At 45.6% G+C, this 103,789-nt stretch overlaps 3 protein-coding genes and 3 pseudogenes across 4 annotated transcripts; all 6 read left to right on the top strand.

Annotated features, from left to right (window-relative positions):
- The first annotated feature begins 14,384 nt into the window (after positions 1 to 14,384).
- Positions 14,385 to 51,254, top strand: SCPEP1 (serine carboxypeptidase 1). Its single transcript, XM_053570391.1, has 13 exons — positions 14,385 to 14,518; positions 17,802 to 17,950; positions 23,992 to 24,081; positions 30,559 to 30,714; positions 31,645 to 31,719; positions 34,925 to 34,997; positions 40,809 to 40,846; positions 42,324 to 42,452; positions 43,516 to 43,609; positions 44,364 to 44,477; positions 46,849 to 46,986; positions 47,949 to 48,112; positions 50,771 to 51,254. Exons 1-13 carry the CDS (start codon positions 14,443 to 14,445, stop codon positions 50,831 to 50,833), a joined length of 1,359 nt encoding a protein of 452 aa, XP_053426366.1. The 5' UTR covers positions 14,385 to 14,442; the 3' UTR covers positions 50,834 to 51,254.
- Positions 27,819 to 30,161, top strand: LOC128570854 (saccharopine dehydrogenase-like oxidoreductase; annotated as a pseudogene).
- Positions 51,255 to 88,064: 36,810 nt separating the features above from the next.
- Positions 88,065 to 88,557, top strand: LOC128570857 (cytochrome c oxidase subunit 8A, mitochondrial-like). The gene has a single exon (XM_053570393.1). It carries the CDS (start codon positions 88,114 to 88,116, stop codon positions 88,321 to 88,323), a length of 210 nt encoding a protein of 69 aa, XP_053426368.1. The 5' UTR covers positions 88,065 to 88,113; the 3' UTR covers positions 88,324 to 88,557.
- A 3,437-nt stretch (positions 88,558 to 91,994) lies between these two features.
- On the top strand, positions 91,995 to 92,633 carry LOC128570856 (39S ribosomal protein L42, mitochondrial-like). Its single transcript, XM_053570392.1, has one exon. The coding sequence runs from the start codon at positions 92,083 to 92,085 to the stop codon at positions 92,509 to 92,511; it is 429 nt and encodes a 142-aa protein (XP_053426367.1). The 5' UTR covers positions 91,995 to 92,082; the 3' UTR covers positions 92,512 to 92,633.
- A 2,231-nt stretch (positions 92,634 to 94,864) lies between these two features.
- Positions 94,865 to 95,521, top strand: LOC128570855 (60S ribosomal protein L21-like; annotated as a pseudogene).
- A 6,092-nt stretch (positions 95,522 to 101,613) lies between these two features.
- On the top strand, positions 101,614 to 102,132 carry LOC128570860 (40S ribosomal protein S19-like; annotated as a pseudogene). The gene has a single exon (XR_008375648.1). The product of XR_008375648.1 is annotated as a 40S ribosomal protein S19-like (transcript).
- Positions 102,133 to 103,789: the final 1,657 nt, after the last annotated feature.

The following is a 103,789-nucleotide window of genomic DNA, read 5'->3' as shown; positions in this document are numbered from 1 at the left end:
CTTAGTAGAGAAAGGGTCTTGCTCTTGCTCAGGCTGGTCTCAAACTCATGAGCTCAAGTAATCCACCCTCCTTGGTCTCCCAGAGTGCTAGGATTACAGGTGTGAGCCACTGCACCCGAGGTCATTGTTTTGTTTTGTTTTGTTTTTTTAGAGACAGAGTCTCACTTTATGACCCTCGGTAGAGTGCCGTGGCCTCACACAGCTCACAGCAACCTCCAACTCCTGGGCTTAGGCGATTCTCCTGCCTCAGCCTTCCGAGTAGCTGGGACTACAGGTGCCTGCCACAACGCCTGGCTATTTTTTTGTTGCAGTTTGGCCGGGGCTAGGTTTGAACCCGTCACTCTCGGTTTATGGGGCTGGTGCCCTGCTCACTGAGCCACAGGCGCTGCCCGAGGTCATTGTTTTTTTGTTTTGTATTTGTTTGTTTGTTTGTTTGAGACAGAGTCTCACTCTGTTGCCTTGGGTAGAGTGCCATGGCATCATAGCTCACAGCAACCTCAAACTCTGGGCTTAAGGGATCCTCATGCCTCAGCCTCCCTCGTAGCTTGGACTACAGACCTGCCACAAATGCATAGCTAGTGTTTCCGTTTTTAGTAGAGATAGGGTCTCACTCTTGCTCAGGCTGGTCTCAAATTCCTGAGCTCAAGCAATTCCACCTACTTCAGCACCCAGAGTGCTAGGATTACAGGTGTGGGCCCTTGCCCACAGCCTGTTTGTTTTTTAAGAGATGGAATCTCACTATATTGCCCAGGCTAGTCTTGAACGCCTGGGTTCAAGGGATCCTCCTGCCTCAGTCTTCTAAGTAGCCAGGGCCACAGGCGCCTACTAATATGCCTGGCCCATTGAGTAGTTTTGAGAATACAAATCCAGTGAATTTGTTGTTAGATTTACACCTATGTATTCTTTTGGGTGGTGTTCTTTGAGACTTTCTATTTACCTACTCATGCCATCTGCAAATAGGCACCCTTCTAATCTGTAGACCTTTTCTTTCCTTCTCTCCCCTGCACTGGCTCTAAGTCCTGCTACTATGCCGAGTAGGAGCAGCAAGAGTTGACTTCCTTGCCTTGTTCCCAAGCTTAGAGGAAAAGCTTTCAGTCTTTCACTGTTAAGTATAATGTTAGCTGTGGATTTTGTAAATGCTTTTTATCAAGTTGTAGGTTCCTATTCTCTGAATTTTTTAAAATCTCAAATGGATGTTAAATTTTGTCAGATGCTTTTTCTGCATTGACATATATATAAATATATAATCATATGATTTTTCTTGTTTATGGTGGATCATATTGATAGATTTTCAAGTATTGAACCAGCCATGCATCCCTACAGTTAACCCCATATGGTTATGGTAAATTAAATATTTTGGTGGTGCCCGTGGCTCAAAGGAGTAGGGCACCAGCCCCATATGCTAGAGGTGGCGGGTTCAAACCCAGCCCCTGCCAAAAACTGCAAAAAAAAAAAAAGTAAATTAAATATTTTTATATAATATGGAACCCTATTTACTAATATTTTGTTAAGAATTTTCACATGGGGGGCGGCGCCTGTGGCTCAGTTGGTAGGGCGCCGGCCCCATATACCGAGGGTGGCGGTTTCAAACCCTGCCCCGGCCAAACTGCAACCAAAAAATAGCCGGGCGTTGTGGCGGGCGCCTGTAGTCCCAGCTACTCGGGAGGCTGAGGCAAGAGAATCGCTTAAGCCCAGGAGTTGGAGGTTGCTGTGAGCTGTGTGAGGCCACAGCACTCTACCGAGGGCCATAAAGTAAGACTCTGTCTCCACCAAAAAAAAATAAATAAATAAAATTAAAAAAAAAAGAATTTTCACATGGGGCAGCGCCTGTGGCTTGGTGAGTGGGGCACTGGCCCCATATACCGCGAGTGGTGGGTTCAAACCCAGCCCCGGCCAAACTGCAACCAAAAAATAGCCGGGCGTTGTGGTGGGCGCCTGTGGTCCCAGCTACTCAGGAGGCTGAGGCAGGAGAGTGGCCTGGACCCAGGAGTTGGAGGTTGCTGTGAGCTGTGATGCCATAGAACTCTACTGAGGATGATAAAGTGAGACTCTGTCTCAAAAAAAAAAAAAAAAGGAATTTTCATATCTATATTCATGAAAGATTTTGATCCATAGTTTTACTCTCTTGCTGCGTTTTTGTCTAGTTTTCGTATCAAGGTCATAATAGCCTTATTATGTGAATTGAAATGTATTCTCCCTTGTTCTGTTTTCCGGAAGAGACTGTATAGAATTACCATTAATTCTTCTTTAAACATTTGATAAAATTCTCCAGTGAAACCATCTGGGCCTGGAGATATTTTTTTGGAGGGAAAGTTTTTTTTTTTCTTTTTTCATTTTCCAAAGTGTTTATTCTTTTCTTAAGGAAAGCGGGTTTAAATAATAGGGCTCTCTGCCCTTTCTATATAACAGGCTTAGTTTGAAGAATAATTGAGACTATGCCAACTATGCAAACACTCTGTAAACTCTTACATAAGATAAGATGCTAATTCATAGAGAGTTATATACAATGTTTACAGAGTCATGTATGCACTAAATGGCACTTCTGTTTAGTGCTTACCACATTTTCACATTATAGAAAATGGTAACATTTTTCGGGTGGCGCCTGTGGCTCAGTGAGTAGGGCACCGGCCCCATATGCCGAGGGTGGCGGGTTCAAACCCAGCCCCAGCCAAACTGCAACCAAAAAATAGCCGGGCGTTGTGGCGGGCGCCTGTAGTCCCAGCTGCTCGGGAGGCTGAGGCAAGAGAATCGCGTAAGCCCAAGAGTTAGAGGTTGCTGTGAGCCGTGTGACGCCACGGCACTCTACCCGAGGGCGGTACAGTGAGACTCTGTCTCTACAAAAAAAAAAAAAAAGAAAGAAAATGATAACATTTTTCAACATACTAAGGATATACACCAGGCTGCTTGCAGCCAGATCGATTTGCCAGGTCTCTGACCACTCCCAGCTCCCTTCCACTTAAGATTGAGAGAGGTAATATCTCCATATGCCAGATGAAAAATATCTATTCTTTTTTTTTTTTTTTTTTTTGCTGTTTTTGGCCAGGGCTGGGTTTGAACCCACCACCTCCAGCATATGGGGCTGGCGCCCTACTCCTTGAGCCGCAGGCGCCGCCCTCTTTTTTTTTTTTTTTTTTGTGGAGACATCCTCACTTTACCACCCTTGGTAGAGTGCCCTGACGTCACACAGCTCACAGCAACCTCCAACTCCTGGGCTTAGGTGATTCTCTTGCCTCAGCCTTCGGAGCAGCTAGGACTACAGGCGCCCGCCACAACGCCTGGCTATTATTTTGTTCTTGTTGTTGCAGTTTGACGAGGGCCGGGTTTGAACCCGCTACCCTCGGTATATGGGGCCGGTGCCCTACTCACTGAGCCACAGGCGCCACCCCAAAATCTCTATTCTTTTGGCCTAGCACTTCCCTTTAAAAGAGGCCAAGAAATGTGGAGTCCAAAGATCCAACACTACGTGACCATGGGCATTTATTTCACTTCATCTCTCCTTTACAAATAGAAATATTATAAATGTATCTTTTAATCTCAGCCTTAAAGTAAGGATCAGGCAAGATGACAGTTCTAAAAGTGCTCTGTTTAGAAATAAAAAAGATAAGGACATATGGTAGAAGCTATTATTCTTTCCATATTTAAGCCCCAGGGGGAAGCTTTGACACTAGGGAGACTAGAGCCAGTGTGGTTTTTTTTTTTTTTTTGTGGTTTTTGGCCGGGGCTGGGTTTGAACCGGCCACCTCCGGCATATGGGACCGGCGCCCTACTCCTTGAGCCACAGGGGCCGCCCGAGCCAGCGTGTTTTCATAAGATATATATATGCTGCTCATTTGTCCTGCAAGTGTTTACTGAGTGCTCCCTGCTTGAAAATACTATGCTAGATACTAAGTGCTGAGAATTAAAAAATTTTATTCTCCTAGGAAAAAACTGATTTGGGGGCCATAGCAATAAGTAGTCCCCATAGCCAGTTTTAAACTAATTCTTTGTTCAGTGACACTTTGAACCAGTAATTTGCTTCTGTAAGCCAACTAATCAGTGATAACTTCCTGCCTCAAAAAGCCAACCAGTCAGCAGCAGACACACACCAGTAACTACATTTCCAAGGCTATAATGTAAAATCTCTAAACCCTTCTGCTTCTGAAAGTTCACCAATTTCTGAATTCCATGTTTTCTGAAACTTTGTATATAGTATGAAAAACTCTCTGCGGAGGGAAAGTTTTTTTAAAAAACTAAACTTCGGGGAGGCACCTGTGGCTCAAGGAGTAGGGCGCCGGTCCCATATGCCGGAGGTGGCGGTTCAAACCCAGCCCCAGCCAAAAACCACAAAAAAACCCCAGAAAACTAAACTTCAGGCTCAGCGCCTATAGCTCAGTGAGTAGGGTGCCACCAGCCATATACACCGAGGCTGCAGGCTTCAAACACGCCCAGGCCTGCTAAACAGCAATGAAAACTGCAAGCAAAAAATAGCTGGGCGTTGTGGCTAGCACCTGTGGTCCAGCTACTTGGGAGGCTGAGGCAAGAGAATTGCCTAAGCCCAGGAGTTGGAGGTTGCTGTGAGCTCTGACACCGTAGCACTCTACTGAGGGCGATATAATGAGACTACTGTCTCAAAAAAAAGAAAAAAAAAAAAAACAACCGAACTTCAATTTAGAGCAATTTTAGGTTTACAGAAGAATACAGCACAAATTAAAGAGAGCTTCTTTATATAGTCATTCTTTGGTATCCATGGAGGATTGTTTCCAGGACCCCCGAAGACATAAAAATCCACAGATGCTCAAGTCCTTTATATAAAATGACAAAGTATTTGCATAAAACCTACACACATCCTCCTGCACATTTAAATTATCTCTAGATTACTTATAATACTTAATACAATGTAAATACCATGTAAATAGCTGTTACCTAGTTGTCCATCCCTCTTCCTTGTCCCAAACCCTTGGCAGCCACCGATCGTTTTACTCTCTGTAGTTTTGTCTTTTCTAGGGTATAGTTGGACTCATCCGGTAATTCAGATTGGCTTCTTTTACTTAGCAATATACATTTAAAGTTTCTCCATGTGTTTTATGACTTGATAGCTTGGGGGTTTTTCATAACTGATACTCCATTGTATGAATGCAATGCACCATAGTTTATCCCTTCACCTATTAAAGGACATCTTGGTTGCTTCTAAGTTTTGGCAATTATGAATAAAGCTGACACAACACTTTTGTGTGCGGGGCACAGTGGCTCATGTCTGTAATCCTAGCACTCTGGGAGGCTGGTGGGGGGGATCAGTGGAGCTCAGGAGCTCAAGACCAGCCTGAGCAAGAGTGAGACCCATCTCTATTAAAAATAGAAAAACTAAATAGCCGGACGTTGTGGCAGGTGCCTGTAGTCCCAGCTACTTGGGAGGCTGAGGCAAGAGAATCGCTTAGGCCCAGGAGTTGGAGGTTGCTGTGAGCTGTGTGATGCCATGGCACTCTACCAAGGGCCATAAAGTGAGACTCTGTCTCCACAAAAAAAAAAAAAATAGAAAAACTAGGGCAGTGCCTGTGGCTCAGTGAGTAGGACGCTGGCCCCATATACCGAGGGTGGCGGGTTCAAACCTTGCCCCATCCAAACTGCAATAACAACAACAAAAAAAAATAGCCAGGCGTTGTGACGGGTGCCTGTAGTCCCAGCTACTGGGAGGCTGAGGCAAGAGAATCACCTAAGCCCAAGAGCTGGAGGTTGCTGTGAGCTGTGATGCAACAGCACTCTACGGAGGGCAACGGAGTGAAACTCTGTCTCTAAAAAAAAAAAAATAGAAAAACTAGCTGGGCATTGTGATGGGTGTCTGTGGTCTCAGCTAATGAGGCTGAGGCAAGAGGATTGCTCAAGCCCAAGAGTTTTGAGGTTGCTGTGAGCTATGACACCAAGGCACTCTACACAAGGTGACAGAGTGAAACTTTGTCTCCCCCCCCCAAAAAAAATTGTGTGCAAATGGGTAACTATCCCACACACTGGATTGTATGATAAAACTATGTTCAGCTTTGTAAGAAACTGCCAAATTGTCTTTCAATGTGGTTGTTACTATTTTGCATTCCCACCAGCAATGAGTGAAAGTTCCTCTTCATTTCCTCCATTTTGAAAGTTCCTCCATTTCCTCTTCAGTATTTGATGATGTGAGTGTTCTGTATTTTAGGAATTCTAACGTGGTAGTGTCTCACTTTTTGTTGGTTGTTTAAAGACATAGTCTGCTGTTGTTGTTTACAGACATAGTCTTGTTCTGTCATCCCAGCTGGAGTGAAACAAAAATATTGCCCTACAACCTCAAACTTTTGGGCTCAGGAGATCCTCTGGCCTCTGCCTTTCATGTAGCTAGGACTGTACAGATGTTTATTGTCCCACCCAACTAGTATTTCTCTTATTTTTTGTAGAGACAGAGTCTTAATATGGTGCCCAGGCTGTTCTGAGATTCTCCGCCTCTAATGACAAGGCCTCCCAAGGTGCTGGGATTATAAGCGTGAGCTGGCCTCACTGTTGTTTTCATTTGTAATTCCCTGATGACATACAATATAGGGCATCTTTTCATATGCTTCTTTGTGTTTTTGTTTGTTTGCTTGTTTATTTACTGATTTATTGAGACAGAGTCCCACTTTGTCACCCTTAGTAGAGTGCTGTGGCATCATAGCTTAAACTTTTGTCTCAAGAGATCCTCTTGCCTCAGCCTCCCAAGTAGCTGGGACTACAGGCACCTGCCACAACGCCTGGCTGTTTTTAGAGACAGGGTCTCACTTTTGCTCAGGCTGGTCTCAAACTCCTGACTTCAGTCAGTCCACCCGCTTGAGCCTCCCACAGTGTTGGGATTACAGGTGTCTGGGCTCATAGGTGTGAGCCCACCACCCACCCACTGCACAAGTGTTTGTGAGTTTCAGAGACAAATCCTTTATCGGTGTATTAGGGTTCTCCAGGGAGATAGATCTAATGGAGGAGGGAGGATTTATTAGTGCAATTGGCTCTGCAATTATGAGTTATGGAGGCTGAGAATCCATGATAGGCCATCTGCAAGCAAGAGCTCCTGGGGTGCTTATTGGTAGTGTGGCTAAGTCCAAGTCCAGAGGCCTCAGAAACAGGGAAACCAAACATACAGCTCTCAGTTTAAGGCTAAAGGCCTAAGAACCTGGGCAGGCAGTGGCTACTGATGTTAGGTCCAAAGACTGGGGAGCCTGAGTTGCTGTGCAAGAACAGGAGACAGGAGTGTATCTCAGATCCAGCAGGTGGATTGCTGTATTTGCCTTTTCTGTTTTTGTTGGCTCTGGGCTCCCAGCAGATTGGATGGTGCCCACCCACTTTGAGAATAGATCTGCCCCGCCCATTTCCTTTGGACTCACATGTATCTCCTCTGGAAATACCCTCACAGATACACCCAAATATAATGGTTTACCAGGTTTCTAGTTATTTCTGTTTTTTTTTTTGTAGAGACAGAGTCTCACTTTATGGCCCTCTGTAGAGTGCCGTGGCCTCACACAGCTCACAGCAACCTCCAACTCCTGGGCCCAAGCGATTCTCTTGCCTCAGCCTCCTGAGTAGCTGGGACCACAGGCACCCACCACAACGCCCGGCTATTTTTTGGTTGCAGTTTGGCCGGGGCCGGGTTTGAACCCGCCACCCTCGGTATATGGGGCCGGCGCCTTACCGACTGAGCCACAGGCGCCGCCCCTCTAGTTATTTCTTAATCCGGTCAAATTGACTCCTGAAATTAACCATCACAATCAGCCATGTGTTTTTGTAAATATATGTATTTTTTCTATTTGAGTGCTTCTTGGCAAATGTTTCTGTGAATATTTTCTCCTGGTTTGTGGCTAGTCTTTCCATTCTCTTAAGATAATTTTTTTTTTTTTTGAGACAGAGTCTCACTATGTCACCCTTGGTAGAGTGTTGTGATGTCACAACTCACAGCAACCTCCAACCCTTGGGCTCAAGGGGTTCTCTTGCCTCAGCCTCCCAAGTAGCTGGGACCACACGCACCCGCCACAACGCCTGGCTATTTTTTCTTTTTTTTTTTTGTAGTTGTCTTTGTTGTTTGGCAGGTCCAGGCTGGATTCAAACCTGCCAGCTCCTGTGTATGTGGCTAGTGCAAAAACCTGCCAGCTCCTTGGGCAGTGCCCATGGCTCAAGGAGTAGGGTGCCGACCCCATATACTGGGGGTGGCGGGTTCAAGCCCGGCCCCGGCTAAAACTGTAAAAAAAAAAATCAAATTTGTGGGGCCGCCTGTGGGTCAAAGGAGTAGGGCGTTGGCCCCATACGCTGGAGGTGGCGGGTTCAAACCCAACCCCAGCCAAAAAAAAAAAACTTGCCAGCTCCTGTGTATGTGGCTGGTGCCTTAAGATAATTTTTTAAATTATGAATTCAATTTCCTTGTTTTTTTGGTTTTTTTGCAGTTTTTGGCCGGAACTGGGTTTGAACCCGCCACCTCCAGCATATGGGGCTGGCGCCCTACTCCTTTGAGCCACAGGCGCCACCCTCAATTTCCTTAATAGTCATAGGGCTAGGCTTGGTACTGTAGCACAGTGGTTACAGTGCCAGCCATATACACCAAGGCCGGTGGGTTTGAACCCAGCCTGGGCCAGCTAAAACAACAACGACAACTGCAACAAAAAATAGCTGAGGGCCGTGGCAGGCACCTGTAGTCCCAGCTACTGGGAGGCTGAGGCAAGAGGATCACATAAGCCCAGGAGTTTGAGATTGCTGTGAGCTGTGACGCCACAGTACTCTACCAAGGGTGACACAGTGAGACTCTGTCTCAAAAAAAAAAAAAATAATAATAATAGCTTTAGGGCTATTCAAATTATATGTTTTATATTGGGTAAATTGTTATAGTTTGTGTTTTCAAGGAATTGGTCCATTTTGTCTAAGTTGTCAAATTTCTGTGCATAGAATTTTCATAGTATTTCCTTATTATTCTTTTAGTATCATCAGGATCTGGAGTGATATCCCCTAGTTCGTTCCTGATATTGATAATTGGGGTCTTCTCTCTTTTCTTTTCCTTTCTTTTCTTTCTTTCTTTCTTGACAAGAGTCTTACTATGTCACCCTCGGTAGAGTGATGCGGCGTCACAGCTCACAGCAACCTCAAACTCTTGGACTTAAGTGATTCTCTTGCCTCAGCCTCCCAAGTAGTGGGGACTACAGGCGCCCACCACAATGCCTGGCTATTTTTTTGTTGCAGTTGTTTAGCTGGCTGGGGGCTGGGTTCAAACCCACCAGCCTCAGTGTATTGTCTGGCACTGTAAACACCGTGTTAGGGGAGCTGAGCCCTTCTCCCTTTTTTTCCATGTCCTTCTTGCTGGAAAATTAACCTGTTCTTCGTTTCAATGATTTCAATTTCATTGCTTCCCTTCCTCTGATACTGTCTTCATTTCTGAAGGATATTTTACTGAATACAGGATTCTGGGCTGACATTTCTTTTTTTTTGTTTTCCTTATGGTTTCTGATGAGAAATCTTCTATCTTTTGAATGGTTTTTCCCCTCCAGGTATGGTGTCATTTTTCTCTACTTTCAAAATTTTCACTTTGTCTTTGGTTTTCAAAAATTTAATTAAAACGTGTTTTAGAATAGATTTCTTTTCTTTGGTTTATTCATTCAGTTTCTTGAGTCAGTAGTGGTTAGGGATAAAGGGGGACTATAGAAAGTAAGAGAAAAGTCTGGCCTAGATGAGGGGCCTGAAGCGTACTAAATGCAGAATACAAACGTCTACATACAATAACTAAGAAAATGCCATGAAGGCTACATTGAACAGTTCGATGAGACTATTTCAGATTGTATATGAAACCAGCACATTGTACCCCTTGATCGCACTAATGTACACAGCTATTAGATTTAACAATTAAAAAAAGGGGGGGCCTGAAGCAAATAACAAGTTTTGGTCATGACTCACAGTTGAGGGAGTATGTTCTCTTTTGCATAAAATGCAGTTTCTTGCTTGTGACACAAAGTGGGGGGAAATTCACAGTTACAGAATGATGCACACTGTAACTGCCACAAATATCACAAAACTAACAGTCACTACTGTACAATATCAGGAAAAGGGCAGGTGGCAATTCGTGTTAGAAAGAAAAGGAAGGCAGCGTCTGTGGCTCAAGGAGTAGGGTGCCGGCCCCATATATCAGGGATGGTGGGTTCAAGCCCAGCCCCAGCCAAAAACTGCAAAAAAAAAAAAAAAAAGAGAGAAGAAAAGAAAAGAAAGAAAGAAAAGGAAAGCAGACACATGTGAGAACTAAGGTAATCTGTGACTAATGAGTAAAGACCGAGGGGGATCTGCTGGTGTGGGGGCTCACTTCTGTAATCCTAGTATCTGGGTGGCCAAGGCGGGAGGATTGCTTGAGCTCTGGGTTTCAAGACCAACCTGAGCAAGAGCAAGACCTCAGCTCTACTAAAAACAGAAAAATTAGCCAGGTGTTATGGTGGGCACCTGTAGTCTCAGCTACTCTGGAGGCCGAGGCAGGAGGATCACTTGAACCCAGGAATCTGAGGTTGCTGTGAGCTAAGGTGACACCATGGCACTCTAGCCTCGGCAATAGAGTGAGACTCTGTCTCAGAAAAGCCAAACCAAAGGCAGGGCATGGTGGCTCACACTGTAATCCTTGCACTCTGGGAAGCCGAGGCGAGTGGATTGCTTGTGCTCGGGAGTTTGAGACCAGCCTGAACCAGAGCGAGACCCTGTCTCTAAAAATAGTGACAGGGTGTTGTGGTGGGCACCTGTAATCCCAGCTACTTGGGAACCTGAGGCAAAAGAATCGCTTAAGCCCAAGAATTTGAAGTTGCTGTGAGCTGTGATGTCACAGCACTCTACTGAGGGCCACATAGTGAGACTCTGTCTCAAAAGAAAGAAAAAAGAAAATAAAATTTCCTTATCGCTTCTTGGCCTTTAGCTAAGATCGAGTGAAAATAAAATTTCCATTTGTTTCTTCTTTATATCATCTACTTTTTTGCTGAGACTTTCTATTGCTTTGATTTCTATTTCTTCACTTTATCTTTCTATTTTTTCATTTGTTTTAAATATGTTGAGAGTTTTCACTGAAGCACCTTTATCATGGCTACTTTAAAATCTTTGTCAGCTCATTACAACATCTCCATTATCTCAGCTGTGGCCTTTATTTACTGTCTGCCTTCATTCAGTTTGAGGTCTTCCCGCCAGTTGCAACACAACTATTTTTGTTGTTGTTGTAGTTGTCATTGTTGTTTTATCTGGCCCCAGCCGGGTTCAAACCCGCCAGCCTTGGTATATGTGGCCTGCGCCCTACCCACTGAGCCACTGACGCTGCCTAAGAGTAATTTCTGATCTATTTCATCTGCCATGTTTTCCTGTCTTCACTCAGCTTTGTCAAGCACATTTACATCTTGCCTCCTCCTGGACCTGGGTTTTTTTTTGTTTTGTTTTTGGCCAGGGCTGAGTTTGAACTCGCCACCTCCGGCATATGGGGCCAGCGCCCTACCCCTTTGAGCCACAGGCACTGCCCCTGGGGGCTTTGTTAATATGATTCCTCATCACTGCTATTAACCTGTCTGAATTCTGATAGTTCCCGTGGCAAGCATCACCAAAGAAGAAGAAAGAAATCTTTTTCTTGCACTAATGTAAGAAAATCGATTGACATACTGCTCTGGTCACATGACTGCTTATCTAATCTCCCTGGATTCACATCGTCTTTGGCAAATGCTAACTGGAAGGCATGACAGGGAGTTGTGCTTAGGATCTTGCATTCCGTTTTTTTTTTTTTTTTTTTTGCAGTTTTTGGCCAGGGCTGGGTTTGAACCCACCACCTCCAGCATATGGGGCCGGTGCCCTACTCCTTTGAGTCACAGGCACCGCCCATTTTTTTTTTTTTTTAAAGCCTCATTCTGCTGCCCAGCCTTGAGTGCCATGGTGTTTGCCTAGTTCACAGCAGCTCAAACTCTTTGGCTCAAGCAATCCTCCTGCCTCAGCCTCTGGAGTAGCTGGGACAATAGCCGCCTGCCACAACACCCACAGGTGTGAGCCACCACATCCAGCCAGGGTCCTGCATTCTGGTCCAGATTTACCCAAGGCCCCTTTACTTTATTCACCAACAAATCCCCCATTATTTGTAGCTTTCCAGATAAGCCAGGCCTATTATATGTAGTTTTGAAATAGAGTATTTAGAAGCAAACTGACCTTCATACAGTTTCTGCTGCATCTTGTTCCCTAGCTTTGTAAGATGAGTTATTCAGTGCTATGTAAAATAAAAATGACCTTCAGACACAAGCATGCACGAGCCCGTGCGCACACACGAAAACATCTTGCCATCCGCTTTCTCTTCCTTTCCTTTCCCAAACCCCAGTCCTTCAATTCTTTAAAATGGCTGTTATGAAGATAATGTCACAACACATTATAATGCTGATCAGGAATTATCAAGAGAGAAAGAAAAAAGAACAGAATAAAAACATTTATTGTAGCTCAGCAGCAAGGGCACCAGCTACATACACCGAGGCCGGCAGGTTTGAATCCAGCCCAGGCCTGCCAAACAACAATGACAACTACAATCAAAAAATAGCTGGTCATTGTGGCGGGCACTTATAGTCCCAGCTACTTGGGAGGCTGAGGCAAGAAAATCCCTTAAGCCCAAGAGTTGGAGGTTGCTGTGAGCTGTGATGGCACAGCTCTCTGCAGAGGGTGACATAGTAAGATTCTGTCTCAAAAAAAAAAAGATTAAGTAAAAAACATTATGACACACCTTTTGGGGTGGGACACAATTATAAGAGGGACTTTAACAAATGCAATCAATGTAACCTCGTTCTTTGTACCCTGAATGAATCCCCAACAATAAAATGAAGAGAAAAGAAAATACTACACATTAAAAAAAAAAATACACTATGGAAAAAAATCCCAAATGCCAACAATGGTTATGTATGGCACAGAAAAAAAATTCATAATATACATAATTTTATTTTTATTTTATTTTATTTATTTTTTATTGTTAAATCATAGCTGTTTACATTAGTGCATTCGAGGGGTACAATGTGCTGGTTTCATATACAATCTGAAATATTCTCATCAAACTGTTCAACGTAGCCTTGTGGCATTTTCTTAGTTATTGTATGTAGACATTTGTATTCTGCCTGTAGTAAATTTTGCCTGTACCCATTCTAAGAAGCACCATAGGTGTGGCCCCACCCATTACCCTCCCTCCTTCCTAACCTCCCTCCTCCCTTCCCCTTCCTTGGCCCTTTCCCCGTAGTCTTCTGCTATAGTTGGGTTTATTTTTATTTTATTTTATTTTTTGAGACAGAGTCTCATTATGTCACCCTTGGTGGAGTGCTGGTACGTCAGAGCTCACAGCAACCTCAAACTCTTGGGCTTAAGCGATTCTTTTGCCTCAGCTGGGACTTCAGTCGCCCGCCACAGCGCCAGGCTATTCGAGTTGTAGTTGTCATTGTTTTTTTTTTATTCACTTTTTTTTTTTTTATTGTTGGGGATTCATTGAGGGTACAATAAGCCAGTTACACTGATTGCAATTGTTAGGCAAAGTCCCTCCTGCAATCATGTCTTGCCCCCATAAAGTGTAGTTGTCATTGTTTAGCTGGCCTGGGCCGGGTTGGAGCGCGACAGCCCCGGTGTATGTTGCCGGGCCACAGAGCTATGGGCGCAGAGCCAAAATACAAATTTTTAAAGAAAAATAATTTTTAAAACACACTTCTGATAATGAAATCACTGTTTCCAAAGACCAGCTGGTTCAGATTTAATCTGACTCGTGGCAGATGAAGTAGTTTGGGTTTGTTGTTGTTTGAGATAGTCTCACTGTGTCGCCCTCAGTAGACTGCCATGGCACCCTAGCTCAGAACAACATCAAACTCTTAGGCTCAAGCAATTCTCTTGACTCAGCCTCCGGGGTAGCTGGGACTACAGGTGTCAGCCCATCCAATTTTTCTTTTCTTTCTTTCTTTTTTTTTTAGTAGAGATGGGGTCTTTCTCTCGCTTAGGCTGGCCTCCTACCTCAAGCTATTCATCCGCCTCAGCCTCCCATAGTGCTAGGATCACAAGCACGAGACACAGCGCCCCAGACAGAAGTATTTTGAAATGTCAGGCCTTTTGTTAGAAGAGATGGGCGGAGCAGGAAGGACAGCGGTTATTACCCCGAAATCTCTCGATTTGTTGCACAACCTAAATCCAATAAATGCATCAAATGCCTTCCCTAAAACAGAGGAGAGCGACCTAATGACTAGCCCAGCAGAAATGCCTGAGGGAGATCGCCGGGGTCTGGGTTGACCTGTTCTGTGGAAGGTGTGGGGGGTGCTGCGAGGGGCCGGGCTGGCCCGGGCCCCGCCCCCGAATGCCCAGGCCCCGCCCCGTTGACCCGGTCCTGCCCCCGAATGCCCTGGTGGCGCCCCGGCCCCTCCCCGCCCGCTGCCGTCACGTGGTGGGGCACCAAGCCTAGCCTGTCCCTGATGCTGCCGCGCGGTATTCGTCATGGAGCCGGCGCCTCGGTCCCCTCCTGTACCACGGTGGCTGCTGCTGCTGCCGCTGCTGCTGGGCCTGAGCGCGGGTAGGTTGGACCAAAGTTCTCATCAGCAGCCCTCTCCACAGGGATGAGAGTTTGTTAGTGGGTTTGTGCTTTAAATCTCTTTCTCCCAGAACGTACCTTGCATAATTAAATTGCTTTTGAACCTTACTTTTTTTTTTATTCAAAGTGCTTCTTCCGTCCTTTTCTGACTCGGGGTAGTCCGGTGCCTCCTTTCTCTCGTACGCCTAGGAAGAAACAGGTGTGCAAAATGTATGATTTAGGGAAACTGCTGATCTAGGAGGTTTCCGCGATCCCTCCCTTTCCTGTCGTGACTGGCTGCTAAATGAGGTTATAAGGGCTTTTCATTTTGAGCTGAAATATGTAGCAAAAAAGCCTCTTAAAAAGCCTACCACGAATGGGACATATCATTGAGACAAGATCCTTCCCTTTCAGCTTTATTTGAGCAGACCAGGTAACACTTCCCTTCGCCACAAGCCTTTCAGACGAAAACAAATTATTATTATTATTATTTTTTTTTTTTGTAGAGACAGAGTTTCACTTTATGGCCCTGGGTAGAGTGCCATGGCCTCACACAGCTCACAGCAACCTCCAACTCCTGGGCTTAAGCGATTCTCTTGCCTCAGCCTCCCGAGTAGAAAACAAATTATTTAATAGGATGACTTGCAAACTGATTTTCTCTCTTGATTCAGCAAAATATCTTTTGGTCTGAAGACAGAACTGAGAATTTGAATTTGTCACAAACTTGCCTTGTGATATTAGGCAGGTTGTTTAACAGTTACTGTTTTCCTTTTTATAAAATGGGGACCATTTCTCTGGCCTTTGGGCTTATGTCTGGGAAATGCTGTAAAATACGTTGTGCTCCTCCCAGGCCCAAATTTTGACAGTGCCAGTGAAGGGAGAAGGGACAAGGGTTAGGCCAAAAGGGACCTGAAGCCTTATCTGTCATTGTCAAGGAGACTGTAATCTTGTGTTACTTGTGTATAAAACCTGATAGTCACATTAATAATACTTCAGTCATTCTTTTTGCTCCTCAGACACTTTCTGATTTTCTTTATCTCCAATCTAATCATATACAAGATGTCTCCTTCTCTGGTCCTCTCTCTCTTCACTATAGGGACCAGTGTTCTTTTATTTGCCAAAAGGAACTGAAATTTGAAAAAAGAGGAAGTAGAAGGCAAAAAACTCCAGTTCTCATCATCTTTTAGCATCAGTTCTTTCTTTTTTTTTTTCCTTAACACAGAGTAATTTTTGAGGGGAAACAAATATACTGTATCTTGAAAGTTGTTACCTTAGCAAGAGTGACAGACAAAATGTATTTAACCTGCTCTTTATCAACACATTTTGCAGATGGTAGAAAAGTTAACTAAGGAAAGTTAATGCATAAATGAGTTGGAGGATTATTGGAGATATATACAAGGTGTCTGTAAAGTTCATGTGTGGTTTATTATGTTAAACTATTTTAAATTGCACTATGTTCTCAAACTTAAAAAATTGATCAGCATGAGTAGGGAAAATTACCCTTTTACATATTTGTTGCAGATCTATCTTTGCTGTTTGTCATTTTTTGATGTACAGAAATTTGTTATACAGAAATTTAAGTTTCTGTCCTCACCTCTGTTGTTTGATATACATATATATAATATATATATTTGGTAATCTTTGGTATTTGCTTAAATCCTTTACCCATCCAGAGGTCAGAAAAATATTCAACTATATTTTTTGTATTTTTTAATATTTAAATTGTAAAATTTAAATACTTGATCCACCTGGAACTTATTTTGGTTTATAGTGTTGAGGACCTAAATTTCTATTTTTTTTTTTTAACCCAGAGAGGTAATAGTTGCTCTGATACCATGTATTGAATAGTCTCAGTGCTAGTAATTAGTGATGCCTCTTTCCTTTTTTCAATTTTTTTCTTTTCTTTTCTTTCTTTCTTTTTTTTTTTTTTTTTGAGACAGGGTCTTGTTCTGTCATCCAGGCTGGAGTGCAGTGGCTTGATCACAGCTCATTGCAACCTCTAACTCCTGGGCTCAAGAAATCCTCCTAGCTCAGCCTCTCAAGTATCTGGGACCACAAGTGCATGCCACCATGCCTGACTAATTTTTAAATTTTTTGTGGAGACAAGGTCTCACTATGTTGCCCAGGCTAGTCTCAAACTTTCCTGGCCTCAGGCAGTTCTCTAGTCTCTGCTTTCTAAAGCTCTGGAATTACTGAGCTTTACCAGCCTATGATGCCTTTTTATTCTTGTGTTAAATGCAGAATAAAAACCAGCATATTGCGTTTTGAGATTTTCTTTTTTTCTCAAAATGTAAAGCTCTCTCTTATTTTTACAGAATTATAAAAGAGTTTCATGGTAACTATTAAAAAATCCAAACATTTGCTGGGCGCAGTGTCTCACACTTGTAATCCTAGCACTCTGGGAGGCTGAGGTGGGTGGATTGCCTCACCTCAAGAGTTCAATACCAGCCTGAGCAAGAGTGAGACCCCCATCTCTAAAAAAAAAATAGCTGAGCCTTGTGGCAGGCACCTATAAACCCAGCTAATTGGAAAGCTGAAGCAAGGGAATTGCTTGAGCCCAAGAGTTTAAGGTTTGAAGTTGATGTGAGCTATGATGCCATGGCACTCAACTCCAGGATGACGGAGATTCTGTTTCTGAAAAAAAAAAAAAATAATAATAATAATAATAATCCAAACATTTCAGAAAGATATGGAGGAAAATGTGAAAGCCCTCAGCCTCTTATCCCTCTATTAAGTTTGGTTTCTTTTTTCATACCTGAGGTATTTTCCTTATTCCCATAATATTTTGGGGTGGATAAATTACCTGCAATATAAAACAAATCATCTCGGGCAGTGCCTATGGCTCAAAGGAGTAGGGTGCTGGCCCCATATGCCAGCCCCAGCCAAAAACTGCAAAAAAAAAAAAAAAAAAAATCATCTCTAGCCTAGCATGGCTTTCTCTACCAGGCTTGGTTTTAGCTGAACATTAGATTTATTTATTTTTTGAGACAGAGTCTCACTTTGTCACCCTTGGTAGAATGCCATGGCATCACAGCTCACTGCAACCTCAAACTCTTGGTCAACTCTCTTGCCTCAGCCTCCCAAGTAGCTGGGACCCAGGCACTTGCCTCAGCGCCCGGCTAGTTTGTTTGTTGTTGCAGTTGTCATTGTTGTTTAGCTGGCCAGGGCCGGGTTTGAACCCAACAGCCCTGATGTATGTAGCCAGCGCCCTAGCCCACTGAGTTACAGGCACTGAGACTGAACATTAGATATTTTTTAGGAAAATGAACTTGAGCTTCTGTTTCAGGAGCTGTCATCAACTGGCCCACAGAGGAGGGCAAAGAAGTATGGGACTACGTGACTGTTCGCAAGGATGCTTACATGTTCTGGTGGCTTTATTATGCTACCAACCCCTGCAAGAACTTCTCAGAAGTGCCCCTGGTCATGTGGCTTCAGGTAACATAGATTCCCCATCTGGCCTGAGGCCCTATCTCCTCTATTTTGCTCTTTGCTTGCTCCTGAGGGCTTGTAGCTCAGCAGGGAGGGACTGATTCCTTTGCAGCCAGGCCTGGGCGGTGGACATCCTTCCTTCTTAGGCTGTTGCAATAGCACAGTCAAGGAGGCTAAATTGGAGGGTCAGGGCTTCTGCCTTTTGCCAGCATCTGTTTATGTGGAGTCCAGACAGTGAGGAACCCTCACTGAAAACTCCACTTGATATATTATATTTGACTCTATACTGACAGAAAGTGTTTTGAGTGCTTCTGAAGCAAAGGCTGAGTTACCCTGCCCTCTCTTCCTCTCCCTGTCCTGGACCCTAACTTTTGGTTTTTTTTTTGAGTTTCATTATGTCGCCCTTGGTAGAGTTCTGTGGTGTCACAGCTCACAGCAACCTCAAACTCTCGGGCTTAAGCAATTCTTTTGCCTCAGCTTCTTGAGTAGCTGGGACCACAGGCGCCCGCCACAATGCCCAGCTATTTTTTCTTACAGTTTGGCCAGGGCTGGGTTTGAACCTACCACCTTCGGTATATGGGGCCAGTGCCCTACCCACTGAGCCACAGGTACTGCCCACCAGCTATTTTCTTGTTGTAGTTGTCATTATTGTTTGCCAGGCCTGGCCAGGTTGGAACCCACCAGCTCTGATGTACAGCCAGCACCCTAGCCGCTGAGCTACAGTCACCGGGCCAGTGGACCCTAACTTCTTTTTTTTTTTTTTTTGAGACAGACCCTCAAGCTGTCGCCCTGGGTAGAGTGCAGTGGCATCACAGCTCACAGCAACCTCCAACTCCTGGGCTCAAGCGATTCTCCTGCCTCTGCCTCCCCAGTAGCTGGACTACAGGCGCCCGCCACAACGCCTGGCTACTTTTTGGTTGCAGCCATCATTGTTGTTTGGCGGGCCCAGGCTGGATTTGAACCCGCCAGCTCAGGTATATGTGGCTGACGCCTTAGCCTCTTGAGCCACAGGTGCCGAGCCAAAAAAGACTTTTCTTTTTTCTTTTTGCAGTTTTTGGCCAGGGCTGGGTTTGAACCCACCACCTCTGGCATATGGGGCCAGCACCCTAGTTGTTGAGCCACAGGCACCGCCCCACCCTAACTTCTTACACTCAGAAAAGCTGATCTTTTAAAAGGACTGTGCCTGGCCTTTTGGATCTTAGTCTGAACATGAGGCCCTCTCCTTCCCCCTGAATGTGCTTGCACTTTAACCCTGAGCTCTGGTGGTCAGATTGAAGGCAGAGAGGTGGTTGAAAGGTATTTAGGGGCAGGCATTCCTGAAATAATCAGTTCAAGAGTGACCCACGGCCACCTTGAAGGTCAATCTCTAGGGAGGGTTAAGGAACGTGGTCTTGCTTTAGACCCTGGAAATACACACACAGCCCAACTGGGGGTCTGGGTTGCCCAACAGAAAGTAGTGACCCTGGCACTCACTGTCATAGAACACGAATCAGACTTTATACCAAAACGCCAGTCTTTCCTGGTTTATTTTGTTTTTTTGTTTGTTTTCTTTTTTGGCAGTTTCCCTCTGTTGCCCAGGCTAGAGTGCCATGGCATCAGCCTAGTTCACAGCAGCTTCAGACTCCTCAGTTCAAGCCATCCTCCTGCCTCAGCCTCCCTCCTGAGTACCTGGACCTCCAGGCATCCTCTAGAATATCTGGCTAGTTTTCTACTTTTAGTAGAGACAGGATCTCACTCTTGCTCAGGCTGGTCTTGAACTCCTGAGCTCAGATGGTTCTCATGCCTCGGCCTCCCAGAGTGCTAGGATTACAGGTGTGAGCCACCGCCCCCAGCCCCGAAATGCCAGTCTTTCTAGCAGCCCTCCACTGTCCAGGCTTTGCCTCCTGGATAGTCGATGCAGACTTTGCGGGGAGAAAGGTGGAGAGCAACAGTGTTCAGGGAGGGGACTTTCTCTTTTGGGATGGTCACATGTGCCACTTCCAAGGGCTGAAGGTGGAGCTGAGCCCCATGGTGCAGGTATCAGAGGAGGAACACATGTGCGAGTCACCCAAAGGAGCTCTGTTTACCTCGGGCTGCTGGAGATGAAGGTGCAGCACGGTTGGTAATGGGACCTAGGCAGGGGACAAGCCCAGGCCTGCTGGTCAGAAGCCCTGGCTTTTCAACATTTTCCTGCCACCTACATAGGGTCATGGCAAGATACTTCCTTTTCTGGGTCTTGGTTTTCTAATCTATATAGAGGTATTTTGGTAGTTTTCAAACTTTTTTTCTTTTTTTGAGATAGAGTCTTACTGTGTTGCCCTGGGTAGAGTGCTGCAGCATCATAGCTCACAGCAACTTCAAACTCTTGGGCTCAAGCAATCTCCTGTCTCAGCCTCCTGAGTTGCTGGCATTGCAAGCGCTCATCACAATGCCCGGCTAGTTTTTAGAGGCAGATTCTCACTCTTGCTCAGGCTGGTCTCGAACTCCTGAGCTGAAGCCATCCACTTGCCTCAGCATCTCAGAAAGCTAGGATTACAGGCTTGAGCCACCTCATCCGGGCAGTTTTCAAACTTTTTATTAATCATCAGAACTTTTTCATCCCCCAGTGAAAGTTTACATATGGGAAGCAAAGCAGATGAAAGCAGAGGTGTTGAGGCTGGAGGTGCGGCATGGGGCCAGCTTCCACATATTCATCCTCTCCTTTGTCCCAGGCTACCCCAGGGTCTCTTTTCTGGATTGTCAGGAAAACAATTCGAAAAACGCTGACTTTCAGAAGGTGCAAGCTGTCTTTTTGGTTGACTGCAGAGTGGAATTGTTGTTTTAATTGAATCAGTTACCAACATTTTAAAATCAGGACATTTTTCTTCCTCTTTTTAAAAATCAGGAGATGGGGCGGTGCCTGTGGCTCAGTGAGTAGGGCGCCGGCCCCATATGCAGAGGGTGGCGGGTTCAAACCCAGCCCTGGCCAAACTGCAACAAAAAAATAGCCGGGCGTTGTGGCGGACGCCTGTAGTCCCAGCTGCTTGGGAGGCTGAGGCAAGAGAATCGCGTAAGCCCAAGAGTTAGAGGTTGCTGTGAGCCATGTGATGCCACGGCTCTCTACCCGAGGGCGGTACAGGGAGACTCTGTCTCTACAAAAAAAAATAAAAAATAAATAAAAATCAGGAGACATAGCACTTTGGAGCCTGGACTTCTGTCCCCACAGCTTGGTGGTGGCGGCCGCTTTCAGAGAGGGTAGGGACTCCTGGATGGAGGAGAAGAGCCCTGACCTGGCCCTGGAGGCCCTCACCTTGGCAACCTTTGGTTAGCTTAACCCTCTGAGCTGAGATGCTGTAGAAGGTTATCAAGTGAAGATGCTAAATTGCTTTATTCCATTTCCTCAGAGGGCTAAGGGAGAAGAGGAAAGATTATGTTACCAAAAGAAATAATCATTTTAGACTAACAGGCGATCTATTTTAGCCCTCTATGGAGGACATGTGCACTGACTTCTCAGTGGGTAGGGGGGATCTTTGAGAATCAAGGGCATGTTGTATGTGTGGAGTAGCAAGGTATTTTAGGGATATTTTCAAGTCACTGAAGCATTTTTTTTTTTTTTTGTAGAGACAGAGTCTCACTTTATGGCCCTGGGTAGAGTGCTGTGGCATCACACAGCTCACAGCAACCTCCAACTCCTGGGCCTAAGCGATTCTCCTGCCTCAGTCTCCCGAGTAGCTGGGACTATAGGCGCCCGCCACAACGCCCATCTATTTTTTTTTTTTTTGGTTGCAATTCAGCCGGGGCCGGGTTTGAACCCGCCACCCTCAGTATATGAGGCCAGCGGCTTACCGACTGAGCCACAGGCGCCGCTGTCACTGAAGCATTTTATTAGGTCCACTGACACATTTCCTGTATTTCAAAGCCCTAGGTAGCCCCAGGCCATGGTAGCCACCTATTCCAAAGTTCTAGATACAAAAAGATTTTGGAGTAGGATGTATTCATACAGAATAGAAGTGTCCTCCAGCCAGCAGCTGGTTGCGCTGTGGGATAAGGGGTAGCAGGCAGTGGGCATGTCAGGATTTCTCCCATAAAGACCCCGCCCTCCCATTCTCAGCTTTCCCCTCTTTCCTTTGATCCTGCCTCATCCCAATAAGGCCACCAGGGAAAAGGGATCCAGCTTTCATTCCAGGGTACATCCTCGCCTTTACTTTATTGTGTGTTGCATTATAGGCATTTTTCAGGATTGCCACACAGTTGTTCAGTTTGTGATTCTGACCGGCAGGGTGACATTCATGCTGTGGCCATGTTATGGCTGACCCGTGTCCCTGCTAGGGGGCAGTGGAGCCATACCTTTCCCTCTGTTACTGTGAATAGGAACAGGACAAACAGAATATAAGGGTACATACAATTAGGTTACATTGTTTGCATTTCTTAGATAAAGTCCAAGTTGTAGTTGAGCCCTTCACCCAGGAGGTATGCCGTGTACCCCTACATTGAACCTGTTCCCTGACAGCTTACCAAATCCCTTCTTCCCTTCCCCATTTTTATTTATTTGAGACAATCTCACTATGTTGCCCTTGGTAGAGTGCCGTGGCAACATAGCTCACAGCAACCTCAAATTCTTGGGCTTAAGCGATTCTCTTGCCTCAGCCTCCCAAGTAGCTGGGACTACAGGCACCCGCCACAATGCCTGACTATTTTCTTATTGCAGTTGTCATTGTTGTTTAGCAGGCCCAGGCCAGGCTCAAATCTGCCAAACTCGGTGCATGTGGCTGGTGCTGTGACCACTGTGCTATGGGTGCCGAGCCAGCCCTCCCCCTTTTTGAAATTATTTTTTTAGAGATGGGGTCTTGCCTAGGCTAATATAAAACTCTTGGCCTCAAGTGATCCTCCCATAGTGCTGAGCCACTGCACCTGGGCCCTTTTATTTTTTGTAGCTCTTGCACAGAGAGGCCATATCCTTTCGTTCTAGGCCCCAGGCCTGTGCCCCGGTCTCAGCTGACGCTGTCCTCCTCACAGAATCCCCAGCTCAGCTGCTCCCCAGGATTTTTCTAGAAAAGCACTGACAGTTTCTCCCCAACCATCCCCCAGTGGCCCCCTCCCACTTCAAAGATCCCACCCAACCCTCCCTGCTTTGCCCCTTAGTTTCCTTCCTCTATTCTAATCTCTGAGCCCTTAGGAGCCCATAGAACTTGTGCCTCACAGTTTGGGGGCCCCAGGCACTGAACTTCAGTTCAGAATCCTGCCTCCCCCCCACCCTAGGACTTTAGAATTTGCTATGTTATATCCAAATAATCTGCATGACTGAACTGTCCCACAGTCTGCGTCCCTTATCAATCCATAGGGACTCTGCGGAGACTTTCTCCCTTCCTGGGAAGGGGGTGGTGATGGGGAATTACAAGACCAGGGTCTAGTCCTGGTAGACCCCCCAGTCGTTGAGTGGCCCAGAGCTAGCCACATCCCCTCTCTGGGTCTTTCTACTCACCTTTGAAATTAGAGCTATTCTTTGAAAGGTTTCCAGTGCGGATGATCAGTGAGCCCCAGGACAGGTCAAGGCTTCAACGCAGGGAATCGAGAGGTAGGAAAGTTCCCTCCTTGCCCAGCTCTGTAAAGAGAAGTGACTTTAGCTGTTACCTGGGGGAGCTGGGTCAGTTACTGCAGAGACCCCTGGTTCACAAGAAAAGTTGTGGCCTTTGTGGAGGTTGGCCCAGCCATCTCTAAATCACAGATTGTTCATAGTGAATGTAGTTATCCTTTGTAAAGATTAAGATTTGGATGGGCGGCGCCTGTGGCTCAGTGAGTAGGGCGCCGGCCCCATATGCCGAGGGTGGCGGGTTCAAACCCAGCCCCGGCCAAACTGCAACAGAAAAATAGCCGGGTGTTGTGGCAGGCGCCTGTAGTCCCAGCTGCTCGGGAGGCTGAGGCAAGAGAATCGCATAAGCCCAAGAGTTAGAGGTTGCTGTGAGCTGTGTGACGCCATGGCACTCTACCCGAGGGCGGTACAGTGAGACTCTGTCTCTAGAAAAAAAAAAAAAAAAAGATTTGGCTATAATTTTCTCTGGATTCACTTTTGTTTCTTTTGTCTTCCACAGGGCGGACCGGGTGGTTCCAGCACTGGATTTGGAAACTTCGAGGAAATTGGGCCCCTTGACAGTGATCTCAAACCTCGAAGAACCACCTGGGTACAGTGAGGACAGCCCCTAGCTGAACCTGCCCTGTGGCCTCCCAGAGGCAGAGCCCCACCCACCCTGCTCTGTTCTGGGTGGGGCCCCAGGTGCAGCAAGGCCCCAGCTAAACATTTCCTCTTCTGGGAGTGCTGAGGCCCTGCGTGGGCTCTTGTCCACGTGCCTGCTCTTTTCCAGATTCCCCTATTTCTCAGGACAGTTTTTATTTAATTTAGATACAGTCTTTGTTGTTCAGGTTAAGTGCCATGGTGGCATCAGCCTACCTCACAGCAACCTCAAACTCCTGGGTTCAAGCAACCCTGCTGCCTCAGTCTCCCTCGAGAGGCCCTAACATTGGGCAACCATGATGATGCCTGGCTAATTTTTCTATTTTTTTTTTTTTATTTTCTTTTTTTGAGACTGAATCTCAAATTGTCACCCTGGGTGGAGTACTGTGGCATCACAGCTCACAGCAACCTTAAACTCTTGGGCTTAATGATTCTCTTGCCTCATCCTCCCAAGTAGCTGGGACTACAGGTGCCTGCCACAATGCCCAGCTATTTTTTTGTTGTAGTTGTCATTGTTCAGCAGGCCCAGGCCGGATTTGAACTTACACCAACCCCAGTCTATGTGGCTGGCACCCTAACCACTGAACTACAGGTGCTTAGCCTTTTTCTTTTCTTTCTTTTTTTTTTTGCAGTTTTTGGTTGGGGCTGGGTTTGAACCTGCCACCTCCGTCATATGGGACCAGCTCCCTACCCCTGTGAGCCACAGGTGCCGCCAGCCATTTTCTATTTTTTTTGTTGTTGTTGTTGAGACAGAGTCTCACTTTACTGCCCTCGGTAGAGTGCCATGACATTACACGGCTCACAGCAACCTCTAGCTCCTGGGCTTAGGCGATTCTCTTGCCTCAGCCTCCTGAGCAGCTGGGACTATAGGCGCCCACCACAACACCCGGCTATTTTTTTGTTGCAGTTTGTCTGGGGCTGGGTTTGAACCTGCCACCCTCAGTATATGGGGCCGGCGCCCTACTCACTGAGCCACAGGTGCCACCCGCCTTTTTCTATTTTTTTTTTTTTTTTTTTTTTGTAGAGACAGAGTCTCACTGTACTGCCCTCGGGTAGAGTGCCGTGGCGTCACACGGCTCACAGCAACCTCCAGCTCTTGGGCTTACGTGATTCTCTTGCCTCAGCCTCCCGAGCAGCTGGAACTACAGGCGCCCGCCACAACGCCTGGCTATTTTTTTGTTGTAGTTTGGCTGGGGCTGGGTCTGAACCCGCCACCCTCGGCATATGGGGCCGGTGCCCTACTCACTGAGCCACAGGCGCCGCCCATCCTTTTTCTATTTTTAATAGAGACAAGGTCTGGCTCTTGCTCAAGCTGTCTTAAACTCCTGAGTTCAAGTGATTCTCACACCTTGGCCTCCCAGAATGCTGGGATTACAGGTGGGAGATACCACTTCCCGCCTCTCAGGACAGTTTATTAGTCACCAATCTCTCTTGCCTTTTCCAATTTAATGACCTTTGTCTCCATCATCGCACACCAGCAGACACCCAGGACCACGCATTACGCCCCTGTTGGCCATCTCTGCAGTATCAGGCTCTAGCGTCCCACCCCCGACCACGACTTCCAACCCTTTCCTGTCTCCCCTGGGCTCCTGTCTTGCATCTTGACTTCACCCAGACTTCATCCTTCAGCCCCTTCCATCTCACCCCCCCCCCCATTCTTAGCATCCTTTCCTTCTCTAACCCCTGTCTGGCAGACTCCCTTACCCCCAGCACCCTTACTCTGTTACTGTCACTTCTAGTAACAGTCACAGAGTGCCCCACTTGCTTGTCCTCAAGCCTCCCAGAACTAAAAGAGCAATATGATGGGACATATGTGCATCCTCTACCAAGCAAGGTGTGAGGAGACCGGGGCCCTTGTCCTGATGCTGCCATCACTTTGGACACGTCCTGGGCTCTTTCTGGGCTTTAATTTCCTGATCAGTAAGGATGGCTCTGGACCATGTCATCACTAAAAATTCCTTCATATGTAAACTTTTTTTTTATGTCAGTTATTAATATATATATATATTTTTTTATTGTTGGAGATTCATTGAGGGTACAGTAAGCCAGGTTACACTGATTGCATTTGTTAGGTAAAGTCCCTCTTGCAATCATGTCTTGCCCCCAGAAGGTGTGGCACACACCAAGGCCCCACCCCTCTCCTTCCTTCCCTCTCTCTGCTTTTCCTTTCCCCCACCCCCGACTTAATTGTCATTAACTGTCCTCATATCAAAATTGACTACATAGGATTCATGCTTCTCCATTCTTGTGATGCTTTGCTAAGAATAATGTCTTTCACTGCCATCCAACTTTTTTTTTTTTGAGACAGGGTCTTACTTTGTTGCCCTAGATACTGTGCCATGGCATCATAGCTCACAACCACCTCAGACTCTTGGGGTCAAATGATTCTCTTGCCTCAGCCTCCCAAGTAGTTTGAACTACAGGTGCCCATCACAATACTCAGTTATTTTTTTAGAGATGGGGGTCTCACTTTTGCTCAGGCTGATCTTGAACTCTTGAGCTCAAACAATTCACCCACATCGGCCTCCCAGAGTGCTAGGATTATAGGTGTGAGCCACCTTGCCCAGCCTAAATTTTGTAGTCTTTTTTTTTTTTATTATTTTTTGCTAATCAGGCCCAGGTAAGCGAAACTGTCTCAAAAAAAAAAAAAAAAAAAAAAAATCAGGCCCAGCTCAGCACCTGTGGCTCAAGCGGCTAAGGTGCCAGCCACATACACCTGAGCTGGCAGGTTCGAATCCAACCTGGGCCCGCCAAACAATAATGATGGCTGCAACAAAAAATAGCCAGGTGTTGTGGCAGGCACCTATAGTCCCAGCTACGTGGGAGGTAGAGGCAAATCGCTTGAGCCCAGGAGTTGGACACAGCCCAGTGAGCTGTGATGCCATGGCACTCTACCCAGGGCTACAGCTTGAGGCTCTGTCTCAAAAAAAAAAAAAATCAGGCCCAGGTGAGGTTTGAACCCGCCACCCCTGCTGTGTGTATAGAGCAGGGGCAGTGCACTAACTATTCAGCTATGGCACCTACTTTTATTTTTATTTATTTATTTATGTTTTTAATGAGACAGAGTCTCACTTTATTGCCCTCGGTAGAGTTCTGTGGCGTCACAGCTCATAGCAACCTCCAACTCCTGGGCTTAGGCGATTCTCTTGCCTCAGCCTCCCGAGTAGCTGGGCTACAGGTGCCTGCCACAACGCCCGGCTATTTTTTTTATTGTGGGTTTGGCCACGACTGGGTTCTAACTCACCACACTCGATATATGGGGCCAGTGCCCTACCCACTGAGCCATAGGCACCGCCCACACTTGTAAACTTTTATTAATGTAACTCAGCCTCTTTGGAAAAGGTATTGAATAAAATGCATTCTTGAAGTGTATGGGGAAGCCCGCACAATGTGGAAGGAAGTTGGATTCATCTTGAAGAAAACTGATGTGTGGTGTTCAGACCTTGAGTGTTGCGTTGCCTCATTAGTGCATGCACTGTGCCTGCATGATTCCACCTGCACTTGTGTGTTGCCTGGAGTGCATTTGTATTGTACGAAAGGTGACAGTTTAGATTCTTTGATCACCATATATGTATTAGTCTTTCTTGCCTCTTCTTTTTTTTTTTTTTTTTTGCTGTAGTCTATGTTCCTGTTATTTATTTTTTAAAAATCCCTTTTAACAACAAGGGTATCATCACTATGCTGATATGCTTGGCTAAACAGGTATAAAATGATCAAAAGATCACTGGTAGGGCAGGGAGCCATGGCTCATACCTACAATCCTAGCATTCTGGGAGGCCCAGGTGGGTAGATCGTTTGAGCTCAGGAGTTTGAGACCAGCCTGCGTAAGAGTAAGACCACATTTCTGTTAAAAAAAAAAAAATAGAAAAATTAGCTTGGGCCCGCCCCGCGCCATGGCTGCCCATAGGCTCATCATGGTAACCCAGCAGAGGCCTTTCCACTTGGTGGTGTTTGGCGCCTCTAGCTTCACCGGCCAGTTCATGGCCAGGAAGTGGCCCGGGAGCAGGCGGTCCCGGAGTGGAACTCCCGCCTGCCCTGGGCCATGGTGGGCCGCAGCCAGGAGAGGCTGCAGCGAGCGCTGGAGAGGGCAGCCCTGAAGCTGGGAAGACAAACACTATTGTCTGAAGTTGGAATAATCATTTGTGATATCGCTAATCCAGCCTCGCTTGATGAAATGGCCTAACAGGCAAGGCAACAGTTGTCCTCAACTGTGTAGGACCATATCGATTTTATGGAGAGCCTGTAGTAAAAGCATATATTGAAAATGGAACAAGTTGTATTGACATCTGTGAAGAGCCTCAGTTTCTGGAACTAATACAGTGGAAGTATCATGAGAAGGCTGCAGAAAAAGGGGTTTATATCATTGGAAGCAGTGGCTTTGACTCCATTCCAGCAGATCTGGGAGTAATGTATACCAGAAATAAAATGAATGGTACTTTGACTGCTGTGGAAAGTTTCCTGACTATACACTCAGGACCTGAGGGGATGTGCATTCATGATGGTACCTGGAAGTCAGCAGTTTATGGTTTTGGAAATCAGAGTAATTTGAGAAGACTACGAGATGGATCAAATCTGAAACCTGTTCCAATTGTTGGTCCAAGATTGAAAAGAAGGTAGCCAATTTCTTTCTGCAGAGAACTCAATGAATATTCTATTCCTTTCTTGGGATCTGATGTGTCTGTTGTGAAGCCGACTCAGCGTTACTTGCATGAAAATTTAGAGGAATCGCCAGTTCAATGTGCTGCTTATATAACTGAGGGAGGCATGGCCTCTGTTATTAAGCTGATGCTTGCAGGACTTTTCTTTTTAGTTTTTGTGAGGTTTGGCATTGGAAGGCAACTTCTCAGAAAAATTCCCATGGCTCTTCTCCTTTGGCTATTTTTCAAAACAAGGTCCAATGCAAAAACAGATTGATACCTCATCATTTACAGTGACATTCTTTGGTCAAGGATTTAGCCGAGGCCTTAGTCCTGGGAAGAACAAACCAAATGTCAGAATTTGTACTCAGGTGAAAGGACCAGAGGCTGGCTATGTGTCTACACCCGTAGCGATGGTTCAGGCAGCTGTGACTCTTCCCAGTGATGTCTCTGATCTTCCTAAGGCGGGTGGGGTCTTCACACCTGGAGCAGCTTTCTCCAAAGTTGATTGACAGACTCAACAAACGTGGCATTGAGTTTAGTGTCATCAGCAGCTCTGAAGTCTAAACAATTGAAGAATTAATTGAAGTCCTAAAAGTGCATGAATTAACAACTTCTGTATTTGATATTTGAAATTCTTCTATAAACCTGACTATATATGGAAAAGATTGTCAAATCTAAACTATCTAAACATTAAAAGCAAGAAATTGTACTTACCCTAAATTTCAAATCTCAGCTGGTTTTGTGATCTTTGCTTACCTAATATTTGACTTACTTTTTCACTGAAATGTTCCTGGAAAATTGTTATGGAGGAGCTGGCAGGTCTCATGGTGGAGGAGGTGTCCATATCTTTCTTGTTAACTGCACCCCACGCCTGGCATTCATCAGGGCAATAGCCGGCTTCCCTTGGCCCGGGGTACAAGTGAAATCTCACCTTCCAGTGAGTTTGTCTATGTATTATGAGAGCCTTTGCTGAACCAAGTAGCACTTTTTGCTGTTTTAGCCTAGTTTTTCACCCATCTATACTGACTGGCTTTGGCCTATTACCAAAGTTGTATAGTGGTGTGGCAGAGGGTTGTCAGTGGGTGGTTTTGTGTTTGGACCTGCTTGTGTTTTGGGGTAGTAGTAGCAATGTGGTCTGACCTGTTTACTACAAATAATTGGGCTTGTCATTCTTTCTTTCCCTGTTCTGTACCTGTGATTCGTTTTAAGGATAGAGTTCGTAAGTTTCTATTGGTTTTTTTCACTGCCTAAGCAGAATTTTTCTCTAATTTACTTTCTGTCTTTTAACTAGGTTTTCCACTGAAGCCCTAAAATAAAGCAAAGGACTCATCCTTTTGTAATGAGCATATAATAAACATTACCTAAGTGTTAAACAAAAAAAAAAAAAGAAAAATTGGCTGGGTGTCGTGGCTTATGCCTATAGTCCCAGCTGCTTGGAAGGCTGAGGCAAGAGGATCGCTTGAGCCCAGAAGTTTGAGGTTGCTGTGAGCTAGGACAGTACAGCACTGTAGCCTAGGGCAACAGTGAGACTGACTCAAAAAAAAAAAAAAAAAAGATCACTGGTAGCTGGGCAAGGGGATGTGCACCTGTAGTCCTAACTACTCGGGAGGCTGAGGCAGGAGGATCACTTGAGTCCAGGAGTCAGAGGCTGCAGTGAGCAATGATTACTCCACCTTGCTGTGACCTGGGTAACAGAGAGACCTCTTCTCCCAGAAAAAATAAATAAATAAAAAGATAATTTGTGACAACTGGGGCTGCAACATTTGGTTTTCCTCTCTGGCATGTAGCTACAAGCTGCCAGTCTCCTGTTTGTGGATAATCCTGTGGGCACCGGGTTCAGTTATGTGAACAGCAGTGACGCATATGCCAAGGATCTCGCTACAGTGGCTTCAGACATGATGGTTCTGCTGAAGACCTTCTTTGATTGCCACAAAGAATTCCAGGTAAGCAAAGACTCAGGGACAGCTAAGTAAAGGGCTGGGTATAGCAACTCTACATCCATCAGAATAAATGTAAGCTTAACCAAGAGTTTAATACACAGATGATTTCAGAAAAAAAACTTTTTACTCCCAAGATTGGGTTGTGGGCTTTTGTTTTTATCATTGCTACAGATGGTTTTGTTGTTGTTGTTTGTTTGAGACAGAGTCTCACTTTGTCACTCTCGGTGGAGTGCTGTGGCATCATGGCTCACAGCAACCTCAAACTCTTGGGCTTACGTGATTCTCTTGCCTCAGCCTCCCAAGTAGCTGGGACTATAGGCATCCACCACAATGCTGGCTATTTTTTTTTTTTTTTTTTTTTGTAGAGACAGAGTCTCACTGTACCGCCCTTGGGTAGAGTGCCGTGGCGTCACAAGGCTCACAGCAACCTCTAACTCTTGGGCTTACGCGATTCTCTTGCCTCAGCCTCCGGAGCAGCTGGGACTACAGGCGCCCGCCACAACGCCCGGCTATTTTTTTGTTGCAGTTTGGCCGGGGCTGGGTTTGAACCCGCCACCCTCGGCATATGGGGCCGGCGCCCTACTCACTGAGCCACAGGCGCCGCCCAATGCTGGCTATTTTTAGAGACGTGGGGGTCTTGCTCTTGCTCTGGCTGGTCTCGAACCTGTGAGCTCAGGCAGTCTACCCGCCTCGGCCTCCCAGAGTGTTAGGATTACAGGCATGAGTCACTATGCCCAGCCTAAAGATGGTTTTTAGCTTGAAAGAATGACCCTAGAGTCAATATTCTAACCAGACTTGGTAATCAGTTAAGGGGGAAGAGACAAAAGATTTGTTTTTTCTGGCTTTTACTCCCGGTAGATATTTGAAGTTAATTTGTGTGAATTAAAAGGCAATCAGGATGTTTATTGTTCTGTAAATTTTTTTTCTTGCTAGACAGTTCCATTCTACATTTTCTCAGAATCCTATGGAGGAAAAATGGCAGCTGGCATTGGTCTCGAACTTTATAAGGTAAAAAAGAAATGACTTTGTTGTTAAGATTTTGGACAGAAAACTGATTATGTTACTTTTTGTATTCATCTGATACTGAATGTACTTTGGATTGCGCCAGGTACATGTGAGTAAGATTAAGTCAGTAGTAATAACCATGAAAAATTTCTCCAACTTTTGGGTGGCACCTGTGGCTCAGTGAGTAGGGCGCCGGCCCCATATGCCGAGGGTGGCAGGTTCGGAACCAGCCCCGGCCAAACTGTAACAGAAAAATAGCCGGGTGTTGTGGCGGGCGCCTGTAGTCCCAGCTACTCAGGAGGCTGAGGCAAGAGAATCGCTTAAGCCCAGGAGTTGGAGGTTGCTGTGAGCTGTGTGAAGCCACAGCACTCTACCGAGGGCCATAAAGTGAAACTCTGTCTCTACAAAAAAAAAAAAAAGAAAGTGTTTATTACAAATTACAGATGGGTTTAAAGATTCTTTAGTTTACAATTGACTGAAAGAGGTAGGCTCTAATAGACCAGGAGTCAGCAAAAAGGAATACTCAGTTAAGGTAAAGGTTTGTTAATCAGAGACAAACTACAGGACATGTGCCCCAATGTAAGTGGTTTGTTGTGTTTGTTGAGGACCTGCAGATATGTCTTGTGTAGCCTTAGGCCTGTTAATGAGTCATAAAGGGCATCTCTAAGAAGACGGGGGGACTTGATGGGGTATGTCTGATCTCCTTTCTCTTGGCTAGCAGCTCAGTTTTAGGGGCTCCCCATGGTCAAGAGGATGTTCAGTCAGTCAGCCTCTGGGGGGAGGGGGTGGTGGTTTAAGATTTTATTTTCGTTCACACCAGTAAAGCCATCCTCACCTACAATGAGGAGCTAGTGAGTCGGGGGAGAATCTCTGTGGAAAGAGGCAGGCAGAGACAACAGGTTATTTTAGATGGAAACTAAACCCTAAGCACAGACCTTTGTATTTTGCTAATGCTGCATGCATCTGCTGTTGAACTGTAAGTGACCGATAAAGACTCTGGAAGTAAGGAAAAAAAGAGTATTTTATGACACATGAAGTTCAAATTTCAACATCCATAAACAAGGCTCTATGAGAAGGCTCATGTTTACATACTTCCTGCGACCGCATTACATCTACGCTGGCAGAGTTGAGTACTGACAACGTAGACTGCCTTTGGTCCTAAAATAGTGAACAGCTGGCCTTCTATGGAACACATTGCTGACCTTTGTCATAGGTCATGTGCACTTAGTTTGTATCAAATTATGAGACACATGATGTCTAGATCTAGCCCAATCCCTCTATTAAACTGTTATGGTCTCTTCCTGGGCAGAAAATTATGGGAATGGTGTTATTTTTCCACTCTGTGGATGTTCAGCTCCTCATCCACCTTTCACCCAATACTTTCAACGTCAGTTTGTAATTCTTACCTCAGTCAATTATTTCATTAGGAGTTTCATACCTGTGCTTTTCTCTTCCCATAGCTGTGTCCCCAGATGTTAGCTGCCATTTTTCTGTGAGGCAGAGCTTCCCTCATCACCTGGGACTATTTCAGTTCCTTCTGGAAAAGCCAGATAAATGCATGATTCTTTCTTTTTAATTACTAATGCTCAAAGTCCAGATATTCATTGTTGTTTTAGCTCTCTATAGCTTGTGCAATTTACTCAATTCAAAATTCAAAAAATGTAACAAGCAAGGCCAGGTGTGGTAGCTCACACCTATAATCCTAGCACTCTAGGAGGCCAAGGCAGGTGGATTGTCTGAGCTCAGGAGTTGGAGACCAGCCTGAGCCAGAGTAAGACCTTATCTCTAAAAATAGCCAGGCATTGTGGCCAGTGCCTGTAGTCCCAGCTACTTGGGAAGTTGAGGCAAGAGAATCACTTGAGTCCAAGAGTTTGAGGTCACTGTGGAACTCTGACAAGTAATCCTTCTGCCTTGGCCTCCCAGAGTATTAAGATTATAGGCATGAGGTACTGCGCCTGGCTATAACTTTCTTTTTTTGTAGAGACAGAGTCTCACTTTATGGCCCTCAGTAGAGTGCCGTGGCATCACACAGCTCACAGCAACCTCCAACTCCCAGGCTTAAGCGATTCTCTTGCCTCAGCCTCCCGAGTAGCTGGGACTACAGGCGCCCACCACAACGCCCAGCTATTTTTTTTGGTTGCAGTTCAGCCGGGGCCGGGTTTGAACCTGCCACCCTCGGTATATGGGGCCAGCGCCTTACCGACTGAGCCACAGGCGCTGCCCATAACTTTCTTTTTCTAAAAGTTAACATAAATATACCTTGGAGATTGCTCAGCACCCCTAGCACAGCAATTATAGTGCCAGCCACATACACCAAGGGTTGTGGGTTCAAACCTGGCCCAGGCCAGCTAAACAACTGCACCACCAACAACAAAAATAGACGGGCATTGTAGCAGACGTCTGTAGTCCCAGCTACTTGGGACGCTGAGGGAAAAGAATTGCTTAAGGCCAAGAGTTTGAGGTTGCTCTGAGCTGTGACACCATGGCACTCTACCAAGGGGGCCATAGTGAGACTTTGTCTCAAAAAAAAAATATATATGTATATATATTTATTTGTATTTATATATACACCTTGGAGATCTTTTCATGTCAGTCTGTAAAGGGCCTTCTTATTCTTTTTTGAAGTTCCTCGTGTACCATGGAAATAACCATACTTACTCTGTCTTATTGAGAAATGTTTAGATTGTTTCCGGTTTTCTGCTACTGGACAGATACATTACTTTAAAAATGAATAAAAGGAACAGAGAAGCATGAGCCGCTCACTAGTTCCCAGCCTCCATTCTCCCCTCCAGGACATCCTGAGGGAATTTCACAATCTTCCAGACCCTGCTACTTGGCAGGGCTGACTGTACCCACAGAACTCCCCAGGGCACCTTGGGAGAAATCACAGACAAGGTGGGGGGAGGCGTCCCACCTTAAGATGACTCAGGGCTGCCCCCCCACTCCACACACAGGCTGCTAACACCCTGTGAATAAGGTAGAAACTCAAACATTTCCTACTCGTTTTGCAAATGGCAGCAGGAGAAAGTTAGACTGGCTCTCTTGTGGGTATCTCTAGACTTTCATCGCCGGGAAGTTTGGAAAGGGTGGGCAGAAGTTCTCTGTGCTCAGGAGAGGCAGTGTGTTGAGGCTTGGTTCCCTTCCTCTGTGGAGGGGGAGGAGGGCTGTGGATCACCATAGTGAGATTGTTTCTTGGTTTCTCTCTTAGGCCGTTCAGCAAGGGACCATCAAGTGCAACTTTTCTGGGGTTGCTTTGGGTGATTCCTGGATCTCCCCTGTTGGTAAGTATGGAATTTTCAGGCATTTCTTACCTTCCTCTTTGCCCATCTTTTCCTGGGACTTTGTTGTCCAGATCCAAGAACAAGGCAAGAAAATACTGTGGGTCCTTGAAGAAGTCATTACAGAAATTGTTTGCCACAGGAGCATCCAAAAATTTTGCAGACAGAGCACCTGCCATAGGCCTCTAAGGGCTGAACTGAGTTTTCTTAGTTTGAGTCTCAAAAGAATCAAATTTTCCAGTTGAGACATTCTGAACACTCAGGCAATGAAACATGCCTCTGACACATGGGATGAGGGGCCTCTTAGGTGGTCAAACACAGGTCTGTGTGGCTCAGCATGAAGGTAAATCTGTTTTGTCATCCTGCCCCATCTTTCACCCTGACTCTGGCCTGAGGTTTGGGGTGAAATTTCCATCTGTTGCTCATGTTGGCGAGACAGGGTTATCATTGGGTCTTGCAAGTCAGAGGTTTGTGGTTTCATAACTGAGCATCATTGTTGGGAGTGCACATAAGAGTTGTTTATGTTGCAGACACCCCGGGTGTGGCTGCAGTCTTCTGAAATAATCATCCTGGTGGGCCTCACTCTAACCAGGTTTCTCAACCTGGGTGCTGTTGATGTTTTGGGAGGCTGTCCGGTCCCTTGTGTGATGTTTATCAGCAGCAGCATCCTTGGCCTCCATTCATGAGGTGTCAGTAGCACCACTCCAGTGTGACAATCAAAAATGTCTCCAGATACTGTCAGATGTCCCTTGGGAGACAAAACTCTCCCTGGGGCAGAACTATTATTCTTTTATTTATTATCGCTTGTTTGTTTGTTTTGAGACATTCACTTTGTCACCCTTGGTGGAGTGCAATTGTGGTCATAGCTCATAGCAAACTCAAACCCTTGGGCTCAAGTGATCCTCTAACCTCAGCCTCTTGAGTAACTGGGACTACAGGTGTCTGCCACAATGCCTGGCTATTTTTTTTTTTTTTTTTTTAAGAAAGTCTCCCTCTTACTCAGGCTGGTTTCAGAGTCTGAGCTCAAGCAATCCACCTGCCTCCTCCTCCCAGAGTGCTAGGATTACAGGCATGAGCCACCAGGCCCAGGCAGAACTATTAGTCTAACCTAATAAAAGGTGACTTCTTTTATTTATTTATTTATTTATTTACTGAGACCAAATCTTAAGCTGTTACTGTGGGTAGAGTGCGATGGCATCATCATAGCTCACAGCAACCACCAACTCTTGAGCTTAAGCAATCCTCTTGTGTCAGTTTTTCTATTTTTATTAGAGAGAGGGTCTTGATCTTGCTTAGGCTGATCTTGAACTCATGAGCTCAAGCAGTCCACCAGTCTTGCCCCCCAGAGTGCTAGGATTACACGGGTGAGCTACTGCACCTGGCCTTTCTTTTTAAAACAAACAAAAAAAAAAAGTTTTGGGCGGTGCCTGTGGCTCAAGGAGTAAGGTGTTGGCCCCATATGCCAGAGGTGGTGGGTTCAAACCCAGCCCTGGCCAAAAACTGCAAAAACCCCACAAAACTACATGAAAAAAAACAAGTCTCACTCTCTTGCCCTGGGTAGAGGGCCATTGCGCACAGCAACCTCAAACTCCTGGGCTTGAGCAATCCCCTAGCCTTAGCCTCCCAGGTAGCTGGGACTAGAGGCATGTGCCACAACACCCAGTTGGTTTTTCTGTTTTTAATAGAGATGGGGTCTTACTTTTGCTCAGGTTGATCTCTAACTCCTGAGCTCAGGCGATCCTCCCACCTCGGCTTCCCAGAGTGTTAGGATTACAGGTGACAGCCACAGTACCCGGCCTAAAAGGTGACTTTTCACAGGCAAAACTAAGTATAGAAAGCCAGGTGCAGTGGCTCACGCCTGTAATCCTAAGGGGGACAACAAAGTGAGACTCTGTCTCAAAAAAAAAAAAACTATATAGAGTTAGAAATCAAAAGAGAAGTCGACCCTGATGGAGGTAGGGGAATAAGCTGGAAAGGGAAATGAGGGAACTTTCTAGACTGTGTCTTGATTGGACTGATGGTTACTTGGACATGTGTACCTATCAAAACTCTTTGAAAGGCACATTTGCAATTGTTGATTATGGCTCAATTTTTTTTTTTTTTTTAATGCTACCTTTAGAAAAGGTAATATTTTCCCCGTAAAAGGTAGAGATCTAGCTTGTTACAGAGCCTTGTTCTGAATGGATTCAGGATATTTTTTTGATGCTATTTGAATGGTTATTTCTCATCCTCATGCTTGGCAGCTCCAGGGCAAGACTGAGATGGTATGAAACTGAGTCAGCACGGAGCAGGGTGGGGGGAGGGGGGCTGCTCCCTTTTTCTCCTCCCTGCAGGGCCTCATGGGACATCAGAGGCATGAGATTCTAGCAGATTTCTTGTCAAAGGTTGCCCTGTTTCTTACACTGATGGTGAGACAGTTGCCATCAGGTTAGCATCAATCAGGTCTTGCAACTCAGAGGTTGGCATTGTCATAACTGAGCATCCTTGTTGAGAACACAAAAAATATGCCTTAAAATTGCAACACTATCCCTCACACTTCCTCATGGGTCTCCTTACAATTTCACAATAGCACTTAAGTATCCTACTTTGCATGTGCTGACTTCTTTTAGTCCCTACAACTCCACGGGGGATGGATGCTGTTATTATCCTAATTTTGTAGATGATGAAACTGAGACTCAGAGAGGTTAAGCAACTTTCTTAGAGTCATCTAGCTAAAGTGATAGACCTGGCATTCAAACCTAGGCAGCAGGTGCTGGAATCCATGCACTTAACCACTGTGCTGTATTATCCCTGCAACATTAGGAAGTTGAGCCTCCTGGCTTTGCAGGCTTTGCAAGTGCTAAGAATCATCCTGCCTGGAATCTACCTTTTTCTCTTTGCCATTTATTATCCAGTTCACCTTATGAATCTCCTGGTCCAGATCTTAATCCACCTTTCTAGAGTCACATAAATATCTCCCCTCTCACCCAGAAGTGTTCCTCATTGAGGGGAAAATACTGTTATTTATTTGTTCATTTTGAGACTGAGTCTCACTGTGTCATCCTCAGTGGAGTGCTGTGGCATCATAGCTTACAGCAACCTCAAATTCTTGGGCCTAAGTGATTTTCTTGTCTCAGCCTCCCAAGTAGCCGGGACTACAGGCAACTAGAATAACACCTGGCTATTTTTAGAGATGAGGTCTCACTGTGGCTCAGGCTGGTCTCAAACACATGAGCTCAGGTAATCCACTACCTCAGCCTCCCAGAGTGCTAGGATTATAGGCGTGAGCCATCTCACCTGGCCTTGTTTATTTATTTATTTTTAAAAACAGGATCTTGCTATGTTGCCCAGGTTAGGGTGCATTGGCACAATCATAGCTCACTGCAGCCTCGAACTTCTGGTCTCCGGCAATCCTCCTGCCTTAGCCTGACCAAGCACATAGCACCATGCCCAGCTTACAAATTTAAATTAATTAAAATTAAATACAGTTAAAATTTTAGTTTCTTAGTGGTGCTATCTACATATCAGGCACTCAATAAACACATGTGGCTATTGGCTGTCATTTTTGACCACATAGATGTAGGATACTTGCGTCATTGTAGAAAGTTCGAATGGACATAGCAGGCCTGCAAATGTCGGCCAACTAGGACCCATGGGTCAAGTCCATCCTGCTATCTGCTTTGGTAAATATGTTTTTTATTGGAACACAGCCACACCTGTTTATTTACATACTGTTTATGGCTGTTTGGAGGCTGTTAAGAACAAAATTGGGTAGTTAGAACAGCTGGCTCATGGAGCCAAAAGTATAACATTTACCATCTATCCCTTTGCAGAAAAAGTTTGTCAATCTGTGGTCTAGACCAAGCAGGGAATGGGATGCATTGAGCAACTGCAAGAGATTTTGTATTTCAGAAATACAAAATGGACTTGAAGGTTAAGCTGCAAAGGTGAATGACAGCCAGCTTATCGAGGACCTGGTATTTCTATATTTCTCAGGGTGTGCTCTGAAATATACCAGTCCTTTGATGTACTATTTATTTAGAGGGCTCCATTTTCTTTCTTTTTTTTTTTTTTAAGAGACAGAGTCTCACTCTATGGCCCTCAGTAGAGTGCCGTGGCCTCACACAGCTCACAGCAACCTCCAACTCCTGGGCTTAAGCGATTCTCCTGCCTCAGCCTCCCGAGTAGCTGGGACTACAGGCGCCCGCCACAACGCCCGGCTATTTCTTGGCCGCAGTTTGGCCGGGGCCGGGCCTGAACCCGCCACCCTCGGTATATGGGGCCGGCGCCCCACCGACTGAGCCACAGGCGCCGCCCAGAGGGCTCCATTTTCACATAAGCTTTGGAAGTGCCAAATCCTCGCTCAACCATCTCTAGGTTGATAGATACATTAAAGGCTCTGAGAAGTCCTATGGTAAAGAAATGTGTTTATTTTGCCCAGCCTAAAATGTATTTAATTAAAAAGTCATGTTTTTTGCAACCTGAGCAAGAGTGAGATCTTGTCTCTACTAAAAATAGAAAAAATTAGCCAGGCGTAGTTGCTGTTACCTGTGGTCCCAGCTACTTGGGAGGCTGAGGTGAGAGGATCACTTGAGCCCCGGAGTTTGAGATTCCTATGAGCTGTGACTCTACAGCACTCTAGACTGAGGTGACAGAGTGAGACTCTATCTCAAAAACAACAACAACAAAAAAAAGTCATGTTTTTCCTTCTAGATTAAAATCCTGCAGAACTGAGGTTATTTGAAACATATTTTGAGATCCTTGGCCTTGGAGCCTCTGGATGCTTTTAAGCAATGAAGCCATACTGAAATGTGCTTTGTAAATTGAGGCCCTTAGCTTTTGTTTGTTTGTTTGTTTGAGACAGAGTCTTATTATGTCACCCTCGGTAGAGTGGTGTGGCATCACAGCTCACAGCAACTTTCATCTCTTGGGCTTACGCGATTCTCTTGCCTCAGCCTCCCAAGTAGCTGGAACTACAGGCGCCCTCCACAACACCCGGCTATTTTTTTTTTTTTTTTGCTGTTGTTGTATTTGTCATTGTTGTTTAGCAGGCCCAGGCCAGGCTTGAACCCTCCAGCCCCAGTGCATGTGGCTGGTGCCTTAACCACTGAGCTACAGGCACCGAACCAAGACCCTTGATTATTGGCAGGTCTCTCAGTGGCACTTGTCTTACCTAGTGATAGGACTGTCGTGAGGTTGTCCACAGCAAGGCGACTGTTCTCTTCGAGGACAGGCATCGTGTTGCTCATACGTATGTCTCTCAAGCTCTTTGCTGCCCTCAGGCCCCAAGGACATTCTCAGTATGTTTGTGGGACAGGACTGAGCTGATTGGTAGTATAGCCACAGACGCTTGAGTTACAAACTTATTAGTCTTCATCCTTATTTAGCTCCTTGGCAGAAGCTAGTGTCTACAAGCCGGAGGAGCAAACAAGATGCAGAGCAGAAATGTGAGGGCGGGGAAATATTTTAAGCTGTCAAAAAGCCTGGAAGTCTGCAGATAAGAACCTCTACCCCCACACTCCTAGCCTGCTTCAGGGGATGCTGTCACTGGCTGTGACTCACTTGCTGGGCCAGTACCAGGCCAAGTTAATGTGTCAACAGTCCTTAGAGTCAACCGAAGGGCCCCCACACCCTCATGCCACCTTCCAGCCACGGAGATGTCAGCTGGCCTGCTGCGTGGGTACAGGTGCAGAGAGGGGCCTTCAAATCTAAAACCACTGGGTTTCTTGCTCTCATCTCCTTTTGCTTTGGATGGAACCCAGTTGTCTTTCCAAAGACAGGCCCACAATACACTTAAATTGTATGCTTAATTTGTACATGCGTTGTTTCCTTTAGATGCGGTGCTCTCCTGGGGACCCTACCTGTATAGCATGGTAAGTAGATGAGTCCCCAACTCTTCACTGTCCATAGTAGACACCCCAAATGACCTCTTCTGGCTATGTCCCTAGTAAGGGGGAAGCTAGATGAGTTTGCCTCTGTGGTTCACACTACTCTTTTTTTTTTTTTTTTTGTAGAGACAGAGTCTCACTTTATGGCCCTCGGTAGAGTGCCGTGGCCTCACACAGATCACAGCAACCTCCAACTCCTGGGCTTAAGTGATTCTCTTGCCTCAGCCTCCTGAGTAGCTGGGACTACAGGCACCCGCCACAACGCCCGGCTATTTTTTGGTTTGCAGTTCAGCCGGGGCCGGGTTTTGAACCCGCCACCCTCGGTATATGGGGCCAGCGCCTTACCAACTGAGCTACAGGCGCCGCCTGGTTCACACTATTTAGAGACTATTAATCCATATCAAATTAGGAACACAAAGCAATAGCCAGCCTCAGGCACAAATCGAAAGACAATCAGTACAGTTATTACACTTTTCCTGGCATAAGGCACACAAGTTTTCCATTCCCTAACTATTATAAGAATTTTCAGCTATTCAAAAAAGTTGAAAGATCGCTGCAAACACCTAAGTACCCCCCCCATCTAGATTCGGTTAACATTTTGCTGTGTTTCTTCCAGTACATCTGTGACTTATAACAATGTACTTTCTTTTTTTTTTTTGGAGACAGAGTCTCACTATGTTGCTCTGGGCAGAGTGCAGGGCACAGCTCACAGCAACCTCAACTCTTGGGCTGAAGCGATTCTCTTACCTCAGCCTCCCAAGTAGCTGGGACTACAGGTGCCCACCACAACGACCAGCTATGTTTTTTTTTTTTTTTTTTTATTTGGCCGGGGCTGGGTTTGAACCCGCCACCTCCGGCATATGGGACTGGTGCCCTACCCGCTGAGCCACAGGCGCCGCCCCCAGCTATGTTTTTTTTTGGTAGTTGTTATTGTCGTTTGGCAGGCCTGGGCTGGGTTCAAACCACCAGTCTCAGTGTATATGGCCAGCTCCCTAACCACTGATCTACAGGCACCGAGCTATAACAATGTACTTTCATCTGTGAGCGCCTATTCCCTTCCTCCCATGCTTTCTGCTGCCCTTCCCTCACTGAGGCAGTGTCAGAGTGATGTTCCCAAGTAAAGTGGCCCTTTTGGTTTTTCTGTTTTGTTTTGTTTTTTTTGAGACAGAGTCTCACTTTGTTGCCCTCGGTAGAGTGCCGTGGCGTCATAGCTCACAGCAACCTCAAACTCTTGGGCTCAAGCGGCTCTCTTACCTCAGCCTTCCAAGTAGCTGGGACTACAGGTACAGGCCACAACGCCAGGCTATTTTTAGAGATGAGGTCTCACTCTGGCCGAGTCTGGTCTCGAACCTGAGATCTTAGCAAGTCCACCCATCTCAGCTTCCCAGAATGCTAGGATTACAAGCGTGAGCCACCTCACCCAGCCTAAAATGGCCCTTTTGGTTCTTGGTTTGCATTCTAGTCTCTTCTTGAAGATGAAGGTCTGGCAGAGGTGTCTCAGGTTGCAGAGCAGGTCCTGGATGCCATAGAAAACGAGAAATACAAAGAGGCCACTCAGCTGTGGGGGAAAGCAGAAATGGTCATTGAACAGGTAGGAGCTGCAGGGGCCAGTCTGCTTGCCTTTTTATGGTGGATACAAGGGTTGATGTTGCCGGGATTGGGCTCTATCCTGAGCCTTCTTGCAAATCTGGAAATAATTGCATGCTAGTGATAAAGCTGTTGTATCTGAGCAATGATGTAGTGGCCCCTTACAGTGTCAGAAAGCCGCCTAGTCCTGCAAGACTTGCTTGTCCTTGACTGAAATGTCTGGATTCTATAAGAAAGACTGTATCTTGCAGAGGTGAGAGTGTAGTTGGGAGACAGCAGATTCCCTTATTCGAACCTTTGCCAAGTAACATTCTGACTCCAGTAAGCAGAAGGGAGAATGTATTCGCCAAGGATTTGGGTGGACTCTTTGGATGTATAGCTCTGTTCTCCTTATAAATCAACACACAGGCCCTTGGTTTTCTCCTGCAGGGTCTGAACTCTGCTCACCAGTCCTTGGAGAGCTGCCTGATACAGCTGGTTTCTGAGCCTTCATCACTGTATTTTTCTTAGTATTTCTTTTTTTTTTTTTTTTTGAGACAGAGTCTTGCTTTGTCGCCCTCGATAGAGTGCTTTGGCATCATAGCTCACAGCAACTTCAATCTCTTGGGCTCAAACGATTCTCTTGCCTCAGCCTCCTGAGTAGCTGGGACTACAGGTGACCACTACAATGCCCGGCTATTTCTTTAGAGACAGGATCTTGCTCTTCCTCAGGCTGGTTTCAAACCCTTGAGCTCAGGCAATCCACCCACCTCGGCCTCCCAGAGTGCTAGGATTACAGGTGTGAGCCACCTAGCCCAGCCTGTATTTCTGTTTTGTTTTTTTTTTCTTTTGCAGTTTTTGGCCAGGGCTGGGTTTGAACCCGCCACCTCTGGCATATGGGACCAGGGCCCTACTCCTTTTGAGCCACAGGCGCCACCCCCTGGCCTGTATTTCTTTCTGATCTGAGCAAATTTACAAAGTTAAAGCTGTCCTTGAATAAGATGGAGAACCATGTTTCTTTCTGTTTTGCAATTTTGATGATAGAAAAATAAAGAAGACAAACAACCACATATACTTTTCTATTTCAGAATACAGATGGAGTGAACTTCTATAACATTTTAACTAAAAGCACTCCCATGCCTGCAATGGAGTGGAGTCTAGAATTCACCCAGAGCCACCTACGTGAGTGAACCTTGAAGTTGTTAAACCCTGTCTCAGCCTCCATGCAAGAAGAACCCAGTTCTTTAAAAGCTTCATTTATTAATGCATACTTTACATACCATGAAATCCACTCATCGTAAGTGTTTTTTTAGCATATTCGCAAAATTGTGCGGTCATCGCAACAATCCAGTTTTAGCACGTTCCCGTCACCCCAAACAGATCCCACACGTCTGTTTGCAGTCCATTCTCATTCCCGCTCCCAGCCACCAGCAACTACTAATCTGCTTTCTGTCTCTCTAGATTCCATTTATATAAAATGTTTTGTGTCTGGCTTCTGTCACTTAGAATAACGTTTGAAGTTTGGAGACCAATGTCTATACACCAAATTACAATGTCACTTCTCTTAAAGGCTGCATTTAGTAAGGCTTCTTTCAGCACTGCTCCACTTTGGATGCAGAATGCCGGGTTCTCCTTCCATAAGAAGTATACAAAGGCTGCAGGAAACCCCTGCATTCCATATCCTAGATGATTTTCTTTGGCTGTTCTGGATAATCCCAGTAGCCCCAAAGTGCATGGAACGCACATTGGATGCTAATACAGTCTCTCCACTTTCTTCCTCCATCTGGATGAACCAAGGTGACACTTGCTTTCCCACATGAAACTGCACGTCCCTCCTTCCCCACTTAACTACACCATACATCCAGCAGGTTGGTAAAGATGTCCTCTTGGGCTTATTTCCAGTCCTTTGACTCACCCTGTACCAGTTTGGTTTTAGTTCGTCTTTGCCAGCGCCACGTGAGACACCTACAAAGAGATGCCTTGAGTGAGCTCATGAACGGCCCCATCAGAAAGAAGCTGAAGATTATTCCGGAGGATCAATCCTGGGGAGGTACTTATGTGACCTAATGAAGTGCCGTTTGTAGAGTCGGAGGGAGACAGAGGAGAGGTGCAAATTCAGAGACCATAATTTGTAGGATGAGTTTTGTTGGTGGTGATGCTATGTTGCCAATAAAACAATATCGCTATTGGTTCACAGTAGAGAAGAGGGCTGGGAGGAAAAACAACACACGATTGGTTCTGGGTCAACAGATGTTGAAGTCTACCTAGTAAGGGTATGTGAGGATCATTGTACTCTTCTCTGTACTTTTGTATCACTTTAAAATTTACCAGAATAAAAAATTAAAGTGAAAAAGCCATGCCCAAGGCCACAGTTGGTTGCAGGTGGGATTTCCAACTGAAGATCTTTTGCAGGGTGTCAGATAACAACCATGTGCTTGGACGGGTTTTCGTCAGCTCTCTCTTATCACCTCCCTGGCATTTCCTGCTCTTGGTCTGAAGGCCACAGTGAGAAAATACCAGAACCCTTAGACCAGGCCCAGGTAGAAATCTTGGCTAAGTTCTTACCTAGTGCTCTAGGGAGGCCTTGAGCAGGCAGGTTCCCTAGGTTTTAGAGAGAAGATGCCCAGCCCTTCTAGGCTGGTCCCTTGGTTGCTGCCATGAGGCTAAGACTTGACTCTGGACCTGGCCTTCTCAGGGACCATGGGCCATCCTGCCCCTACCTATAGTCACCAGAGAGCTCATCTTATACCTGGTATCTTCATTTTTTGAATTGTTTAGAAATGAAGACAAATCAATTAGATCAAACAAAAAGGATATGGTGTCAGAAACTACAAGGGACAGGTACAGCTGGGGGGGCCTAGTATGGCACCGAGAGATGTGAGGAGTGACAGATCAGGCCCTTGGGGGCACATCTTTTCAGCTCACCTCTTCCATTTTATCTTTATGAAGGCATTTTCCAGCCCCAGCTTCTGTGGTTATAGGGACCCTCCTTGCCTAGGGTGGCTGGCTGGGCAAGGAGATTATGTTGCTGATAGAGAAAACTCTGTTTGTCTCTGGATCTGTCTGTAAATGGTCTAGAAAGGACAGAATATTGTTGGCCAGTATCCCCCAGGTCTTGAGTTCCAGTTTATAACCAAGCCTACATATTTGGAGTCAGCCTGAGTTCAAATCGTGGCTTGTCACTGACTAGCTATATCACCCTGGTCTCTTTTCCTCTCTGGCCCTTATTTTCCTAGATTGTCAGCATTTTTCAACCTTTTCATCTCACAGCACACTCGAACCTAGAGTTAAACTTCCCTAGTACACTTATGTTCACCAAAAAAAAGAGTAAAAAAATATTATACTTACTATGCTTTGAACTTCTTTTGAAAATAGTTTAAGGTCGGGTGTGGTGGCTGATGCCTGTAATCCTAGCACTCTGGGAGGCCGGGGTGGGTAGATTGCCTGAGCTCAGGAGTTTGAGGCTAACCTGAGCAAGAGTGAGACCCCCTCTGTAAAAATAGCCAAGTGTTATGGTAAGCACCTATAGTCCAGCTCCTTGGGAGGCTGAGGCAAGAGGATTGCCTGAGTCCAAGAGTTTGAGGTTGCTGTGAGCTATGACACCACGGCACTCTATCCAGGATGACAAAGTGAGACTCTGTTTCAAAAAAAAAAAAAGGAAGGAAGGAAAAAAGAAAATAGTTGAATTAATGATCTTTAATTTCATGGCACATCAGTTGAAAATCACTGGCATGGGTTAAGGCTTCTTATCTCCCAGAGTATGCTGAAGAAGAAATGGAATGGTGCATGTAAAATACTTAGCATGTGACTGGCAGGCAGCTGTTTCATTGGTAAAGTGGTTCCTTATCATGATGGCGATGCCTATGGCCAGGAAGCTAGCGAGAGTGCTGCGCTGACCAGCGCCTCTCTTGCCTGGGGCTTGTCACACACTCTGTTTTCCTGTCGGCCAGCTCTGAATCAGTTTAGATCTGATTTGGTTTATTAGAAGGGAACCCCACTTGCATAGCACTTAAACCTGGCCTTGGTGTTCCTCAGCACAAAAGGAAAAGTAACCTTGGCCCAAAGCACAATTGATTCCCTGCGTGTACCAGTCTAAGGAGTGTTTTCTGGGCCTCTGCTTCCCTGTTTCCTGGACGGTAGCCTTCTCCAGGTGGCTGTTCCTCATTGTGAATGGCATCTGCAGCCTACACAAGCTCTCAGGCAAATGGCCCGTAGGTGCTGTTTTTGCTTCCTTTGTACTGACCGGTCAGGGCATGGATTTCTGGGCTGGTGGGTCCTCGTTTGTAGGTAGTGTGCATTCGGTCTTCGTAAGGGGTTGTAAAGCGGTTACTTCCAGGTACCAGAGCCCAAGATGCTCTGGGCTGGAGGGTGACTCTTATTCTGGCATATTCCAAGCTGCCTTTCTCCTTCCCCATATGCAGGCCAGGCTGCAAACGTCTTCATGAACATGGAGGAGGACTTCATGAAGCCGGTCGTTGACATTGTGGACAAACTGCTGGAGGCTGGGCTCAATGTGACCATCTATAATGGGCAGCTCGATCTCATCGTCGACACCATGGGTAAGAATGGACCTGAGGGGCAAGTGGAGGGAATTTCAGGGGTGGAGCCGGAAGGGAGCCAGCCTCCCACATGTCACATCAGTCTTGGGGTTAGTGATTTGGAAATGCCAGGAGGAAGGCCACTTCCTATTACATCCATCATGCCTAACCTTGACTCTTTAAAGGGGACAGTGGGGAGCCACACACAGCTGTGATCCTACGGAGGAGCATAGGCCCTTCCAGGTTTTGAGCCCTATAGGTATGGTTAAAGAGGAGAACAATCCCTGTCCCACCACAAAACTGAAAGAAGACATTTTCCTGACTGTTGGGCAAATGCACTATTTAATCAAGGGAAAGCCTCGTTATTTGAGCAAAATCAAAGTAGATGCTAAACACTGCAAAGTCAACTAAAACTAAAGGCTAACAACCCTAATGACCCCAGGGGAAGTGGCCTTCGTGGGTTCCTAGGGGCTACTCTGTTGCCTGCTGCATGGGTGCTTACTCCTGATTTCCATAAGGCCTGGAAGAGAGACACAGAGATGGGCTCTCAGAATCCCAGGCAAATCAAGGCACAAGGTCTGGCAGATTAAGGACAATCTGAAAGGCTGCTGAGCTTCCTCCATGAACAGCCCAGGTGGTCCTCAGTCCAGGGACTCCTCCATCCTCCTGATAGCCCTGTCAGCCTCCAGAGGATCCCCGGTTCCCTTCCTAAAGAACAGATGGCAGTGGGAGAAGCAGAGGCAAAAAATAGATTCCGCAGCTGTTAGGTTTCCCCCGTGTGTCACTGCTAGCTTGCAAGAAATGCAGTCGCTCAGGGCCCGTCCAAACCTACGGAATCAGAATTTGCATTTGAACAAGATCCCAAGTGAGTTTTCTGCACCTTGCGGTTGGAGAAGCACCAAGTTTTAGGACCTTGGTTGGTTTTCTTCCTACCCTACCCAGCTGTTAATGCGCGAGGCCCTTCTCCTTGTCCCTCTCACCAGGTCAGGAGGCCTGGGTGCGAAAACTGAAGTGGCCAAAACTGCCCAAATTCAACCAGCTGAAGTGGAAGGCCCTGTATAGCGATCCTAAATCTCCAGAAACATCAGCTTTTGTCAAGTCCTACGAGAACCTGGCTTTCTACTGGATTCTAAGAGCTGGTCACATGGTGAGAGAAAGCTCTTGTCCCGGACTTACAGTGGTGCTGAGGGGGAAGCCACAGGCAGTTTATGGTGTGTGTGTGTCCACGGCCTGGATTGGTCATCTTATTTCGGGCTTAGGAGCGTTTTTAAGTTCGCTAATGAAATCCTGCTATTGGCGTGTTATTCTTTTGAGTCCGGAAACTCATTTGAAAGAGAGGTAAGCTGGACCATCTGTCTTTTACCTTTTAATTTAAATGAATTAATAAGTTACTTTCCTTGGTCAGGCATGGAGGCTCATACCTCTCATCCTAGCACTGTGGAAGGCCGAGGTGGGAGGATCCTTTGAACTCAGAAGTTCGAGAGCAAGAGCGGGATCCCGTCTCTACTAAAAATAGAAAAACTTAGCCGACCATTGTGATGGGAGCCTATAGTCCCAGCTCCTCTGGAGGCTGAGGAAGGACGATCTACTAAGCCTAGGAGTTGGAGGTTGTTGTGAGCTATGATGACGCCACAGCACTCTATCCTGGGCAACAAAGTGAGATTCTGTCTCAAAAAAAAGTTATTTTCTTCCAATAGTTTGTCCTGAAGGGGAAGATTTGTCCAAGGGAAGAAGAGAGAAATTCCTTTTTTTTTTTTTTTTTTGAGACAGAGCCTCAAGCTATCGCCCTAGGTAGAGTGCCGTGGCATTACAGCTCATAGCAACCTCCATCTCCTGGGCTTAAGTGATTCTCTTGCCTCAGCCTCCCGAGTAGCTGGGACTATAGGCGCCCACCACAACGGCCCGGCTATTTTTTGGTTGTAAGTTGTCATTGTTTGGCAGGCTCAGGCCAAATTCAACCCCGCCAGTTCTGGTGTATATAGCTAGTGCCTTAGCCACTTGAGCTACAGTGCCACCTTAAAAATTCCCTTTTTAGACCATTTTCAGGGAGTGAAACTAAGAAGGAGTTGCTCTGTAAACCTGAGTCACCAGGGCATGAGGCGGGGAGGGTCCCTGAGCAGTGGTGACTCTGGGATTTCTGTGCAGAGGCAGCTTTGGGTGTGAAGCTGGGCGGTGAGGCTCTCACTCCCCTGTGTGCAGAGCAAACACCTCACTCTCAGGTTGCGTGTTGACTGAGTGGCTTTCCTCAGGCTGAGGGAGCTGGCGGAGGCCTAAATCATGCCCCCCACACCCTACCCCACAACACACATACCTCCAAAGGAGTTAAAGAAGGAGTGACCAGAGGCAGAAGGGCCCTAGACTTCCCTCACCTCTCACACCGTCATGCTTGGCTTGGACTCTTACACACTGGTCGGTTTCTCCAGCATGGCTGCTTCCTGTAGGCTGTGAGCTGGGAGGGCCCCTCTGGCCTGGCCTGCGCACTTCCCTTCTTTCCCCTCCCCTCCCTTCCCTTCACCTTCCATTTCCTTCCCTTCCCTAGGGAAGGGAAGTGCGCAAAGCTCCATCTGCACAGTAAGCATATATTGTGTTCATGTGGGTAGCTAAGGAGGTGCTGGTGGTGATTATGGAGGGATAAAAGTGCCTTCTTCTTAAGTGCCTCCTTAGGGACACTAGCAGTTCTCCACCGGGGTTGACTCTGCCCACCAAGGAGACTTTTTTGTTGTTATTGTTGGGGATTCATTGAGGGTACAGAGAACCAGGTTACATTGATTGCTTTTATAAGGACCCTCTACCAAGGAGACTTTTGAGTGTCTAGAAACACTTGGGTTGTCTTACCTTGGGGAGGGTGGTGGCACTGGCACCTGGTAGGTAGAGGCCAGGCCCTGGTGAGCATCTGCGGTGCATAGGATGGCTTCCCACAGCACAGAATGGTGCCCTCAGGTTGTCAGCAATATCTAGAAGAAAGGAGAAGCTTGGCTCGGTGCCCGTAGCACAGTGGTTACGGCGCCAGCCACATATGCTGAGGCTGGCAGGTTCGAACCCGGCCTGGGCCTGCTAAAACAACCATGACAGCTTCAACAAAAAATAGCCAGGCATTGTGGCAGGCGCTGGTAGTCCCAGCTACTTGGTAGGTTGAGGCAAGAGAATCGCTTAAGCCCAGGAGTTTGAGGTTGCTGTGAGCTGTGATGCCACGGCACGCTACCAAGGGTGACATATTGAGACTCTGTCTCAAAAAAAAAATCAAAAAAGAAAGGAGGGCGGTGCTTGTGGCTCAAAGGAGTAGGGCACTGGCCCTACATACTGGAGGTGGCAGGTTCAAACCCAGCTCTGACCAAAAACTGCAAAAAAAAAAAAAAAGAAAGGAGAAGCTTGGGTGTTTGATGGACTTGGTCTTATAGTATCTATTAGCTGTCTAACACAGACAGGTTGCAGCAAGCTGTGATCATGTCATACCACTCTAACCCGGGCAACACTGTAAGAATCTATCTCAAAGAAAGGGAAGGGGGGGAGAAAAAGAAAGAAATCAACAGATTAGCCCCAAATGGAGTAGGAGGTTCTTTTCTAAATACCAACTTCTCCAGGCCCCTGACACCCAACATAGTTGAGGCCCAGAGGAGCTTTTGTTCAGTCTGGGGTCATTTCTGAAGGGACCCTCTCTTTAAGGGACGTTCCCAGGTGCAGCTTCCTCACAGGTTGCCATCCCAGCCCTGGCTGCCTTCTGGGAGCAAGGCTTCAGGATGTTGCCCCTGACCTCAGTCCCAGGAATAGCCCCAGGAGCACTGACTCGGACACTGCTTGGTTCCAGGTTCCCTCTGACCAAGGGGACATGGCTCTGAAGATGATGAGGCTGGTGACTCAGCAGGAATAGGATGGACTGGGCTTTAGCTGAGCTGGTTTGACCTCCGGCATAGGAGCCGAGCCGAGGACCCTGAAGCTGTGGGAAGCACCATTCTTCCCTGAATCTAACCAACCTGGCCTGCAATCCAGAAGGTTCCTGCCCACCTACCAGCTTCTGCAGAGGTTAAAATCATTACCTCTGGGGCAGCTTGAAAGTCATTTCTGCTTCTTAAAAAACCTATACAATTTTTAAAATGAGATTTGTTTTAATCAAAATGTGGGATAATAGGTTAACTTTTTCTTACTACAAAAGCAAATGCTTTAGCCAGGCATTGTGGCGGGCGCCTGTGGTCCCAGCTACTCGGGAGGCTGAGGCAAGAGACTCGCTTAAGCCCAGGAGTTAGAGGTTGCTGTGTGCTGTGATGCCACGGCACTCTACCAAGGGTGACAAAGTGAGACTCTGTCTCTAAAAAAAAAAAGCAGATGCTATGATATATAGAATAAGTGGGAAATACTGACAAAGAAAAAGATTAAAACTCACATACTCTCTTTCCCTGCTGTAAGCACTGCCACCAACATAGTGTCTGTCCTTGCGGATCCTTTTTTGCTATATATACATATATATTTTTTACAAAAATGGAATCGTGATTGTATATTATTATACTGTCTACCTTGTTCGACATATTGATATGTCCTAAACACCCTTTCACGTGAATAAATGTTCTTCTCTAACATTTTTAGTGGCTGTTGAGCATTTTGTTTTATAAGGGTATAAGGCTTAGTATACTAAGCCTTTATACTTGTCACTTTTCTTTACAATTAAAATTGTGTTGAGATCCCATCTCTACAAAAAAAAAAGGAAAAATTAGCTAGGCATGGTGGAGGGCACCTGTAGTCCCAGCCACTTGGGAGGCTGAGGCAGGAGGATCACTTGAGCCCAGGAGTTGGAGGCTGCAGTGAACTATGATGATAGAGCAAGACGTTGTCTCAAAAAAAAAAAAAAATGAATTTAGGACTATTAATTTTTAATTCATAGGGACCTGATGGCTTCTAGGCTGGTCCTAAAAGAAACATCCCCTCATATAGCTGCAGGGCTGAGATTTTGAAATCAAATCCCCAAAACCTATTTCTGCAGACTATGAGGAAAGAGTCAATAGCTCATGCCTGCATGACCAACCCATTTGGACCTTGAAACTAAAATGAACTTCCTTGGCCAGAGGCTTTACACCTATCCCTGGGGCTCCCTGTTAGTGAGCACTCCTGTGTGGCCTTATGAAGGAAGAACGTTTGAAAATCTGGGCTGGATACTCCTGGATACCACCAAAGCATCTCTTTTTTTCCCATTGCTTTTGCGGTGTGTCCCTTGTTACAGAAATTTACCCGTGAGTTACAACATGCTGTTGAGTCTTGTGAGTCCTGGTGACTTGCCAAACAAAGCATCAAATTACAATGCAAATTGAATTCTCACCCCGCGGTCTCTTCTACTAAAAGTTAGTGCATTGGGCTGTGCCCATAGCTCAGTGGGTAGGGCATTGGCTGCATACACTGAGCCTGGTGGGTGCAAACACAGCCAGGGCCTCCTAAACAATAATGACAACTGCAACAACAAAAAATAGGCATGGGCAGTGTCTGTAGCTCAGTGAGTAGGGTGCCGGCCCCATATACCAACGGTGGCAGGTTTGAAAGTGGCCCTAGCCAAACTGCAACAAAAAAATAGCCAGGGGCGGCGCCTGTGGCTCAGTGAGTAGGGTGCCGGCCCCATATACCGAGGGTGGTGGGTTCAAACCCAGCCCCGGCCGAACTGCAACAACAAAAAAATAGCCGGGCGTTGTGGTGGGCGCCTGTAGTCCCAGCTGCTCGGGAGGCTGAGGCAAGAGAATCACATAAGCCCAAGAGCTGGAGGTTGCTGTGAGCCATGTGACGCCACGGCACTCTACCGAGGGCAGTAAAGTGAGACTCTGTCTCTACAAAAAAAAAAAAAAAAATAGCCAGATGTTGTGGCAGGTTCCTGTAGTCTCAGCTACTTGGGAGGCTGAAGCAAGAGAATTGCTTACGCCCAAGAGTGGGAGGTGAGGTTGCTGTGAGCTGTGACGCCAGAGCACTCTACTAATGGTGACATAGTAAGACTCTGTCTCCAAAAAAAAAGTTAGTGCATTGATTGGGAAGGAATGTGGTTCTGAACACAGATGAGTCATCTGGGTAGATGTCAATGAAGCTGGGGTCTTTAAACCCTTTTGGGTACCAGAAGCAGCCCATTCATCCCTGTCTGAGATTAATCTTCTCTTGTCCTGAGATTCTGTGATCAGGGCCTCAGGCCCTTATTTCTGCTACCTAACATCCTCTCTCAACCCACACTCCTGTCTTCCTGGGGAATTTTCTAAGACTAGTTGACTTAATTCTTGGGCTAGATTGACAGTTCTGCATAGCGTACAGGCATCCCCAGAAAGAGCACAGTTCAGCACCCCAGCCACCTCTGGGACAGCCCTGAAGGAAAGCCTCCCAGGGGGCAGGACTTGGAGCAGTGCACCAGCATTTTGCCTGGAAGGGGAGAGGAACAGAAGAATCAGTCTGCACCAAATAGTGCAGACTAGGTAGTTAGGGACTTGATAGAAGTATGATTGGAAAATTGATAACAAGGAGATCAGAGGAAGAGGTGTGAGGCTAGACCTCTCTGAATGGCAGAGTTTGAAGAATGTGTGTTCCATGTGAATGCTCACCACATGGTAAAGGAAGATTTAATGATCAGGTGGGTAGATGGCTCATTCTGTGGACATCAGACAATCATCTCAGTCACGAGCAGACTGGCAGGAATGGAGGGGATGAAGGTCATGACTGGTTCAGCAATGTGGACTTCCACTCCCTAGAGCTGACCTGGCTGCAGCCACTGCTGAGTGCCCGGTCTCCTGGCTGGAGAGACAACACAAGCCCCCGATATGGCACCATTGCCTGAAGACGTAGGCCAGCTACCTGGTGTTAGACTGATGGCATCGGACCACTTGCATTATGGAAGAGGTGGGCAGCGTTTTGTCCTTACTGAAATGGACCCTTGCTCTGGACACAGGTTTGCCTTCCCTTCCCACAGTGCTTCTGCCAAAACCAGCATCTCTGGACTTACAAAATGCCTTGTCCATGCTCATGTTATTCACAGCAGACAAAATGCAGCAGTGGGTTTATGCGTGTGGCACTCACGGGTCTCGCTGTGTTTCCCATCACCTTGAAGCAGCTACCTTGACAAGTGGTTAAAATGGCTTTTGGAAATTCAGTGACAGTGCCAGCTAGGTGGTGATGCCATGCAGGACTGGGGTGTTGTCCGCCAGGATGCACCTTATGCTCTGATCGGCATCCATGCTTCTCCCAGTCTAGGAATCAGGGTGGAAAAGGAAAATGACACCTCTCACTATTAACCCTCGTGATCTGTAAAATTTCTGCTTCCCACTCCTGTGACTTTAGGCTCTCCTGGTTTAGAGGTTTTATAAGAGGAGAGCTGTTCACCAGGAGACTCATGAATATTCCTTTGAGCTGGAACTTGAAGCCACCATCTGGCCTCTTTGGGCATTAAATGGCAAGTTGCTGGCAGAGTGACTGACTACTGGGGGCTGTTTTACTACATGGTGGAGGTGAGAAGGAGGGATGCAGGGGGTCCTCGGGCACCCCTCAGTATGCCCATATCCTCTGATTCAGGTCCATGGAGAAGTACAACAACCCAATTTAGACTGCTCAACCCTTCACAAAAGAAGGTTTGGATCATTTCATCAGGCACAGAAGTATGACCACATGAGGTACTTGCTGAAAGCAAAAGAACTATGGACTATGGCTGGGCGTGGTGGCTCACACCTGCTATCCTAATATTGTGGGAGGCCAAGGCAGGTGGATCATCTGAGCTCAGGAGTTCGAAACCAGCCTGAGCAAATCAAGACCCCATCTCTACTAAAAATAGAAAAACTATGAGTGGTGCCTGTGGCTCAAAGGAGTAGGGCACTGGCCCCATATGCCGGAGGTGGCGGGTTCAAACCCAGCCCTGGCAAAAAAAAAAAAAGAAAGAAAAACTAGCCAGGCATTGTGGCAAGCACCTGTAGTCCCAGCTACTCAGGAGGCTGAGGCAAGAGGATCACTTGAGCCTAAGAGTTTGAGGTTGCTGTGAGCTATGACACCAGGGCACTCTACCCAACATGACAGAGTGAGACTCTGTCTCAACAAAAAAGAAAGAAAGGAAAAAAAAAAGAAATGTAACGATAGTTATAAATACTAGCTATTGTAGAAATGAGTAGTTAAACGTTTTTTGGGTTTTTTTTTTTTTTTTTGAGACAGTCTCATTTTGTTGCCCTCGGTACAGTGCCATGGCATCACATACCTCATAGCAACCTCAAACTCTTGGGCTCAAGCGATTCTCTTGCCTCAGTCTCCCAAGTAGCTGGGACTATAGGCACCCACCACAACACCCACCTATTTTTTTTGTTGTTGGAATCGGGGTCTCACTCTTGCTTAGGCTGATCTTAAACTCCTGAACTCAAGCAATCCATCTGCTTCAGCCTCCCAGAGTGCTAGGATTATAGGTGTGAGCCACTGTGCCCAACCCAGTAAAGAGTTTTTCTTCCTGGCTCACCTCCTATAGCATAGTAGTTATGGCGCTGGCCACATGCACCAAGGCTTGCAGGTTGGAACCCAGCTGGGGCCTGCTAAACAACAATGACAACCGAAAAAAAAAAAAAAAAGCTGGGTGTTGTGGCAGGTGCCTGTAGTCCCAGCTACTTGGGAGACTGAGGCAAGAGAATTGCTTGAGCCCAAGAGTTTGAGGTTGCTGTAAGCTGTGATGCCACGGCACTGTACCGAGGCGACATAATGAGACTCTGTCTCAAAAAAAAAAAAAAAAGGGATTCTGATGCTCTTCTAAGAAAAAGATTAGTGGTTTGGGTTGTAAAAGGCATAGTTGAGCACAGCAAAACTTTGTTACTATCTTCCTTTGAAGATTAAGTGTTAGAGTGGAAAGGTCAGTAGGTGCTCCATGGGTTGAGAAAAGACTTTCTTCAGACCAAGATTAGGATATGAGAGTATAGGCCAAGAGTGGTGGCTCATGCCTGTAATCCTAGGACTCAGGGAGGTTGAGGCAGGAAGATTGACCTCAGGAGACCAGCCTGAGCAAGAGTGAGAACCCATCTCTATCGAAAATAGAAAAAATAGCCGGGCATTGTGGTGGGCACCTGTGGTCCCAGCTACTTGGCAGGCTGAGATAGGAGGATCGCCTGAGCCCAAGAGTTTGAGGTTGCTGTGAGTTATGACACCAAGATGCTCTACCCAGGGTGACCGAGGAAGATAGAGTGAGTCTCAAAAAAAAAGAAAAGAAAAGAAAAGAAAAAAAAGTATAAAAAAGTGCACAATGTATTTTGGCTTAGAAGGAGAGAGGGAGTGAGACAGTGAAAGAGTGGGGAAAGAGAGAAGAGAACAAGGGGACGGCATCCCAAAGAACAGGAGGACAGATGCCAGCCCTGAGGTCCAGGGGCTGCAGAATATAAAGGGGGCAACAGAAAAAAGAGGAATTGTGGCAGAGTACTGAGAAACTGCTCCATCCCTTCTGTCCTCTTAGCATCTGGATGATAAACATGTATCTTGAGCAGCACCTGTGGCTCACTGAGTAGGGCACTGGCCCCATATACCCAGAGTGGCGGGTTTGATGGCCCCGGCCAAACTGCAACAAAGAAATAGCCGGGCGTTGTGGCAGGTGCCTGTAGTCCCAGCTACTCGGGAGACTGATGCAAGTGAATCACCTAAGCCCAAGAGCTGGAGGTTGCTGTGAGCTGTGATGTCACTGCACTCTACCAAGGGCAACGAAATGAGACTCTATCTCTTAAAAAAAAAAAAAAAAGGGCGGCGCCTGTGGCTCAGCGGGTAGGGCGCCGGTCCCATATGCCGGAGATGGCGGGTTCAAACCCAGCCCCGGCCAAAAAAAAAAAAAAAAAAAAAGTATCTTGATGGTGGATGGTGGAGACACTTTCCAGGTGTGTTTTTGATTCTGTCCTCAAGAGATCATTTTGGCCAGGGTCTGAGGTTATTGTTCATCCAGGAGCTCCAAGCCCGTGAAACAGGTTCTAGTGAATGTAAAAACGAACAAACAAAAATATACATTTCCTTTCTGTATGCTCTTTCTAAGGGTTGTGAAAAACAGAACTTCACAGGTATGTGCTAGCAAGAAAGGGGAAAGGCCAGAGATCAGAAAGAGAGAGAGAGCATGAGCTTGACTTTTAGCCCTTACTGAAAAAAGTATGAGTTAATAATTTTTCTGTTATTTCGCTATCAAGGCCAACCATCCTTTCATCAAGTATGATTTAAGGTGAGGTTATGGGTGCCAGGTTGGCAACGGGTGGACCATAGTGTTTTTGTAATGTTTCAATGTGGCTAGGCTGAATTTTCTTGGGAAAATTTAGAGGACAAAAGTGAAGCAGCAGCCATTTTTAGCCCATAAATGTTGTCTTTTTTTTTTTTTGGCTGGCTCAGCTAACTAGGCCAGTATCTGCACCACTCTCCCTGGGATTCTCCTGGAGCTGTCTGCCTCCTGGGCCAGGTTTGAGGCTTGCATGGTGAAAGGCTCAAGAACTGGCTTGCATTCTGCATGTGGGATTCACGTGTTTTGTTTTTTTTCTTTTTCTCCTCTTTACATCCATTGTTCTCTCCTGACTGCTTGGCATGTGTTCTTCAATCTCCAGCGTCAGATTTGGAGACTCTTTGGGAATTCTACCTAACTAGCTCCATACTGCGTAAGACAAATCCCTGTAACACACACACACACACATACACATTGGTTCTGCTTCTCTCATTGAATCCGGACCAATAGTTATTTAAACTTAATTTTATTTTTTTTTTTTGAGACGGAGTTTCACTTTGTTGCCCTTGGCAGAGTGCTGAGGCGTCATAGCTCATAGCAACCTCAAACTCTTGGGTTCAAGTGATCCTCTTGCCTCAGACTCCCAAGTAGCTGGGACTACGGGCTTCCATCACAATGCTCAGCTATTTTTTAGAGATGAGGGGTCTCGCTCTTGCTCAGGCTGATCTCGAACTCCTAACCTCAGGCAGTCCACGTGCCTTAGCCTCCCAGAGTGCTAGGATTACAGGTGTGAGCCACCAAGCCTGGCCTAATTTTAAAGTTTTTTTGTTTGTTTGTTTGAGACATAGTGTCAAACTGTCACCCTGGATAGAGTTCTGTGGCATCATAGCTCATAGCAACCTCCAACTCTTGGGCTTAAGTGATCCTCTTGCCTCAGTTTTTCTATTTTTAGTAGAGATAGGTTCTTGCTTTTGCTCAGGCTGCACCCAGCCTTTAAAGTTTTTTTTTTTTTTTGCAGTTTTTGGCCAGGGCTGGGTTTGAACCTGTCACCTCTGGCATATGGGGCCAGCGCCCTACTCCTTTGAGCCACAGGAGCCGCCCTCCTTTAAAGTTTTTATATGTTGCCTAGGCTGGTCTTGAACTCCTGGCCTCAAGCAATCCTTCTTCAGCCTCCCAAAATGCTGGGATTACAGGTATGAGCCACAGCACCCAGCCTACACTTAATTATTTTAATGGATTCAAAATGTCCCTCACAGCCAGGGGAAGTGGCTCATGCCTGTAATCCCAGCACTCTGGGAGTTTGAGGGGGGTGGATTGCCTGACCTCAGGGGTTTGAGACCACCAGCCTGAGCAAGAGCAAGACACCATCCCTAAAAGTAGCTAGGCGCCGTGGTTGGGTACTCGGGAGGCTGAGGCAAGAGAATTGCTTAAGCCCCAGGAGTTTGAGGTTGCTGTGAGCTATGATGCCGTGGCACTCTACCAAGGGCCATAAAGACTTTGTCTCAGAAAAAGAAAAATGCCCCAAGGGCGGCGCCTGTGGCTCAGTCAGTAAGGCGCCGGCCCCATATACTGAGGGTGGCGGGTTCAAACCCGGCCCTGGCCAAACTGCAACCAAAAATAGCTGGGCGTTGTGGTGGGCACCTGTAGTCCCAGCTACTCGGGAGGCTGAGGCAAGAGAATTGCTTAAGCCCAGGAGTTGGAGGTTGCTGTGAGCTGTGTGAGTCCACGGCACTCTACTGAGGGCCATAAAGTGAGACTCTGTCTCCACAAAAAAAAAAAAAAATGCCCCAAGATTGGAATCTATGTATCTGATGTCTTTCTTTCTTTTTTTTTTTTTTTTGCAGTTTTTGGCCGGGGCTGGGTTTGAACCCACCACCTCCGGCATATGGGGCTGGTGCCCTACCACTTTGAGCCACAGGCGCCGCCCTGATGTCTTTCTACTGCCTATACTTGGGAACAAAACTCGATCAGCTACAGATGTCTCGGATACATCTCTCCCTTATTTTTGGCATCTGATGTTGCTGAGAAATTTGAAACAAATTTGTCTTCTTTTTCCAAAGTAAATTATTTCAGGTTAATGTGGGGGTACAAGCAATCAGGTCAAAATATTAGATTTAGTTAGGTAGAGTTCATCTTGTGGTTATGACCCCACTCAAAAGGTGTGCCAGCCTGTGCCCATTCGGTGAAAGCACCCTCTCCCTTCCCTTGTTACCCCTCCCCCCATATTGAATTGAAATGAGTTTTTCTCCTATTTGGGCATGCACTAGATCGCCCGCTGGCTTTGTATTAGTATTGAGTACATTGGATAATTGCTTTTCCACTCTTGTGATACTTTACTAAGAAGAATGTGTTTTAGCTCCTTCCAGGATATTACAAAAGATGTCACCATCTTTTTTATGGCTAAATAGTATTCCATAGTGTGCATGTACCACAATTTGTTAATCCATTCCTGAGTTGATGGGCATTTAGGTTGTTTCCATGTCCTGGCAATTGTAAACTGAGCTGCGCTAAACAATCTAGTACAAATGTCCTTATGATAAAATGATTTTTCTTCTAGGTAGATGCCTAATAGTGGGATTGTGGGGTCAAATGGGAGATCGAATTTGAGATCTTTGGGGATTCTCAATACTGCTTTCCAAAGAGGCTGTATGAATTCACAGTCCCACCAACAGTGTAAAAGTGTTCCTCTCTCTCCACATCTGCTCCAGAATCTGCAGCTTTGGGACTTTGTGATGTGGGCTAATCTTACTGGGGTTTGGTGCTATCTCAGGGTAGTTTTGATTTGCATTTCTCTGATGATTGGTACGATGAGCATTGTTTCATGGTTTTTAGCCATTCATCTGTTTTCCTTAGCGAAGGTTCTACTGGTGTCTCTTGCCCAGTGATATATGGGATTATTAGCTCTTTTTTGTTGATTCATTTGAGTTCTCTATGGATCCTAGTTGTCAAGCCTTTGTCTGATTCATAATATGCAAATACCTTTTCCCATTCTGAAGGTTGTCTATTTGCTTTGGTTGTGTCCTTAACTGTACAGAAGCTTTACAAATCTGCCTCCCTCCACCCCCACTATTGTAAGCAGTTTATTTTAATCCCTGGATGCTGTAAATTTTTTAGTTTAATTTTATAAATTGGGAACTGCAAATGGTTACATTGATGTTGATAGTTTTTAATTAATGTTGTCTGTTATGTAATGCGCTTTTTGATCCCCAAGTTCAGATCTTCAGGTCAGCTATGTTTTCCAGTATATATTTGAATATCATTTTAAGATCTTCTTCCCACTTTTTTTGTCCTTTGGTTTTTATTTTAGATACCTTTTCCCAAGACTGTTATCAACTTCACTATTTCAGTTTCTGTAATGTCAACTCTACACTTTGAGTTTCTGAAGTTCTTTCAATTTCCATAATTATCTCTCTCAATGTATTTTCCCTAGTTGTGCCAACTGCTGTTTCATCTTATTACTGCTACGTTTTCATCTCCTTTTAAAGTTCTTATTTCATAGACTCCATATTTGCTTTAATTTCCTTAAGAAGGAGCAAAATATTTATAGTTTCCTAGTGCAAATCTTCTAAGGAATATTCTTCATCTACCTTTTCTGCTTTGTGTTAATTTTCACCATTTTAATTTTGGGGTGTTTTCCTCATGTTTATGTGTTTTCTTTTTTATGCATATCTATCTTTGAATGAGGGCACTTGTAAGTCTCCTAATTGTCCAGCCTGTGCATATGGTATCTGGGCTTTTCCCAAACTGTCCACCTACCTTGTTCAGGGAGACGGGTTATGGTGGATCTTTCTGTTTAGTCCTTTAGATGCCTGAGGGAGTTGAATGCTGGGATCTTGAGCAGTAATTATTGGAAACTTATTTCCTGTGGCCCACTTGGGGAATGTTGCAGAAGCACTCAGAATTTGTTGCGTCCTCTGCTTCAGGATGAATCACACACTTTGGTAAGAAGCAAAGTCAAGAGAAATCCAGGGGCTCCTTATTTGCTGGATGTATTGCTTATCTATTGCCGTGGAATAAATTATCCAGAAACGTAGTGGCTTAAAATAACATTTAATATCTGACCATTTCTGTGGGTCAGGAAGATGGGTGTAGTTTAGCTGGTCTCTCTACTTCAGGGTCTCCTAGGAGACTGCAATCAAAGGGATGACTAGGAATGCAGTTCTCAAAGCCCGAATGGGGCAGGACCTGCTTCCAAGCTCACTCATGAGGTTATTGGGAAGGATGAGTTCCACGCAGGCCCTTGGGTGGAGAGCTATCCTCAACGACTTGTCATGGGACCCTTTCCAGGAGGCAGCTCACTGCAGGGCAACTGCAGGGTGGGGCAGGGGAGTGAGACAAAAGTCGCTGTCTTTTTTTTTTCTTTTCCCTCTCCCCCCCCCCCAGATGGGGTTCTATGGATTATTTTGGGGGACACATCCAAACCATAGCACAACTCAAATCCTGAAGCTGCTGACAAAGCAAGTGGGACAAAGTCAGCAATGCCTCTACTACAATTTATTCTAGATCACCTCCTGTGATATTGTGATTTATAGTAAGAAATACATATTTGGATTTCATCCCTGTTCCTGGCACGAAGCTCCTGAAACCCAGGGAATTACCTAAGTGACAAGAATGGAAGGAGTATCTTTTGTTATTCATAACAAGCCTCTTTTTTTTTTTTTGCCTTTTTCAATCACACCTGAATTTATAATTAGGTGACTTTTGAAAGTCCTCTAAGGATAGAGAACTGGTTGCCAGGGGAACCAGCAGTGTGATTAGAGGGTTGGAGCTTTTATCCCCAAAGCCTCCCACCTCTGGAAATTGACTTAGTCACCAATGGCCAATAGTTTACTCACTCGTGCCTACCTAATGAAGCTGCCACAAATACCCAAAAGGACCAGGTTCAGGGAGCTTCCAGAATGGTGAACACAGGAGGAGCTGGGAGGATTGCATACCTGGGAGGGCAGGGAAGTCCCACACTCCTTCCCATGTACCTTGCCCTACACACCTCTTCTCTCTGGCTGTTCCTCAGTTTTATCCATTTATAACAACACGGTAACCTGGTAAATAAACTGTGAGCCCCTAATCCTAAGCCCCTCTGCTGTGTGGACCCCTTCTTGGCCAAAGAGGACCCCAGAAAATCCTTAAAACTGAGTTCCTGACCATGAAAGGGAGGGAGGTAGGCACATGTCGGACAATAAATTATTAACCTAAGGCCATACAGGGCAAAGGTTGAATCACCTGCAGGCAGGAAAAAAACAACAACAACCAAAAAAAAACTCCTGCATATCATTATTGGGCTAAAATCACTAATAGGCCATCAATTTGTTTAAGAGATCACTTGAATTGGTATACTGTGGCTTGTCTCTGATTAACCAACTTCCTTATCTTAAAACATTCCAAGCCTTTAGACAAAACTTTACTTCTGTAACCAATTACAAATAAAAGAATCTCTGAACCCATCTATAACCGATAAGCACCACCCCCTCCCGCCCCCGGGTTTGGAGATGCCTCACCTTTCTGGGCCAAACCAACGTACCCCTTCTATATACTGGTTTGTGATTGATTTTACAATTGTGTAACTCTTGTCTCCATGAATGTATAAAAGCAAACTGTAACCTGGCTGCCTCTGGCATGTTTTCTCAGAACATCTGGAGGCCATGTGCTCTGAGTCCATGGTCACACATATTTGCCACAGAATAAACCTCTTTAAATGATTTTAGAGTTTGGGATTTTTTTTCCCATTAACAGTTGTTTTCCTGAGTTCTGGGAGCTGTTCTGGCAAATGATCAAACTCAAGGAGGGCATCATGGGACCCTCTGATTTACAGCTGGTCAGTCAGAAACACCAGGTGATATATCGCCTGGACTTTCAAGGGATATTTGAAGTGAGAGGCAGTCGGATGGGGCTGAACTCACAGTCACAAGGTCTAACTTCAGGTAAATAATGTCAGAACTAAACTGTATTGTAGGATACCCAGTTGGTGGAGAAACCAACTGGCAAAATGGAGAACTGCTTGGTGTGGGAAACCCCTCCCCACCTAGTTTCAGAAGTGATGCATTGAGTTTTTTTCTTTAGTTGTTGTAGAGAAGGAAGCACTTTTTTCTTAAACAGCTTGTGTCAGGTCTTGCTAAAAAGAAATAGTATAAGCTGGGTGAGGTGGCTCACTCCTGTAACCCTAGCACTCTGGGAGGCACAGGCAGGTGGATTGCCTGAGCTTAGGAGTTTAAGACCAGCCGGAGCAAGACCCTGTCTCTAAAAATAACCAGGCATTGGGGAAGATGCCTGTAGTCCCAGCTACTCGGGAAACTGAGGCAAGAGGATCACTTGAGCCTAAGAGTTTGAAGTTGCTGTAAGCTATTCTTGCAGGAAGATGAGACCCAACGGAGAGAAAGAGCACCCAAACACCATGTTTTTATTCACCAGCTTACGGGATAGAAGAATTCCAAATGGCCTCACTCCCCGACTGCCTTGGTCTTTCCCTTTTTATTGACAGTCAAAAAGTTCCACCCCACAGGTAACCTTCTCATTGGCCAGTTTTTTTGTTTGTTTTTTTTTGTAGAGACATAGAGTCTCACTGTACCGCCCTCCGGTAGAGTGCCGTGGCGTCACACGGCTCACAGCAACCTCTAACTCTTGGGCTTACACGATTCTCTTGCCTCAGCCTCCCCAGCAGCTGGGACTACAGGCGCCTGCCACAATGCCCGGCTATTTTTTTGTTGCAGTTTGGCCGGGGCTGGGTTCGAACCCGCCACCCTTGGCATATGGGGCTGGCACCCTACTCACTTAACCACAGGCGCCGCCCCAAAAAAATTTTTAGTAATTTTAAAAACAGTTATAATACATACACCATATGACTACCTATAAATTAACAAAATTTCTTTAGCATCGTTAAATATCCAAAGCCCAAGTAGCTCTGCAAATATTCTTCCTTCAATTCAAACTCCTGGGCTGGAGCATCTGCTTAATGGAGCTTGGTCACAAGACTGCACTATATCTGCCAAAGCGTGGTGAGGAAGGGTATTTTTTGCTTGTTTTTGTTTTGAGAAAGAGTTTCACTTAGTTGCCCTTATTAGTGTGCTATGGCCTCATAGCTCACAGCAACCTCAGACTCTTGGGCTCAAGCAATTCTCTTGCCAAAGGCTATCCAGTAGCTGGGACTACAGGCGCCCACCCCAGTGCCTGGCTATTTTTAGAGAGGTCTCGATCTGGCTCAGGCTGGTCTCCAACCTGTAAGCTCAGGCACTCCACCTGCCTCAGCCTCCCAGAGTGCTAGAATTACAGGCCTGAGCCACCACGCCCAGCAGGAGAGGAAAGGTTTAACCGCCTTCAGACCCCACAACCCTCGCATCAGAGGACCCTTCTGAGGTGGGCAAATCAAAAGAGATGGCTTTCCATTACACGTAGTATAGACAGTAATGCATAAGAGAGAGGGATTGAGGGCGGCGTCTGTGGCTCAAAGGAGTAGGGCACAGGCCCCATATGCCGGAGGTGGCGGGTTCAAACCCAGCTCCACCAAAAACTGCAAAAAAAAAAGAAAAAGAAAGAAAGAGGGAGTGGCCAGTATTAAACTGAGTTCTGTGAGATGGGTAGAATGTAGGTACCCAGAGAGACCAGATGATAGAGTATATTTTTAATAAAATAATCAGCGTAATAATAAGAAACTTCAGAAAATAAAGAAATGAAAAATCGTCATTAAAAGTCTCCTTACCTTGGGCGGCTCCTGTGGCTCAGTGAGTAGGGCGCGGGCCCCATATGCCGAGGGTGGCGGGTTCAGGCCCAGCCCCGGCCAAACTGCAACCAAAAAATGGCCGGGCATTGTGGCGGGCGCCTGTAGTCCCAGCTGCTCGGGAGGCTGAGGCAGGAGAATCGCGTAAGCCTAAGAGTTAAGAGGTTGCTGTGAGCCGTGTGCCACTACGGCACTCTACCCGAGGGCGGTACAGTGAGACTCTGTCTCTACAAAAAAAAAAAAAAACTGAAAAGGTTAAAAGTCTCCTTACCCATCCAGGCATGGTGGCTCACACCTGTAATCCTAGCACTCTGGGAGGCTGAGGGGGGAGGATTAGAGGTCAGAGTTCAAGAACAGCCTGAGCAAGACCCAGACAATGTCTCTACTAAAAATAGAAAAAAATAGCTGAGTGGGGTGTCGTGGCAGATGCCTGCAGTCCCAGCTGAGGCAGAAACATTGCTTGAGCCCAGGAGTTTCAGGCTGCTATGAGCTAGGCTCAGGCTAGCTCAGGCGACAGAGCTTACCCAAAAGAAGCTACTCAGGTTTGTTTCTCAGTGATTTCCCTTTTCTGTCTCTCTTTCTATAGGTTACTTGTTTTTGTTTTTGTTTTTGTTTTTTGTAGAGACAGAGTCTCACTGTACCGCCCTCGGGTAGAGTGCCGTGGCATCACATGGCTCACAGCAACCTCTAACTCTTGGGCTTACGCGATTCTCTTGCCTCAGCCTCCCGAGCAGCCGGGACTACAGGCACCCGCCATAATGCCCGGCTATTTTTTGGTTGCAGTTTGGCCGGGGCTGGGTTTGAACCCGCCACCCTCAGTATATGGGGCTGGTGCCCCGCTCACTGAGCCACAGGCGCCACCCTCTGTAGGTTACTTGTAACCATACCACACATTCCTATATTTTTGTATATGTAAACATACCACAATATCCCTATATATTTTTTTGGTTATTGGCCGGGGCTGGGTTTGAACCCGCCACTTCTGGCATATGGGAGCGGCACCCTACTCCTTGAGCCACAGGTGCCGCCCCTATCCCTATATTTTTATTTAACAGGGTGTCATGAAAATTTATCTATGTTACTATGAGCTGTGTACAAACATAATTTTTTTTGTTGTTGTTGAGACAGGGTCCCACCCTATGCCCCTGAGCAGAGTGCAGTGGGCGTGGTAGCTCACCGCAACCTCAGACTCGGGCTGCGGGCACCCCGCTGCCTCAGCCTCCGGAAGCCGCTGGGATTACAGGTGCTCACCGGGGCACCCGGCTGGGTTTTTCCATTTTTTTTCATGAGTCGGGGTCTCACTGTTGCTCAGGGTAGTCTCGAACTCCTGAGCTCGAGCAATTCTCCCTCCTCAGCCTCCCACAGTGCTGGGATTACAGGCGTGAGCCACCGCGCCCGACAATTTTTAATAGATATATACCATTTCATTAAGAAAATGTTCCAGGGTCGGGTGTGGTGGCTCACACCTGTAATCCCAGCACTCTGGAAGGCAGGTGGATTGCCTGAGCTCACAGGTTCAAGACCAGCCTGTGCTAGAGCGAGCCCATGTCTCTAAAAATAGCCAGGTGTTGTGGTGGGTGCCTATAAATCCCAGCTACTCAGGTAGCTGAAGCAAGAGGATCGCTTGAGCCCAAGAGTTGAGGTTGCTGTGAGCTATGATACTACGGCATGCTACTGAGGGTGACACAGTGAGACTCTGTCTCAAAAAAAAAAAAAGTCCCATGGTTTATTTGACTAGTACCACATGTTTTGACATTTATTCTGATTCCATTTTTTCCAATTATAAATAACCATGATGAACATTCATCACCATAGAGCTTTTTTTCTGGTGTTAAAATTATTTTTTTATTTATCGAGGCAGAATCTCACTCTGTTGTCCTGGGTAGAGTACCATGGCCTCGCAGCTTATTGCAACCTCAAACTTTTTTGTTTCTCGGGTCATTTGCCAGGGCAGTGAAGAGTGCAATATTTTACTGTGATGTTTACAAGCAATCCTGGCATTTGATCTTTCCTGCCATTAGAATTTGAGAGCAGTGCGCGGCTCCTGTGGCTCAGTGAGTAGGGCGCCAGCCCCATATACCGAGAGTGGTGGGTTCAAACCTAGCCCCGGCCAAACTACAACAAAAAAATAGCCGGGCGTTGTGGGGAGCACCTGTAGTCTCAGCTACTCGGGAGGCTGAGGCAAGAAAATTGCCTAAGTCCAAGAGCTGGAGGTGGTTGTGAGCTGTGACATCACAGCCGGCACTCTACTGAGGACGACAAGATAAGACTCTTATCTCTAAAAAAAAAAAAAAAGAATTTGACAGCACTAAAAATGAGGGCCAGACTCAAATGCAAGAGCTGCATCTAGCTGGTCCTCTCTGGAATTAAGTAACATCATCAACGACATGGCTTGGTTTAGTGTCCTCCGGTTTACACAGCTCACTCTGGACAGATTTCTCTTCTGAGAAATCTGAGGGCAACTTATGTGACATGTTCAGATCAGTTTATATAAGATTTCCTCTTCCTCCCTAGATTGAACCGTCAGAGGCTTTCACGGTTACCTGTCAACCAACCTGAAGAGGGGCCATCCAATTTGTGATTAAGTCTGGCGAGATATTCACCCGAGCCAGTGTCCCCTTGCCAGCCTGCACACCTTCAGACTGCTCCAGACAATCAGCTGCTAGTCACGTGGGGAAAGCAAACAAAGTTGAATGTGGTCTTTGGCAAAGCATTAGAAAGGCAGCAAATACGTTTCAAAATAAATCATGCAGTGCATCCCAAAGCCAATGTGATTAAAAAGAAACATGCAAACACAGGCTGTTCTGTTACTATAATAATCAACCTTCAGCTGGTCAAATTGTCCATTTACGTCTGGACATCATGATGTTTCTGATGTTATTTTTTTTTTTTTTTTTTTTGGCCGGGGCTGGGTTTGAACCCGCCACCTCCGGCATATGGGACCTGCGCCCTACCCGCTGAGCCACAGGCGCCGCCCCTGATGTTATTTTTTTTCAGAACAGACCATTTCATCCCCAGGGCAATGGGGTTTGTTAAAGAACTTGGCAAGTAAATGTATATTCTCTAAAGGGGGAAAGTCTTGTATTTAACTGGTAATCAGTAATTGGTATTTCTAAAATAAGTTTAACATCGTGTTCTAGTGTGTGCTACAGGGTTAACAGCTCGTTGTCACCTTGTGCTTTTTCTTTAAAAGCTAGCCAGCTGCCCCAACAGCTCGCAGAGGCTGCCTCTGTGCCTTTGTCCCTTGCTCACGTTCCCTTTAAGATTTGTCGGTGTTTCAGCTGGTAAAGTTCCAAGTGCCCTCTGGACTCATTGGCACGATGCGAGAATTTTCCAATTTGGAAGAGAAAGAACCTGTTCTCCAAGGAAGGCTCTTCAAGGTAATTGCTAGAGGTTCTTGCCACTACCTTTGGCAACCTTCGGCCACAAATCCCAGTTGCTGTTAAGAGGAGCTCGAAACTCACAGCTGGGAAAATGGGAGTTCGGGGTGGACTAGTGGAGACCTTTGAAATCAGTGACCTCTGGAGACAGGAATCGGGGGAGAGGCCAGTGCAGGCAAAGGCAGCTGAATTTTTCCTCCCAAGATAAGGACAATGGCTCTGGCCATCACTGAGGTTTTCATTGTCTTCCTTTTGCTAAAGAGCTTCAGCGAAGGGGCATTGGCCAAGGAAGCCTCTTGTAGGGAGAGAACAGTACTTATTTGGAGGAAAGACTTTAACAAGTCACCTGGTTTGGGGAGAGGCACCCCAGGGTGTGCTTGGATAAGAGAAGATTGGTGGCTAATTAGAGCAGGGCTGCAAGAGGAGGTGGGGTGGCCAGGGGGACAAGGAGAAGAAAAAAATGGAGAATAAGACTTGGAGAAGGGGCTGGTGCAGGCGCTCCTCTCGCCAGTAAACCTAGCACACGAAGAGGCCGAGGCAGGAGGATCCCTTGAGCTCAGACATTTGAGACCAGCCTGAGCTGGAATAAACTAAGGCAAACTCATTGATTCTGGACCAAACATTTTCCTGTTTCCTCCAGTATTAGGCAGGTCTCTATTTTAGCAAAGGCTCTTTCCAAAGGCTTTTGTCACCAAATGCTGACATTTGTCATGTTTACTCCTCCTAGGGTGCATGCCCAGCCCCATTACAGACCTCCAGAAGACCCTAGTCACCATCGCAGGCCCTTTTGATCAATAAGACAGAAGTGAGCAGCAGTGGCCAGGAGGAGATGTGACAAAAGACAGTGCAGATGAGACTCACGCATGCTCCACCCCCACAGGAGAGTGTAAGGAGTGGAGAGGACAACTGGCTCACTGCTGCAGTCACAATAATAACAGTGTCCTTACTGCGTACTTGCTAAATGCCACGCACTGTGCTTTACCGGTCTTAATTCACTTACTCAACTACCTATGATCTGAGGTCATGATTCTACCCATTTTTCAGACAAAGAACTTAAAGTACAGCAAGTTTAAATAACTTTCCCAAGATGACACAGTTAAAAAGTGGCACATGTGCTCATCGTACCTAATTATTAGAGAACTGCAAACCAAAACCGTACTGAAATACCATCTAACCCCAGCGAGAGTGGCCCACATCACAAAATCTCAAAACTGCAGATGCTGGTGTGGATGTGGAGAGAAAGGAACACCTTTACACTGCTGGTGGGACTGCAAACTAGTACAACCTTTTTGGAAGGAAGTATGGAGAATCTTCAATTAACTCAAGCTAGACCTCCCGTTAGATCCTGCAATCCCATTACTGGGCATCTACCCAGAAGAAAAAAAAATCCTTTTATCATAAGGACACTTGCACTAGACTGTTTATTGCAGCTCAATTTACAATTGCCGAACTGTGGAAACAGCCTAAATGCCCACCAACCCAGCAATGGATTAATAAGCTGTGGTATATGTATACCATGGAATACTATTCAGCCATTAAAAAAGATGGAGACTTTACATCCTTTGCATTAACCTGGATGGAAGTGGAAGACATTATTCTTAGTAAAGCATCACAAGAATGGAGAAGCACGAATCCTATGTATTCAATTTTGATATGAGGACAATTAATGGTGGGGTGGGGGAAGGGGACAGCAGAAAGAGAAAGAAAGGGGGGGGGTTGGGGAAAGGAAGAGCAGAGAGAGGGAAGGGGGTGGGGTCTCAGTGTGTGACACACCTCTTAGGGGCAAGACACAATTGTAAGAGGGACTTTGCCTAACAAATGCAATCGGTGTAACCTGGTTTCTTGTACCCTCAATGAATCCTCAACAGTAAAAAAAAAAAAAAAAAAAAAAGTGGCATGTGGGAGATTTGAACCCATGGAGATAATGTCCAGAGCCCACACTCTTAATCATGATTTTTTTTTTTTTTTCTGAGACAGAGTCTCAAGCTGTCGCCCTGGGTAGAGTGCTGTGGCATCACAGCAACCTCAAACTCTTGGGCTTAAGTGATTCTCTGGCCTCAGCCTCCCAAGTAGCTTGGGACTACAGGCACCCACCACAATGTCCGACTAATTTTTTTGTCGTTGTTGAGACAGGATCTTATTCTCTCACCCAGGCTGGATTACAGAGGGGCATGAGCATAGCTCACTGCAGCCTCAAACTCATAGGCTCAAGAGATCCTCCTGCCTCAGCCTCCTGAGTGGCTGGGAGTATGGGCACAAGCCTGGATAATTTCACAATTTTTAATAGAGGTGAGGTCTCACTATGTTGACTAGGTTGGTCTCAAACTTCTGGCCTCAAGCAGTTCTCTTGCCTTGGCCTCCCAAAGTGTCAGCCACTTCTTAACCCTCATGATATTATAAGCACAAAATAGAACTACAACATTCTAAAGTGTCTGACAAGATAGAGTTTATGTTCTATTGACAGTGGATAGTATCATCATACTTTTAAACTCACCGCAATTTATATTTATTTATTTATTTGTTTGAGACAGAGTCTCAAGCTGTCGCCCTGGGTAGAGTACCGTAGAGTCACAGCTCACAGCAACCTCAAACTCTTTGGGCTTAAGCGATTCTCTTGCCTTAGCTGCCCAGGCAGCTGAGACTACAAACACCCACCACCACAACGCCCGGCTATTTTTTTTTGGTTGTAGTTGTCATTGTTGTTTGGCAGTCTCAGGCTAGATTCAAACTCACCTGCCCCAGTGTATGTGGCTGGCGCCCTAGCTGCTAAGCTACAGGCACGGAGCCACCACAAAAAAAAAATTTTTAGAGCCATTTTACCCATTGCCTCTGAAAAATCTCTCCCCTTCAATATCTCAGAGGCAATATTTCTAAAAATAAAAGCTTAACTATTTTTTCCTACAATGCCCTCCAATCTGCACCCTTTTTTTACCCACATTGTAGCAAATGGCTCTACCCAGACGTCCAAGTCACAGACCTGGGGATCTCCGTGGACGTCCCCTCTCCTCACCTCTGCTTTCAGTCAGTTGCCAAAGCCAGTTGATTTTACCCCGTTAGTCTCTAAGGTTGTCTGCCCCCTCCCTCACTCCGTCCTTGGTTGTGTGTGCCCACAGGTCTCCCTGGGTCCCTCTGACACACTCAGAGCTCACGGCTGTGCCTCCAGTCTGCCCTGCCAGCCATGCTATACCCCAAAGCTACAGGGATGTTTCTGAAATGAATGGTTGCTGCCCTGACAACCCACACGAAGCTCCCGACCATCTTTACATGACACCTAAACTTCTCGTGGAGCTGAAGGTCTTTATGATCTGCACCTTCCACCCTGGGGCTTCCTCTCTGCTGACTTCTCCCTTATGTGCCATAAGAACCACAATACTGGGTGGCGCCTGTAGCTCAGTGAGTAGGGTGCCGGCCCCATATGCCGAGGGTGGCGGGTTCAAACCCAGCCCCGGCCAAACTGCAACAAAAAAAAGCCGGGCGTTGTGGCGGGCGCCTGTAGTCCCAGCTGCTCGGAAGGCTGAGGCAAGAGAATCGCCTAAGCCCAAGAGTTAGAGGTTGCTGTGAGCCGTGTGATGCCACGGCACTCTACCCGAGGGCGGTACAGTGAGACTCTGTCTCTACAAAAAAAAAAAAAAAAAAGAACCACAATACTTTTAAGGACTCAAGAGCATGTTTTTCATTTCTATAAAATCAGAAAGAAAATATAGACTTTTAAATCAAGAAAAGTGAGCTGGGCATGGTGGCTCACACCTGTAATCCTAACACTCTGGGAGGCCGAAGTGGGTGGATTGCCTGAGCTTAGGAGTTCAAGACAAGACCTGCCTAAGCCAGAACAAGAACTTGTCTCTACCAAAAAAATAACCAAGCATGTCTCGGCGCCTGTGGCTCAAGCGGCTAAGGCACCAGCCATATACACCTGCGCTGGCAGGTTCAAATCCAGCCTGGGCCCGCCGAACTTCAATGACGGCTGCAACCAAAAAATCGCCAGACTTTGTGGCAGGTCCTATAGTCCCAGCTACTTGGGAGGCTGAGGCAGGAGAATCGCTTAAGCCCAGGAGTTGGAGGTTGCTGTGAGCTGTGATGCCATAGCACTCTACCCAGGGTGACAGCTTGAGGCTCCGTCTCAAAGATAAATAAATAAATAAGTAATAACCAAGCATTGTGGCAGGCACCTGTAATCCCAGCTACTTGGGAGGCTAAGGCAGGAGGATCACTTGAACCCAGGTGTTTGAGGTTGCTGTGAGCTATAATGACAGCTTGGCATTCTACCCAGGGCAAGAGAGTGAGACTCTATTTCAAAAATAAATAAATAAATAGATAAATAAATAATTAAATATCAAGAAATGTGTTGTAATATATAATAGTAATATATATGTCCTCCCCAACACAGTTATAAAACATAAATTTTAACTTTTTTTTTTTTAAGACAGATCCTCACTCTGTTGCCCACGCTAAAGTGCCATGGCCTCAGCCTACCTCCCAGCAACCTCAAACTCCTGGGCACAAGCAATCCTCCTGCCTCTGCATCCCAAGTACCTGGGACTACAGTTGCCCGCCAGAACACCCAGCTAATTTTTCTATTTTTAGCATTAACAGGGGGTCTCGCTCTTGCTCAGGCTGTCAGGGGGTCTCGCTCTTGCTCAGGAACTCCTGAACTCAAGGGATCCTCCCACCTTGGCCTCTCAGAGTGCTGGGATTACAGGCATGAGCCATCACCCGGCCTCGACATATTTTTTTAGTGGAGGGAGAGGCCCACATCAGCAAAAGTACCTATAGTTCTCAAAAGCCATCATGTGACTCAGTAGTTGGGATACATTTCTGCCATCTGCCCTCTCTGGCTAACTCTTCCTCATGAGTCCTACTCTTAGTTCATAAGTCTTTTCTAACCCCCCAAATTGGACCAAGTATGGTCCTGGGGCACCCTGCCCTCGTCTGTACCACAGCACATGGGACCAGATATGGCCCAGAAACTCCGCAACAGCAAGCTTAAGTTTGGCTCATTCACATGACCCAAGTATCTGGCATGTAGTACGGGCTCAACAAAAACTACTGAATGAATACACTGCTGTTAGAAGGGCAACTGGGCACATGTGCAGAAACCCCGGAAGAGTCTGCATTCTTTGTGATTTCCCTCCTATCAGAGGCCACAGAGCAGAGCGGGAGGCTGACAGCCTGGTTGGAATGCCATCTCTGTTGCTTCAGGACCTGGAGCAAGTCCTGGCTTAATGTCCTCATCACTGCCTCAGTTTCCTCATCTGTAATGTAGGGGTAATAACAGCTCCTAATATCTTAGGATACCAGGAAAATCAAATGAGTTAATATTTGGAAAGCACTTGTCACAGGGCCAAACACGGTACATACTTGTAAAGCAATGAGAATTTACCTTAAGGGGATCCTGAAGGGTGCAGGGATGCTTTAGTTTTGTGGCAGATAATGGCTTCAGATGTCACAATGCATGTGTACTTTCTGTGCATTCTTCTCCACCTCTTGCTCATTCCCTGTGTTTGATTTCCTCCTTTCTTAGAACTCTGTAAAAGTACGTGCTACACTGAGAGATAAATGCCTTCTCCCTCCTGGGCTGGAGGCTGGGCATGGTGGCTCACACCTGAAATCCTAGCACTCTGGGAAGCCAAGGTGAATGGATCACTTGAGCTCAGGAGTTACTAAAAATAGAAAAATTAGTTGGGCATTGTGGTGGGCACCTCTAGTCCAAGCTACTTGGGAGGCTGAGGCAGGAGGATCACTTAAGCCCAAGAGCTTGAGGTTGCTGTGAGCTATGTACTCTAGCCCAGGCAAGACTCTGTCTCAAAAAAAAAAAAAAAATTGTAGCTGAATAAATTCGGGTGTGTATTTGTCCTTTGTGTTCAGTAAAGAATGAACTGGGCAAGTCTGAGATGCTTCTGAGGTTTTAAATCTTGTACATTTCAAAGAGAGGTCTGGCTCTTGAGAGTCTCCCAGAGGTAATCTCTAAGCTTCTACAACACCCTGCCCAAGAAGAGTATCTTTGTGTCTCTGGGGCCTTGAACTGGCTAGAAAGTTTATGCCAACATGTGATTTATGGAGGCGACCCTGGACCAGGCTGTATCAGTTTGACTTCCAGATGAGATGGACATTGAGTGACAAAGGTCATGCCCATGTGATCAGCCCTCACACAAGAAAGACGCCAAGACTCAGATTAGCTTTCCTGGTGTGATAAGCCTTACATGCTGTCACCCATCATTGCTGGCAAAATTAAGCACTGTCTGTACTAGAGACTTGGCCATGGAGCTCTGAAGCAAACACTGCAGCTCACGAGAAGGATCCAGGGTTGAGCAGAGACGATGAGACCCTTGAACACCATCTCGCAGAGCCATGTGGCTGGGGAGAATTGTCTCAAGAAGAGCATGAGTTCTAAAGCTGAGCTGGCTCCTGAATGCTATCAGTTAACTGAACTTCATGCACCTGGGAAGTGAGTCCATCCTCAGGTAGGGATCTGAACAGTTCATCTCTGTGTCTTACAGTGAATGAGTTATCTATTGCTGTATAACAAATCCCCTCCAAAAGAAACAGTGGCTTAAAACAACAAATGTTAGTTCTCACACAGTTTCTGTGGTCAGGAGACCAGGCATGGCTCAGCAGGGTGAAGGTCTTGCAGGAGGTTTCAGTCAAGCTGTCACCTGGGACAACAGTCTACTCTGAAGGCTTAGCTGGATGGAGGATCCAGATCCCAGCTAACACGGGGCTGTTGGCCGGCCTTGGCCCCTCATCACATGAGCCTCTCAATGGGGCTGCCTCCTGGCATGGTGGCTGGCTTCCTCCAGAGTGAGCAATCCATGAGAAGAGGAGAAAGAGGAGCCGTGGTCTTTTATAATCTTGGAAGTGACGTTCCATCTGTTTGCTGCATTCTCTTTTTTAGAAGCGAGTCAATGTATCTAGTTCACTTTCTTTTTTTTTTTTTTTATAGAGACAGAGTCTCACTTTATGGCCTTAGTAGAGTGCCATGGCGTCACACGGCTCACAGCAACCTCCAACTCCTGGGCTTAGGCAATTCTCCTGCCTCAGCCTCCCGAGTAGCTGGGACTACAGGCGCCCGCCACAACGCCCGGCTATTTTTTGGCTGCAGTTTGGCCAGGGCTGGGTTTGAACCCGCCACCCTCGGTATATGAGGCTGGTGCCTTACCGACTGAGCCACAGGCACCACCCCTCACTATGATTCTTATTCACTCAAGATTCATCTGGTAATTGCTAAGTCATGGAAAAAGCCCAAGTGCCCATCGATCCACGAATGGATTAATAAATTGTGGTATATGTACACCATGGAATATTATGCAGCCTTAAAGAAAGATGGAGACTTTACCTCTTTCATGTTTACATGGATGGAGCTGGAACATATTCTTCTTAGTAAAGTGTCTCAAGAATGGAAGAAAAAGTACCCAATGTACTCATCCTTATTATGAAACTAATGTAGGACCTTCACATGAAAGCTATAACCCAGTTACAACCTAAGAATAGGGAGAAAGGGGAAAGGGAGGGGAGGGAGGGGGAAGGAGGGGGATTAATGGGATTACACCTGCGGTGCATTTTACAAGGGTATATGTGAATCCTAGTACATGTGGAATGTAAAGGTCTTAGCAAAATAACTAAGAAAATGCTACAAAAGCTATGTTAACTAATGTGATGAAAATGTGTCAAACGATCTATGAACCAAGTGTATGGTGCCCCACGATCATACTAATGTACACAGCTATGGTTTAATAAAAATAAAAAAATAAAAAAAAATAAAAAAAGATAAAAAAAAAAAGATTCATCTGGGACCAGGCACTGTGAGTGAGCTATTGAAAACGGAATTACGAACGAGGACCACTTCCTGCTCAGGTCACACAGGTAGCAAGTGGCTGAGCTAGAGGCCAAAGCTAGGTGGTGTGACTTCAAGGCCATAATTTTTGTGAAGACTCTTGAACCCATTGAAAACACCACTGGGGAGCCCCGTACGTTGGGTCTCACCTGTAATCCTAGCACTCTGGGAGGCATGGCAGGTGGATTGCTTGAGCTCAGGAGTTCGAGACCAGCCTGAACTCATGAGCTCAGGTGATCCTCCCACCTTGGCCTCCCTCCCAAGTGCTGGGATTACAGGCATCAGCCACCGTGCCTGGCCCAAGAGTTCCCTTTTTCAGAGACAGAGTGGATACTAGATCTTCATGCCTCCAACAAATCTTCCACACAGATGCACTCAAAGTCTGGCTCTCCACTATGTCCTTAACATGTGTTACAACCCAAATAAATTCTGAGGAAGACGGTGCTTGGTGAGATTTATTTAGTCATTTGATACAATGACAATGACAGTATTTAGTCATTAGCAGGTTGGCAGCAGTGAGAGGGGGTGGGGCAGAGGTGGGGTTCTATTCCTGCTCAGGACTGCTGAAGATCGAAACCTAATTCAGATTGTAATAATAGCCTCTCAGGTCTTACAAAGCAAAGGTGTATGCAAAAGTGCCAGGGCATGCTCAGTCCTGGCATACTTCCAATTAATTAGGCTTTTTTTTTTTTTTTTTTGTAGAGACAGAGTCTCACTTTATGGCCCTCGGTAGAGTGCCGTGGCCTCACACAGCTCACAGCAACCTCCAACTCCTGGGCTTAAGCGATTCTCTTGCCTCAGCCTCCCGAGTAGCTGGGACTACAGGCGCCCGCCACAACGCCCGGCTATTTTTTGGTTGCAGTTCAGCCGGGGCCAGGTTTGAACCCGTCACCCTTGGTATATGGGGTCGGCGCCCTACCGACTGAGCCACAAGCGCCGCCCAATTAATTAGGCTTTAATGGATCCCCTTTCAAAACCCATCAAAACAGCAGAGAAGAATTTTAAGTTGAACTTTGTTTGAGACCACGCTGGAAATACATGAGAGGGAGGAAGCCAGTGTCTGTCTCTGGGGGATGGAGGACTAGGAGATTTCCAACTGTGTCAGCTCTTTGGGGGATTTTGAGCTGGTTTTATCCAGTCCCACTTGGGTCAAGATGGAGCTTTGCTTTCTGCATTACCAGCCCTCTAGTTCCCCCGGGGCCTTGACAATGATCTTCTATATCTCCACTTAGTGTGGGTGGTTAGTTACTTGGGCATGAGTCAGGGTCATATGGAACTGAAGTATGCTTAGGCCCCAGCAAAGCATCCTTCTGCTATCAATGGAGGTATGATTGCTGGATAAACCAAAAAAAAAAAAAAAAAAGAATAATGGGCGGCACCTGTGGCTCAAGGAGTAGGGCGCCGGTCCCATATGCTGGAGGTGGCGGGTTCAAACCTAGCCCTGGCCAAAAACCAAAAAAAAAAAAAATGATTGCTGGATAAAGTACTAAATTGTTTTATTTGAGTTTAGGATAAATAATGATTTGTTCTTTCTTTCTTTCTTTTTTTTTTGAGACAGTCTCACTATCTCGCATTCGGTAGAGTGCTATGGCATCACAGCTCATGGCAACCTCAAACTCTTGAGCTTAAGCAATTCTCTTGCCTCACCCTCCCAAGTTGTTGGGACTACAGACACCCACTACAACACCTGGCTATTTTTTGTTTTTTGTTGCGGTTGTCACCATTGTTTAGCTGGCCCCAGCCGGGCTCGAACCTGCCAGCCTCGGTGTATGTAGCTGGCACCATAACCACTGTGCTACGGCCCCAAGCCAAATAATGATCATTTTTTTTTGTAGAGACAGAGTCTCACTGTACCGCCTTCTGGTAGAGTGCCGTGGCATCAAATGGCTCACAGCAACCTCTAACTCTTGGGCTTAAGCGATTCTCCTGCCTCAGCCTCCAGAGCAGCTGGGACTACAGGCGCCCGCCACAACGCCCGGCTATTTTTTTGTTGCAGTTTGGCCGGGGCTGGGTTTGAACACGCCACCCTCGGCATATGGGGCCGGTGCCCTACTCACTGAGCCACAGGCATCGCCCCCAAATAATGATTTTTTTCATAAGTATGCACCTAAATACTGCACGAGACATGTTTATACTAAAAAAAGTATTTATTCCTTATCTGATAGTCAAATTCAACAGAGCATCCAATATTCTTTTTTTTTTTTTTTTTTGTAGAGACAGAGTCTCACTTTATGGCCCCCGGTAGAGTGCTGTGGCCTTACACAGCTCACAGCAACCTCCAACTCCTGGGCTTAAGCGATTCTCTTGCCTCAGCCTCCCGAGCAGCTGGGACTACAGGCGCCCGCCACAACGCCCGGCTATTTTTTGGTTGCAGTTCAGCCAGGGCCGGGTTTGAACCCGCTACCCTCGGTATATGGGGCCGGCGCCTTACCGACTGAGCCACAGGCGCCGCCCAGCATCCAATATTCTTATTTGCTAAATCTGGCAACCCTGGGGTGAGTGTGGGAGTACTCAGCATCTAGCAATGAAAGACATTGGGTGCTGGAAGGCTTCTCCTGGGCTTTGTGGAGCTAGTAAGGGACTCCGCTTAGCTGATCTGATCACAATCTCCATTTCTCACCCTCTACAGCCCCAAGATAGGGGCTGCTATCTAGTATCCTGGCTACATACTAGCTCTGTACTGATATTTGATAATATTGAGGAATTGTTGTTATCGTGTTTTATGATAATGGTATTATGGTTATATTTTCTAAGGAAGTTTATGTCTTCTAGAGATATATGCCAAAATATTTACAGATAAAATGGTACACAAAAATTAGTTCAAAATGTTATCAGAGACCTAAGAGTTCTATAGCTTGAACTCTTAGAAGAAACATACTAGCCTGTGTAACCTAGAGAGACCCCATCTCTACCAAAAAAAATAAAAATAAAAATTAGCTGGGCATGGCCGTGCACACCTGTAGTCACAGCTACTTGGGGGGCTGAGGAAGGAGGATCACTTGAGTCCAGAAGATTGAGGCTGCAGTGAGGTGTGATCATGCCACTGCACTCAAGCCTGGGCAACAGAGTTAAGACCTTGTCTGGGGGTGGGGGTGGGTGGGAAGGAGCAGGAGAAGGGGAAGAAAAGACAGGGAAAATCAGGCTGCATCTGTGGTTCAAAGGGGTAGGGCACCGGTCCCATAAGCCAGAGGTGGCGGGTTCAAACCCAGCCCCAGGCAAAAAAAAAAAAAGGGGAAAATCTTTAAGACTAGTTGGGGTGTGAGCTAATGCAATCAGGTTTGAAGAAAGATTTCTCCAAAGATTAGGATAGAAAGAGGAAAAGGTTTATTTTACTTTTTCAGATGGAAAAAGACCAATACAGAAGTGAAAGAGAGGGAGATAGTGCTGGCAGAGAGAATCCGGTCCTCAGGCTTTATATTTAGAAGGTGTAAAAGGGGTGAAGAAGATTGATGGTTGTAGCCAAATTAACAGATCAACTGTGGCATCCACTTCCTCTTTCTTTTAGCAGCAGGCTGATAACAGAAGCAATGGGCCCTTCCCTTTGGAGATAGGCTTATCCCTGGTGCTTGTGATCTTGTCAGTGAGTCTGCCCTAAAAATATGGTTTAGGGCAGGACCTGAGGCCTGTAATTGGCACCCCTACTATCTGCTCCTGTTTGCTCAGGAACTCCTCCAGGCTATAACGCCGGATTCTAAAAGGCAGTTTTTAGTCAATAGACCTAGGGAATGTAAAAGAGAAAGATTTGACATTTCCTTTTTGTCAGCTCATCTCTTTTCAGATGTTGGGAAAACAGAGCCCCCATGGGGTGCCTATCAAGAGGGAAGGAGGGGGGGAGAGAAAGAGAGAAAGCTCACGTGATTGATCTTAGCCTTTACTGAGAAATTATAGGTTAGATGATTTTTCTGTTGTTGATTTGACATTTTTTTCTGTTATTTTTGAAAGGCTGTCCTTTCAATGACATTGGATCTGGCAATGATTTCTTGAGCATGACATCAAAGACACAGTCAACAACAACAATAAAAATAGACAAATTGGGCTTCATGAAAATCAAAACTTCTTGTGCAATAAAAAAAGAGCTGGGCGTGGTGGCGGGCACCTATAGTCCCAGCTACTAGGGAGGCTTAGGCAAGAGAATTGCTTGAGCCCAGGAGTTTGGGGTTGCTGTGAGCTATAATACCATGGCTCTACAAAGGGTGACAAAGTAAGACTCTGTCTCAATTAAAAAAAAAAAATGTAAAAAAGTACAGGCAACCCAAGTGTACATCTATGAATGAGTGGACAAACAATGTGGTGTATATACATACAATGGAATATTGTTCAGCCTTAAAAAAGAGGAAGTTCTGAGACATGGTACAACATGGATAAACGCTGAGGACATTATGCTAAGTGAAATGTCAGTTACAAAGAGACAATACTATATAATTTTATGTATACGTGTATGAGGTACATGGAATAATCAAAATCATAGATAGAAAGTACAATAGACAGTACAAACTCCTGGGCTCAAGCAATCTCCCTGCCTTAGCCTCCCAAGTACCTGGAACTACAGGCACCTGTCACGGTGCTGGGCTAATATCTCTACTTTTATTTTTTAGAGACAGAGTCTCACTACGTCGCCCTTGGTAGAGTGCCGTGGTGTCACAGCTCACAAGCAGCTCTTAGGCTTAGGCGATTCTCTTGCCTCAGCCTCCCAAGTAGTGGGACTACAGGTGCCCGCCACAGCGCCCGGCTATTTTTTGTTGCAGTTTCGCCAGGGCCGGGTTTGAACCCACCACCTTTGGTATGTGGGGCCGCTGGCCTACTCACTGAGTCATAGGCGCCGCCCAATATTTCTATTTTTAGTAGAGATTAGGGGGGGTCTCGCTCTTGCTCAGCTGGTCTTGAACTTCTGAGCTCAAGAGATCCCCCTCCTCACCCTCCCAGAGTGCTAGGATTACAGGCTTTCTATTTCCAGACTAAATGTTTTTTTTTTTGTTTTTTTTTTTTTTTTTTTTTTTTGTAGAGACAGAGTCTCACTTTATGGCCCTCGGTAGAGTGCCGTGGCCTCACACAGCTCACAGCAACCTCCAACTCCTGGGCTTAAGCGATTCTCTTGCCTCAGCCTCCCGAGTAGCTGGGACTACAGGCGCCCGCCACAACGCCCGGCTATTTTTTGGTTGCAGTTCGGCCGAGGCCGGGTTTGAACCCGCCACCCTCGGTATATGGGGCCGGCGCCTTACCGACTGAGCCACAGGCGCCACCCTGTTTTTGTTTTTTTAATTAAAAAAAAAATTGTTGCAAGCTTAAGAGACTAAAAGAAAAACAAAAGAGAGGCTGAATCACATATTCCTCCTTTTTCTCCGTTTATATATGGGTTAGCTAACACTTCTCATCTCTCCCTTGCTGGTCCACAGCCACTTGGGAGCACCCTTGACCTGTTTTCCTCTGGACAGGGGCTTCTGATCCCAGCCAGCCAGGATGATTAGAAACTTTCACTTTCACATGTAGCTAAAGGTGGGATAGTACTGGGTGTGTCCTCACAAACACGTGGTGGGAGGTTGTAAGAGGCAATAAAACCTGAGGGTGGGTGTCTCCTATAATCCCAAGCACTCTGGGCGGCCCAGGCTGGTGGATTGCTTGAGCCCAGGAGTTAAGAGACCAACCAGAGAAAGAGTAAGATCCTTTCTCTACTAAAAATAGAAAAACTGAGATAAGAGGATGGCTTGAGCCCAAGAGTTTGAGGTTACTGTGAGCTATCATGACAACTCAGCACTCTAACCAGGGCCACAGAGTGAGAGTCTGTTTCAAGGGGAAAAAAAAGAAGCAATAAAACTGAGGCTGCTCCTGCAGGGGAAAGGCTTCTAACTAGACAGGGTTCCTGTTTCAATGGAGGCATTTCTTAGCCACATCAGCAGTGTGGCCAGATCAATATTCCAAAGTTCCTCCCTCATTCTCATCAAATTTCCCGAGGACCTCCCTGCATACCCCACCCTTGGTGTAATTCTGATTACTTCATTTTGGGTTCTGTACGTATATGGTGACTATCTATTTAATGCTTTTTTTGTGTGAGATGGACTCTCTGTTGCCATGTAGAGTGCAGTAGCATCATCATAACTTTCTGCAACCTCAAAATCCTGTGTTCAAGCAATCCTGTCACCTCCACTTCTTCAGGCCTGGCTAATTTTTCTATTTTAATTATTTATGTATTTATTTATTATTATTATTATTATTATTATTATTAGAGACAGAGCCTCAAGCTGTCGCCCTGGGTTGAATGCTGTGGCATCACAGCTCCCAGCAACCTCGAACTCCTGGGCTCAAGTGAGTCTCCTGCCTCTGCCTCCCAAGTAGCTGGGACTACAGGCGCCCGCCACAACACCCAGCTATTTTTTGGTTGCAGCTGTCATTGTTGTTTGGCAGTCCGGGCTGGATTCGAACCCCCCAGCTCTGGTGTATGTGGCTGGCACCTCAGCTGCTTGAGCCACAGGCACTGAGCCAAATTTTTCTATTTTAAGTAGAGACAGGGTCTTGCTCTTGACACTGGCTGGTTTTGAACTCTTGAGCTCGAGGGATCTTTCCACTTTGGCCTCCCAAAGTGCTAAGCCACTGCTACCAGCCCATTTAATGCATTTATATCAAGCACTTTTGCATCATATAATTTCTATGAAACCTAGAAAATTCCCATTGTTTTCTATCAATGTTAAGCTGTCATTGGCACAGAAACCATTATTATGCTTGGTTAAATGTGGGGTACTAGTATTATTTTGTAAGAATATCACATGTATGATAACACCATTTGCCTTTGTGCAGTACTATAATACTATTTTTGTTTTGCCGTTTATTCAGACTTTTAAAATATTAACTGTAGTAATTGCATATCCATATTATTTTTGCATAAGTATTTTTTGAATACAGGTAATATTTTGCTTTTGTTGTTATTGCAATGAACTTTCTCAGGTTGAAATGTTTCACATTTCTTAAATAATCAAGAGTCTGGCTTGGCCCAGCTAAGGCACCAGCCACATACACCTGATATGGCAGGTTCAAATCCAGCCTGGGCCTGCCAAACAACAATGACGGCTGCAACCAAAAAATAGCCAGGCGTTGTGGCGGGCGCCTGTAGTCCCAGCTACTCAGGAGGCTGAGGCAGGAGAATCCCCTAAGCCCAGAGGTTGGAGGTTGCGGTGAGCTGTGAGGCCACGGCACTCTATCAAGGGTGATAAGATGAGACTATCTCAAAAAAAAAAACAAAACACACACTTAGGTTCTTTTTTGGGTGTGTGACAGAGCCTCAAGCTGTCACCCTGGGTAGAGTGCAGCCACAGGCGCCAAGCCCGAACCCAAGTGTTTTCAAATAGAAATGCCTTTAAATTTTTTTTTTTTGGCCAGGCACAGTTGCTCATGCCTGTAATCCTAGCAGTCTGGGAGGTTGAGATGGGTAGATTGCTTGAGCTCAGGAGTTTGAAACCAGCCTAACCAAGAGCAAGACCCCATCTCTAAAAAAACAGCCAGGCATTGTGACGGGTGCCTGAAATCCCAGCTACTCCTGGAGGCTGAGACAAGAGAATCTCTTAAACCCAAGAGTTTGAGGTTGCTGTGAGCTGTAATGCCACAGCACTCTACCCAGGGTGACAAAGTGAGATTCTGTCTCAAAAAGGGGGGGGAGGGGCACGGTAGCTCACAAGAGTACTGTAATCCTAGCACTCTAGGAGGCTGAGGCGGGTGGATTACCTGAGCTCACAGGTTCGAGACCAGCCTGATCCAGAGCGAGACCTCATCTCTAAAAATAGCCAGTCCTTGTGTCTGCCACCTGTAGTCTCAGCTACTAGGGAGGCTGAGGCAAGAGAATCGCTTGAGCCCAAGAGTTTGAGGTTGCTGTGAGTTATGAGGCCACAGCACTTTACTGAGGGCAACAAAGTGAAACTCTGTCTCAAAAAAAAAAAAAAAAAAAAATATATATATATATAGTTTGTTTTGTGGTTTTTGGCCGAAGCTAGGCTTGAACCCACCACCTCCGGCATATGGGACTGGCGCCCCACCCCTTTGAGCCACAGGTGCCACCCCAATTTTTTTTTTTTTGATGTAGGTAAGCCAAGGAGGATTGCTACCAGCCTGGGTAATGTAGAAGATACAAACACACTTCTACCAAAAAAAATTTTTTTTTCCATTTTTTTTTTTAATTTTATTTATTTTTTTATTGTTGGGGATTCATTGAGGGTACAATATGCCAGGTTACACTGATTGCATTTGTTAGGTAAAGTCCCTCTTGCAATCATGTCTTGCCCCCAGAAGGTGTGGCACACACCAAGGCCCCACCCCTAAAAAAATTTTTTTTTAATCTAAAAATCTTGATGTAAAAAAATTTTTGTTTTTGGTCGGCGCCTGTGGCTCAAGGAGTAGGGTGCCGGTCCCATATGCCGGAGGTGGCGGGTTCAAACCCAGCCCCGGCCAAAAAAAAAAAAAAAAAAAAAAATTTTGTTTTTTTTTTGTTTTTTGGTAGAAGTGCAGTTGTGTCTTGCTACATTACCCAGACTGGTAATGACCCTTCTCCTTGGCTTACCTAAAGTGCTGGGATTACAGGTGTGAACCTCCACACCTGGCCAGACACAAACACCTTAACTGGCCAAAGCTGATCTTGAAGATTGGTTCCAAAACTCTGTCATAGTAACAAAATGCTTTGCAGTTTGTATATAAAAACATAAATTTTTTTTTTAGAGACAGAGTCTCACTATATCGCCATTGGTAGAGAGCTGTGAAATCATAGTTCACAGCAACCTCCAACTCTTGGTCTTAGGCGATTCTCTTGCCTCAGCCTCCCGAGTAGCTGGGACCACAGGCACCCACCACAATGGCCGGCTATGTTTTGTTGCAGTTTTGGCCGGGGTCAGGTTCGAACCTGCCACCCTTGGTATATGGGGCTGGCGCCCTACTCACTAAGCCACAGGTGCCACCCCAAAACATATTTTTTTATTATTATTTTTATTATTAAATCATAGCTGTGTACATTAATGCAATCATGGGGCACCATACACTGGTTTTATATACCATGTGACATTTTCATCACACTGGTTTCAACACGTCATGTTGAAGAAGTCTGTTCACTTTCATTGTTTCATATTTTATATACCATTTGACATATTTTCATCACACTGGTTAACATAGCCTTCCTGGCATTTTCTTAGTTATTGTGTTAAGACATTTATATTCTACATTTAGTAAGTTTCACATGTACCTTTGTAAGATGCACCGTAGGTGGGGTCCCACCAATTACACTCCCTCCGCCCATCCTCCCCGCTTCCCTCCCCTCCCTTTCCCCTTTCCCCATATTTTTAGGTTGTAATTGGGTTATAGCTTTCATATGAAAGCTATAAATTAATTTCATAGTAGGGCTGAATACATTGGATACTTTTTCTTCCATTCTTGAGATACTTTACTAAGAAGACTGTGTTCCAGGGGCTGCGCCTATGGCTCAAAGGGGTAGGGTGCCAGTCCCATATGCCGGAGGTGGTGGGTTCAAACCCAGCCCCAGCCAAAAACTGCAAATAAATAAATAAATAAGAAGAATATGTTCCAGCTCCATCCATGTAAACAGCCAGAAACATATTTTAAAAAGCTATTTCTGGGGGCGGCGCCTGTGGCTCAGTCGGTAAGGCGCCGGCCCCATATACCAAGGGTGGCGGGTTCAGACCCGGCCCTGGCCAAACTGCAACCAAAAAATAGCCGGGCGTTGTGGCAGGTGCCTGTAGTCCCAGCTGCTCGGGAGGCTGAGGCAAGAGAATCACTTAAGCCCCAGGAGTTGGAGGTTGCTGTGAGCTGTGTGAGGCCTCGGCACTCTACCGAGGGCCATAAAGTGAGACTCTGTCTCTACAAAAAAAAAAAAAAAAGCTATTTCTGGCCAGGCAGGGTGGCTCACACCTGTAATCCTAGCATTCTGGGAGGTTGAGGCGGATAGATTGCTTGAACTCATGAGTTTGAGACCAGTCTGAGCAAAAAGCGAGACCCTGTCTCTACTAAAAATAGAAAAACTGAGGCAAGAGGATTGCTTGAGCTCGAGTTAGAGGTTGCTGTGAGCTATGATGCCATAGCACTCTACCCAGGGCAACAGCTTGAGACTCTGTCTCAAAAAGAAAAAAAGCTATTTCTACAATTTCTTTCTTCATCTAAAATAATTTAGCTATAAAATTAAATACTAAATTTTCTACCATGTACATGCAATGGAAAACTGTAATCATTAATTTAAATTGAATTGCATTTTGCTGGAAACATATTTATGCTGTCAGAAGATATGCTGGCCATTTTTTCAGAATCGCTATTCAATAAGCATAATAAAGCTCCAGAGGTTTTTGATTTTCACATTCAATTGCAGCTTTTATAAGTATAATTTTCTTCAGATGTTTTATGGACATGCTAGAGTTGCATTCGGCTTTAGGAATTATGAATTTGTTACAAAGAATTATTTTTTGTTTTCACTGTTTTGATCAATGATTAAATCTTCATTTAGAGAAAAATATGAAGCTGTAGGGGTTTCATCTGTTTTCAGATTATGAGTTTGAAGAAATTTTTTGTTCACTTTCAAATGATTAGTCATTAAATCTCTATTAAGTAATTTGTAAGAGTCCTGTCTGTGAATTTTATGAGTCATGTTGAAGAAGTCTGTTCACTTTCATTGTTTCCAGTGAAATTTAAGCAGACTGCTTCCTATTCTCTTTTCTTTCAGGTTTTTTCTCCTCTAAGCTTCCCTTCTGTATTTTTTTTTTTTTTTTTTGTAGAGACAGAGTCTCACTTTATCGCCCTCGGTAGAGTGCCGTGGCCTCACACAGCTCACAGCAACCTCCAACTCCTGGGCTTAAGCGATTCTCTTGCCTCAGCCTCCCGAGTAGCTGGGACTACAGGTGCCCGCCACAGCGCCCGGCTATTTTTTGGTTGCAGTTTGGCCAGGGCCGGGTTTGAATCCTCAGTATATGGGGTCAGCGCCTTACCGACTGAGCCATAGGCACCGCCCTGTATTCATATATTTTTTTTTTTTTTTTTTTTTTTTTTTGTAGAGACAGAGTCTCACTTTATGGCCCTCGGTAGAGTGCCGTGGCCTCACACAGCTCACAGCAACCTCTAACTCCTGGGCTTAAGCGATTCTCTTGCCTCAGTCTCCCGAGTAGCTGGGACTACAGGCGTCCACCACAACGCCCGGCTATTTTTTGGTTGCAGTTTGGCCGGGGCCGGGTTTGAACCCGCCACCCTCGGTATATGGGGCCAGCGCCTTACCGACTGAGCCACAGGCGCCGCCCATATATTTTTTTTTAAGACAGAGTCTCACTTTGTCACCCTCGGTAGAGTGCTGTGACATCACAGCTCACAGCAACCTCCAGCTCTTGGGCTTAGGCAATTCTCTTGCCTCAGCCTCCCAAGTAGCTGGGACTACAGGCGCCCGCCACAGAACCTGGCTATTTTTTTTGTTGCAGTTTGGCGGGGGCCGGGTTTGAACCCACCACCCTCAGTATATGGGGCTGGGGCCCTACTCCCTGAGCCACAGGCACTGCCCTCCCTTCTGTATTTTTGATCTCCAGATAACTTATACTCATTTTCAAAATCAGTTCAATAAAGTTGGATTATATTTAAATTTCTGGAATTTAAATTGTGTCTTATTAAAGTTTGTATAAACATTCATAATTCTGTAAACGTGTATCCAGTTGCCACTCTGTCCATCTAGTTCCCAATCCACATCATGCTTCATGAATGCTGCCTTTAGACCTGTCCATACACAAATTTAAGAATAATATGGGCGGCGCCTGTGGCTCAGTGAGTAGGGTGCCGGCCCCCTATGACGAGGGTGGCGGGCTCAGGCCCAGCCCTGGCCAAAAACTGCAACAAAAAAATAGCCGGGCGTTGTGGCAGGCGTCTGTAGTCCCAGCTACTCGGGAGGCTGAGGCAAGAGAATTGCTTAAGCCCAGGAGTTGGAGGTTGCTGTGAGCCGTGTGATGCCACGGCACTCTACCGAGGGCCATAAAGTGAAACTCTGTCTCTACAAAAAAAAAAAAAGATTTTGACTTCCTGACCTTGGGTTGGGGTTGGCTGCTGTTCGTGGTCTCTCGGTGCAGTTATGTCCGTCCTGACGCCTCTGCTGCTGCGGGGCCTCACCGGCTCTGCCCGGCGGCTCCCGACGCCCTGCACCCGGGTCCATTCGAAGCCGCCGCGGGAGCAGCTTGGGACCATGGATATTGCCATTGGGCTCACCTCCTGCTTCGTGTGTTTCCTCCTGCCATCGGGCTGGGTCCTGTCACACCTGGAGAACTACAAGAAGCGGGAGTGAAGGGAACTGTCCTCTCCTTCGCTGTGACTGACCAGCCCGGCCAGCCTATCCTGACCATGTCTTCTGCATTCCTGGCAGGCTTCCCCTGGATCATGTTGTTCAATTCCAGTTACCTTTTCTGCAATCATGACCTCTTGATATCTCCACGTGACATCCTGGGACCACATATCTTGGCCCTGCTCATTGGGCTCCCCCTTGTAACAATAAAGTCTATTTAAACCTTAAAAAAAAAAAAGAATAATATGAATTATTTAATGTTACAAAATATTAGCTGTCATTTGCAATTGTTCCAAATATCAGAATCATACATCACTTACAAATGATACCTTGTTATGCAAGAATCTTTTGCATTTGTGCTGAGGAAGGATTTGACCAGTGAATTCATTTGTCTCTTTTTATTAAGTGCCTCCCCTCTCCATGCTAGGAAGCAGCATCTAGTTCTATGTTAGCAGCAACACAACTTGCAAATATTCATAACATTCTGACTCATTCCCTATTCTGTTTCAAGGGCATAAGGCTAGAAATGCACAGAAGTGATTTCTTGGGACCTGAAACAGTGTACATTGTGAAAACAGATGTGTAGGGCATATGGATTGTGCTGTGCCAACCAGGTGACAGTTGTATATTCCTTAATGTCTAACTCTGTTGTGTTTGTTAATGTGGAGTCACCAAAGCCTAGGTTAAGGACACTGGTCACAGTGGGTGTCTAAGGAATTAGTGAGACATCTCTGGAGGTGGGATCCTTGGCTGACTAGACAGTGGTAGGAGGAGCCAGGGTGGCAGTGCTGAGAGACAGTGCATTCAAGAGGGGCTGGGTCATGAGGGCTTAGCTCTCGTTAATGGATTCATCAGGTGGGTTAATGGATCAATGGGTTATCATAAGAGTGGAACTGGGGGCTTTATAAGAAGAAGGGAGACCTGAGCTAGCATGATGGTATGCTTAGCCAGCGCCCTGGCTATATGATGCCCTTCAGAGAGTCCCCATCAGCAAGAAGGCCTTCAACAGATGCAACCCCTCAACTTGGGACTTCTCAGCTTCCATAACTATAAGAAATAAATTTCTAGCCAGTCACAGTGGCTCATGCCTGTAATCCTAGTACTCTGAGAGGCTGAAATGGGCAGATTGAATGCAGGAGTTTGAGATCAGCCAGAGCAAAAGCAAGACCCCAACTCTACTAAAAATAGAAAAATTAGTTGGGTGTTGTTGTGGGTACCTGTTGTCCCAGCTACTTGGGAAGCTGAGGCAAGAGGATCACTTGAGCTCAAGAGTTTGAGGTTGCTGGGAGCTGTGAGGTCACAGCACTCTATCCAAGGCAACAGAGTAAAACTTTCTCAAAAGAAAAGAAAGAAAGAAAGACAGAGAGAGAAAGAAAGAGAGAAAAAAGAGAGAAGGGGAGGGAGGGAGAGAGGGAGGGAAGGGAGAAAGGAATGAACAAATTTCGTTTCATTATAGATCACCCAGTTTCGGTTATTTTGCTGTAAGCAACAGAAAATGGACTAAAACAGGGAGAACCTGGTCCAGGTCAATCTCAAAGAGCAGATTTTTTTTTTTTTTCCATTTAGGAAACTTGTCACAGTTATGAACACAGTTATGATCTTAGAACAGAGATTCTCTTCCAAAGATCATATTTATTCCACTCAATTTCAGGCCAAGCCCTTCCCCTCTATCTTCTTCCAAACCTGTACACAAACTCAGTGCAAAATCAGAAGTCTCATGACATGCTTAGTGGTAGGCAGAATCATTTAAATGTTAAAACATTAATTGAATAAAGCTGGACTCAAGTGGCCCCTGCCTGTAATCCCAGCACTTTGGGAAGCCAATGTGGGAGGATCTCTTGAAGCCGGAGTTCAAGACCAGCCTGGGCAACATGGTGAGACACTGTACAAAAGATTTTTTTTTAATTAACTGGATATGATGGCCCACACCTGTAGTCTCAGCTACTCAAGAGGCTGAGAAAGGAGGATCACTTGAACTCAGAAGTTCAAGGTTACAGTGAACTGTAATTATGCCACTGTACGCCAGACCAAGCAACAGAGAGACACCGCCTCTAACAACAAAATATATATATATATTCATTGAATTAAAAAAATATATATATCACATTTTACCAAAGGAAAACTATTAAAATGAGACAGTGAGTTCCTGAGCAAGAACTCAGTACTAAATAAATTAAAAATATATTGTAAGAGGGCTCAGCGCCTGTAACTCAGCAGCTAGGGTGCCAGCCACATACACCCGAGCCGGCAAGTTCTATCCCAGCCAGCCAAAGAACAATGACAAACACAACCAAAAAATAGGTGGGAATTGTGTCTGGCACCTGTATTCCCAGCTACTTGGGAGGCTGAGGCAAGTGAATCACTTAAGCCTAAGAGTCAGAGGTTCCTATGAGCTGTGACACCATGGCACTCTAACAAGGGTGACATAGTAAGACTCTGTCTCAAAAAAAAAAAAATATATATATATATAGTGTAAGAGAAAAAGATTATAAAATCTGTAATCATCTAATGGGCCGTGCCTGTGGCTCAGTAAGTAGGGCGCCAGCCCCATCTACCAAGGGTGGAGGGTTCGAACCCAGCCCCAGCCAAATTACAACAAAAAATAGCTGGGCATTATGGCAGGTGCCTGTAGTCCCAGTTACTTGGGAGGCTGAGGCAAGAGAATTGTCTAAGCCCAAGAGATGGAGGTTGCTCTGAGCTGTGATGCCACGGTACTCTACCAAGGGCGACAAAGTGAGACTCTGTCTCTAAAAATAAAAAAATCCGTAATCATCTGAAAACGTACTTCTGCAACTTCTATGAAACAGGCTTAAATGTACTCTGCACAGTAATTACACAGGGAGTCCAACGAACTGTAGAGCGCTTATAAGTGTCACTGGGTCACACCTTTGACCTAAAGCCTAATTAGACGGCTATAATGTGGTCAGTAATAATCAGGCTTGACTTGTTAGAGTTTAGCATGGCTTCTATGAGGTGATTTAATAAGCCAAGCATATCTCCCAGATGCCTTTGATCTGTGACCTAGCTTGATCTATTTCCCTGGAGCAAGCAGAGGTATATAAAATGATTTCCATGAGTCACTACATTGGTGCTCAGTGTGTTAATGGTAATGACCGTCATGCTCGCCAACTTGGTCTAGAGCACCAGGTACACTGGGAAGGATGGAAACCCAGTACCTGGCACACCCACTGGGGGAGGCAGTCTACTGTTGTGGGTGCTGGGAGCCTGCCCCCTGTAGCAGGCAGAATGCAGGGCCTGGGGGGGCAGGGCAGCTGATGACAAGCAGTTGTACAATAAACTAGGAGGCATCAGAGTCATGTGGTATAACAGGAGGCAGACAGAGGGTGGCAATAGATTAGGTATTAAATTAACACTCTTGGCATTCTTGGACACCTCAGTCACAATTTAAAATGCCTCTGAGTGACCCCACAGAGCCATGACACTTTTCCAGGACAAGCATCTCAAACACCTCAGCACGTGGGATTAGTTGAGTGAATGACCAGTATTCCAACTCACCATGATTTTGTGGTTTCTTTGGTCATGGCTCAGTATGCAGAAACTTTCCTTCAGTGATTCAAAAATAACAAAGACCACACTGGGGTTTTTTCCCCTTTGGCAAAGAAAGTCAGCTGATGGATTGAAACAAGATGGCGGGCTCACGGTGAAGCGCTGTCAAGGGATGAAAATTGATTTTTCCTAGAAGCAGATTTTAAAAGCAGTGTTTCTTCAAAACATCTTTTTTCATAAGTATCTTGATACACCATGGCTGGAGCAGCAGTAAAATGGGTGATATCAAAGAGAAGTATCTTGAAACATTTATTTCCAATCCAAAATGGAGCTTTATATTGTGTTTGTCATAAATCTACATATTCTTCTCTACCAGATGACTATAATTGCAAAGTGGAGCTTGCTTTGACATCTGATGGCAGGACAATAGTATGCTACCATCCTTCTGTGGACATTCCATATGAACACACAAAACCTATTCCTCTACCAGATCCTGTGTGTAATAATGAAGAAACACATGATCAAGTGCTGAAAACCAGATTAGCAGAAAAAAGTGAACGCCTTGAACAAGGACCCATGATAGAACAACTTAGCAAAATGTTCTTTACTACTAAGCACCGTTGGTATCCTCGTGGACAGTATCACACTCGTCGTAAGAAACTGAATCCTCCAAAGGACAGATGATACTGAGGTTTTCCAGGGAATCGAAGAAAGATGTGCCTCAGATGGCATTTGAGAAAATGCAATGTGGTATATTCATTAATATGTTATATAGTAAAATAGTAATAATAAAATGCCTTCTCGTATAAAAAAAAAAAAAAGAAAGTCAGCTGATGCTTATTGGTATTACACTGAAGAGAAAGTCAGCTGGGAGCAATGGTTCACTTCTGTAATCCCAGCACTCTGGGAGGCCAAGGATGGTGGATTGCCTGAGCTCACAGGTTTGAGACCAGCCAGAGCAAGAGAGAGACCCCTGTCTCTAAAAAAAAAAAAAAAAAATAGCTGGCTTGGTGCCCATAGCTCAGTGATTAGGGTGCTGGGCACATACACTGGAGCTGGTGGGTTTGAACCCGGCCTGGGCCTGCTAAAAAACAATAACTACAACAACAAAAAATAGCGGGCACTGTGGCGGGCACCTATAGTCTACTTGGGAGTCTGAGGCAAGAGAATCGCCTGAGCCCAAGAGTTGGAGGTTGCTGTGAGCTATGATGCCACGGCACTCTACCAAGGGCGACAAAGTGAAACTCTGCCTTAAAAAAAAAAAAAAAAAAAAAAAGCAAAACAAAACACTGAAGAGAAAGTCAATCTGAAAACAAAACGTAACTGAATGTCACAGTCAGCAATGCTGGGGTTGAAGGGAATGAACAGGATCACTTGTACTCTATAAAACAAAACAAAAACATTAAAGAAGCTACTGCTTGAGTATGGCAAAAAAAAAAAAAAAAAGAAAGAAAGAAAAGAAAGAAAAACGAACGAAGAACAACAACAAAGAAAAACAGTTCTTGGCTGTGCTCATGCCTGTAATCCTAGCACTCTGGGAGGCCAAAGTGAGTGGATTGCTTGAGATCAGAAGTTGGAGACCAGTCTTAGAAAGAGCAAGACCCTGTCTCTGCTAAATATAGAAAATCTAGCCGGGCATTGTGACAGGTGCCTGTAGTCCCAGCTACTCAGGAGGCTGAGACAGGAAGATCGCTTGAGCTCAGGAGTTTGAGGCTGCTATGAGCTGTGACACCACCTCACTCTATATCTAGGGCAGCAGTTCTCAACCTGTGGGTCGCGACCCACAGGAACTGTATTAAAGGGCCACGGCATTCGGAAGGTTGAGAATCACTGATCTAGGGTCTCAGAGTGAGACTCTGTCTCAAAATCCAACAAAAAACAGATCTCAGGAGAGAACTAAACTTCAGTGAAAGTTGAGAAGGAGGTTAAGAAGGGATGGGAGGCTATGCACAAGAGGCAGATGGCCCTTTGATTCTGAAGAACCAGAGTCATATACAAACAATGTAAGGACTCAAATGGCTTAGAAGTGCTGCTCAAGCTTGTCATGCGTCAGCTGTAATCAGAAATCAGACCTGCAGGAGCTGATGTTGGGGAAGCATGTCAGCTGGCATCGCTGCCACTGCCCCTGGCTGGAGTTCAGAGGAAGGACCTGCGAGGTCCTGGGAAGGGCAAAGCAAGGTCGGGACTTTCCTGGAAAGCTGGGCACAAACGTTCAACAGATCATCACTTTTTGGCTCCAGGAGTGAGGCAGAAACCCATCAACAGAGACTAGGACAGGGCAAGAAGTCAAAGTTGACCCAAGAGCAAAGTTACTTCATGCTATTTCCCCACACATCAGGCTAAACCAACTTGATCTTCTTTCCTAAAATCAGATTCGGTCCTAAAAATTGGGGCAGAGCTGGGTTTGGGAGGAGGATCAAGGGCTCCAGGCATAAAGAGGGCTGTACAGGTTAGGAACCAGGAAGAGTATAAGAAACATTTTTCCCCTGGGTGGCTCCTGTGGCTCAGTGAGTAGGGCGCCGGCAGCATATACTGAGGGTGGCGGGTTCGAACCCAGCCCCGGCTGAACTGCAACAAAAAATAGCCGGGTGTTGTGGCGGGCGCCTGTAGTCCCAGCTGCTCCGGAGGCTGAGGCAGGAGAATCACAGAAGCCCAAGAGCTAGAGGCTGCTGTGAGTCCTGTGACATCATGGCACTCTACAGAAGGCGGTAAAGTGAGACTCTGTCTCTACAAAAAAAAAAGAAAAAAGAAAAAAGAAAAAGAAACATTTTCCCCATGAGGAGCAATTGACCCCAAATGTGTAAGGTCTCCTTATCCCATAACTTGTAGTGGTTCTGCTTCCTTGGACTCGTGACTATTTTACTAGATAGGCTGTGTAGACTCCTGGGAAATCCAGGCCTGGAAGCTTCTACCTGCTTACGTATTGGAAAGATTCTTTGATTGCAAAAGACAGAAAGCCATACTGAACTAATTTAAGCATAAAGAAAAGTGGGGGGGGGGTCCCTTCCTTTCAGCCAGAGACACCATCCTCCAGTAATTCACCAAAATGACAAACACAAAGGGAAAGAGGAGAGGCACCCGATACATGTTCTCTGGGCCTTTTAGAAAACATGAAGTCGTTCCTTTGGCCACTAATATGTGAATCTACAGGAAAGGTGATGTTGTAGACATTAAGGGAATGGGTACTATCCAAAAAGGCATGCCACACAGGTGTCACCATGGCAAAACTGGAAGAGTCTACAGGGTCATCCAGCATGCTGTTGGCATTGCTATAAACAAACAAGTTAAGGACAAGATTCTTGCCAAGAGGATTAGTGTTCATATTGAGCATATTAAGTACTCGAAGAGACTAGATAGCTTCCCAAAGGAAAAGTGTTAAGGAAAATGATCAGAAAAAGAAGGAAGCCAGAGCGGTGCCTGTGGCTCAACGGAGTAGGATGCCGGCCCCATATGCCAGAGGTGGTGGAATCAAACCCAGCCCTGGCCCAAAACTGCAAAATAAATAAATAAATAAATAAACTTACCAAGGCGTTCTCTTTGTTAAAAAAAAAAAAAAAAGAAGGAAGCCAAAGAGAAAGGTACCTGGGTTCAACTGAAGCACCAGCCTGCTCCACCCAGAGAAGCATTCTCTGTGAGAACCAACAGGAAGGAGCCTGAGCTCCCGGAACCCATTCCCTAGGAATTCATGGCATAATAGGTGGACAGCATCTCACAGGAGAACAAGAGAATTAATGGAACAGGAACATAAGGTGCTGGAACCGATTCCCCATGAACTCATGCATAATAGGTGGACAGCACAGCACACAGGAGAACCAGTGGAACAGGAACATAAGGCGCTAGAACGCATTCCCCATGAATTCATGGAATAATAGGCATAGCAAGCTTTGTCACACTCAATGGAAAGGTGCCTCCCTGAGCTGCTGGAAATGTTTCCCTATGAATTCATGGCATAAAAGGTATTAAAAATAAAAGGCTACTGGCTCAGTGCCTGTAGTACAGTGGTTACGGTGCTGGCTACATGCACCGAGGGTGGTGGATTTGAACCCGGCCCGGGCCAGCTAAACAATGACAACTGCAACAAAAAAGTAGCTGGGCATTGTGGCGGGCACCTGTAGTCCCAGCTACTTGGGAGGCTGAGGCAAGAGAATTGCTTAAGCCCAAGAGTTGGAGGTTGCTGTGACCTGTGATGCTATGGCACTCTACCAAGGGCAACATAGTGAGACTCTATCTCAAAATAAATAAATAAATAAATAAAAATAAAATAAAAGGCTACTGTAAAAATGAAAAAAAAAAAAATACTGTCTCGTATACTCAAACCATGCAGGTACAACGGGAGCCAGAGGTTCAGGTTCAACAATTGTCAGTCTCTTATTTCTGCTGTTCTCTTCCTGGTGGTCTTATTCTTCCCTTCTTTAATCTTGCCCTTAACTTGTTTATCTATAGCAATGCCAACAGCATGCTGGATGACACTGTAGACTCTTCCAGTTTTGCCATGGAAAAAGGCTGATCAGCCCAGCCTGGGCCATGTGTCCAAAATTTGGACCAGTCACATGCCAGGGGAATGAGGCATTATGATTGACCTGCATGGGTCACTTGCCTTACCTCCATGACTTGGGGTTTGAATCTATTGTAAAAAAATAGCACCACAAATGTGGCTACTGGGAGAGTTGTAAGCCAGGAAGCTACCCCCAATTACATCTACTACATGCCTTTTAGTAAAATTAAATTGGGCCCTTTTGAGCATAATAAAAGCCCTTTCTAGCTAAGGCATTTAAAGAGGTACCTAGTGATTGGAAGAATACATAAGTTGCATGGGCCCACCATAGTGTCTGACCTGATACCGCACTGATATGCTTTGGGAGCTTTTTGCACTTCACTGGAAACTTTACAAACACTAGGTTATTATCAGGGATCTTTAGATGGAGCCCTAAAATGTGTCTCTATAGGGGCCTTTTTTTTTTTTTTTGAGACAAGGTCTCACTTTGTCACCCTGAGTCGTAGTGTCGTAGTGTCGTAGTGTCGTAGCTCACAGCAACCTCAAACTCTTATACTCAAGTGATCCTCTTGCCTCAGCCTTCTAAGTAGCTGGCATTACAGGCACTGCCAAAATGTCTGGCTAGTTTTTCTGTTTTTAATAGAGATGAGATCTTGCTCTTGCTCAGGTTGGTCTCGAACTCCTGAGCTCAAGCCATCCTTGCGTCTCAGTCTCCCAAAATGCTAGGATTACATGTGTGAGCCCCTGCGGCCGGCTTCTCTAGAGGCTTTCTTCAGAAAACGAAGGCACAGATACCCTCTTTGTTTTTGGACATTATAAGAGCCAAGTTTTTGAACATTACAAGAATCAAGAACTCAGGGGGGAGGAGACAAGATGGCTGACTGAAGCCAGCTTTCCGCAGAGGCTCCCGTCCAGCAATTTAGCAAGTAACCTGGTGGATTAGAGCTGCACCAAGAGAGAAGGTTGAAGAACGCACATCAACCCCGCTGAGGCAAGCTGTGGCCCCAAGTATACAAACAAAAGGTACAAAATCCATAATCAAGTGGATGGGAGTTCCCTGCCCCATGAGAACAGCTCGGAGTACCCCATAAACAAATGAGCAGAGTTCAAAAGTCCTCCCATAGGACCCCCCAGGCAATTGAAGCAGCTTCAAAAATACACGACTGGGACCTGATCAAACTAAAAAGCTTCTGCACAGCCAAGAACACAGTAAGTAAAGCAAGCCCTCAGAATGGGAGAAGATATTTGCAGGTTATGTCTCCGACAAAGGTTTAATAACCAGAATCCACAGAGAACTCAAACGTATAAGCAAGAAAAGAACAAGTGATCCCATCGCAGGCTGGGCAAGGGACTTGAAGAGAAACTTCTCTGAAGAAGACAGGCGCATGGCCTACAGACATATGAAAAAATGCTCATCATCCTTAATCATCAGAGAAATGCAAATCAAAACTACTTTGAGATATCATATAACTCCAGTAAGATTAGCCCACATCACAAAATCCCAAGACCAGAGATGTTGGCGTGGATGTGGAGAAAAGGGAACACTTCTACACTGCTGGTGGGAATGCAAATTAATACATTCTTTGTGGAAAGATGTTTGGAGAACACTTAGAAATCTAAAAATACATCTGCCATTCAATCCTATAATTCCTCTACTAGGCATATACCCAGAAGATCAAAAATCACATCATAACAAAGATATTTGTACCAGAATGTTTATTGCAGCCCAATTCATAATTGCTAAGTCGTGGAAAAAGCCCAAGTGCCTATTGATCCACGAATGGGTTAATAAATTGTGGTATATGTACCCCATGGAATATTATGCAGCCTTAAAGAAAGATGGAGACTTTACCTCTTTCATGTTTACATAGATGGAGCTGGAACATATTCTTTGTAGTAAAGTATCTCAAGAATGGAAGAAAAAATATCCAATATACTCAGCCCTACTATGAAACTAATTTATGGCTTTCATATGAAAGCTATAACCCAGTTATAACCTAAGCATAGGGGAAGAGGGAAAGGGAGGGGAAGGAGTGGGGAGGATGGGTGGAGGGAGGGTGATTGGTGGTATTACACCTATAGCACCTATAGTGCATCTTACAAAGGTACATGTGAAACTTAGTAAATGTAGAATATAAATGTCTTAACACAATAGCTAAGAAAATGCCAGGAAGGCTATGTTAACCAGTGTGATGAAAATATGTCAAACGGTCTGTAAAACCAGTGTATGGTGCCCCATGATTGCATTAATGTATACAGCTATGATTTAATAATAATAAAAAAGTAATAATAATTAAAAAAATAATCAAGAACTCAAAGGTGAGAAGAGTAATATTTTAATTGGGAAGCAAAGGAAGTAAAAGATGGAAACGATTACATCTTTACCACATTGAGTCTCTCCATCCATAAACATGGCATAGAATGTCTCCATTTGTTCAGGAATTTATTTATTTATTTATTTATTGAGATAGAGTCTCACTTTGTTGCCCTGGGTAGAGGGCCATGGCATCACAGCTCACACCAACCTTAAACTCCTGGGCTCAAGTGATTCTCTTGCCTCAGACTCCCAAGTAGCTGGGACTACAGGTGCCCGCCACATAGCTTGGCTACTTTTAGAGATGAGGGCCCGCTCTAGCTCAGACTGGTCTTGAATTCATGAGCTCAGGCAATCCACCTACCTTGGCCTCCCAGACTGCTAGGATTACAGGTGTCAGCCACCGTGCATGGCCTCTTTTATGCCTTTAAATAAAGGCTGTAAAATTAAGGCTGTCTCCATAAATGTTTTGGCCATATCTTATTGGACTTATTCCTAGATACTTTTTACATTCTGATCCTATTATAAATGGTATTTTTAAGTTAAATCTTCTAAATAATTTGCTATTAATATATATGAAAGCCCAGGCAAGGTGGCTTACGCCTGTAATCCTTTATTTAGAGTTTGAGGTTGCTGTGAGCTATGACACCATGGCACTCTACCAAGGACGACAAAGTGAGACTCTGTCTCAAAAACAAACAAACAAACAAAAATACATATGAAAGCAATGTTTTGGCCAGCATCTTATATTCAGAAATTTTAATAGACTTCCTTATTAGTGCTAAGAATTTGTCTAGAGAAGCTCATGAATTTTCTATATATTTCCTCTTCTTCTCACATGGAAGTTAATTTTTCTTAGGTGAAACATCCATAAGTAATCTAAGCCTAGAACTATAATACCCTGGATTCATTTTCCATGCTTTAACAACTAATAGTTAGTTAGGTCTCAGTGGAAATCGTATTGATCTATGGAAATGTTTTGCAAAGTGCATTCCATTAGCCAAGAGAAAATATTCATATTTCATGCTACATTCTTTTCTTGGAGATTCACAAAGGCCCTGGGAAGTCCTGCAAAGACACCTCTTTAAACTTGCATTCCAAACTTACTTCATCATGGAACTCCTTTCCAAACAATGCTACCCAGGTTACTGAGGAATTACTTGTTGCAAAGAACACATTTTAGGAAATGATGGTCTCATGAACCATGTCATCCTGAGAATAGTTAACATCAGGATTTTCTCAAGAATCCACTGTCTCTTTTTCACCATATTTTATGGACGTTAAACTGGGTAGAACAAGGCTCAATTTGGCCTTTTCTGTTCCTACTCTTCAATCTCTAACATTAATGTCCTATGGGTTAATGCCAGTTTCATGACAAAAAGAAATACATGCATATTCCATCTCCTGAGACTACCCAATAAGCCTTTTCCTCAGGAAAGGGGCACACAGCTGGTCACAGTGGGAGATTGTCCTTGTAATTCCCATCTGTATCTTTTGACTGATATGGAAATGACATTTTTTCTGCTTCTGTTTCTCTTCCTGCTGAACCCCAGGCCATCAGCTCTCATGCCATGTTTTTTTTCCCCTTACATTGTGCAGAACCACAGTGTTTATCAAAAGCTGTTCTTTTTGTGTTCTGGATTATGTACCAAGGTTACACATTTGTCAGAGTACAACTAAATAAATGGAAATGGAAAAGCCCCACAAGGAGGAACATTTTATTTAGGGCAAAAGCTCTAATTATGTCAGTTTTCCTTGTGTTGCTATTTCTGATCAGTGTATTTATTAGATCATTGGAAAGGACAATGATGGGTGTCTATCTTAGCGCTTTGCCCCCTGGTGTACATCCAACTTCTTGTGAGGCTGGGCTTGGTGGTTCATGCCTGCAATCCTGGAACTCTGGAAGGCTGAGACTGGAGGATCACGTGAGTTCAGGAGTTCAAGACCAACTTGAGTAACAAAGTGCGACCCTCCATCTCTACAAGAAAATAGAAAAAATAAGCCAAGTGTTGTGGCAGGTGCCTGCAGTACCATCTACTGGGGGAGGCTGAGGTGGGAAGATCACTTGAGCCCAGGAGTCTGAGGTTGTAGTGAGCTATCATGATACCACTATACTCTATCTAGGGCAATAGAGTGAGAGCATGTCTCAAACAAACAAGTGAAAACAAAAACTTGAAGAGCTCTGAAAAAATATGGGTTTTCCTCTACCTGAGGCCCTCTGAATTAGAATCTCTGGTGAGAAGCTTAAGCATTTTTTTTTTTTTTTTTAGTAGATTAGTAAGAGAAGGGTTTATTTCCAAATACCAAGCACATGGGGGGAACCATAAGAATGATTTCCCGAAGTTTCAGTGATAGTGGCTTTTAAAGACGCCTTTTAGAAGGGATAGGGGAGAGAAACTGGAAAGTATACTGGTAGTAAGTGGTTGCTAAGGGGGGATGGGTAGATGGAGGGAAACAGATGGATTAGTAAAATTAACCCAAGAGACAGACATTGTGCTTCAAATGACCTTATCACAGGTCTATTAGCAGATGGTAAGGACTCTGCCAGCCCTTTAGGATAGAGGAAAGTTGGGCAGTGCCTGTGGCTCAAAGGAGTAGAATGCTGGCCCCATATACTGGAAGTGGGGAGTTCAAACCCAGCCCCTGCCAAAAACTCCAAAAAAAAAAAAAGAAAAAGGATAGAGGAAAGTCTTCATTCAAAGTTCCCTGATTATGACTAGCTAATTCAAAATAATCTTTATACCAAGGAATCATATTTTGGGGTGAAATTTTCTTTTCTTTTCTTTCTTTTTTTTTTTTGTGATTTTTTTGGCCGGGGCTGGGTTTGAACCCGCCACCTCTGGCATATGGGACCGGCGCCCTACTCCTTGAGCCACAGGTGCTGCTCTGGGGTGAAATTTTCTTAGCTCCTTCATTTTCCTCATCTGGAACTTCCTTAGAAGTTTCATACATTAAGAGTTACCTTCTAGCCCTTTCCCCTGGCTGGCAGCGCAGAGGCCGCATGATGCCTGGAGTTACTGTAAAAGACGTTAACCAGCAGGAGTTCGTCAGAGCTCTGGCAGCCTTCCTCAAAAAGTCTGGGAAGCTGAAAGTACCCAAAAGGACACCATCAAGCTGGCCAAGCATAAGGAGCTTGCTCCCTACATTAAGAACTGGTTCTACACACGAGCTGCTTCCACAGCACGGCACCTGTACCTCCTGGGCGGTGCTGGGGTTGGCTCCATGACCAAGATCTGTGGGGGGCGTCAGAGAAACAGCATCATGCCCAGCCACTTCAGCTGCGGCTCCGAGAGTGTGGCCTGCCGGGTCCTCCAAGCCATGGAGGGGCTGAAAATGGTGGAAAAGGACCAAGATGGGGGCCGCAAATTGACACCTCAGGGACAGAGAGATCTGGACAGAATTGCCGGACAGGTGGCAGCTGCCAACAAGAAGCATTAAAACAAATGATGCTGGGTTAATAAATTGCCTTATTCGTAAAAAAAAAAAAAAAAAAAAAGAGTTACCTTCTAAGTCAGGTAACTATGAAGATAGTGGATTAGTAATCTAGAATAAGATTGCTGAAAGACGTCCAAGAATATGTTAAGATGAGAATGAATAAGTAGAAAAGAACAGATTTAAGTATATTTCCTTATACCCTATGAAATCAGTCTCCTATTTCTGGGAATAGATTAATAAAAAGAGTTCCATCTTAGTGGTGTGGGTGTACAGATTGCATTCCCCACCCCTTTTCTAAAGTTCAAAGTTTAATTGAGACAAGTCCCACGAGGAATTTCCCCAGGCTTCAGCTGTGCATTGATCAGCCAGCTCCCATATATAGCTGAAGCAGGGCATGTTGACCACTTTAAGTTACCTTGCAGAGGTTGGCTGGACCTATTTTTGTTTTTCACAGTTCTTTTTAGTCTGTTGTGATGGACCTAGGCTATCAGCTTCTTTCATCTTCAATGTTGTGGATGTGGTGTGGATGATGGCGTAGGCTTCTTGGTTTGAGGGGGACTGGTTCCAATCTTTGACCTAGATTTGATTCCAATAGAATGGTTAAAATTAAAAAGACACTGTCAGGTGTCATGGCAGGAGCTTGTAGTTCCAGCTACTCAGGAGGCTGAGGCAGGAGGATCACTTGAGCCCAAGGGTGTGAGGTCACTGTCAGTTATGATGAAGCCATGGCACTCTACCCAGGGGGACAGAGTGAGATTCTATAGAATCTGAGCTGGTTTGCAGAGCAGCTTCTCTATCCCAATTATGAAAGGTCCTAGAATGCTTTACAGCGGGACTGTGCCGGCAGCTCTTGCAAGTGGAGAAGCTCTGTCTGCTGCCTCCCGGGATGCTCCAGCCTCCTGTATTTTTTTTTTTCAAGACAGAATCTCATTTTGTCCCCCTTGGTAGAGTGTCGTGCTGTCATAGCGCACAGCAATCTCTTGGTCTCAAGAGAGTCTCTTGCCTCAGCCTCCCGAGTAGCTGGGACTAGAGGCGCCTGCCACAATGTCCAGCTTTTTTTTTTTTTGAGACAGAGTCTCACTCTTGCTTAGGCTGATCTCAAACTTCTAAGTCAGGCTATCCACCCCTTTGGCTTCCCAGAGTGCTAGGATTACAGGAGTGAGCTACTGTGCCTGGCCAGCACTCATATTTTTAAAAGCTCTGCAGTTCATTCTCTGGCATTTATTATATAGTCTTTCTTTTTTAACAAGGATAAAGAATATTTTTAAAGAAAACAATCAATTCCGAACCAATCTTCCAAATACAAACATGTATAGCTCTGATCCTTGTTCATGTAGAAAAATTTTGGAATTCTTTTTTTTGAGACAGGGTCTCACTTTGTTGCCGTCGGTAGAGTGCGTGGCATCACAGCTCACAGCAACCTCAAAGTGATCCCAGGGCGACAGCTTGAGACTTTGTCTCGAAAAAAGAAAAAAGTGATCCTCTTCCTTCAGCCTTCCAACCCCATAGGCACCTGCCACAAGGCCTGGCTATTTTTCCGAGATGGGGTCTTGCTCTGGCTGAGGCTGGTCTCAAAAGCGTGAGCTCAGGCAATCCACCCACCTCAGCCTCCCAAGTGTTGGGATTCCAGGTATAAGCCACCTTGCCTGGCTAGCATTTTATCTTTTTATTATTTTTTTCTTTTGAGACAGAGTCTTACTATGTCGCCCTTGGCAGAG

This window comes from Nycticebus coucang, chromosome 18, assembly GCF_027406575.1.
Source record: "Nycticebus coucang isolate mNycCou1 chromosome 18, mNycCou1.pri, whole genome shotgun sequence".
In the NCBI taxonomy this organism is placed as follows: Eukaryota; Metazoa; Chordata; class Mammalia; order Primates; family Lorisidae; genus Nycticebus; species Nycticebus coucang.
This window is presented reverse-complemented; position numbering and strand designations above follow the sequence as displayed.

Bases quoted from the DNA above. Each gene is read 5' to 3' on its own strand.
- LOC128570857 (XM_053570393.1), top strand. From the start codon at position 88,114: ATGTCCGTCCTGACGCCTCTGCTGCTGCGGGGCCTCACCGGCTCTGCC.
- SCPEP1 (XM_053570391.1), top strand. From the start codon at position 14,443: ATGGAGCCGGCGCCTCGGTCCCCTCCTGTACCACGGTGGCTGCTGCTG. The intron at 30,715-31,644 runs GTAAGCAAAGAC...TTTTCTTGCTAG, and splicing joins ATTGCCACAAAGAATTCCAG to ACAGTTCCATTCTACATTTT. The intron at 48,113-50,770 runs GTGAGAGAAAGC...GCTTGGTTCCAG, and splicing joins TTCTAAGAGCTGGTCACATG to GTTCCCTCTGACCAAGGGGA.
- LOC128570856 (XM_053570392.1), top strand. From the start codon at position 92,083: ATGGCTGGAGCAGCAGTAAAATGGGTGATATCAAAGAGAAGTATCTTG.